General features: G+C 33.3%; 9 protein-coding genes and 3 long non-coding RNA genes across 17 annotated transcripts; 8 read left to right on the forward strand and 4 right to left on the reverse strand.

Moving 5' to 3' along the window:
• The first annotated feature begins 14,200 nt into the window (after positions 1 to 14,200).
• On the forward strand, positions 14,201 to 28,949 carry LOC105178520 (histone-lysine N-methyltransferase ATXR3). 2 transcript variants are annotated; one of them, XM_011102010.3, is made up of 20 exons: positions 14,206 to 14,487; positions 14,671 to 17,057; positions 17,451 to 17,507; positions 18,539 to 19,708; positions 20,114 to 20,475; positions 20,631 to 21,143; positions 21,252 to 21,352; positions 21,799 to 22,852; positions 22,970 to 23,041; positions 23,914 to 24,024; positions 25,047 to 25,147; positions 26,011 to 26,110; positions 26,257 to 26,352; positions 26,525 to 26,692; positions 26,775 to 26,900; positions 27,025 to 27,078; positions 27,230 to 27,477; positions 27,557 to 27,665; positions 27,760 to 28,059; positions 28,568 to 28,949. In XM_011102010.3, exons 2-20 carry the CDS (start codon positions 14,810 to 14,812, stop codon positions 28,742 to 28,744), a joined length of 7,167 nt encoding a protein of 2,388 aa, XP_011100312.1. In that variant the 5' UTR covers positions 14,206 to 14,487; positions 14,671 to 14,809; the 3' UTR covers positions 28,745 to 28,949. The 2 variants fall into 2 exon arrangements, with proteins under 2 accessions (XP_011100313.1, XP_011100312.1); XM_011102011.3 differs by lacking the exons at positions 26,775 to 26,900; positions 27,025 to 27,078; positions 27,230 to 27,477; ... (1 more) ...; positions 27,760 to 28,059; positions 28,568 to 28,949 and having other exon boundaries at positions 14,201 to 14,487; positions 26,234 to 26,352; positions 26,525 to 26,591.
• A 4,257-nt stretch (positions 28,950 to 33,206) lies between these two features.
• On the forward strand, positions 33,207 to 36,895 carry LOC105178518 (protein VASCULATURE COMPLEXITY AND CONNECTIVITY). Of its 2 annotated transcripts, none has more exons than XM_088876061.1 (3): positions 33,207 to 33,448; positions 33,592 to 33,794; positions 36,406 to 36,544. In XM_088876061.1, the coding sequence occupies exons 1-3, from the start codon at positions 33,350 to 33,352 to the stop codon at positions 36,425 to 36,427; spliced, it is 324 nt and encodes a 107-aa protein (XP_088732187.1). In that variant the 5' UTR covers positions 33,207 to 33,349; the 3' UTR covers positions 36,428 to 36,544. The 2 variants fall into 2 exon arrangements, with proteins under 2 accessions (XP_088732187.1, XP_011100308.1); XM_011102006.3 differs by having other exon boundaries at positions 33,213 to 33,448; positions 36,448 to 36,895.
• Positions 36,896 to 42,141: 5,246 nt separating this feature from the next.
• Positions 42,142 to 50,649, reverse strand: LOC105178611 (beta-amylase). The gene is made up of 8 exons (XM_011102120.3): positions 50,375 to 50,649; positions 48,162 to 48,227; positions 46,738 to 47,136; positions 44,669 to 44,833; positions 44,323 to 44,586; positions 43,203 to 43,412; positions 42,725 to 42,964; positions 42,142 to 42,462 (listed from the first exon to the last, which is right to left on the reverse strand). Exons 1-8 carry the CDS (start codon positions 50,573 to 50,575, stop codon positions 42,268 to 42,270), a joined length of 1,740 nt encoding a protein of 579 aa, XP_011100422.1. The 5' UTR covers positions 50,576 to 50,649; the 3' UTR covers positions 42,142 to 42,267.
• Positions 50,650 to 51,860: 1,211 nt separating this feature from the next.
• LOC148784832 (uncharacterized) lies at positions 51,861 to 53,923 on the forward strand. The gene is made up of 2 exons (XR_016063325.1): positions 51,861 to 52,226; positions 53,359 to 53,923. It is a non-coding gene; the product is annotated as an uncharacterized LOC148784832 (long non-coding RNA).
• Positions 53,924 to 55,225: 1,302 nt separating this feature from the next.
• On the reverse strand, positions 55,226 to 56,899 carry LOC110013268 (uncharacterized). The gene is made up of 2 exons (XR_002288434.2): positions 56,575 to 56,899; positions 55,226 to 55,437 (listed from the first exon to the last, which is right to left on the reverse strand). It is a non-coding gene; the product is annotated as an uncharacterized LOC110013268 (long non-coding RNA).
• A 7,309-nt stretch (positions 56,900 to 64,208) lies between these two features.
• On the forward strand, positions 64,209 to 70,168 carry LOC105178517 (alpha/beta-Hydrolases superfamily protein). The gene is made up of 5 exons (XM_011102005.3): positions 64,209 to 64,467; positions 64,966 to 65,108; positions 65,242 to 65,371; positions 67,943 to 68,134; positions 69,579 to 70,168. The coding sequence occupies exons 1-5, from the start codon at positions 64,270 to 64,272 to the stop codon at positions 69,786 to 69,788; spliced, it is 873 nt and encodes a 290-aa protein (XP_011100307.1). The 5' UTR covers positions 64,209 to 64,269; the 3' UTR covers positions 69,789 to 70,168.
• A 9,382-nt stretch (positions 70,169 to 79,550) lies between these two features.
• LOC105178516 (aconitate hydratase, cytoplasmic) lies at positions 79,551 to 87,944 on the forward strand. The gene is made up of 20 exons (XM_088876186.1): positions 79,551 to 80,135; positions 80,761 to 80,865; positions 81,117 to 81,277; positions 81,369 to 81,461; positions 82,629 to 82,814; positions 82,993 to 83,154; positions 83,495 to 83,639; positions 83,720 to 83,862; positions 83,971 to 84,027; positions 84,120 to 84,199; positions 84,282 to 84,357; positions 84,651 to 84,836; positions 84,922 to 84,989; positions 85,068 to 85,186; positions 85,319 to 85,440; positions 86,044 to 86,142; positions 86,222 to 86,701; positions 86,879 to 86,977; positions 87,090 to 87,332; positions 87,574 to 87,944. Exons 1-20 carry the CDS (start codon positions 79,835 to 79,837, stop codon positions 87,640 to 87,642), a joined length of 2,994 nt encoding a protein of 997 aa, XP_088732312.1. The 5' UTR covers positions 79,551 to 79,834; the 3' UTR covers positions 87,643 to 87,944.
• A 4,466-nt stretch (positions 87,945 to 92,410) lies between these two features.
• On the forward strand, positions 92,411 to 98,845 carry LOC105178515 (glutamate receptor 3.5-like). Of its 4 annotated transcripts, XM_088876718.1 has the most exons (8): positions 92,411 to 92,607; positions 93,049 to 93,104; positions 93,204 to 93,564; positions 94,555 to 95,894; positions 96,447 to 96,724; positions 97,209 to 97,240; positions 97,334 to 97,743; positions 98,142 to 98,845. In XM_088876718.1, the coding sequence occupies exons 4-8, from the start codon at positions 94,557 to 94,559 to the stop codon at positions 98,586 to 98,588; spliced, it is 2,505 nt and encodes an 834-aa protein (XP_088732844.1). In that variant the 5' UTR covers positions 92,411 to 92,607; positions 93,049 to 93,104; positions 93,204 to 93,564; positions 94,555 to 94,556; the 3' UTR covers positions 98,589 to 98,845. The 4 variants fall into 4 exon arrangements, with proteins under 4 accessions (XP_088732844.1, XP_088732845.1, XP_020555083.2 ...); XM_088876719.1 differs by lacking the exon at positions 93,049 to 93,104; XM_020699424.2 differs by lacking the exons at positions 92,411 to 92,607; positions 93,049 to 93,104 and having other exon boundaries at positions 93,111 to 93,564.
• A 1,054-nt stretch (positions 98,846 to 99,899) lies between these two features.
• On the reverse strand, positions 99,900 to 102,592 carry LOC105178514 (hexokinase-1 protein). Its single transcript, XM_011102000.3, has 3 exons — positions 102,356 to 102,592; positions 100,578 to 100,657; positions 99,900 to 100,178 (listed from the first exon to the last, which is right to left on the reverse strand). Exons 1-3 carry the CDS (start codon positions 102,464 to 102,466, stop codon positions 100,109 to 100,111), a joined length of 261 nt encoding a protein of 86 aa, XP_011100302.1. The 5' UTR covers positions 102,467 to 102,592; the 3' UTR covers positions 99,900 to 100,108.
• A 9,386-nt stretch (positions 102,593 to 111,978) lies between these two features.
• LOC105178512 (uncharacterized) lies at positions 111,979 to 115,166 on the forward strand. Its single transcript, XM_011101999.3, has 2 exons — positions 111,979 to 112,462; positions 114,810 to 115,166. The coding sequence occupies exons 1-2, from the start codon at positions 112,139 to 112,141 to the stop codon at positions 114,984 to 114,986; spliced, it is 501 nt and encodes a 166-aa protein (XP_011100301.1). The 5' UTR covers positions 111,979 to 112,138; the 3' UTR covers positions 114,987 to 115,166.
• A 14,236-nt stretch (positions 115,167 to 129,402) lies between these two features.
• LOC105178511 (glucose-6-phosphate/phosphate translocator 2, chloroplastic-like) lies at positions 129,403 to 134,386 on the forward strand. The gene is made up of 5 exons (XM_088875960.1): positions 129,403 to 130,029; positions 130,132 to 130,357; positions 131,627 to 131,849; positions 132,677 to 132,890; positions 134,082 to 134,386. The coding sequence occupies exons 1-5, from the start codon at positions 129,532 to 129,534 to the stop codon at positions 134,091 to 134,093; spliced, it is 1,173 nt and encodes a 390-aa protein (XP_088732086.1). The 5' UTR covers positions 129,403 to 129,531; the 3' UTR covers positions 134,094 to 134,386.
• A 3,803-nt stretch (positions 134,387 to 138,189) lies between these two features.
• On the reverse strand, positions 138,190 to 139,237 carry LOC148784833 (uncharacterized). The gene is made up of 3 exons (XR_016063402.1): positions 139,128 to 139,237; positions 138,749 to 138,937; positions 138,190 to 138,359 (listed from the first exon to the last, which is right to left on the reverse strand). It is a non-coding gene; the product is annotated as an uncharacterized LOC148784833 (long non-coding RNA).
• Between the last annotated feature and the right edge of the window lie 4,942 nt (positions 139,238 to 144,179).

Below are 144,179 nucleotides of genomic sequence, written 5' to 3' on the forward strand. Positions count from 1 at the left end.
ACATGTCTAAGACACATTCTTGGACAAATGGGCAACATGGCAAAAGTTTTATGTGTGAATGGTTGGATAAAATTTTCGCCAAAATTTAGCTAGTGTAATGCATTTCCATCCGGCGCATGTAATTCGTGTTAATGCCATCACATTAGACCATTATCCTATCCTCTTAGACATGACTTGTAGCAACTAACAAATTTATAGACCTTTAAGATATGAGAATCCATGGGCATATCATCCAGATAATATTAAGATATATAGTTAAAGTCATGTGGAAACCTAAATTTTTATTGCTATGGTTTTGGATCTAAAAGTTGCTACACAATCTTACCTCACAAATCTCCTTGGTGGAAAAACAAGTGTTAGGTAATATTGTTGAATTTGTTAAAATAAGTGTCAACTCGAAAAATTCTTAGTAGAACCTGATCTGACGAACCAAATCAATTACATACCAAGTGTGATACTTGCCACGTGATTGGTCACTTCCCTCGAACTATATACCAATCACACTATAAGTATTTACACTTGCTACATAATTGGTTCAGGTCTGGCCAAATCTGATCAGGTTCAAAATTTTCCCATGTCAACAATTAGAGATTGTTAATTTATCAATAGCACAGAACTCTAATAAACACTGGTATAGAAAAAAACCTAAAATTAGAAATAATTTACACACATTACTACAACAATATGAAACAAACTGGAAACAAAGAGCCAAAATTAAATTAATTAAGTAAAGGAGTTCTACCATACCAAGCTATGGTAGCCACAAAACATGAAGAAACTACTTTGCTAGTATAAAAGAAATTACTTCTACAAAATCTAAAAATCAATCAATTCTAAACTCAACGAGATTCATGAAATAAGAAAGTATACATATCATTCATAGCACGGGTCTATTCAGTATCAAGTGTTGTTCCCAGAAGTACTAGTTACTAGTGTTAACAAATTTTCTACTGTCTATTCAACCTGTCGAATTTGAGTGAGTGCTTTAATTAAAAATTGACTACTAAATAAAGTCAATCAACATAATCGAAAAAGAATAAATGCAGGTTGAAATGCAAGCAACCAATTATGGGAAATAATACATCAGAATGAATTCCCCTATGATTTTATTAATGCTTGATCATTGATTGGATGGATTCAATTATTACGTGGGACACTTTGATTCATGCCAATGTCTTTGTATAGTGAGACTAACACCTATGTTCGGACTTGTAAATTTAAATCACTTCTTAATCGACATTTCTAAATGCTCATTAATGATATTGAGTTCTACTATTGGCTTTGGTTCGTGTTGTATCTTTCTATCTATATGGGTGCCTTCAATATATGGTATCACTCATAACATGCCAACAAATTTTATATCGAAGCAATATTAGATGAACTTTGTCAACACCACCTCTAGGTTTGACTTTTATTTGTGAGCTAGAAATGGGGTGGGTTGGTATTCATTTTTTGTCCGAATTGCTCTAAAAGAAATTCAGTTGATTCCTTTAACATGGATTGTAGAGGTTTCTATACATATTAGTATTATGGTTTGGAGGCGTTACCCATAATCGACATGCTTCACTATTGTTTCTACTGCGAGATGATAATACTCCATCTATTTTCTTGCGAGGTGATTCCACCTATATTGCCAAGATCGTGACAACATTATTAGCGTACTACAAGGTTGGCTTAGATGACAACATCAGTATCATACAACCAAGTTTGCTTAGATTTCCTTTTTCGAGTGACATTTCATTGCTAGCTATACATGGCACACCTTCGATATTTTGTATTGAGAGTGCCCTCTGTTGTCACATTTATCATCTACGTAGCGTTCATGTTTAAGCCATTGTTAGATATATGCACTCTCTGAAAAATCATGATATGGGCACCTTGTCGAATGTTTCTTATTAAATATCCTAATTGTCGTATAAGGTCTCCCACTCTGTCTTCTCTTGCTACTCTTCATCTGAGCTCGTTTTTACCACTAGAAGATATTGGCCAAATACTTTTTTGCCATTTGGTTTTAAGTGGTGATGAAAACTCTTAATAGAGTGTTAAGGTAATGCTTTGCCCTTTCTCTTAGCAAAAATGGGAAAAAACAAAATCGGATAGTATCAACTATGGCACCATACATCTAAAATGATCACATATTTTCAAAAAAATCGGCTATAATGCATTTGGTTCTTGATCTGTAACTCGTCGAACTAAATGAATTATTGCACTATTTGGATTATTCTGCTTATCTTGAAGTTAATTGCAGGAACATTATATCAAAATTAACTCTTGTTAAGGTTGGCCTAGCGTAGTAGGCCATCTTCTATCTTTGGTAAGTCATTAATGCAACCTATTGTTTCTCATATTCCCATATTTGACTCCTTCCACTTTCCTTTGCTCACTCAATTTCCAGTTGGATCTCTTTCCAAATTGAGGACAACTTTTTTTATTTCTCGATGAGCTGCTACATTAAGGGGTCATTTACTTTCCTAGATTGGGCTAGATATGCAGCCCCATCCAAGTAACATAAATGTTTACATCATATGATGGGCGTTCCAGCTTATAAGATGCTCGGGTCTAGTATTATTGAAGTTGATTAACTTAACCACATAAGCCAAATCGAGATTTGGGCATAACAAAAATTGCCGGTATAGCCTCTTAGTTGTTCCTACCAACTACAGTAATGAGCTAAAGTAATAAATGTAGTTGGGTAATGAATTAGTTCCTCCCCCCCCCCCCATTTTTTAGTAATTTTTGTTTGTTTGACAAGAACTGCAAACATTTCTTAACAACTTTTTTTTCATGTTATCCAAGTTGCAGATCTTTCAAATATGAAGGAGTATTGTTCAAATTGGAAGGTTAGCTATATTATTTCCTCTTCTTGTCTACCTACATATCAATCTCTCTTTTGAGTAACAAACCTATCTTTTACACATAATACTGAAATATTTGGTTGAACCCAATTACTATGATTTTGGATGATTTATTTTATTTTGTTGATGTTTTAGTCGATGATATGTTGGGTTATTAGGTTTATCTATGTTTAACCATGACTTCTTGAACTTGTGGTGGGGTGAGATTTGTAGGTTTACCACAGCGACACCAAGAATTTGTGTGTTGTATTATGGGATGTTCCGTGATAAATTGTAGCACCTCTAGGACACTACACCTTAATACCGCTAATTATTATAAGTAATTTTTATTAAAATAAATATAACATCCTATTCTTATCAAAATTATATATATATATATATATCTTAAATATTGATAGATATCATTAAAAGTTTATATTTACTATTCCACTTATATATACAAAATTTGGGATGCAAACTTAGTACAAGAGTGGTGTATCTAATAATCACATAACTAGAACTTCCAGTTTTTGATGTCATGGCTGATCCACGTAATAAGATTGGTGGCACAACTTAAGATCTAATATGACGAGTTGCTATGACTTATCTCCTCAAAAATATTTGGCAACGAATGAGTTGTGTACTTAATAAGTATAGCTAATCAACTTATATATATAACAAACATACACATACTAATGATTTTCACCATGCAACCATACCCCATTTAATACGTAACACATAGTGACAATCATATTTCAATCTCATAATGCACTCTTAATGTTTATATATCCAAGCTGGAATGCATCATTCAATGGTCTTTACCAATTATCATCATCTTAATCACAATATCTCTTTTTTTTTTTTTTCCTAATTATCACCCAGCAAAAAAGTTCGTGTAGCATCACATCATAAATCATATCACACAGGACACAACTCATATGATACACCACATCATCAACCATACCACACATCACATAGCTCGTGTAGTATCACATGATCTCTATTAATCAATCGGCAATACACAACTCGTTATCAACCCTATTATTTTATTATAATATGCAACGCAATTAGGTAAGCCATCCAGTTATCTCGATTTTTAATATTCCATAATAACTTCAGCATTCAATTCCAATCCACAGTAAAATAGTATAGTAGCACACAATCATTTATCCGTTTTGCTTATACCATAATGCAAATAAACATACATCGACAACTTCACAAAACAATAAGGTATTCCAGACAAATAACCTACAATTCACGATTCAAGTATACAACACAAGTATATATATCCATATATATACACAGTTAACAAAACTTACCTCAATCTCAAAACGATTATGTTAGGAGGATGAGCTGCTTAATTATCTACTTTATCCGTGTGTCCTATGATAGGTTATAATGTGTATAATCAATACATCATGAATATCGTAAATTCTAAATAAATTATTAAATAATATCCGTACATTTTTCATCAATTTTTGAATATTTCATTTATGTTGAAATTCAGATCTCCATTAGGTTTTCTTCTAAATAACCACATATCTTAAACTTCCTAAGGATATATATAGATATATATTATATATACACAATTTATTCCTTAACTCATAAGGGTTTATTTATAAAATTCCTCATATTTTTATAACTACCATTCTTAGTAACATTCCTGGATTAAATTATTTGAAAAAAAATCATATTTTTTTAATAAATATAAATATGTAATAATTTTTTAATATTTCTATAAATATAATTTTCTATGTTTCTATTAGTTGTTTCTTCACTTCCTTACTATTTTAGCAATTAACTAAATGCTTACACATGTAGTTAAGTTTCTGGTTAATAAATCCAATTAAGTTGAATAAATTAATTATGAAAATGAATAAATATAATAAATTAAGTCATTCAATTAATTGGCTATAATATCCCCGATTCAATTTGAATATATTCAGCCAATTATTAATTTATAAATAATCAAACTTATAATTATTTTATTAAATATTAAATTGGATAGTAGAAATTAATTAAGTTCACTAATCAAATAATATTATATATTAATTAATGAATCATTTAAATTAGTAAGTTTTCTTACCTATTTCGTAGCCGCGGCAAAGGAAAAGAAAAGGGTTAAGAAAAAAAGTTAAAATACAACTTTGGTCTTAATTTGGCTTTTTATTATTATTATGTTTATAGAGAAAGGCGGTGTTACCCTTTCAAAATTCATATTAGTGGTTAATTAGGGTGGCCGCCATGTGCCTAATTTTCATGCTAATTTTACTTTATATATATATATTAACTTTTATTAAAATTCTAATTTTGTCTCCTAATTTTATAGTTCATACAAATTGACCCCAAATATTTTATAAAGCTCCAATCATTCCTTTGACAGGTAAGTTTTTCAGGCACTGCACCTTAGTTGGAGCTTTTTTTTTCTTTCAGTGCTCTTTCTTGGAGGGATCAGTAGGCCGCACCTTGCTTCTATGGGAATCTGTTTGGCGAGAGCGTTTATCACAGTTTGCAACGTCGATCTTTGTCACATAGTTTTTAAGGATTCGACCTAGATGAGCCATTCTATTTCTTGTTGCAATTGGTGGCATCTATTGGTATCATGTCCGTACTCCTTGTGATACCTTTAGAAATATTTAGATTTGGGAAGATGTGGTCCTTCCTTATGCTTTTAGGCCATTACAAGGCAAGATGTTTATCTTTGGTCATCAATGTTCCTGACGGGTTAGTAATGAGTGGGGTGAAATGCTCGTTCCTCTAGTGAGCAGATTGAACCGCTCTTGGGGTTCTTCCCTATTGCAAGAAGAAGTGGTGTCGTTGTCCCTCTTCCTATTGGGGTTGCCCTTTTTTACTAGCTGGGCATCTTCTAAGGTCGTGTATTTGTTAGATGATCATGGAAATTTGGTGCAAGTTTCTTTGCCAATGACTGGAAGAGAGGTCCGTCTCAGAGCCCCTGCAACACTTGTTGGTGGGAAATTAAGGGCTGGTTTGATTGTGTTTTCAATGGGATTTTTCCCACTTTTTACTGTTTGAGAATGTGTGAATGTGTTTGTTTTGTACCTTTTTTAGTGAGAATGCATTCCCAATTCATTTCTCAATTTCAAATTTAATAGGTCAAATAGGCTTGTCATAGTTGTCTTTTCTTGTCAGCCATTATTTGCTTCTTTCCCATCAATTAAAATTGGTTTTCTCTCTCAACCATTCCTTTCAATGGACTTTTTTTTATATAATGAAAACGGTCAATTAATAATATGTAAATTGATTATTAAAATATATACATATAAAAATAATATTGATACTTAAATTTTTTTTAATTTTATATAAATGCAAATAGGTTAAATAAGGGAGTCACTATTTTTATTAAAATATATAAATATAAAAATAATATTAATTTATACAAAAAATTATTTTTATATTTATATAATATTGATTTATACAAAAAATTATTATAATTTTATATAAATTAAATACACATCAAATCAAATGTCAATGGCTTGTGGAAGGAAACGAGTTTTCCAAGAAAATTTGCAGCAAAATGTTATGCTCATCAATGATCTATTTGCATCAATTTTAATAAAATATACATAACTTTTTTTATATAATGAAAACGGTCCAAAATAATATGTAAATTGATTATTAAAATATATACATATAAAAATAATATTGATACATATTAAAATATATACATATAAAAATAATTTATTTATATTAAAATATATAAATGAAAAAATGATATAGATTATTACAAAGAATTATAATTTTATATAAATTAAATACACATCAAATCAAATGACAATTGCTTGTGGAAGGAAGCAACGAGAGTTTTCCAAGAAATTTGCAGCAAAATTGTTTATATAATGATGTATTTTGCATCAAATTTTATTAATATGTCCATATTTTTTAGTGTAATTTCCATGCAACCTTCCAATTGAACACCTTGCCTATATAATCACATCAAACTTTTTATTTGTGCACCACTTGAACTACCTTCTTCGGCAGAAACTTGCAGCAAATTATCTCTACTTCTTTGAGCAAAAGTTCATCTAAATTTTTGTTCTCCTTCAATATGGTGATATTCGGTTACATATTTCAAGATGTGGTTTTCTATCGTGAATGGTGGACAAGGGAGATGGAGGACGTATTCGTCCAATCTCTCATATACTGCAAATGGCTCGGTATATGGCGCGCAAACGAACGCACCATGCAAGCCATCAATTCCGCCATACTCGACGTGAATAGGGATTTCAACACGCAACTAAGTTATGTTTCGGCGCAGAATAGGGTCGACCAATTGCGACAACACTTTTATACGTTCCAATGGGTGGGAAATCACCCGGGCGTTACATGGAACCACGATGAAAGGAAACTAACGGCCGACGACCATATGTGGAATGCCATTGCCCGGGTACGTTTCAAAATTTTTTATGTTTGGATATTGCAAATTTCATTTTTTTTTAGCAATACAAATTTATAAAATTTTTCGGTATGCTAATGAATAGGAGAATCTAATGGCTCGTTGCTACCAACATGCATACGAGCCAAAATGGGAAGAGTTGTGCGAGCTCTTCGATGACGATGAGAACATCGACATTCCGATACCGGACGAGGAGGAAGAAGATGACGATGATGTTCTTTTCTCGGAGCCTCCTATCGTCATTTTTGATCCAATCCGCATTGATCCGTCGTCGAGCTCGGACGACGAAAATGGCACGTCCAATGCAGCGCCGCCGGAGGAACCCCCTACTACACCAAAATGATTGTAAATTTTTTTTTAATTTGAAGATTTTATTTTTATGTAAGCCATTGATGCTTAATTTAGTCCCATTTCACGTCTTCTTTTATGCTTAATAATAAAATTTGTTTGTCTTTTACATGAATCTTGTAATTATGAAAAATATATTTAGTCCCATTCACGTCTTTTTTTTCTATTAATATATAGAACAGTAATTCATATGACCGAAATCGATATTTTTTTATTACATTTATATAAAATGACATCACAACAAATTAAATTGAATTATCATTTGATCATTTTTTTTGTTCGATCGAAATTGATATTATTCTTTAATGTAAATAAATTACATGAATTACTAAAAACAAAAGAAACAAAATAAAAGATCCAATCACAGGTGATGTGTATACCAAAAGTTAGTATACTTTATCAATTGGTGCATTCTTGAGGCCATTTTCCCTTTGATTTCATCTTACAGAACTTAGTAGATATATATATATTCCGAAATTACTGGATTATAGTGATGGCTTGGACTTGAGCGAGTCCGGTCACGTGTAGCGGCAATTATCATAAGCTGCACCATAAACAATTAAACTGTTTCAATTAAAATAAAATTAGAGAATTTTGCAATAATGAAATGTCTCCATAGTAATTTGCAACAATAAAAAAGTGTCAATTTATTTGCATTTGTTTTTCGACTGATTTTACACGGATGGTCTATGATTTATTGAACTAAATAAATTATAATATAACTCATCTTGACACGGAACAATACTTTCAATTCTCTAAAGTTTGTCATATTGTAATTACATGCCTTTCAATTTTTTCCGTTTCACAGTTAATCACTCATATGATTTAAATATCTAATAAAATATTTTTACAATTTTTGATTTCTTTTTTGTTCAATTCAATTCTTTTGTTTTTCATCCATATTTTTGGATTTATTTGCACCAATGAAATTGGATTTTTCTTTCTGGACTATTAATTTATTTTAATTTATTATATAATGATTTAGTTAATTATTCATGACAATTAATTTAGATAAATTTAAAATAATATAAATAGAATTAAAATAATATAAAAAGGAGACAAATATTCAATCAATTAGGTCAACCCTCATAACTAATTTCTGTCACATCAAAAGTACATATACCTATATTCAACATTCTCACACCTATATACATACATTTGGAAACAACTAAACCAAACATATTCTCAATTTTCGCACAAAAACCAATAAAGCATTTCCATCCCATTTCCAAAAGTTGGAAACTGAAAATGAAAATGAAAACACAACCAAACCAGCCCTAAAACTTCCAGGACAACATTGTTGAAATGTTGGAATTAGGCCCTCAAGGTCTCATTTTCCTCCTATTTCACCCTAAAAAAGGTCGATAGCTGAATTTTAGTACTTCTTCTACTAGTGAACTAGTATAGAAAAATAGAGCTAAATGTTGAACATTTTAATCAAGTTGGGAGTTGATCAAACCATTGCTAAGTAGAGTCAGTTAGTGTAGTAAGGAAAATACGACATTTAATAACATTAGTATATCTGTGTAGTACAACTGCATTTTCAAACTTACGGATGTGCTCAGAGTCAGTAGTACCATTGTAAGTAGGTAGATGTGAAGATGCACTAATGAGCATGAAGTTCTTTTTCCATGATGTCAGTGCCAAAGGGAATACCTCGCTCCAGAGGTAGGGCTTCCTTCCTTACCTATGGAATTCTACCACTCCCTTGTTGGTGGGGTCATTGGATGTGAGTCTATCCTACTGGAGCACAATAGGAATTGGTCTATCAGTTCCTTATTCTCCTTGCATGCTAAGACTCTCTTGTTGAGAGAACTATCCTGCTCTGCTTGCCTAAGAGCCCGAAAGGCTGAGTTGATAGTCTTTATGATGAACTTGCTGAATTGCTCATAGAAGAGTGTGTTGGCAGCAACAAGCAGGATTGTCGGGTCAAGAGTGGGACGGGGGCATTGAGACCCCTTTGCTTGTTTTGGAGGATGAATCATAGAACCTACTGCAACAAGGAGGTAAGTGTTTCCCTAAAAATAGCCGTTGTCACTTCCATTATTTGAGTTAGCCATTTCTCACACCTTTAGCTTGTGTATTCCCATAAACAAAGCCAATAATGCATAGTGGAGTTCAACAATATTATAATGGTCAAAGTATCTTTACAAAAATTCTAAGATCAATAGGGGTTAGCACTCTAATGCTTAAGTCAATAATTGTTTAACTGAAAAAATAATAAAAAAAACTTGAAATAACGTAAGAATAATTAATGCTGTAATAATTGGAATGGATTGATAAAACATTGAGATGTGAATGCATATGGAGTGTGAAAATGTGCAAGGTACTTGCTGAAAATTGAGAGAAAAGAGTATGTCAGAGTGAATGATACAAGTTACCATTTAGGGATGGGCGTCGGGTCGGGTAGTTCGGGTTCGGGTCAGGTACCTGACAGTCGGGTTTGGGTTTTTTAGCTTCAAAAAATGTAGGTGGTCAATTTTTCAAAATGAAAGTAATTCACTCCATGTAAATCTAAAATATAAGTTATGGACACAAATACTTAAAGCTTTACATAAATACAAAAAAAAAAAAGAGTTCAATCACATCCATAAATTATCATAGGTTTTTGTAAATTATTTCAGTAACAACAATAAAGTCAAGGCCTCATAAATCCTAATGCCTACAGACTGAAAAAGCAACTAGCTCAAATCACATTTTCATCCTCGAGTCCTCGACCTGTCAAGCTTTAAACATACGAAGTGGAAGAACTATTAGAGAAAGTCAAACAGATTAAAAATTTAATATTATAGAATGAGGTTCTACCGTTCTAATACCTTGTCAAAAATTTACAAATACTAGTTAGCACCATTAAATGTCAATAATTGTTTAATCAACCCCCAACTTAGTCAACTCTACAACAAAATAGAAAGTAGTTAGACAAGTAAAATATATAAATAGAATACAAGAATTGAACAATAATCAAAATATAAGAAAAAAAATAATTAAGTACCTTTCTCAACCACTTCAAATTCACTCAAATCCTCCTCAATGCTAATTGGTTTGGAGTCTTTTCGTATCCAATCTTGAGTACAAATAAGCGCTTACTATTTTAGGAAACAAAAAGCTCCTAAAAATGTCAAGAACATGACCACTTGTACTAAATGAAGCCTATGCTCAAGTTTTTGCAATTATTAGTTATGCTCTTCTAATTCTTTTGCAGCATTTACATGATGAATTGCAGTTGAAGATAAGAACTTCACATGTAAGCTTGTCTCATTTTTTTATTATTTCACACACTCATTCTGTTACCTTGTTTTTGTTAATGGCATGAAGTACCTTAGCCCCCATTCAGAAATTTGTTCTTTGTTGAAGACACATCCACACTCAGTCTACAGGCCGCAGTATAAACGATAAAAACACACATATACTCAAAAATTTTCAACAGAGAAGACGAAAGAAGAATGAAAAGCAAACAGAAGAAGGGCAACTGAGAAGAAACAGGAGATCAAAAGGGCGAACACTTCAATTTAGAGCATTTTAAGTATAATTAACAAATACTTCAATTTGGGATTTCAACAAACACTTAACATGCATAGAAAGATAGAAATGTAACTTCAAATAAAAATGCAAAACAAACCCAACAACTAACCAAAAATCTAATCTAATTTCACAAAATATGCATCACCATTAGGTCCATTACATGATTACATGTTTACAACTCCATTAGTCCATTATTAAAAAATTACCTAGCAAAATAGCTACAATGAACTCTATCGGCGAAGAAGGAGAAGTCGCGGTGGTGGGTCGGTCGTCGGAGTTCTGGTCATTGGCGGCGGCAACGGAGGAAGAAGATTGTGGGGCAGAAAGAGAGAAAAAAGAGAAATAACTGAGAACCCGTTGTGAAGAGTGAAGACACAGACTGTGACTTATTTCTTTATCCCGATCGGGTACTTGATGGGGTTCTTCGGGTAGGGTTCTACAACCCAAACCCAAACCTGACTACTCTTAGTCGGGTCTCTTCAATGCCCATTCTTGATAGTTCTCGACCTAAAATATTTTAGACCATCCATTGGAAATTGATTTTATAGTTTCCATCAAATGTGCAACCCAACTATATTGGTTTAACTGATGTGTATGCTCTGTCCATGTAATGCAGTAATAACATATAATATATGCGACAAAGATGACAGAAGAATAAACAATATCTATAATATTTAACATTGCATCAAATAAGATTATTAACAGAAGACTATAAAACAATCGACTAATTGATTTTCTAGTCACCTACACTAATATATTTAACTTTTTTTTCTAGTTGTAAGTTTTATTATAATTTTTTTAGATTTAATTTATTATGTATCTATTTCATAAGACAATTACAAATTTAAGTAATTGTTCAAAAGAATACCTCAATTTTATTAAATAGAATATAGAAATTTACATGTGGAATGTAGAAAAGAAAATAAAGAAATTGAAAAATTAACTATACATCTTAAAGAAACACATAGTACATATTCCAAAAAATTATTCAAAAAGTATTTGCCACTCACACATATTCGATTATCCTTCTCCATACCGGTATTGCCTGCACGAATAATATAATTCTTCAAGATTGATGTTTTCTCTTCCAATACTCTCCGGATCGGGAATTCTTGAAGGTAGAAGTAGTTCTTCATCTTCATCGTCATCATACTCATCATCAAATGTTGGTGGTTTGTATTTGTTTCATTTACGTTCCAATTGTTTCTTTCTCCATTTTGATCTAACCAATCTTTCCCTTGAACACAAAATTTATTGATTCTGGACTTAGTTGACTTCTTTTTGTGATCGTCCTTTAACTTGCACTAAAGGCACTTTAAGAAGCTATTGAAGATATTTGAAATGTTAGTACATCACGTACAATAGAAGAAAGAATTGAAAATTTTCTTTGGTCGCCATCCCAAAATATCAAATTTGTCTTGATCATTTTCTAATATGTTAATTCATATGAGGATCAATGTGTATTTGCTGGTTTAATTTTTCTTAAATAAATTAAAATATAAAAAATTCCAAATGGTAGACATGATAATTTAGATATGAAGAAAATTCATTTGCACTAGATATGGAATTAGAAGAATATTTATCTCCAGAATGTCTAAAAATTTATTACTTATTTCTTGGTTTACATTTATTTTACTATTCTATTAAAGACATGAATAAAACTAATTTCAATAGCAGAGATTTACTTTAAAATAGGAAAAAATGCAATCAACCCCCTTGTGATATCGCAAATGAGCAAATTACCCACTTGTGAAAAAATAAATAGCGATTTACCTCCCTATATTTTTTAACATACAACAATTTACCCCCCTATGATTTTTAAAATGAAGCAATCTACCTCCCTATATAAGGAGGTAAATTGCTTCATTTTAAAAAGTATAGGGAGGTAAATTGCTATATTTTTTCATAGGGGGGTAATGTGCTCATTTTTAATATCACAGGGGAATAAATTGCTATTCACCCCTTTAAAATATTACAACTAACAATCACAATCTCATAAAAAAGATAGAAAAGAGAGAGAAATTGATGAAAATGATACAAACTCTCTCTATCTTTATAGGCCAAAAAAGAGAGAGAAATTGATGAAAATGATACAAACTCTCTCTATCTTTATAGGCCAAAAAACTAAAAAAATAAAAAGAGAAATAAAATAAAATAAAATTTAAAAGGCGAGGCAACATTAATTTTGGCTAAAAAACAAAGAAAAAAAAGCTTAAAATTGACCTCAAATCTTAATCTTTGCCGATTGCAAAATGTGACTATTAGTTGTACAAACGTTGGCAATAGGCAGTCCGGACCATAGACGAAAAAATAATAAACAAGCCCAAGAGGGCATAGATAAATTCGGTCCTAATTGGCAATTGACGAGTTAGACTTGAGTTTAATAATGAATTCAATTGGATCCCATTTCAAGGCCCACAACCATTCCAATATCAATCATAAATAGTTTTGGGTTAGTCTTGAACCAGATTTTTTCGAATTGATTTGTGCTGGTTGATTTTCATTAAGCTGTATTTGGAGGAAAATATTTAAAAAACTAATTCCAAATTATTTCATGTTAACAAAAATTGAAATCATAATTCATAATAAGAGTTGAGTAACTTAATGGTGCATTTGAATTAACGGATTTGGATTTGAAAGAAGGATTTGGAGAAAGACTTTCAAACAATTCTATTCAAATCCATCCATATTTGAAATTTTTTAAATTTAAAATTATCTAAACATATTTAAAGAATTTGTTATTAAGGATTTTGCAATCCAAATGCAATCTAAAATTCTTTATAATATATAATTATTTAAATAAATTTAAATAATTTATTATAGGAGATTCGGAATTCATAATTTTAAATTTATCGATAGAAATCAATGGTATAGATTCAAGAAAAAGCAAAACATTCTTGAAGATAAATAAAAGAAAAAAAAACAGAAAAAGAAAGAAAAAAAACCCAAAGTCTTAGTACTAAACATCCAAAGTAGAACTCAAAAAGCGTGCGGACTCGAATTGGCCTTTGTTCCATTTGTCTGTCGGACCAAATTGAACACACAGAAGCGCTAAACTCCCTTTTAACGAACGAGTTATAAAAACAGAGAGAAGAAAGGAAAAAAGGAGAGGAAAAACAATTTACGGAGATTCGTCTTCAGCTATTCTTTCTCTCATCAAGCGATCCCGTGTCTGCTCCCTGTTCTCTCTCTCTCTCTCTCTCTCTCTCTCTAATCTCCTCTCTGTAATTCTCTTAACTACTTCATTCTTGATTCTACTCACTCTACTTGTTTTAACTCGTTCTCCGATCCTACGCCGACTTTGCTCCCGCAATTCCAACTCGCAGCTCTTCAGATTCAAAACCCTAGCGCCAACCCAATTCTTCTTTTGTGAGTCTTCACCTTGTTCAATTCGTTTTTGGCCATTTCATTCGATTATTCGTTCACACAATTCGCGGAATTGTTACTTCCTTCATTTTTGGAATTAAATGCCGTACTACATTTTCTTCACAATTTTGTGGTTTTGGGTTCGTTAATTTGCGTTCGTGACATTGTTTTTCGTTTCTTTTGTAGCTGGGTTTTAAGGAAGGAGGACTGGAAGGCACTAGTACGAGTACCTACAGCATGAGCATAGATAGCCCAGGAGAAGAAGAAGATTAGGGTTTGGTTACGGGTGTTCTCTCTGGGAAAAAGATTCATTTTGGGGCCTTCCATGGGCGATGGCGGTGTTGCATGCGTGCCTTCACAGCATATTATGGAGAAGTTCTCAATTTGCGGGGGCAAGACCAATGGCAACACCAAGCTCAGTTCATCTTCAAACTCTTCCACCAAGTTGGCAAAAGTAAGTCCAAGTATGAAGCCGAAAAAGGATCAGGGTGCTGAATTGGGCTCGAGGGATTTTGTCAGTTTAAATAAAGAAGTTTCTGGGAGGAATTGCAATGGTGATGCTTCTAATGAAACAAATAAAGAGGAAGTGGAGGAGGGTGAATTGGGGACACTGCCTTTCGAGAATGGGGAGTTTGTCCCTGAAAAACCGTTAAGAAGATATGAAATCAAGAGTGAGATTGAGAAAGGTGAATTTGTCCCTGGGAAGTGGCGAAAGAGCGGTACTGAATTGGAGAAAAATGACTGGAGGTCATCAAAAGATGAGCTGGAGAAAGGGGAGTTTGTTCCGGACAGGTGGTGCAGAAGTGATGCTGCAAATAGGACTCATGAATATGGTTACTCCAAGTCACGAAGGTACGACACTCCTAAGGAAAAAGGCTGGAAAAGCGAGCGGGAATGGACTTCACCTGCTGCAAAGGAAAAGGGATGGAAAGTTGACCGTGACACTGAATCAACACCACTTTCTGGTAGAGGAAAAGGTTGGAAAGCTGATCGCGAGTGGTCGCCACCTTCTGGTAAAGAAAAAGGCTGGAGGGATGACCGGGATCGTGAGTGGACACCACCTTCAACAGGTAAGTATTCCAGTGAGAAAGAACTTGGCAGAAGTGTTGGTAGTAGTCAGCATTTGAGGAAGTTCTCTTCCAGATATGAACCTGAGAAGACTCAGAAGATCAGTTCTAAAATTGCGGGTGATGAAGGCTCCTTGAAGAATGACATGACAAATAGCAAGAACCATGCAAGAGAATATTCTTTCAGTAATTGGTTAAAGCGGCATGGTAAAGATTCCAATAGCAGTGACAGGAAGTTTCGAGGTGACCATGATGAGTACTCTACATCGAAAAACCGGAAGCTTTCTAGTGATGGTAGCCGTTCTGGGTTGTCATCAGATATCTATTCTGGCAGGACTACAGAAAGGCAGTATAAAACTGCTACTTCTTCATCACGGAGCACTCCTACTGAAAGGCAGTCTTCTAGATATCTGGAGTCATCTAGAGCAGTTCATGACAGGCATAACAGCAGTCCACATCATCCTGAGCGGTCCCCCCGCAACTGGGCTTTCAACCATGATCACCGGGGTCACAGCCCAGCCCACCGCGGTACGCCCTCTCATGACCAGGGACAAAAGTATGATCGCAGTAGGTCTCCCTATGATCATAATCATCACCATGATAATAGGTATCGGAGTCCTAATTATGTGGAAAGGTCTCCTCGAGATCATGACCGAAACAGTGATGGTAGGGATAGGGCTCCAACTTTTCTGGATAGGTCACCACGTGATCGAGGTAGGCACAGTGACCAGCGGGAAACAAATCAAAAAGCTGGAGTGGGTGAGAAGCAGCCAAGTCATTATGCAAGCAAATGGCAAGAAGGAAAGAATAATCTGATGACAGAGTCTGGTCGAAGGGAATCACAGTTTTTATCTAAAGAATCACCAGATAGTGGAAATCTGAATAGTAGAAATGTCTCCACAGATAAAACTGCTAGCTATCCGTGCCATCTTGAAGAGCTTTCCCAGAGCCCTGCACTTAAAAGTATAGCATCTTCTCAGGAACATGGGGTTACTGAAGAGCCAGCATCAATGGAAGAAGACATGGACATATGTAACACTCCACCACATGCCCCTCCAGTGGAAGATGCAGTTTCAGGAAAGTGGTGTTACCTGGATCACTTTGGTATTGAGCGTGGGCCTTCCAAATTGTCTGATCTAAAGACACTTGTCAAGGAGGGATATCTTGTTTCAGATCACTTGATCAAACACCTGGACAGTGACAGGTGGGTAACTGTTGAGAAAGCTGTTTCTCCATTGGTTACTGTGAACTTCCGTTCAATTGTTCCAGACACAGTTACTCAACTTGTCTGTCCTCCTGAGGCTCCTGGCAATCTACTGGCAGATAATGGAAACGGAGTATCTGGTAATGAGGAAATATTGGGGCCTTCTGCACATCCAATATTCTGCTGCAAGGAGAATTTAGTTGCTTCAGAGCATGAAGAAGATTTACATATTGATGACAGAGTTGGAGCACTCTTGGAGGATGTCACATTAATTCCCGGCAAGGAAGTTGAGATGCTTGCTGGTATGCATTTTCCTTTATTGTTTATCTCCAGACATTGGTTTCTTTTCTCATTCTTGGAATAAGACTCTCGGTAATTACCAACCAAAAAAGAAAAAAAAAAAAGAATAAAAAGAAAAAGAAATAAACCCATGATATGCCAGGTGGTGATATATGAGACAAAGACCTTTACTTTATCTTTTGCCACCTGGCAACAATTAGTCAAAGGCCTGAATTAAATAAAACATTTTCTAGAGCAGATAAAAAATCTAAATTTTGAATTGAAGTTTTATTAATATTTTTCTACAATAAAATTATAAAAAGTTCAAGTCCTCTCTACCTGAAAATTGAAGTTTCATTTTGCCTTTATTCTTTTTATTCATAGTATGATAATCTGTCTTCTGTATATTTCTTCAGAAGTGCTCCAAATTATATCTGAGCATGGGGAGTGGGAGAGATGGGGGAAGATGGAAGGTACTTTATTTTCAGTTTGTCGTTACATCCTTGTATTCAACAATCTCTTTCATAAGGTCTAATGTGGTTATCCAAAGCTCTTCTGTTAACTGAACTTTTGTAGTGGCTGTGGCCCGTTGATTTATGTGATATGGTTGCTTAACTATGTTCATCAGGTTATGCTCTAGAACCTTCTATCTTTGTCAAAGTTTTGCATGTATGCTCTGTTGCTTTCTGGTGTTTTCTTATTCATACTACTAAGGTTGTTGCTAACAGTAAAAGTTTTAATATGTAGTTTGACTTATTCTGACATTCTTTGTTACTATTGATAGTTTTCTATGTATCAGGTAAGGTTCGCAGAATTTTTTTTGTGCGATTGTCACTCTCATTTTCGATGACTTTTAATGGTTCTGGAAACCTTTTTTTCATGTGAATATCAATTAGTAGTAATTCTGGACTCTCGATAAATGATATATCATAGATGGAACCTGAGAAATGGAAAAAATGGGTACTGTTGCGTAGCTTTATGTCAATTTAAATCATGAGTTGGAGATGAGCAGTTATAGATGATGTATTGTTTTTAGCTGGAGAAGTAAAAAAGATACCAAAAAATTGGAGGAAAAGAGAGGGAGACTTGGGAGATAGGAATAATGAGAGTAGTGGTATACATTTCTAATATTAGGAGGTTGTCAAGTGACAGATCATCCACGCCAACATTTGGGTATTCAGTTTTTTATAATATAGATAATGAGGTCAGTTATTTCACTTCTGTTTGGGTTTTGTTGTTAATAGCTTGTCATGCTTTCATTTGGGAGTATTTTTTAATGCTGTCTAAAATCATGTACAGTACATCATTATTTATTTAGATGACTACAATCTTTTACATCACTTGGTACTTGAGTTCTCTTAGTGAAGATGGTCCTATATACTTTTCATTTTCTTCTTGTTGAGTTGACTGTGAATGTTTATATAGTCTTTGACTAGACTACTTTATTCAAATTGTCTGCATACTCATGCTGCTTATCTAAGGAAGTTTTTTGGGACATTCTCAGGTGATACTAGGCACCAACTGAACATAGATGAGCATTTAGATGATAGAGGTGTTGAGAGTTGGTTAAGTGGTTTAGAACTTAAATTTAAAGACATTGCAGAATCAAGGCCCACCTTGATTGCTTCCATTGAGAAGGATAGTGCAGTTACCTTTATTGACACTGGTGAAAGTTTTTATGGCCAATGGGCATGTAAGGGATGTGATTGGAAGAGGAATGATGAAGCTACTCAAGATAGAACTTGGAAGAGGAAGCTTGTTCTCAATGATGGCTATCCTCTGTGTCAGATGCCCAAATCTGGTTGTGAAGATCCCCGGTGGGAGCAAAAGGATGAACTGTACTGCCCTTCTCAGAGCAAAAGGCTTGACCTACCACTATGGGCTTTTACCTCTCCTGATGAGTTGAATGATTCCAGCAGTATGAGTAGATCAAGCCAAACTAAAGCTGCTTTTCTCAGGGGGGTCCGAGGAATGATGCTTCCAGTCATTAGGATAAATGCATGTGTGGTAAAGGACCATGGTTCATTTGTGTCTGAACCCCATGTAAAGGTTAGAGGAAAGGAAAGATTTTCGTCAAGGTCTTCCCGGCCATATTTGACAACTGTTGATACAAAGAGGTCATTGGAAGATTTTCACTCGAAGAGTGTTCATGAACAAGACTCACAGGATTCTAGGAAGAATAGTACATACTTCAGTGTACCCAAGGATCGTATTTGCAAAGTAGATGAGCTAAAGTTGCATTTGGGTGATTGGTACTTCCTTGATGGTGCTGGGCATGAGCGAGGACCTCTGTCGTTTTCAGAACTGCAAGCAATGGCAGATGAAGGTGTCATTCAGAAACACAGCAGTATTTTCAGGAAACGAGATAAAATTTGGGTTCCAGTTACCCTTCCCCCTGAGCAGTCTGGAATTTCTGGACATGAGACTGGTGCAGCTTCATGTAATTCCCTCCCGAAATCAGATGATGCTGTATTGAATGGAACGCAGAGAATCTCTAGTTGTTTTCATGGCCTACATCCACAGTTTATAGGATATACTCGGGGAAAGCTTCATGAATTGGTAATGAAGTCATACAAGAGTCGAGAATTTGCTGCTGCTATAAATGAAGTCCTTGATCCTTGGATCAATGCCAGACAGCCAAAGAAAGATATTGAAAAGCACATTTACCATTCAGGTATCAGTCTTCTGTCTAATTTTATGTGCAATGTTCTCTCTTTTGATATACCTTCTGTCTTGTCCGTGCCTTGTGCTGCCTCAGGAAGTTAATTGGAAAAAAATAGAAGAAAGCTTGGGAAAAGTTAAATAGCCAAATGATCTGCTTGTTCTGTTTCTTCCTTATGTTAGGTTTTTGTAGTTGTACTTGTGCAACTATATGTGGTGTTTGCACCTCTTGGCAGGTTTTGTGGTTTTATACTCATTAAATGTGTCGTCTCGGGTCGGGACGTAGGATTTTTTGTTTGCTACTTGTTAAGTATCTGAGAGATTGGACAATATCCTTAATTTTATTTGTTGCGTTATACATGATACATCTTATGTTTGCTATTACATTTTACGGGAGTTCCCTCAACCAATTTTGCAGATCACTTCCACACTAGGAAAAGGGCTAGGATAAATGGAATTGAAGAGTGTGAGATGGACGAGGATGTGCTGACTTTTCAGAATGATGAGTGTGAATTTGATGATTTGTGTGGTGATGTTATCTTCAGAAAAGGAGATGCAGTGGATTCTGAAGTTGAGAAGGGAAGTTGGGATCTGCTTGATGGCCATGTTTTGGCACGAGTATTTCACTTTCTTAGAGCTGATATTAAGTCGCTTTTATATGCGGCCCGGACATGCAGGCACTGGCGATCAGTAGTTAAGTTTTACAAAGGTATCTCTAGACAGGTTGACTTTGGCGCCATTGCACCTACTTGCTCTGATTCTGTGGTCTTGAAAATAATGGTAAGTTATGTCTGTTTTACCCTTATGTGTGCATATTTTGTTTTACTTTTCTTTCTTTCAATTGCCTTTCAAAATTATTGGTGGGGAGTGAGAATTACATGTGTTAGGCTTGTTATCACTTGATATATTGGTCTGACATATATTGTAATCTGCAGAATGGATACAAGAAAGAAAAGATTACTTCCTTACTGTTGCGTGGTTGTACTGGCATTACTTCTGGCATGCTTGAGGAACTTCTTCAGTCATTCCCGTTTTTGTCATCTATAGATGTCAGAGGTTGCCCCCAGCTTGAAGAATTGGTTTGCAAGTTTCCTAATATTAATTGGCTCAAGAACCGAGTTCCCCATGTAAAAATTCGGAGCCTTAATCACTTACCTGATAGGAGTTCTTCAGCTTCTCATCAGATGGAAGACTCCAGTGGACTGAAAGAATATTTAGAAAGTTCAGACAAAAGGGACTCTGCAAACCAGTTATTCCGTCGAAGCTTGTATAAACGGTCCAAGCTCTTTGATGCTCGAAAGTCTTCGTCCATTCTGTCTAGAGATGCTCAATTGAGGCGTTTGGCTGTTAAGAAGACTGGAAATGGGTATAAGAGAATGGAGGGATATATTGTTACAGGTCTACAGGACATTATGAGTGAAAATACCTTTGAGTTTTTTGAGTCCAAGGTATTGATAACACTATTTCATTTGGTATCTTTCTATTTATCTATGTTTATCTTTTGGTTCATCAACATGTTTTGATAGCTATACGTCCATATTTTCTTTGTTCATCAGGTTTGCAAGATTGAAGAAAGAATGAGAAATGGATATTATGCCATTCGTGGCTTGAACTCTATCAAAGAGGATATCAGTCATATGTGTCGGGATGCAATTAAGTAAGTCTTGTGTGTAACATTCTGTTTTGCTAACTGCATAGCTTTGAGAGGCATGGGTTAAGTCTCTGAGTATTTCACTGCAGTCGCAGCTGTTTATTTCAGTTACTTTTTGTTTCGTACATAGACTTCCTACATAGAAATACAGTACTTCCTATTGATTTCTTGTAGTTTTTGTGGATCACTTTCTTTATCCTTAAAATTTTAGGAGCTCAAACAACTGACCAGAATATTTTCAGGCTGAAAAAATAAGAATTTTTTGTTAACTTCATGTCGGCTAGTTTTTGTCCTTGTCTGCTTTGGTTGATTCATGATCAGGCATTGCCATGGTCGCAGATATGGAAACATAGCTGCATAGTTGATGTAAATTAAACAGAAATGTCATGCTCCTATTTTCTGGATCTATTGAAAAAGTGGCTTATGTTGACATTGATATAATGTTCTCTTAGGATTAAAAACCGCGGTGATGCTAGAGACATGAATCGCATTGTTACATTATTTATTCAACTAGCTACAAGTTTGGATAAAGGTGCAAAGCTGGCTTATGCAAGAGATGAGATGATGAGATCTTGGAAAGATGACTCACCTCCAGGCTTTTCATCTTCCTCATCGTATAAGAAGAGCGTTGGTAAAGTGTCTGAAAGGAAACAGTCATATAGGGGCAATGGCCCTCCATTCACGAATGGACATTTTGATTCTGGAGATTATGCTTCTGATCGAGAAATCAGAAGGCGATTATCCAAACTGAACAAAGAGTTCTTGCATTCAGGAAGTGACACATCTAATGACTTTGACAAATCTTCTGATGGAAGTACGGCGGACAGCACAAGCACTGCTTCAGAAACAGAAAGCGATTTGGAGTACACATCAGAAGGTGCCCTTGGGGAGTCTAGAGGGGGGACATACTTTACACCTGATGACGGGTTTGATTCATTGGCTGATGAGCGAGAATGGGGTGCTCGCATGACGAAGGCAAGCCTTGTCCCTCCTGTCACAAGAAAGTATGATGTTATTGATCACTACGTCATTGTAGCAGATGAGGGGGAAGTTAGAAGAAAAATGCAGGTTTCTTTGCCAGAAGATTATGCTGAGAAGCTCAATGCACAAAGAAATGGCACTGAGGAATCAGACATGGAAATTCCTGAGGTGAAGGATTACAAACCCAGAAAAACCTTGGGAGATGAGGTGATCGAACAAGAAGTTTATGGCATAGATCCATACACTCATAATCTTCTTCTTGATTCCATGCCAGAGGAATCAGATTGGTCACTTGTTGATAAGCATATATTCATTGAAGAAGTGCTCCTTCGCACTCTCAACAAGCAAGTCAGGAACTTTACTGGTTCTGGTAACACTCCTATGATGTATCCTTTGAAGCCTGTATTTGAAGAGATATTAGAAAATGCGGAGGAAAATAATGACAGAAGAACCATGCGTCTGTGCCAGTTTATACTGAAGGCCATTGATAGTCGTTCTCAGGACAATTATATTGCTTATAGAAAGGTTAACTATATTATCTTGCAGTTGTATTATCATTGTTGATTACTTATGTTGTTGAAACACTAAGGTGAATGGGTTCATTCTGTTAGTTCATGCTCTCTGACGTGTTCTTCTAATCAGGGGCTTGGAGTTGTTTGCAACAAAGAAGGTGGTTTCGGTGAAGATGATTTTGTTGTTGAATTCCTGGGAGAGGTAATGCTCCAGCGTTACACCTTTTAGACCAGATCCAGATGTGGAATGATCTTGGCCTTCTCATTAACGTTGTTCTTAATCGATGTAGTTACAATGATTGGTATTCAAGAGCTAGGGGTCTGGGATAAGCTTCATTGATTGTGTGCTTAAGTTAGTGAGACGATGGTGTAGTTAACTTATGATAATATTCTTTTGGCCAATTCTTCATGTCGACTTGCCATTTTTACTTTTTCTCACATGTTTTTCTTAACATTCTTAGTACCTTATGATTGTTTGTCAATTTAGTTATTGATATTTCAATCTATTTGTTTTGTTCTTTGTTGCTTTTCTTTGTCCGAGAGGGGCAGAAAGGGCGATGGTCTATTGCCAGTGTGAAGGAGTAAGTGCTGGTCATGGGCTAAAAATTGTTAATTTCTGCAGATTGTCATCCTACCCTTTGGGAGCTTCTTTAGTCTTGTTGGATCTGCTCTTCATATACAACTATACCTAGTCGGGAATATGCCAAACTTCATTGTTGTTTGGTTTAGTTCAGCCGCTGATGTGTATTTCACACTAGATATTAGCTTAATGAAGTCAATATATACTCTGCGCAGAGTTTGGAAGGAGGTTGTATAATGGATCTTTCCCTGTTTATCGAAATTTTCTTGGGGGATTGAGGAATATTTGTGAGTTATCAGGGTTAGGTGAGGTCTTCTGGATCTGTTCTAACTGTGAGATGCTGTTGCATTTGTCTCTTTTTTTTGTAGTGATGCTTGGGGGTTATAACCTTTATTTTCTTTATTATACTTGTTTACATGCAATATCTGATGTTTTGCTAATACAGATGAAATATGTTTTAACGTTGGCCTGACCTTTTCTTTTTCTGATCACAGGTTTATCCTACGTGGAAATGGTTTGAGAAACAAGACGGCATTCGTGCTTTGCAAAAGAACAATAATGATCCAGCGCCAGAGTTCTACAACATATATCTTGAGAGGCCAAAGGTACCTTGCATTTGATTTTATGAGTCATTTCATTAATGTTGGCATATCACGATTGGTTGTGCTGTTGTCTCTTGGGCACCACACAGCAGATGCATTTAAAATAATTTGTTTTTTCCATCTTGTTCTGGATGTTACAACGCCTGCTTCCTAATTGATAACCATTGAGAAGGGTTCTTGAGGATAGAAATTGACAGTCTTGAATGAAACATGTGGGTTATTGGCTTCTGATGTGTGCTGCATATACAGTAGCTGTGATAATTAAAGTGCACAATCCTTGTTCAGAGAAAAGCAGGTGCCATTGTACGATTATGGTTTCTAGCAACATTTTAGGCACAAATTGAAATTGCAGAAATATGAAGGGGAAAAGGACCAATGACTGTACACCAAATGTGGGGCTCTCTCCTATTACCCTTTTGGCATCACCCCAGAGGATGGATCTTTACACATTCAAAAGAGTTTAATTAATTTAATCTCAATTATCTATTAATACATTAACTAGAAAGCTTCAATTATTTGTAGGAAATTCAATCATTCCCTATTTATAGTTCCAGAAGAGCCAAAATCCATTTGGCTCAGCGGCATTGCCTCTCCCCTATCGAGGGGAAGGCCCTGGTTCAAACCTAGGTTCATGACGTAATGCCACCCCACTGATGTAGATAAAGACAGAAAAAAAAGTATTATAGAGATGCAAGACTAAATGTGTTCAGGATAGACTTGAAGTCCTAATATGACTGCTATTAGGTTCTTGCACTTGTATTTAAAGAATAGTCTGAGATATAAACCTCATATCCCCTAAAGTGTAAATATCAATAAGTTAATCAAACACCTACATGAGCCTAAACTTGGAAAGAATAAGTGTGCAAGCCGCTGAGATGTTTCAATTCTCTAAATAGTGCCTAATCAAAGCTTGAGCCATGGAGGTGTCCTTCAGCTTTTATGAATATTAAACTTTACTGCCGTTTGTCTTATCTTTCTCCCCCATGGCGTCATGGATGTGAATTAATTTACATCTTTGAATGCAGGGTGATGCTGATGGCTATGATCTGGTTGTCGTTGATGCAATGCACAAGGCAAACTATGCAAGTCGGATTTGTCACTCCTGTAGACCTAATTGTGAAGCAAAGTAAGTCAAGATGGTTTTCTTTTATTTGCTATTCTTTGATTTCCTTTTGAAAATTTTATGGTGTTAGTTTGAGTGGTCAGGAGGCCTTTCTGCTAAATGAGTACATAGATTATCAATATCGTTGCATTCGTACTTGCTGGTAGTTGCTGACTTCTTTCAGCTATTTAATAAATCACAGCACTTAACATGCTCGTAGTCTTCATGTGTGAGCTTACATTCCATAGTATCTGTAGAGTTCCTTATGGATGCACCCACAAAATGTTATTTTCAGTCACATGAATGAGTAAAATGAGTACACAATGCCAAGCCATGTATTATGCAACAGATTTTGTTTACATTCTGAGGTATTGCTATATTTCCTCCTGGCAAATGAACACTACAGATATTGGTCCTAGAGGTTTAAATGTGTGTATTCAAGTTCATACATAATCAAGGATGCTGGTTTATCCAGAGTTCATAAACATTTCATGCTGTATCTCTTTTCCAATTTTGCTATTTTTTGTATGTTGTTTTTTTTATTTATAAATAATCCTTGAAAAGGGCGTACATTTGTTTTTCAAAGCTTTTCTATCATTAAAAACTTTTCTTTTTCTACAGAATGCTGTGAGTTTTATGCTAAAATTTTCTTCTCTAGCTAGAGTAGGCAACACGTAAACAAATGCGAACAAATTTTCAAGCTGTAATTTTTAGCTTTAGGTTTGCAGGAAAATTTTGTAAAAAACCAGGATTCGCTTATTAGTTAGTACCAGAACCTTGATGTCTCTGACTTTATGTATGTTGCTTTGAATAGGAGTGGCTAAAATGAGTTAAAAAAATTTTGGTTCTAGCAACATTAACCATTTCTGGCTCCTTTTTGATAACAGGGTCACTGCTGTTGATGGTCAGTACCAGATTGGGATCTATTCTGTAAGACCGATTGCTTTTGGTGAAGAAATCACCTTTGATTACAATTCTGTTACTGAGGTCAGTTTCATGTGAAGCCACCTTTAAGTTTGGGATTTTCTTTGTTTAGTTTGTAATTGTTGATTGCCTGCAGAGTAAGGAGAGTATGAAGCTTCTGTTTGTTTATTTGATGTTTTTTTTCAGTTTTACTTATTGATTGCCTGCAGAGTAAGGAAGAATACGAAGCTTCTGTTTGTTTATGCGGCAACCAGGTTTGCCGTGGGAGTTACCTAAATCTAACAGGCGAAGGGGCCTTCCAGAAGGTACAGGATTTGCATGAATAGAATTTCATTAGGTTGTTAACATTTAGAAGATTCAGGAGGTTGATGGTCTTTGCTAAACTCTATTTGCCATATGCATTCAGTTTTAAGTTCTTAGATAGATACTTCTCAGATTTTGCTGCATAAATTGAGATCTGATTATTGTGGATGCTAGGTGCTGAAAGAGCATCATGGATTACTTGATCGACACTGTTTGCTACTAGAGGCTTGCGAACTGAATTCAGTATCTGAAGAGGATTATATTGACCTGGGCAAAGCCGGACTTGGCAGTTGTTTGCTTGGGGGGTTGCCTGATTGGCTGATTGCCTATACGGCTCGTTTGGTATGCATTCTTCTCTTTAGTTTTTTGTTTTGAAATCAAAAGTTTTTTGGACGTTTTCTGATATTCGGATTTCTAATATTAGGTGAGGTTTATAAATTTTGAGAGGACGAAACTACCTAGTGAGATTTTTAGGCATAATACAGAGGAAAAAAGGAGGTACTTCGCTGAAATTCACCTGGATGTTGAGAAGAGTGATGCTGAAATTCAGGTTAATGTCTCTCTCTCTAAATCTCTTGTCCACTCACTATCTCTCGTTCTTTCCATGTTTATGTGTGCGCCTGTGCATGGGATTTGTTAACAGCTGTTACTTCAACTTTCTTTTACTGGTGCAGGCGGAGGGTGTATACAATCAAAGGCTTCAGAATTTGGCTCTTACTATCGACAAGGTAGCTGATTTTTTCTCTTAACATATTTCCAGCATTTGTCAGTTCCCAAAAGACACTTTAGCTAGTAATTAAGATAGATGATAAGCCATAGAAGTTGGAATAGATAAAATTCAAGCTTATGAAATTTCTAATTTTCCAAGTATTCATGTAGGTAAGGTATGTTATGAGATGTGTTTTCGGTGACCCAAAGAAAGCCCCACCTCCATTGGAAAGGCTTAGTCCTGAAGAAGCAGTTTCTTATCTCTGGAAAGGAGAGGGATCATTGGTTGAGGAACTTATACAGTGCATGGCTCCTCATATGGAGGATGTCACGCTGAGGGACCTCAAGGCCAAGATTCATGCCCATGATCCCTCTGGTTACGATGACACAGATATGAAGCTCCGGAAATCTTTATTGTGGTATATATACACGAACTGAGCTTAAGCATTTCAATCTAAGATATATCCTTTTAATGTGAAATTCATTGACATGTTTCAGGTTGAGGGACGAGGTGCGGAACCTTCCTTGTACATACAAAAGTCGGCATGATGCTGCTGCTGACTTGATACACATATATGCTTACACGAAATGTTTTTTCAGAATGAGAGTGAGTGCATATAAATTGTGCTGAACTTGAAATCAAGTTGCCTATTCAGTTGAGGGCGCTTTTTCTTTCTTTTAATTCAAGTCACATCTTGCAGGAATATAAAAAAGTCACTTCTCCCCCTGTTTACATCACTCCACTTGACCTTGGTCCAAAGTATGCTGATAAGTTGGGTTCAGGTGTTCATGAATATTACAAGACGTACAATGAGACATATTGTTTAGGACAGCTGATATTTTGGCATAACCAAAATGCTGAACCTGATACTACTCTGGCTAAAGCAAGTAGGGGTTGTTTATCTTTGCCTGATGTTGGTTCCTTCTATGCCAAAGTCCAAAAGCCATCACGTCAGCGTGTTTATGGTCCAAAGACGCTGAAGTTTATGCTTGCACGGATGGTGAGCTTTGCTTGCACTCTCTTGTTTTGTTGTTCGTGTGTTTGGCATGCTGGGTACCCATGATAATTCGACTCGAAAGTAGGGATGACAACCAATTGAGCTTGGAATGGTTTTTGCCCAAAACCCAACCAGAGTATCTCAGTCTAAACCCATGGATTAGATCCAAATGTACCTGCTTTATAAAGTTTAATCCTTTTAAATACAGTTTTGAAAAAATAACATCCAGCTAACTTTCTAAATATTAAAAAAGTAAGTTGTAAATGAAGAACTAATTACTACAAATTTATTATTTGCATGTTTTAGTTCTGAAACATTAAAACTTTTAAGTAAATTTTCCAGTTTTTTAGTATATTCGAAGTATAAATTATATTTATTTAGTTTTTATATGTTGTTTTCATTTAAATATCTTATGTTTTATATGCAAGTATGTCGATGTAAAACATACATACATTCATCATGCCATTTTTCCGGACAATTCAACTGAATTAACTTTTGTTTGCTTCGGCAGGAGAAACAGCCCCAGAGACCTTGGCCAAAGGATCGGATCTGGTCATTCAAGAGCTCTACAAAAGTTGTTGGCAGTCCCATGTTGGATGCTGTTTTGCACAAGGCTACAATCGACAAAGAAATGGTACACTGGTTGAAGCACAGACCTCCCATCTACCAGGCCATGTGGGACAGCTGAATTTTTGCAGGCATATTAGGGAAGTCGCTTCAGCATTCTTATAATGCTTAGATTGTCGCCGTTGTTAGCTGGTGATGAGTCTGAGTTAACTCATAATTTGTTTAGCACATTGATTCTTGTGTACAGTTGCATTGCCTTTTCATTCTTTTTAGCTTTTGTAATTTGCTTCATTTTTAGTTAATAGTGCAGTTTCTACATTTCTATCCTTTTTGCTTTGAAGTCAATAGAAAATGCGACCGAAAAAAAAAAAAAAAAAAAAGAAAATACCCAGATCTTTGATATCTGCTGAGCTTTATCATGTTTGGCTGGAAACCAAGAACGGGGAAGAGTGCTCCTTTTGTTTTACTTACATGTTGAGGATATTCTTGTGAGCATTGGGGGCGTGTCCTTCCTTTCTTTTGACCTGTTGGTCGTCTGATCTTGTTTGGTGGATTATTGGACGCTAAATCTCATTGCTGGGTGCATTGTTTCTTTCCAGTGCAGGGACATCGGAGGCGCATTTAGATTCTTGGTTCTTTTGATCATTCTTGGGCTGTGTTTTACCAGGAAATTGTAGTGGAGCAGGGATGCTGGGTGGGTATGTTCTAGTAAGACAGGTTGGAGAAGAAAGAAAGAGATGATGTAGAAGAGGAGGAAAAGGGGGAGTGGGAGGAAGTGGAAAGGAAAGAGAAGGGAAAGGTAAATAAAAGAAAAGAGAAAGGAAAAAAGAACAAAAAATAGAAAAAATGAGTCTGAGGTTATTTTCGTCTTTTCATGAACAATATAATGTATAAGCGCCACTTTTCTACCAAACATTTCCACCATAACCTTTTTCACTACCATTTCAATTAACTTCTAAAATCTCTCAATTTCTACGACTAATTGCTTTTCTCAAAATGAGTTAGATGAAAGGTTGGTGTTTGCAACACGACAGGTAGCAATCTAACCCTGATTGTAGCATCAAACCTTCCTTTCCCAATAATCAACAAACCATGATAATCCTTTGTTGGTACTGTAAACGAGTAGTTTGAGCGGAGTTTCTCACACTTTTAACACTTGGTACAACGTTCCATATGATACACTTGTCTTTCCCAGCCACCATAGGTACCTTGAGTGGAGTTTCTCACACTTGGTACAATGTTCCACGTGCTACATTCTATCGTCATGGTCGCAAGGCAAGGTTGCTTTTTCAACGCCCGTCTTTCTCAACCTTCATAGGTATCTCTTCACTCGGTTATGTGAGAGGCACTTGGGTACTTGTAGAGACCGGAGGACCTATCCATTAGACGGTTACAAGTTACTATAGAGAAGGAAGTTGATGGGCAAATATGGCAATATGGCTAGAGTTTTATATGCGAAGGGTTGGATAGGGTTTTAAGCAAATTTTAGGTGGTGCAATATGCCTTTCCACCAAAACATGGGAATCATGAAAATTCCATCACGTTATGCCATTCGCCTATCCTCCCCACACCAGGGGAACGGTTGCAAGCCGTTTTTAATTTCTGATTTAAGAAAGTACTTTTTTAAAATTTTGAGATATTAACTTTTATTTTTGAAATTGTCAAGATACTCGTAAGTCAAAAACTAGAAGCACATTGGAGGACCGCTTCTAGCTGTTTCGAATTTTTTGAAAATAAATTGAACTTTCGTTTGGACTACTTTACTCTTATAATAATAATAATAATTTTGATTCAAATTTACTCTTTTTTTTTTTAACTGCACATTTAAAGTTGAGGTTAGAGTTTTTAAATAATGTGAATAGTTTAACCCTAATAAAATTTATACTTTCACTATTTAATATCTTTTGTTCCTATATCACAAAAAAATATAAATCAAATTGCTATATGATTATTTAATAATATATATATATAACAATGATGCAAGCTTATTTATGCACCGTTAGCTGTGGGATATGAAACTAGAATCGCTTTCTTCCGTGGAAGCCTCTATAGGGTATAGGGATTCTCTTCTTGTACCGCTATGGGTCGTGTGCTTGTTACGTAGATAGACTAATTATGGATACATACTACTTCTGCTGTTATAAGCTTGTCCATGGACGGATATTATTTTATTTGGATTCGAATTCGATAAATATTTGTAATTGTTACTTATATACTTTATTTAAATTTTACTTGTAAAATACTCGTTTAGTCTTATTCGTATTATACTCAAAATAATTGGGTCTGATCATATGGGTCTTACACATTAAAATGAATGAAACAATTATACATAGTTTTTATGATGATGTCAAAACGTATTACTAAATTAATTTTATTTCATGATTGTAATTGATAAAATAAATTAAAAGCTACATGAGTTTTTAACATAGGAAAATTCGATATCGTTAAAATATATAATGGTCTTGATTTTGTTCGAATAATGGATCGTTATTAATCAATTATATAATTGACATAAATTCGATATTGGAGCAAGAATAAAAAATCGGTAGGAAAAAAGAGTATGAAAATCATAATTTAACTTTAGAAAGTTTTTTTTTATTGATTTGAAATTGCGTTCAGTTTTCATTTTGTAGATTTTTAATAATTCTAATTCAAATAAATTTTATTAATCTCATATATTAGTTGAGCTTGACTTATCACTTTAGGTTCAAATAATTTTATCGACAATTTAATTCGAAATTGTCACTACGGAAATAAAGATGAAAAATTCTGGCCTTTTTTTTTTTTTAAATTCTGGCATTTTTTTTTTTCAAGATATAAATACGTAAAAAAACTAAGTTATGTACAAAATTTAAGAATTTTAGATGATAAGTAAATCTAGTTGATTAATTTATAAAAATTCAATGATTTCAAGATAACAAACATTTACAAATTTTTTGAGTACTAGATTTTATCCACTCAATATTCATACCTGTGGGTATTTTGGAGTGTAATCCTATTCGTACCCAAAATAGCTTATTTCAATGTGTACGGACTCGAGTAAAGGTCTATTATAAAATTAATGAATCCGAGTCTGAGTATTCGCTATTATAATAGATCCAAGTTTAGGTAATGCCCGTCCATTAACATGTCTATGCTGAGACGCTAAGCCATAGCCTGTTCTTGTTTCATAATTTCAACAGCGAGATAGTTTTTAATAATTTTTTCTATATATTTTATATGGGGATAATTACGTCTATACCTCTGGTTTATGATCTATTTACACAAATTATCACTGTCTTTTGAAGAAATTAATACACATACACCCAATAAAAATATCAGTATCATTTAATTACATATATATATATATATATATATATACCCATGGTCTATGAGTTTATTTCGTTGCTAATTTTGCCCAAAAAATTACAGACGAAAAATTACAAACAAAATGAGCTGAATCCGTCTAACAAAGAAGGAAAAGAGTGTGTGTGTTAAGAAGAAGGATTTATCAATAAACCCTTGCTTAGAATGGTCTGGTGGAGGTTTTACCATCATAAGGTTCGCTTGACAAAATATAATTTTCTGCTACGATTAATTATTATAATCTAAAGAAGAAAATTGTAGCAAATATAAATTAATTACGGAATAGTCGTCGTTTCTATAAGTGTGGTCGAAACATTAGCTGTACATGGTTAAGACCATATATGGAAAATGTTTTGACAATGAGTGAAAATCGTGACGATTATTAATCGTAGTAAGAATTAAAATTTTTGCTTGGATTTTATCTACCGTGGTTAATAGAATTGATCGACTATGGTTTTTAAGCCGTGATCATTTATAGTGTAGAGAAAACTTATATTTTTTGTAGTGATTGTGAATTCAAGTCCTACGGATATATGTGTATTGTTTACTTTTTATAATAGTTTCTTGTCTCTTTATTTAATTAAATATATTTATTAATTTTAATATATTAAATTTATATTTAAATTTAAATGTATTAAATGATACAGTAACGGACATTATTCAAAGAAAAAGAAGAAGATCATATCAAACTTAAATAAATTCTACTTTATTATTTAATTAGTAATAAATTAAATGACAAGTTCAGAATACTTGTAATAGTGTGATAAGTGGCCAAATCAAGCAGAAATTTTCCCTAAATTACTTTAATTAAGACAAGTTACCCAAAAGTCAAAAATCCCATGCAAATGTAAAGAATACCTTTACCATCAGGCCGGTAGAAAAGATGCCCTAACACTGCACGAAAATTCTTGTTCGAACCAAACCAATCACAGAGTAAGTGAGATAAATTTACTATGTAATTGGTCATTTTTCTTGAACTGTATTCTGTATACCATTCATGTGATAAGTATATTATACTCAATATAAAATTGAATCAAATTTAATGAAATCAGATCCGGGCTAGAATTTCCGAGCCCTGCATTAGCCACACTGCTTCTTAGCTGTTTAATACCCTACTTTTGTTGTTCTCCTATGAAAGGAATCCAAAGGGTGGAAAAAAGGAAGACAAAAGCAGACAGTAAAGTGAAATAAAGTCACCACTCTATTGACAAAAGAAGCTTTTCCAAACATCATCCACTCCCATTACTGTTGTTTATTCACAATGTACACTATAACAACTTTGCTGCATTTCTTAGCTAATACTTTCCTCTAGTCTTTGAGTTCTTCACTATCTTCTTAACATTCTTGCCCATTAAGACAGCCTAAAAAAATTCTCCAAAAAATGGGAAAACTCATCGGCGTTTTCGCCTGTCTCGTGATTGTGGCATTGGACATCATCGGAGGGATTCTTGGGATTAGAGCAGAAGCTGCCCAAAACGAGGTGAGATTTTGTTGCAAACATGATGAAGTCGTATCATATTACGTAATAAACAATCTTACATACCTTCGAACTATTTTTTTTTTAAGAGAACATTTTTTTGCAGTAATATGTTTTTTTGTGTTATAATTTGTTTGGTCGATCAGGAAAAACATTTGAGGTTATGGATATTCGAGTGTAAGGAGCCGAGCCACGACGCTTTCGTTCTTGGCCTAGCTGCTGCAACCCTTCTGGGAATAGCGCATGTTCTTGCCAATTTGCTCGGCGGGTGCAGTGCTTGCACTCAAGAAGAGCTTGAAAAGGCATCCCCCGCCAAGCAGTTGTCGATGGCATGCCTCATTTTCACATGGTACGTATGTAAGGATAGTTTTATTAGTACTACTTTCTTTAAATTTGTTTTCAAAGACTTGTTTGGGATAGGTTGGTTTTTAGGTTCTGTAATTCTTGAAAATACTTACGAGGAGTTATAGGGCTTATGTGGAGTTGGATCTTTCTTTGAAAATACAGCAAATCACATCGAAATTTCTGAGGTAGTCTAATTAACTACACAAATATTTCATAGTCTTTGCAGGATTATAGGCACACTTCTTGAGTGAGCGTTAGTCTAATGCACCTCCAACAGTGTTTGTATAAAATATCGTCACTGAATAGGATGTACTTGTAATTACAACTAGAATTATAAAGAAGGGTAAATTACAACGACCTCCTCTAAGATTTGGCATAGTTACGAATACCCCCTTGTTATTTGAAAAATTACAAGTACCCCTCCTGATGTTTGATGAAATTATGTACTTTTTGGATGAAGGGATGAAATTATCAACTTTGTCCTTACAATATTTTTTTTTTTAAATTAAAAACTTAGTAAAAAATCAAACAGGGTGGATGAAAAAACTTTTAAACTTATAAAACAGTTATCCACTTAGTCCATAAGAAAAATAGAAAAATCTTGAAAAATAAGTAAAATTATAATTTTTAATCCATAAGGGCATTTTAGTCAGTTAACCACAAAAAATGGATAGAAATCTAACGAATTTGGCTAATTGTTAGACAGTCGTTAAAATCAGGGAGGTATTGATAATTTTGCAAACAACGAGTGGTATTTGTAATTATGCAAAACCTCAGAAAAAGTGGTTATAATTTATCCTTTTAAAGATTGTACTTGTAATTTTATAAAAGACAGAAAATGTTGGTATAATTAAAGTTAATCTAAGTAACTTCTTTGCTGCTTTAGATAAACAAGTTTGAATAATTGAGTAGTGAAGTGAGTGGTTGGAATAAAGGATATGGATTGGATATAACAATTATAAATTAGTCCCACTTTTTAAGATAAATTAGATAATTATTTCAAATATTCTTAGTCATTATTTGAATTAATTATATGTTTGAAATTCACTAAATGGACGTCTTAGAGTCTAGGGGTGTGTAGAAAATCGAAAAATCGACTGAATCGGACCAAATCGAAAATTTGGTTCGGATCGAAAATCGAACCGAAATTTTTGGTTCGGTTTTCAGTTTTTCTTTTAAAAATTTTTGATTTTTGGGTTCGGTTTTTGGTCACCGTTTCGGTGACCGAACCGAACCGAAAAATCGAACCTTTAAATAATAAAATATATTTTTAGACATATTAAATATTATATAATTATATATATTAATATATAATGTATTAATATTATATTGTTAATATATATACAATAAGAATATCAAATATATTATTTTTTAAAAAAAAATAGTTTTTTCGATTTTTAAATCGAAAAACCGAATTTCGGACCGATCAAATTCGGTTTGGTTTTCGGTTTTACAAAACTCCAAATTGAATTAATCGAAAATTCGGTTCGATTCGATTCGATTCGTTTAACCGGTTTGCACACCCCTATTAGAGTCTCCCTACTCTCTTCAAAACTTTGAATGAGAAAATGCAATTTTAATCTTATAAGTATAAAAATAGCACTTTGGTCCTTTTTTATTTTTAATTTATAATTGAGGACTATAATTAGAAAATAAAAAACAGCACTTTGGTCCTTTTTTATTTTTAATTTATAATTGAGGACTATAATTAGAAAATAAAAAACAGCACATTTAGTTCAAATGTTATTAGGGCAAAAATGCCACATCGCAAAATTGGTGGAAAATTATAGATCTCCAAATTAAAGGGGTCACTTGCATCCCATGTGCTAATTTCCGATGAATATACCATTTTCTTGTGACATTTGGGCTAATTTTTTAAGCGATAATCACATTTACGCTCATAACTTATGGTGTTTACACAAATTATGTATGCCTTTTTAGTAATTATACAAACATCCATTATATGTAAATGCTAATATCATTTACACAAATCTCCATACGTTTTGAAAAATTACACATACACCCCCTAAAATATCAATATCATTAAACAAAACCTGCTATTATGTTTCGGCAGGAGTGGATTATGTAATTATGCAAAAAGTAGGGATGATTTGTATAAACAAACCATACATCTGGGATATAAGTGTAATTATCTTTCTTTTTCTATGTATAGTCCTCATTTGCAAATTAAAAATTAGAAATTACGAAGTATGCCACTCGGATCGCCCATAGTATATGACTAAAATTACATTTTTTTCCCAAACCTAAAGAACATGGAAATGTTCCAAAGTATTAAAGCTCATTTGGATCAATACATTCAAATTTGAATAATAACAATACGTGACACGTCTATATATAGTGACAACATAAAATAATAGTTGTCACTACATCGTCACTATAGATGAGTCACTAATTGTATTCAGTGACAACTTTGTGCATATTTTTTTTGTTATTAATTCATGTTAGTAACATTTTTTTACAAAATAATAGCAATTATTAAAATCATGAAATTTCTTATAATGATAAAATAAACGGTCTTGTCACTAAATATATTTAGTGACAATATTAAAATTATCATTTAATTTTTTTGTGACTAATGTTCTATTTTCTTGTAGTCCCAGTACTTCATGGACCTGATGTTGGTTGTATTTGCTCAGGATCATCCTGGCCGTAGGCTTGTCGATGCTGGTGATCGGAATAATATCGAACCACAAATCAAGAGCATCCTGCGGTTTCACACACCACCATTTCCTGTCCATCGGAGGGATACTGTGCATGGTTCATGCCCTGTTTGCCGTTGCTTACTACGTCACTTCTACTTCTGCAATCGATCGCTGAGAAAACGCATTTGCCCGTTTTTCTTTGTAGCTCTTGAGAAATCGCATTAACCCGTTTTTCTTTACCCATCAGCTAGCAATTTTTGGTTTCTCAATCCTCCTTTTGACTAATGCGACTCAACTCCAAACTTTAGTATACTGATATTATGTCGTTTTCTTGCAAGTCCCGGTGGATGAGACATGTGTGTCTGCACCCTTTTGAAATATGGAGCCATTTATATGGTCCAATTTGAATCAATTATATGACAAGTACAATATATTTATCGTGTGATTAGTGTACAGTCTAGAAAAGATGACCCACACATAACAAGTATGATAAATGATTGATTTGATTCTGCCAGACCTTGTTCGAGTAAGAATTTTTCCCAACAGTATTTGCATCGTAGGAATATAATAATTTTGCGACTCAAGTATTATTGTAAAAAGGGATTAGATTTTCTATTTCAGAATTTCATCGTATCTTCTGTTCATTTAACATCTACATGTGACGTGTATAAAATGACATTATTTGTTTTATTTAAGATAATTTTTTATACACATGGCTTGTATATATTAATTAAAATAAAAAATTAATCCATCCGCAAAAAAGGAGAATAATAGTGACAAAAAAAATCACGTGACGGTAATGAAACGAAAAGTTGCAACTTCATCACGTCACTAATGGAGTGATATTTTTATTCCTCTAGAAATCAAAATTGTCAAATAAGGACAATAATTAGAAATAAACTATAGCACATTGAGATTAAATTTGCTGGAAGTTGCAAATTTGACCTAAAATTGAACTTGATTTGGGGATTTAGGGTTTTCCTGCAAAAATAGCTGACATGGATATTTGGAAATCCAAGGTGGAACTTTTGATGCCAACATGGAACTCCAAACTCCAAGTGTGAAACTTTGTTTCTAATAAGAGTTGAACTATCAAAACAAAATTTAAATATAATAAATTATTTTCGCAAAGTCTTTTAAAATTTAAATATCATAAAATAGAGCCTAAGAAAATATTTACAAATACTTTAATATCAATAGCCAAAACAATTTATATGTATAATGATTAAAAAAATAAATTGCAATATTGAAATTGACAGTGATTATATATATGCATTAATTAATCTTGTCATTATAATAGTTTTCATAATTTACAGGTGACAATATTAGTTTAAGAAATCTTTGTCACTGGGAATAATTAGTGACAAAAAATATTTTCAAAAGTATCATTATAAACAATTAATGATATATATATAACGACAACGTAGTGACAAATAATATAATTGTCATTATATTTATGTTATCACTGTAGATGTGTCGTGAACTTAATATTTATAATGACAACTTAATGCATATTTTTTGTCGATAATTTAAATTATTGTCAGTTTAAATATTTTGAATGATAACTATAAAATTATCGTTTAATATTTATCATTAATATTAATTATTTTTGTTTCAATATCCTTGAAGATACCTGAGGCTTTCGAATTTTAATAATCAAGCATCTTTATTGGGGTTACATTGAAAGAAAGAAACTTTAGGGAAAATACTTTGAGAAAAATAGAGTGATGGGATGTGAATTAACCCAATATTTGGCGAGAACTGCAACATGTCCTTTTATTCATGTTTTTTTATTGTGTGGTACATCAAACTGATATTTTTAAATCTTATTTAGAAAAAGAAGATTAGTGATAAAAAATATATCAAATGACAATTTTAATATTGATGTCAATTAGATGTATTAAGTGTTAAAAATTCTTATTTTGTCATAATTATGAGTTTTTTCTTTTGTTTTAATAGTGGTGATTATTTTGTAAATGTTGTGACTAGCGAAACCAGTGAACGAAAAATAGTGTATATAATTATAGATAAAAAAAATTAATGACACGTATAAATTCGTGCTGCACAAATTCTTGGGCACATAAAACCAATCAAACAAAATTTGAGGGCATTCTGTTGAAATGTTTTCAGGCCTTGACAGATGGAGAATGATAAATTGAGCTCTCTTCCGTGTGATGATTGGCATGTCTGCCTTGAGTAGACTACTTTGATCGGGGATTACATGCCCCAATTGGTTTGTACCTTGATCCCTATAAAATTTGCAAGATTTTAACTCAATGTCATTCTACCAATATAATATTGTAATTTTTCTTTTTATTCGATTTTTATTGAATGTTTTCTTGTTCCTACGGTATGGATGGTCCAGGTGGAAGAACTGTCTGTAGAAGTCAAAGTAGCACATCTTTCTACCGTTCTGCAAATAGAATGCACGTGTGTCTTCCATACAAATTGGACACCCCATAACACCAGTGAAACTCCATCCAGACGACATCCCATAAGCGGGTAGATCGTTCACGGTCCATATCAACGCAGCCCGCATCATGAATGTTTCGTTCTTCGCGCTTTCGCTCGTTAGTACACCCACATGCTACAAATTCTACAACTCCTCGATCAGCGGCTCCAAGTAAATATCGATAAAACGTTTCGGATTGGAATGACTAGGGATCACCATCATCAAAACAATAAATTCAGAACTCATGCACATTCTTGGTGGGAGATTGTACGGTGTAAGTATAACGGGTCAGCATCAATACGAATGACCGTACTGTCCGTGCGGTGCGAACCCATCCCGTGCACAAACCCAATCTATCATTACGAGGCTTTACTGCGAAAAAGGGGTATATCAGGTAAAAATGCCTCAATACCTTTGCATCATATGGATGGTACATGGATCCCTCCTCCGTCTAATGCTTCGCATACCATGTCATTTGCTCGGCAGTCACTTCTGAAGCATACAACCTTTGTAGGCTAGGGGTAATCGAAAAGTACCTAAGAATGGCGTACGAAGTCTTCTTGTGGTTTGGATTTCGCTCCGTGGACAGCTTGTACCTAACTTTTCCATAAAACTTGCAGTAGTTTAGATCAATGTCGTCCTTTCAGTACAATATGCAATCATTCTTACCCGCATCAATTTTCTCAATAGGTAAACCTAAGTCCTTCATTATCTTCTTCGTATTATAGTAATCCATGTGGAGGGTGTGATCGTGGGGCAATATATGATTAGCCCACTGGAATATTCGATCATATATATGCTGAGAAATATAGCCCTCGGTCATGATATTCACCAACTCAACAAAAGCCCCAATTGAGATTGGGTGCAATCGTTCCACAACGGCTGCTCGGGCAACATGCATTACATTGTAAAATCGATCTGCCAACCCAGAACATAATCATATTGGCTCCCACCGTAATATAAACTAGGCCCGGCATCAACAGGACAAGACCTCGTACTATCATGAGGCTTACCATCCTGGTTTTCATTAGAAGACTAGAAAGTTTGCCCGATGGAATAAAAAACCATCCTTTGCGCCCAATCCATCTGTGCCGCATCACCGCAGTGCATACGGGTACCCTCCACCTTATGGGAGTTTGCTCCTCCTGCAAAGGAGCGTGATGACAACATCAAAATACTCCTACACCATCTTCTCGCCATGAGAAATTATAATACTCCGCCATAAAAATTTTCATATACAAGTCAAAATTTACCTATCCGAGGTTTTGAAAACTTCATTTTTACTCTTCCAACAAGGATACTTAACTTTCTCACCATTCATATACGCATGTTGAGACTTGGCCATTCTAAAAATATAGCAATATCATCCTCAAACTCCAGAGTAAGACCCATTCTACTCGACAGGTTATTCTTATACATCCATCTCCTCAACTGTCTTAACATGATGAGTCCTATACATACACATATATATATCTTATTATTATAATATTAAATTTAATTTATAAAATTATAAAAATATAATCAATTAACAAATAATGGGTTAAAGTTGTTATCTGATCAAAATAATTTCAAATATCAATGAAAATTCGAGAGAGATTGACAAACAAGTGTATAAAAATATTAGTGGAACAGTGAGAGATCAAAACAATTCGAGAGAGATTGAGAAAATAAAGAGAAAAGGAAGAACATATTGAGATTAAATGGAAGGAAATGAATATTTATATATAAAAAAAATTGGAACACGATTTGAAACGGGTACTAGAACACATATTTAGTTGTTAAAAAGTAGTCGTTATTTTACAATTTGCAACGGTCATTGGACCGGACTTAGGAACGATTTTTTTTTTCGTGGAATTATAGCCGTTGTACTTTATTTGGAGCGGTCTTAGCAATACAATATTAATAAAACAACAAAATCGTTCCAACTTGTACCGACTTTTGGGATGGTCATTGTAATACATTCCGTTTTAACACATACTTAGGAACAATTTTTCCTATAATTGCTTAGGTGCAAACTCAAAATCATTTCAAATTGTACCTAATTTTAGAATATATTTTATAACTGTCATTTTTTGGGTATCAATTGTCTCACATATAGGAACGGTCGATGCAAGACCATCCCTAATTCTAATAATATGTTCCAAACAGAATTTCAACTATTTACCATTCTATGTTGGAACGATCGTGGGAGCAGACATTGTAACTGTTAGTTTGGAACATATTTTTGGCACGGATTGGGCGTTCCAAAAAAATAACGCACAAAAAATAGAGATCATGACGTCATCTACCAAGTTCTGTTCCTATTGTGTTCCAATACCCGTTTCAATGTAGAACGGACTTTAAAACGATCAGCTGATTCGTGCCAAATTCTGTCTTTTTTTGTAGTGAATGGAATTAAGAAGATTCCTCATCTTGCAATCACTTATTTATTTAGTCCTATTTAATCATTCTTGGAAGTTAGTTTTTCTTAAGCTAATCCTTTTCTATTTGTGAAGTGTGTTAAACTGCTTTATTAGCCTTTTAAGTCTTGTACTTTGACTGAGAACATGAGTTTTTTCATGAAGTTTAAAACAATTCTTGATCATATGTGGCCTGGCTTCTTACAGTATGAACACCATATTTCTTCTCGGTTTAATGGCTTAGAGTGCTTTGTTTTCTTATTCTTAGATTTAACATTCTACCCTTAACTAATTTCACCCCTAAACTTTGTCGATATTATAATTGAATCCTCTAACGTATGAGATTCGAGCATAATTGTTCTTTGACTTTGGTACTTTGTTAATCATCTAGTTTAAGCCAAAAACTTTTCATTAGATTGTAGTATTTGAGCTCATACATTTGACTTGCATCTTTCATCTTGAAGCTAGCAACTCTAAGCAGTTCCGAAAAACATGCAATTCCCATTGATTTCAGGCTTCATTGAATTCCAAAATCAAGTCATTCATTGAATCTTCCTCATGCAAAAATAGGATACTTCAAGTTTCAGAGCAGCCTGAGTGAGGTGATCTAGTTTTCATCTTCCCGTCAGAAATGTCCGCACTATCTGTGACCATTAAAGACAATTTCTTCCATTTAATTTATACGGAGTACAAATATTCTTGAGGTCTCCAAAAGATGGATTTGGTGTAGATCTTCAATTGAAATCCTATTAGGATTAGATGAGTTTGTAGAGGTTTTAAATACTTTTTATTTTAAAGAATAAAAAGGCTTTGGCAATGAAGGCCAACAATCAACAATAAAGACCAAAACATATATGTAATTAGAAAAATAAAAGACAAAAGTTTGTAATTATAAAATGAAGGAGGGTCTATTAACCCTTTATTTTTACATGCACATCAATTTCTTACAACAATCATTTCGACTTAGTTCAAAATTGAAAAGAAGTTGTTGAACAGATTATCCAAATAGTCGGCTAAAGCACCCCCAACGCTCATATCTGTTTCTCTATTCCATGGGAATGGTTTGACTGATTTGGTGGCCTCCAAAAGCTCATCCACAGGAATCTTCGATTTTGATCTCAGCAAAGGGGCAAAGTCTGTCATGTCCCGACAGTAGTCCTGAAAACGTAAAAATAAGGATTAAATGCATGTAACAGACTCTCTTGTCAAAATAATAATAGATGAAAAAGAAGAACAAACATATGTGACTCCACAACATTGGAGGTATTGATTATTTTCAAAAGTTGAGTGTCGGATTGCATTCTTTTTTCCAGGGGAGAAAGAGGAATAGGAATAAAAATGACTGCCAACTCATTATATGTATGAAGTCTGTCCTTGTTCCGACAGTTGATTGAGTATGAAAAATTGGGTAAATTACTACCTGATCGGCATGCATTTTCTTCACAAATAGTTTAAATATCCTGAAATTCTTGGGCTCTAATAGCTCATCCGACAGGCGGAGGTATGTCACTCCAGCCATCTTCTGCTTCGGTGGTCCATTTTTGCCGACCCCATTTGGCCTAACATTTAGAAGGATTTGGTTGTAACCTGCGCGATCGTACCGTGAAAGTGCATTCTCACCGGCGACATCAATGTTCTCTCTCCATCCACTGCTCAAAACCTGCACAAATAAATAAGTATATATCCCGACAACCATAATATTCTTAGTAAAAAAAAATTCAGAACTTGCATTGAGATGTCTTTCTGAAAATTCTGTACCTATTAGTATGTTTACTGGGAGTCAAATAAAATTAATGCTTGCCTAAATAGTTGTAAACTGTACATAAAATCCATGATCCAACCAACGCAAACATTGGAATATGAGTGATATATAAATAGAGGCACTTTCATTCCCGAACCTGTTGAACAAGCTGTTCAGGTGCTGATTTAGCGTCGGCTGGTTGCTCCAAGTTTCTCATTTCAAGACAAGTGAAGTTCAGAGTACCATAATGTCGAGAGATCATCCTCGCAAGGGGACGGTATCCATCCCTGTCTTTCACATTGTAGTATCCTGATGTCAGCTCGCAGGCATGACTATCATCCGTGTACCACCAGTGGATACCAGAAACCTGTTTTATACAAGAAAACAATCATTTTGCAATAGTTTAGTAGTACTTATTAGTTATGCAAAAAGGGTTTTGCAAAATTATAAAATTTACCTAATTTAGATAATTTTTTTATTTATTGTTGTTTAATTTTATAAAACTAATTTTATCCTCGACAATAACTTTTTTGGATTTGGAATTTGAATGTAATACGTTGAAATAGACCCCACACTCCAATAGTACCATATATTAGTACCATATGCACATTCGATGTGTGAACTTAATTATTTCAATATCAAATTATAAATCTTCGTTAAAAATTTTTTTGAGTTATTTATTTTAGTTATAAAAGTATTTATTGATTTTATTGTAAGTGGCATAAAGAATATGCCAAAATAAGATAATTAAAAAAAATTATAAATAAAAAGAATAAAAACATTAAATAAGAAAAGTGGAAAGAGAGAGAGGACAGATCAAAATTCCATTTTATGATATTCAACTTTATTTTGGAATGTTCAAAAAAATATATATACAGGAAAATTCTAGTGTGAACTCGACTTGACCGAACCAAAATCGATAAAAACGAAAAGTACAATATATTTATCGTGTGATTGATGTACAATTCAGATAAAATGACCAATCACATAGCGAGTGTGATACACTTGCTTTATGATTGATTTGATTCGGCTAAATTTGGTTCGAACAAGAATTTTTCATACATATAGAGGAAAAATACAAGCAACCCCTTTGTGATATCACAAATAAGCAAATTACCCTCTCATGAAAAAATAAATAGCGATTTATCTCTCTATATTTTTTAAAATACAACAATTGCTATTCACCTTATATATATATATATATAGTAATTTGGATAAATGGAGGACCTTTTGGTGCTATCAAGAATAACTAAAAAATAGGCGATTGAGAAACTTACTTTAGCAGCTAACCTGACTTTGCACCCCTGGAATACTTCATTGGCTTCGTCAAGAATTTGATCACCATGTTCTATCAGCTTGTTGGAATACCATTCCAGGAAAAATTTCCCGTTTTCTGTCAGGTAAGTCCCGTTTGCCGCGAAGAAGCCTGTTTGCTCAGGCGTGTCATTGTACGTTCCTGCATTGTCAGGCAGCTCCCACTCAGGGTGCCCGGCCTTCACTGCAGCCGCCTGGAAATCTTGTTTGAGATACTTGTCGTAGCACTACAATCACAGGTATTCTTATGTTAGACGTTGAGACGATATACTCACGTTGTTCCTTCTTATTAGTAATGTTTGATCTCACTTGGAATTCTCCAATTCCAGGGAACTTCCAGCCCTGAGTTTCTGGATACGACGGATATCTGAGCTCTCCGGCTGGACCGAGTCCTATTTCGATGTCTATGATGCTTCCGCTTTCGAAAAAGTCGGACATGCTCTCTCTGAAACTCTTCATGTAGTCCCTGTACATCTGCACACTCGCATTTCGACTGAAAATAAGTGATGAAATGAACTCATTCCTGGAAATGCTTATATACATTTGGTTTGAAAATATCAAAAGTTAAAAATTAATTGAGCGTTTGGCTAAACTTATTTATAAGATTTATATTAGATCTTATTTTAAAATATGAAATTAATCAAAGTGTGTTGATTAAAAGATCATAGGAAAAATTATATTTTTCGTCCTACACGATATAGGGTGTTGCATTTCTGATTTGATCTTAGCACATTTGATTCCATAAACTAAAAAATTGTAGCATTTGAGACCAAAAAAAGCTACAATTTTTGGACGAACTATGCTATAATTTTTATCCTATGAGACAAAAAAATATTACAACCTTTTATCTTATGGACCAAATGTGATAAGCGAGTAAATTGTAGGACCAAAATTTCAATACCTTCTATCATGTGAGATCAAAAGCACAATTTTTTCAAAGATCGTATAAGCTTCTAACATGTTATTATTAGATCTTATATATAAATAAGCTCCTTCATTAAAAAATTTACCAAATTCATATAATATATCATAAGCTTTCAAATATCTTATAAAATGGGCTTAGTTTCATTTTTAATCTTGTAATTGTATATAGTATAAATTACATTAAGGTTAGATCAAAATGCACAAATATCCATATCTTTTGCAAATTACAGACACATCCCATGAGGAGTGTTAGTCTAATGTTTTCCAGGAGATGTTTGTGCAAACTTTGCCTTTGAATAAAGAGTATGGTTGCATGTATAACTATAACTTAAGGGGGTGTAGCTGTTATTTTGCAAAGGCAGGGGTACATAAGTATTTCAAGGGATGAGTTACCCTATATCAAAAGTTAAAAATCTGATATGTAAGTTACCCTATATACATAGTTTTGGCATTTTAGTTTGGGTTAATTACATTTCGTCATCCGAACTATGACTGTTTTTACACTTTGGTATCTAAACTTTCTTTTGTGTCAACTTATCATTTCATCTTTGCGAATTTTGTATTTTGTCATTTATAACTGTTTTTTAACCAAAATTTTTGTCAAAAAAAAAAATCACATGCAGTGCATATATGATATTTAAGAGTGATTTGATGATCTTTTCACATACGCACAATATATAATGTTTTTCCTGCAAAAAATTCAACAAAAAAAAAAATCCCATATATGGCAAAGTGAAAATTTCATATAGTTGAGATGTAAACTGACACAAAAAAAAAAAAAGTTTAGATGTCAAAATGTAAAAATGAACATAATTCAGATGGCAAAATGTAATTTACCTTTTTAATATGTAACTTGTTAGGATTGTAAACTGGTCCTCGACCTTCTAATAATTTCACTATTTTAGAATAAATTTGGCCGAAACTTTCAAAGCTGATTAGAAAGTGGCATGCGCTAATAAAAAAATTGGGAAAACACGTACATCTTATTGTCTGAATTATGATAACGTAGCAAGTAATGGCTGATATCAACCCAAAAAAAAAAGAAAAAGAGAGAGGCGACGTGGCATAAGTTTGGCAAGTCAGCAAAAATCAATCAATAAGATGTGTTTCTCCAATTTTTAACTAGCACATCCATGCCACTTTCCAACCAAAATTGAAGATTCTGACTAATTTTATCTTGAAATCATGAAATTAAAGAAAAGTAAAGGACCGTTTTACAACTCTAACAAATTACAGGACTAAAGCATCATATGATTATACTCGATTATAAGACTAAAAGTACAATTAAACCTATTAAAACGTACTAAAATAGCTATAAACTCATCCAAACGTCCTAGAAGTCACGCCAGCACAATATAAGTTTCATTATCGACGTAGTTTGACCCTTCATATTATTTGGTATTTTCAGGGCAGAAGAGCATAAAAATTCTCGACTTACAGATTATACGCAGTACCTCAACAGCAGTTCGGCCTTGAAAGAGAGGCAGGTTATCGACACCGAGAGAGAGGTACTCCTTGTTCCTATTCCCCGATCTGTTAGTATAGAAGATATCTGGATCTTTCTCTCCGACAGCAAGAACCCAATCTGGAATAGGAATGTAGACAGCGTCTCCAACGTTGCCTCCACATTGGTGGAACGACATTATAGCCTGAATTCGTAGTCCAGATTTCTGTACTAGTTGGAACAGTCTCCTGTAGGAAGACCAGTCATAGAGCTTTGGTCCTTTGGCCTCTGTAATCCCCCACCACACATCAACCATCACTCCGTCCACTCCCACTTCCTTCAGCTTCTTGAGTTGCTTCTCCAGCTTGTCTTCGTTCGGGAGTTCGTTTTCTCTACTGACAACTCCTAGCTATCCACATTATTATACACATGTGTTTCAAACATAATGAAAATTGCAGCCCGAGTCCGGTCCGACCAAATCACATGACAAGTATACAATTAGGAAAGAATTATTAATACTATGACTAGTTTATTGATTTCATTCCTGATGATTTTTTTAAATACGAGTTTGGTTTGAATAAATAGGCTTAAATGTACTTTTCTAACTTAATTATTTGACGTTTTTGTCCTTTAACTTTTTAGTGTAGTATTTTGGTCCTGGCTACATCTTTTTTATTTATGTATTTTAATCCTTTTTGGCTCATTTTTGCCAGTATTTTTGTCTTTTAACTTTGTAGAATAGCATTTTGATTCTACATCTTTTAAATTTTTATGCAATTTCAGTTCTTTTTTGCCGGAGTTCACCTTTCTCTCGTCGGTGGAGGTGAATTCTGGTGAAAAAGAGACTGAAAATCACCAAAATTGAAAGGATATATGCAGGATCAAAATCTTATCATAGAAAATTAAAGGACAAAAATATCAAATAACCTAAGTTACTGAACCAAAAATACATTTAATCCAATAAATAAACTAGTACATGTTGTCATGCATCCATTTTAGTATTGTTTTCACTAGAGCGGTTTCGTTACAATAACTCCCGTTATTATCGATAAAATTACTCAAACAGTAATCTATAGTTGAAAATGTATTTGTGTAATTAATCCTTAGAAAACCTAACAATTTTATATCTCATCACGTAACACAAAAAGTTACACCATTTTCTTTAGGGTTAATGCAAGTTTACCTTCCTACAAAATTAGAAATTTTCAAGAAATCCTCCATTAAAAAATTACAAAAAGCCCCATGACGTTTAAAAAATAATGCAAAAAACCCCTCTAGACAGGGAAAGCAACGTGCATCATTTCGTAAATATCAGAGAAATTTTTTTGAACTTTTATAATTTTACATAGTGTAAATTATATTGAACCCTTTTTTTGGTATAAAGAACCGAAACATTGTACGTAAAAACAACGATCATGACATGAGTGTACTTACCTGAAGCATAACGAAGAGGGGGACGTAGTTTGCCAACGGACCGTACTGGAGCTCTGCAGATGTGCTCTGAAGGAAGTGAAGGAGAACACTCTTAAAGTTTGCATTTTGATATAACATATCTCATTGCATGCTCTATTTTGCATTGAAGTCGAAAGGAGTTGTTCTTATGTCTTTATGATATTTTTATCTACTGAGCACATATTTACAACAATAATAGTACAATTTTTCGTGAGAATTTCAAAATGTGAATAATGATCTAATAATACATTCCGACAAAAGGAGGCCAACTTACGTTTTTCATCCTACATGGTAAGGGATTGTACATTTTGGTCATTGGACTTACACAAATTTAAATATTGTCGACAAATTTAGTCTCACTGTTCAACTTATGTAGAAAACATACATGGCAAAATATAGACACTTGTTGGTATATATGTGGCCCATGACCCAATCTATCGGTAGGCCCATTAGCTCGGTCCACTAAACTCTTGGCCCATTCGGATGGCCCTCACCCGACCCAGAACCCGACCCTCTTGACCCGACCCAGGTAACACTACTTAAACCACTTACCTAACCCTAAGTCAACTCTCTCTCTCATTTCACCCTTCTGCGCCGCTGCCGATGAGAAATCTCCCTCTTTCTCTTGCTGCCTCCTATGGCGGATTCTTGTTACCTTTTCCACCACCGTTAATGGTGGTGGCTTTCCTTAGCCAAACCAATGGCTAAAGGAAAGCCACCCCAAAACCCTCTTGTCCAACGGCTCTATTTCTCCAAATAAATAGGGGCCATTGTACTCGGGTGAGAGAGAGAGAAAACCGAGCAATCCTTTGTGAAATACCTCTACCCTTCCGGTTCTGTGTGAACGGCTGTGAGGCGGGTTTCCTGTTCTTGGTCTTTGTGATCTACCCTCGGTGTGAGGTGCAACCGTGGGCCGAGTTTCTGTGAGTTCGGAGCTCTGTGACCCGTGACCCTTGTTTCTGCTGAATCTGGCTTGTTCCTGAGCCGCTACTAAACTCACGGTTTTTATTCACTTATCTCTCTTATTTACTTTGAGTATTGTTCATTATATTTGTAATCTCGGTTTGTAATAATTTTAAAGGAGTTTCGTACTCCATATCAAGTGTAATAGTTGGTTAGGCATTGTTGAAAAAGGGATACCACCGTGGGTTTCGTACCCTACAACACTTGTATCCTGTGGGACGAAAAATAGCTAGGACAAAATTTCCGTTTTCGTCAAACATAATAGGAGCGTCTATACTTTTAGATTCAAAATTTGAATTTTTCTTTTTGTTGAAAAATAACAGTCACATAATTTTACCATCTATTTTTGGACAGAAGTTGGACTAGTTTGGCTGGAAAAAATGCAATTTAGCCCCTTGTGATATTGCAAATGTACAAATTAAGCATTTTACCTCACTAAATAGGGGGTAAATTGCTTCATTTTAAAAAATATAGGGGATAAATTGTTATTCTTTACATGTCCGCATTTTCAATATCACAAAGGGTAAATTGCATTAAACCCGTTTGGGATTATATATGTTGAAAAAAAAATCAATTTTAGTATAATTTTAAAATTCAGTAAAGCACGGATAGTTTTGTCTCTCTTATTATATAAGACTAAATATGTCATTTTACGGACAAAAGGAGTTGGCCATCCAAAACAAAGAACAGTGTGATAGGAAGCTCTCCACCTGGATTATGACAGTCGAAGATTTTTGGGCTAGACAATGACTCGAATATTATTGTCATGTAATAACACAAAGTTTTACGTCGCCATTCGTTCCACGTACGCATCTAACTCTCAGCCACATTTCAAGAAATCCACGAATGTCCATTTTCATCATACGTATATTACACAATATTCTCATCAATTTGCACCATTCACCTATGATGAGGAGCTCAATAGTTGCCACATTTTATAAAATCTCTTTTTTCCCCATATATATGGGTAGCAAAATTGGAATATTACTAATAATGCAATCAAGAATTGCACCCTAGACAGAAAATTCAATAACTCGAACCCCATTTGGTTGAATTTGAACCAATCATATGATAAGTAAAATACACTTATCATGTAATTGTTGTACAGTTCAGGAAAATTGATCAATCACGCAGCAAGCGTGTCATACTTGCTCTGTGATCGATTTAGTTCGATCAAATTTGATTCGGGTTAAGAATTGTTCCTACCATAGACAAAGTAATTGCTAACTTACCTCCGAAGGAGCACCGGCGGTGACAGCCTGAGGAGCCTTCGCTCTTCTGTGCGGACTGAATCTGAGGTTAGCGTTCAGCGGCTCGTGTCGGTTTTGCTGCTTCAGTTTATTGTGCACGTCAGCGGCCAGCAATTCTGGTCGGTTTAGTGTGATTTTCTTTGGTGATCCAACAGGTTTTAAGGTTGCACTAACACTGGCCATATGAAAATGGGGGTTACGATGATTCAATGACCTGATATCTGAGTTGCTGGATGCATGAATTTATAGTGCAGAAGTAGAAATTGATGGTGGGGGGGGGGGGGGGTTGAATCTGAAGAGAGATGACACAGAAATCTCCATTTGTGGCTGATATTCATGTTAGCCAAGAACTGGCGTTTTCTGGCTGTCGTTTAAATACAGGACAGCGATGGATTGAGCAGATGATTGTCACGAGTTTCTCACACATGCTGAAAAGCAGAAAATTCAGTACTTCCACATACTTCGAAGTACATAATAGGTTTGATGATCATCATCATCATCATCGGAGTTCAAATTAGGTTACTGCTTATGGGTCTAATTACTAATCCAGGAGTATGTTTAAAATGTCTAGGAGCATACCTTCGTTGGCTTATGTAATATGCAAAGCAAAGCACGAGGAAACATCACTAGGACACGCCAGGTTACATATACGTTAGAAAAAGAAAAAGTAAGTTTTTGTTATATTATAAATGACTATGGTTTACTATTAACCACGGTTACTAAAACTAAAATAAAAACTTTAATATTTACCACATTTAATCAATATTCGTCATGATTTTTAGTTATAGCCAAAATATTTGTCATGGCTTTGGCCATGTCTAATGTTTTGGCCACACTTACAAAAACAACGGCTAATGACCGTTGTTAAACTGTGGTTAATTTGTATTTGTCACGATTTTTTCATTTGGTTATAGTGATTAACCGTAATAAAAATTATATTTTTTCTAGTGATAGTTGTGCCCCATGTTTAAATCAACATGGGGTGAGCTTCTAAGAAATAGCAAAGGTAGCTAAATTTGTAGTTGGGACATGGAGAATGCAAATTTATAAGGATGCCCGAATTATACAATTACACATGAATAATTGATATAAAGTGATCAATCTTGTGGACCATAATGAGCCCGTATGACTATTGTTCGAGTCGATTTGTGAATGGAGAGATATGACAAGAACAAATGGAATGGAAATCCGGGACCATTTTAAGTATTAATAGTAAAATTTGAAGTATTTATACTACTGGAATTAGAAATGGCAATTGAACCTGAACCTGGATTCGTAAAAATGCAGCCCAAACCCGTCCTTAATGGGGCGAGTTCAGGTTGAAAGAATGGGGTTCGGGGTGGGGCGGGACGGGGTTCGGATCCATAAAAATCTACCTTGATACGTAATTAATCTACTTTTTCTAAATTTTATAGATTAATATATAACTTACTAAAATTTACCCTAATCCATGCCTTTCCCATTACCATCCCCAAAAAATCTCTTGCCATCTCTCTTCTTTGTCACTGTCATCTTCACTATTTAGTCTTCTCTCTCTTGCCTCCTCGTCTTGTCTCGCGGCTCGAGTTGCCTCACCACCGTCGCCGCCTTGCCTTTCTTTGTGGTTTCTCTCCTCTTTTTTTATTTTTATCCATACAAAAAAAAAATCGGATCTATCAAGTCCGACCCATCACAATGGATTTTGTAACGAAAGAGGGGGGAGGCATGAGTCGCATGACAGAAGAAAATTCAGGGCGGGACGCACGTTTGTCCCGAAGTTGGCAGACCGGATCTTCAATCCACCCTAACCAACCTAAGACCCGTCCCGTTGCCACCCATATTAGGGATGCCCAAGGTTAGCCCTCATTTCAAGATTTTTGCACCATTATTAATATGGAATTACTAAAATCAGATCCAGCAATTATCCACTAATACAAGATCGGTGATAAGTAATTTTTTATAAAGAGAAATATATTGACTTTCCATAAGGTTTGATATAATTAGCGTAACCTTTTATAATTTGAAAAAATACATCTAATGTCCTTAATTACTGTTTATTTTTGTCCGAAAAATAAGTCTATTTATTAGTCAAAGTTCACAAAATTTATTGATATATGTAAAAAAAAAATGAATGAAAATTTATATTACCCCAAATTAACTTATCACTAGCTCATTGTAGGTCAAAACAGATATTTTATAACTAAACTACACTAATGCATCTTCACACGCCGATGCATATGGAAATATACACTTTCACCTTTATAAGAGTAGTTTAGTCAGAAAAGATTTGTTAAGTAACAATAATTCTGTAAGTCAATCGAGGTAAATATACATTTTCGTTCATTTTTTACTACTATCAACAAATTTTACAAATTTTATTTGATAGATAGATCTATCTGTTGAACGAAAATAGACATTAGATATACTAAATATAATGTTCCAAACTACAAAAGACTGCGTATAATTATACCAAATTAAAATATAATGTTGTCGTTATCTTCTAACGCAATAACTTTCATCTGTTCGTGTCTGTTTGGTACTATCGGTTTATCGCAATTTTAAGAACTCTTTTTTTTTCTATTTTCCGTTCCAATTTTTGGTATTTAAAAAAAAAAAGCTTTATCTTCTAAATGAATTTTCTTATAAGTATATTAAGTTGTCCTCTGATCATACCACAAACTCTCTGGTTTTTGGAAATAAGAGATACTACAAAAATATTTTTATTTATGGTTAAAATTTAATTGCATTAATTTAACTTCCTATATATATATTTGAAGGTGTGCCGCCTAGGTCCCATGAATAGTTGATTTGACAATTTAGCCTACTGATTTATCAATTTTTGCAGATTGAGGATCTTTTTAGCTCGATTATCGGAATCTCCAATTTTATGGGAAAATCCGACGAGGCTCGAATATTCCGACCAAAAAATTCATTGATCCGCAAAAATTGATAATTTGAAGGACTAAATTATCAAATCAACTTTGTAGGTAAATGAAAACAGCTAGCTCCGGGGCATATACGACGAGGCAAAAGAACAAGATGGGGAAAAAGATCTCGAATAAAGACATGGACAGGAATGCCCGGAAGATCTCCATTTGTGGTTGGTGGATATTAAGAATGGCGTTTCTTGAACAGAAGACAATGATGAAACAAACATGATGGTGGTCACTAGGTTTTTCTCGCGTAGACAAAAAATAAATAAGAAAAAATTATTGCTCGGATCAGATTTAGTCGAATCAAACTAATCACTGAATAAGTGTGATACACTTATTGTATGATTGGTCATTTTTTATAGACTGTATACTAATCACACAGTAAGTGCATTGCACATATCATATAATTGGTTCAAATTTGATCGAGTCGAGTTCGAGCAAAAAGTAAAAGAAGGGGTAATTCCAACTAACTGGTTGGATTATTAATGGTGAATTTTGTAGCATATTTTAGTTATTATCCTTTGAGATTAGGTTTAAGTTCACAAACATCCTTTTTCTTTTGCAAAATTAGAACTACGCCTCCTGAAATATTTTATAAGAAGTCTTATGGTTTTTCTCACTCAAAGCGTGACTACTGTTTATTCACAAAAGGTTACGATTTTAGGACTTCTAATTTTACTTTGTATATGTAGATGATGTTCTCATCGCAGGTCCTTCAGAGGATATAATGATAGAGGTAAAGCAGTACCTAGACAATGTTTGAGTTTTTCCAAGTATTGTCTATGCTTAAAAATTGCAAAATCTTCTGAATGACTAGTTGAAACTCAATCGAAGTATATCAGGGATATAGTTGCTGATTCTTTGGCATGCAAAAGCAACTACTACCACTTTTACCTGTAGGAATAAAGTTCACTTCAGATGCAGGAAATCAGATTTCTGATCCAGAGACTTACAGAAGATTAGTGGGAAGGTTGTTGTGTTTGGGATTTCCAAGACAAGATATCTCAATTTAAGGCCAAATGGCATAAAACCCCTTTACAATTTGAAAACTCAGCTAAAAATCTCTTGTGTTTTAGAAATAGATAAAAACTGCCCAATGTTTTCTTAAACATAGCTCACTTGTCCCTCTTTATGAAATTCATCAAACAACATTCATTATTTTATCGAATTATCATTATGCCCTTATCTATTACATATTATTACTTAAGTTACATCATTAACATAAAGGATGAAAAATGCAATTTAGCCGATTCCAATCCCAATTGTGATTTCTCCACTCTCTCGACAAATAAAATAGGATTATTTCAATTTTGATCGATCCCCTGAGGTAATCACTGAATCAATGTTGATGTCTCATATATATTCCGACTTCATCAACTTTGGTTCCTCATTTTTTTTCAAATAATCAAAGTCAATTTTCTCCATCCGGTTGATCGTCTAAACTAATATGGGATAATTTCATTTACCCAACCCAGTTTACAAAATTATCATTACTAACACAGGATAATTTCTTATATCAAAACAGAAAAAGAAACATGCTATAATTTCAATTTTGATCCTTTAAACGAGCCATTAAATCAGTTTTGGTACCACGATATTCCTATTTCGAATGTAGCATCGGCGATCTACATCTCCAATTATTTAAACGGTCAATTAATGCAGAGAATTAATTTTGACTATTTTTTAAAAAAAAATTACGGGGTCGGAACATGGAAGACCAAAACTGATTTAGTATCTAAGTGCGGGAACGAAATTAAAATTATCCCCGATTAAAATCTATACAAGTTAACATAAATTCTAAATAAATTAACTATGATTTTGATAATGATTTGGCGATTCTCTCGTAATTATACTTAGTTATCGTCTTGACAAATATTTATTCATATTGAAGACCATAAGAAACTATTAAAGTACAACATAATAAACGATAATAAATAATAATATATAGTAATCAAAGTGAAGTTTTGCAGGGGAACTCAACAATACATATATAGATATTATGTCAATTTGACATCAAAATAATATATATATATATATGTATCTCATTATTTCTCCGAAACGTAGGCTTCTGCTGACGTGGCACCATTTTCTTCTTCAACAGGTTCATCGCCAGTAGCCATGGCGCCAGATCCTCTACATATATACATCAGGTAAAGACAGAAAAAACCATTAAACTGCATAAATATATATATATGTATATATATATAATTTCTATATTTTTATTGCTGCATTGCTATGTGTATATATGCATGACTTCGTTCTTGTAATTGTTTTTGCAAGAAAATTGTATTTTCTTGACCTAAGTTGTTATTACATTGTAACCCTAATGTTTTAGTAGGAGAAACAGCATTTTTTTTGTCTCGTATGTCAAGATTAATACGCTTTTATCACATTAATTACGAGATTCCGATTAATATCTAGTAAGTTATAAAAAATTATTACTTTAGTTAATAAAATTCTATTAGTATTCTGATGGAAAAAGCACGTGGTCATTAATTTTTCGACCACTTTTGATCACGTGCTTAGCATTTTTAGTGACGGGACTTTCATTAATGGTCCCATATGTTATTCGAATAACAGCCACAAGCTTAGCAAAAGGGTGAATGGCAATTTACGACCCTCCGTGGTCTTGCTAATAAGTAAATTATTCCCTATGAAAATAAATTAGCAATTTACCTCCTTATACTTTCTAAAATAAAGCAATTTATTTTTCTATCTAAGTAGGTAAATTGCTTCATTTTTTAAAAAATATAGGAAGGTAAATTATTATATTTTAAAAAATACAAGGAGACAAATTACTATTTTTTCTTGTAAAAGGGTAAGTTGCTCATTTGCAATATCACAATGTAGTTGTTTGCATTTTTCTTCCTAGCAAAATACTAAATAATCCAGCAAATGACTAAAAGTGAGAATTCTAATAGACGAAAAGTTTAATACTCGTAAAATATAAAATAAAGGAAATTACAATTTTTCCTTTTTGGCTACATTAGTGTGTTTAATCAGCTTTCTCAACCAGATTTGGGAAAATGCCTAAATAAAAATTTAGAAATATATTTGAATTTTACAGTTCAAGAACACCACTCAGTGGGTGCCATTAATTTGATAAGTCCAAAACATGATAAATACCCAACTTAAATTCATTAAAAACCCTGAATTTATATCTTAAAACCCACCAGAAAATGATAAAAAAAAAAAAAGCAATAAGTAGCCAGAGCTAAAATGAGATGAAGAGATCATTATTTTTAATAATAAAAAAAAAATTAAAAGTACCTTATTTTAATCTTCTCTTCTCCTCATTAGACAGAAAGGGAATTCAGACAGACAGCAGCTTGGAATATGAGGCTTTGTTGAAGGTGTTGGTGCATAGTAATAATAGGCAAGGACATGAGCCTGCCTTTTTAAGGTTCATTGAACCTGGTCACTGCTTTTCACACATGATGTCTTTTCTTTTTCCTTTTTTTGAGGGAGTTTGGTGTTTATTTTATGTTTTCTACCCCAACTAAGGTTGTCACTTTCTGCCTTCGGATTCTTTCATTGTGAGAAATGATGACAAGTTGTAGCCATAGATGCTCTCTACCTTTTAGAGGGCGCCCTGAGGCACCAATATGCTGCAAAATGTGTTGATTTTGGTGAAATTTGAGTGTACATTGTATGGATTGGGATGCCGATAACTTTTTTGGGTAAATATGTTTCTTTTTTTTTTTTTAAATTTGATATAATTAGAGGTATCGAGATGGTTTGAAATGTGTGAGTTCAACTCAATCAACTAGTTTAGGGTTGAGTTGGGATAGTTATATTTTAAAATGGGTTGATATGATTGAACTAAATAAAATTATATTTCATATGGGTTGTCAATAGGTTTAAAATGGATTTTGTTAATGAGTCGAATATAGATTTTTAATGGATTTAACCCGTAAACTAAAAAAAAGAACTAAAACAAATCCACAATCTTCTCTTCTCAATTAGCTGCATTCACAAGTCCTTTTCTCCACACACACGCATCTCTCTTTCTCCATATACTTTGTATTTTGGGTAAATTACAACGATCTTTCCTAAGATTGGCATAATTATGAATACCCCCTTGTTGTTTGAAAAATTATCAGTACCCCTCTGATTTTAATGGTCGTCTAACAATTATCCCATTTCATGAATTTCTGTTGGATTTTCATCTATTTTTTTGGTAAACTAACCAAAATGCCCTTGTGGATTAAGATTTATAATTTTATTTATTTTAAAAAATAATTTTTTATTGACTAAGTGAATAATTTTTTATAATTTTTTATTGACTAAGTGAATAATTTTTTATAATTTTTCAAATTTTATCATCCACCAGTTCGATCTTTTTATAAATTTTTAATTTTTTTTAAAATACAGTAAGGGCATAGTTAACAATTTCATACCTCCATTCATGAATTACATAATTTCATCAAAGATCAGGGTGATATTTGTAATTTTTCAAACAACAAGGGGGTATTCGTAATCATGTCAAACCTCAAGAGAAGTCGTTGTAATTTATTCTTATATTTTTGTGTGACTTCTTTATTCATATTACAGCTTATAATTTTGAAGGTGATGAAAATGAAAACTGCCTCTCAACAAATAGAGAATTTGGTTGCACGACTTGATTTTCATTCAAGATGAACATCCAAAATTTTATAAATTATTTTGATAAAATGTAGTATTTTGTTTGATATTAGTAATTTTTTTTTACTTATGATTTAGCAAATGAATCTTAATATACATGTCATTAGTTAGATATGACGTGTGATATAAGTTAAGTCGTATTACATTACAAGTAGTAATTACCTTCTTTAGTAATTCAAATATGATCCTTTCTTCTTTTCATTATATAAAATTTTGAAATATTTTAATTCAAATTAATAAAATGGTTTATACTAACCCGACCCAATACATTTGCAACTCAACCTTTTTCGGACCCGACACATTTTTAACACAACACTTTCGGGCCCAACCCAAATCCAATCCAACCTGTGCATTTTCCACCCCTATATATAATTATGCGTAAACTTTATGCAATATGAAAAATAAATATTTGGCATTTCTAAGGTTTCTTCTGTTTAATAGATAAATTTCTTTGTTGGTAAAAAATTTATCGAATTTGCTGATATTAATAAAAAGGTAGGATAGAAATTCATATTTATTCCTGATTGATTATTATTAGTTTATTACAAGTCAATAAATCTCTGAATTTTTAAGTCTCCCATAAATAGTCCATCTCAAATTTGTCAAAATACGGTTTCAAAAGCTGTTGGTAACATTATCATATGATTTTCCAGTCTCAACATCTATTTTCGTCTGATTTTGTTGTTATTCAGTGTCTATATCCATCTCTAATTTCTTTGATAGTGATGGTACAAAAATGAGCTCGACTAGACTCTTTTTAGTCAAGAGTGTTATTGAGCACAATTATACTAGAATATAATACAAGCGTCTTTTTTCTTTTTTCAATCCCCCTCCTGATGATGAATGAATCATTTATACTAATACAATATTATACTAATTAAGATAGGTAATGATAAAGTAATATTCTATCCTCACTCAAGATGCACAGTGGATCGAACTTGGCTAACCCAACTCAGGATCGAATTGAATCAATAAAAAAATGGATTGGTTCGCCCATGACCCGCTTGGAACCGGGCTGGTCCTGGGTTGATCCAGGAATAAATACCTAGGACCAGCCCAGCCCAAGGTGGTTCTACGAGGGGCTTATTGGCCCTTTACTTTAAAGTACATTATATATATTCTTAACTATTATTTTTTTATGTATAAATTTTTATTTAATTTTATTTATTTTTAAAGATAATTATAAATTTAAATAATTATTTATAAGGAAACCTCAATATGATAATAAAAAAATAAAATAAACAAGCACAATCGAACCTAATACGGGCTAGGTTTGGCTAGGTCCAGATTGGTCTATAGACTAGGGCTGAGTTTAAAAGTGAATCCAATTAAGGCCCACTTAGAGACCCAGAACCGCATCAAGACCGACAATAAACAGTAGTGGGTTGGTTTTAGGCGGGGCTTTTTCGGGCTGATCCGTGCCAGTACCCGACACACTGTGCACCTTAAAAATTCTCACCTACTCCTGTTACATAGCTAGGATTAATTGGTCATAATCATTTAAGTAATTTGCTACATCCAAATCGATTTGGTAAGTCAATATTTCCTTTTCCAACATCTTTCTTTTTTGAGAATGTCAATTTTTTCTTTTCACTTTTATTTATTTCGCTCTTCAACACCTTCATTTTTCAGGAATGCCAACTTTTTCTTTTGTTTACTGATCTTCTCCTTTGGTCTTCTTGACACTTGTCCCTACATCAGAGTGCATATTCACAAACTATTTTGTTTTGTGCAATTTTGACATACACATTGGAGTTGGTTCCTTATGCAGACTGTACTTTTCTTTCGGCTCGCAAGACTAGTTTTATAGTTTTTTTCTTTAAAATTGCATGTGAAAAATCACATGAGGCTTTTAAGTTCATTTCTTAATTTTAGTATTTTTGTGTTATTTGGTCCATTTGACTATTTCGATCGAAAATCTGGCGGGTTTCTATTTTTAAAAGGTAAAATGATCAATTTAAATTTATTTTCTCATTTTAGTTTCTTAAATTTATAAAATTATCAAATTACTTTATTTTTTAGGCCGAAAAAGCACTTCTTTGATATTTTGGTTTCTTGAATATGACATAACTATCTCACGACTATAATGGAGACTTTGAACTTTTGTGTATAAAATAATAACATATTGCTTAAGTTAGAATAAATACTCTATTTTTTACATTTTCAAAATTATAAAAAAGTCACAAAGTTATGAAATGAATATTTTTAATCAAAAGTTAAACCTAAATAATATTTATTAAATATTAATGATTATGGTGTTGATCCAAAAGTTGATGGAATGTACTTTTTTTTAAATAGATTTTTTGGTGGATTTTATATATATATATATAATTAATCTTAAGATATTATTTTAAATATACGATTCCATTTTATAGAAAAAGTTTTATAAAATTTATTATTATTATTATTATTATTATATATATATATTTTTAAAGTTAAAAAAGCAGTAAGAATACATCGATTGACTTAATATATTATTATAACTAAGACTGTAAACAGATACATGGATTCAAATAAATAATTAAAAATAAATAAAATTATAATAACTCATATAAAGTGAGATAAATACTTATATAAATAAATTATAATAAACCCAACCTTTTTTGCCAATAATACCATATTCCCGAAAACCCAACCCTCCACCCAAAGACTCACTCCTACGCAATCGATCCCATGACAACGAAATGGATTTCTCCTCATTCGGCAAAAAGTTAAGTTTATTTCTTACTGTGTTAACAAGAGTTCAAAATTTTTATTAATCACATAAGATAATGATTACATCATATGCATCAAACAAAAATATAAAAAAAATTATTTTCCCAACTAAAAATGACTAATTTGATAAATTTACAAACTTAAGGGACTAAAGCGAAAAAATCAAACTTATAAATTGATCATTTCAACCTCCAAAAAGTTCAAAATCCGAACACATTTTCGCTGGTCAAATGGACCAAATTGAACCAGAAACTAAAATTTAGGGACACTAGAGTTAATAAATGAACTTAATTAAGGGATTAATGTGATTTAGTATTCTAAATGCTTTCAATCAATGAAAGGGAAAATTGCATACCACCCCTGTGAGATTAAAAATGAGCAAATTATCCCATGTGAAAAAAAATACTAAATTATCTTCCTGTATTTTTCAAAATTAAGCAAATTACCCGCCTCACGCATTAATGAAGTGCACACGCTTTTTCTTTAATTGTTTTTTTTAATTTTAAATTATAAAAATACATTTATAACATTATTTAAAAATCATTGGATCTGATTTCAATCTAAGGTCCAAATTTAACTAATAGATCAATGGTCCAAATTCTATTTCAATTCAAATCAACTGTCTGGATTTAAAAGTATATTTTTATGTAAAATATATTTATATAAATTTTAATAAAACATGTTATATGTAATATATTATATATAATTATAATATATATATATATATATCAAAAAGTGCGAGATTTGTCGTTTGGCATAAAAGTAAATGTATCAATAAGCGATTTTTCATAACTGTTTTTCCAAACACTCAAAACTTAATTCTTTTTTACTTTTTTTATACTATTCCGAACACTTCTAACTTTTACTACAACTAAAACTATCAACTTTCTCTATAATCTTTTTTATAAATAAAATTTTTTGCAAACATCCCCTAAATACAATTTACCCCCTGTGAAACTTAAAATAGCTTTAAAAACCCTATAGAAAAAAAGAGATATAAAAATCCCACTGTCATCGGAAAATGATGTGCATTGCCTCCATGTTTAGGGATTTTTTGTAATTTTTTTTTCATAGGTGATTTTTTAAATTTTTCTAATTTTATAAGGGGTAAAGTGTAATTTTAATCCTTAAATTTTGCAACAACTAAGAAGACTTCTCCTATTGTTGTTTCTCTTGTGTTCCCAAGCTCCATAACCTACAACCACCATTTGGTAACGATGATTACCGTTTTGAATTTGAGTTCCATCAATAAGAGCGACGGGTCCAACAAAAGTAGAGGTGATCACAATGTGGTTCACTTTTTTTCTAAATTATTTACAAATCGAATTATTATTGACGATTTTAAAATCAAAAGTGCTTTTATATTATTTCATACGGTTTCGGTGCATTTTTTTGTAGTTTTACTATTTATAACAAAAACAAGATATTAAGAATGATAAAAAGTAATAATATATATATGAAAAAAATGCAAGCAACCCCATTGTGATATCGCAAATGAGCAAAATACCCCCTTATGAAAAAATAAATAGCAATTTACCTCTCTATATTTTTAAAATATAACAATTTACCCCCTATGATTTTTAAAACAATTTACCTCCCTGTATAAGGAGGTAAAAGGCTTCATTTTAAAAAGTACAAGGGATTAAATTGCTATAATTTTTTCATAAGGGGGTAATGTGCTCGTTTTCAATATTACAGGGGGATAAATTGCTAGTCACCCATATATATATAGTCAAAACTCTTTAATTGACAAAACTGCAACTTATCGAAATAGTTGCAGTCAAATATGTAAGAAAAAAATGCAATTTTAATCTTATAACTTAAGAATGATGGTATTTTTGGTTCTACACTAATTGATTTTTGCAATTTAACCCTATAACTTTCAAATTTTAACAATTTTAGTCATTTTGGCTGAAAAATTATATGTGAGTTGCAGATATCCCAATTTAATGTAGTTATAGTTCTATAACTTTGGGGGTTGGGTTTTTTGGTCCTCCACGAGATGATTTATAGGATTAAAAATATAATTTAATTGGGTCATGTATAAAGCACATGCAATTTTTCGTCCAAATTGATTGAAATAGAACTAAATTGCGAATATCAATTCGTACAGGATAAAAATGCAACTCCCTTTAAGTTATAGGGCTAAAATTATAAATTTTCCCGAATACGTAATAACTTTCCAACTAATAAATATCGGATATAAAAAATAATGAATTTGCCAGATAAATATAAAGCATAATGACATCCCAAAAAAAAAAAAGATATTTAATGTACTTTTTTACCAAATTATTTTATATATGTAATATAAAAAAATTAATATATATATTTAATAGTTTAGTTTTTGGTGTTATTTTATTATTAAACTAAAATCAAATTAATAAATGCGGTACGATTTTACTCTAACTTAAAATTACAGTCTATTAAACAAATCATAATAAACAATTCGACTCCATTTAATTTGGACAGTTTGAACGATTTTGAATTTTTTTTTATCACCCCTATTGATTATAATATTTTTATTATTTTGTTACCTTTTACCATTTTTATTTCTCTACATTTATGAAAAACTTATTATTTAACAACTTATATGAAAAGTCAAATTCAAAATGCATTTTGACAAAATTAAAGAATATATTCAGCTTGCATTTATTAAATTTATTTTTTTTCTGAATAATTAGTAGTTGTTTTACTAATATTTTTTATTTAGTTAAAAATAATGACATGATTGGAGTACATGATTCTTTTTAATTATCGATAAATTATGAAAGTATACGAGTCTTTTTTAAATTTTATTTTTCATGTGTGGGAATTTTTTATCCACTTAATTAGATTTCAATAAAACTTAATAGTCAGGGACCATAGTAAGATTCGTTTAAAAAACGAGAGATTATTACGGTGCATTTGATAGATGAAAGATTAAAATGGGGGTGAAAGTATAAAACAAGAACAAATGACGAGATTTGACCCGAAAAAAAATGTTCATTTCATCGTAATTTTCTCTAAGTTATTTTTTGAGAAAAATGACATCTGAAACAGAAATTAGTAGTTTTTAAATAAAATTTTTTTCTTCTCAATTAAATAAAATAAAAGCATGATTACGATAAATTTTTCTAAAATTTGATATAATTATAAATACTGCTTATTGTTTGGAAAAAATCAATACCCCTTGACGTTTGATGAGATTATGTAATATTTGAATGAATGTTTGAAATTGTCATCCTTGTTCCTACAGTATTTTTTAAAAAAAAATTGAAAAAATAAAAAAGCCGAATGAAATGGATTAAAAAATTACAAATTTACAAATTTTTTTCACTAAGTCCATAAAAAACATTTCAAAATTTTTTTAATAATTTATCTGTAAAATTATAATTTATAGTTCATAAATACGTTTATATCAGCTCATAATAAAATACATAATACCTAATAAAAATTAACAAATTGAGTTAATTGTTATATTCCCGTTAAAATCAGGGTATTGCGAATTTCCAAAGAATTTGGAGGGCTGGTTGGGATTTAGTTTCTTCTTTTGTGTATTATCCTGATAGTCATTTGGCGAAAGCATCATTTGCGTTGACTGTAAATTAAATAGGGAAGGTGGCAGCAATGATGTCGTATGGTTCCAGATTCTTCACAAAAGCCCTCTTCACCAAATCCAAGACCGCTTCTAGTTCTTGCACAGCGCTCTCCCTTGTGAGAACCCACTTCGCTTCCTCTACTTCTCTTCCTCGGGTTCGAGCGATGGCTACCGACTCTGCTGCCTCTTCACCATTCAAGAAAGTCCAGATTCAGAGAGAAAACACGGTTAGAATGCTTCGCCTTTTGGGTTCCATTATTCGACTGCATAATGGAGGGAGTGATCGATTTTTCCATTTGCTTTACACTTATTCATGATTGGTTTCCGTTTGGGTAAAGAAAGATTGGGATTTTGGTGAATTTTATAACTTTCTGGGCTTTTTGCTGCGATTCAGTTGTGTATAGTGTAAAATTAGTATTTCGTGAATTTATTTACCGTGATTCTGTGTATAGCTTTGACTTGGATGAAAAAGTATGACATTTTTGCTAAACATGAAGTAGCGTAGGTTTGTAACGACAAGTGGTAAAGATTCGTTGCTTACAATTTCTTCAAGAATAATAGGCCGAACAAATATGATTACGAAATAACGATAAAGTAATAGTTAATGCATTCTTTTTTTGTCAGTAACCAATTAATTTGTTAAGCATTTTTACCAAAAATTATAATTAGCTTGTTTCTGTTTTTAATTTTGCTTCTCTTTCTTGGTCTGGAAATCCACCAAGTAGACATTTGACGCTTACGTGATTGGCAAAGACAATGCTCCTGGGATTGTTGTGCTTCAGGAATGGTGGGGTGTTGATTTTGAGATCAAGAATCATGCTCAGAAGATTTCTCAGTTCGATTCAGGCTATAAAGCTTTGATCCCAGAGTAAGAAACAGTTACACCACCATGCGAGTTCGGCTTGGTATCATTTTGCTGATGCCTATACCTGTCATTGTCATGATTTGATCCTATAAAAGTATTAATCTTGATTTCTCATCTGATATTTTATGCAAACTAGTTTGTACCGGGGAAAGGTTGGTCTGGATGTTGCTGAAGCACAACATTTGATGGATGGTCTTGATTGGCAAGGAGCCGTAAAGGATATTGAAGCCTCGGTTAATTGGCTGAAGACAAATGGTTCTCAGAAGGTACGTGACTTCGTGACCAGTCTCTTGGGGTTATTGCCCATTACATTATCAATTTATATTCTTAAGTGTTTAAAGTATTATATTCTTTGTGGCAGGAATCTAAGTTCACTGTTTATAACTTATTATGAGTGTCCATACTTGTGGCTAGCATATATATTTCTTTTGACTGTAGTCCCTTTCTTTTCCATTTGAATTGGTATGTTAGGAAATATGAGTCATATGAGGGGCCTCTATTTTTGCCAGAATATCTTAATTCAACTCATTATCCGAGAGTACTGTGTTTATTGTGTTTCTCACGCTTTATTGTCTGTATTGCTTGATACCTTTTATGTAATTTGTCTCTCTAAAGCGTCTTATCGGGTGAAATTTATTCTTTCAAACAAAAACTCAAACAAAAAGCATCCTAAAATCTAAATTGGAAAAATTGGCAAAATGACAGCACCGTGGTCCTCGAATTGTGGAACTGCGGTGCCAGAGAGGAGCTCCAGAAGCATGAAGGAGAATTCGGCGGTAAGTTAGTTCCATAGTGCTGGAAAACCAATCCGAAATTACTGAACAGACAATCGGAACAGAGAGGCATTGCCTTGCCACCAATACTGAGAAGTAGTGCTCCGCTGTGTGCTCGAAAGCTGGCAATATAGGAGTTTTGACATTTTAGGCTAATAAATTTTCTATTTTGCCCACGAACAAGATTGAAGAACTATAAACATTTAGGGCTCTAAATGGGGATTTTGAGACTAGAAAAATTCAAGTTGAAAAGACATTAAGAGTGCGAATCACATTTGTAAAGACAAAATTTCCACTAACTCTCAAGAGCAAGATCATCTTATCAAGATCTCCTTCTTCGTGTTCTTGTTTTCCTCCTTTTCGATTTTGTCAATGTTGAGTACTCGTTTTGTCATGACGTTGTACTTATCGATTATGAACTAAATTCTTTTAGTAGACATTTTGATATAATTTGAACATTAGAATCTTTTTATTGAGTCGAATTAATTTTCTTTATTTTGCTAGAGTTTGTTGTTGTTCTTAGCATGTTTAAATACTAAACAGCGTTTAATTGATTTGATGTCATGAAGGAACCTGGAATGAAAATTACATCATATTTAGATACTGAACCCCATAAGACAAAGAAGGAACGGTAACGAAAGCTTGATCCTATGTAGAATTCGGATGAATTCCTTGATGTTTTGTCAATCAGTTGATGTTTGTCATTTGCTAATGAGAAATTCATACTAAATATTGGTTGAGAAATTTGACATAAGTTGGGAAACTGTATCAATACTTAGGAGGTTATTCATCCGTTGCATACATAGTTAGATTAGGATCAATTTAAGTAAAGAGGATTTGGTTTCCTGTAAAAAAAAAAAGGAGGATTTTGTTCAAGTGAAACGAAATTACCCTGGTCTTTGCTTAATGTTTAGTTCTTTTGGCTGCCACTTGAGTTTAGAGAATAAGATAAGTAATCATTCAATTTTGATCTTTCGCACACGTGAATCTTTGTTGCCTTGTGGCGCAATGTTATGTCAAAATTGAATTTTGAAAATGGACGAACTTATGGGACAATCAAATTCAAACTAAGCAAATGTATACCAGATGAAAACATATAGTCCATATGTGCATACATAGCTTGCAGTTAATTTGCTCACTTTAGTAAAATTAAAACTTGAGAGGTTTACCGAAGAAGGTTGCCTGGAACTTATGGTCTCCTCAACCTTTCAACTTCATATACGTTCCAGATTCTATTATTTACTTTGCATTTTTATATTGTGTAATACTGTGAATACCTCTGAGAAATACTTTAGCTGAACATTAAACCACCGCCATCCTCTTCGAACATCTTGAAGCGCAAAGTCGATATCCTTGTGCTAGGGTATCTGTACTCTATTATCTTTCCATCTGATGTCATACAATTAGAATCACTATTTCTAAAATAACTAAGATAATAAAAAACATTATGTTATTACTGGGTGGTGGGTGCTTGTGAGGGTTGAAGGAAAAATTATTCTTGGTTGAGAAATAATAGATTAAGTTTGGGAATTTTATGAAGATATAGGATGATCCAAGAGTTTACTCAGAGACAAAAAGAGCACAGTTTTGTTTGCATGTCAACATTAACCCAGTGAAGCAAAACATTCTACCACTTTTCCTGATCTTTTGAACTATGCTTTAATCCTTCTCGGTGGTGGCCTTCACCATTTTGATGCAATTCAAGATTCATTCTGTTCCTCCTTGTGTGATGCTTTTTTTTTTTTTTTGGTGCTTCTTGCATTCAGCCAAATAACGACTCCTCTAAGAATAATAAATTTTGATTTATCATTTCAACATCTTATGTCCTAGCAGAAGTTGCAAAAATTTGTATTGCAATCATACTCTTTGGACATTCTTCATAGATTCACTATCTTTCTTTCTAGTAGAACTATCGTGCTTGATCATGTCAGAAGGATCTAATCTGACCTTTGTGAAAAGAATTTTATTTTGCTTAATATCATTTTATTAAATTATTAAGTGATATAAAATTGGTGAGATGAATTGATTGATTCCTACTAATTTGTATAAGATTGGCCTCAATAGGTTGGTGTCACTGGATATTGCATGGGTGGTGCCCTTGCTATTGCAAGTTCTGTCCTGGTCCCTGGCGTTGATGCTGTGGTAGCCTTTTATGGAGTGCCTTCACCAGAGCTTGCAGATCCGGTCAATGCTAAGTCACCTGTGCAGGCTCACTTTGGTGAGCTTGATAGTTTTGTCGGATTTTCTGATCCAAAGGTATGATCAAGAGATTCTTAAGATACTTATATGCTTGTACTTAGAACTCTATTTTCTATGCATCTTTTTATGTTATATCACTTTGTTATTTACAACCTCAAAACAGCTTTGCAATTTCTATATGCTAACTTTGAAATGCTCATGAGCTTTTTGGTAAGTTCCCATACTTTTGTAACCAGCTACTAGTGTAAGCAAACAAGAACCTCAAAGCTTTTGCTTATCTTGAGAGCTAGGAATAATACTTAAATACATATAGGCAGGTACCTTCAGGGTGAACCAGGGTAGTAACCCTTTTTGGTACTTTGTGTTTAATCTTAACTTGATCTATTGAAGTAAGTGTGTATTTCTTCATCAGTCACATTGAGGATGTCCATAAAGTTGTTATTTTTGTATAAGGGAGATGTCTTGTGTTCAGTGTGATATAAACCTGGCTCTTTGTCTACTCCTAGAAAAATTACTGTCATGGTTCATAGCTCACAGGAGCTCCAACTGTCACCCTGTTTCACCGTTGAGTCATTGACAATGCTCAATCAAAAGAAATATCCAGTAAGATATCTATATATGAGTGACTCTCCGGTTTGTTGTAAGCTGTTGGCTCATGTTTGACATTGTAGGTTTATCAGGCATTAACGCCTTTCTGAAGAACATTCAAGAAACATCAATTTTTCAAACATCAATGTTTGACATTGGCATCATTTGAAGGGGTCTTTGTTTTATTCCTATTTCCTAAATCACGAGATTGAAGAGAATTCAGCAAAATGTAAATCCATCACCAATTAAAACATTAAGACTACTCTTCCAGTGACTGTTAGTATGAGTTCTAGATCCTCGTTCTTCCTGCTCTTATCTGTTAGTTCCATGCCTAATCAACCATAAATAGCTCTAAGACCTAAGCGACAAAATGATATACATAAACCATGCAATCAACAAAAGGTAACTCATTGGAGCATTTGAGCCATGGACATACCCTGAATTTGATTGTGTTTGAAGAAAAGATTCATCTGCTCTATTTGCAATTTCTTTGTATTCCTGTGGTATGAAAGCCAAGGAGCTTTAATAAGGATTTGAATCCTAGTGACTAATGCATGCATATGAGATGAAGGACGATATGTTGCAATTACAGAATATTAATGCATAATAGGTTGGATACCCTCACATATTCTCAAACTCAATGGAAGAATTCACTAGTGTGATGTTTCAATTTCCACTGTGGATATTATGCAAAGACTGACAGGAAAAATATTGGTTTGGCAATGAAGGTGAAATTTTCGGTGCTAATTCTGCCTTGATTTAGTCCTAATGGCACTGTGAGCTTGCTCTATGTTTCTGCAACATTTTAGCTTTAAATTGTGGCTGAAAAGCCGACAGTTTTAGTTGATGAACAAATTGTTTAAATCGAGGTCGTCTGTGTATCTTATTTCCCGGTTTTGAACTTTGTTTCCAGACTGGGAAAGCTTTAGAAGAGAAGCTGAAGGCATCTGGAGTTCCCCATGAGGTATACATATACCCTGGAGTTGCCCATGCCTTCATGAACAGTTCTCCAGAGGGAATACAGAGACGAAAAAATATGGGAATGAACGATGAGGATGCTGCTACAGTCGAGCTGGCATGGACTCGCTTCCGCTCATGGATGACTCGTTTCTTATCATCCTGAAACTCTGTGCTTCTTTACGGCTGCCATCTAATGTATAAACACATCTATGTTGACATTTCTTGTCGATGTTACCAATGATGCTAATACTTGTTGCATGTATTTACCGGGGCTAATAGTCGTTGTGTGCTGGGGTTTGCGGGGTACAGCATATGTTCAAATGGGTGTCCTTCTGCGCGTTTGGATTCCTGCATTTTATAAATAAAGATTGACAAGCTGTTGGAGGAGAAGCTCTGCTCATGTGAGGTTTGGTTCCAGTACTGAGTTTTACCACCTCCCACGTGGTTTGATGGGTTAAAGCTTTGTATTTAAGTGTGGGGAAATTCTAATCGACTCGATCAAAGTTTAATCAATTATATGATAAGTGTAATATATTTATCGTATTATCAGTGTATAATTTAAAAAAAATAATTAATTACACAGGACATGCGTGCTCTGTGTCTAAGTAACTAAATAAAATTGTTTTAAAATTTTTTGAAATATATAATTAAGAAATGGTAAAAATAGATTTCATTGCTGCCTTAAAAAGCATATTTATTATTATTTTACGTTATTAATTATTTTTCAGTTATTACACTTAGCATATTTAAGATTAGAATTAATTACACTTAATTTCCTCACGAAAATATGAAATTATACTGTTTTTAAAGAAGTTTTGAAGTTATTCTTCCTTCACACTGAATACTAATAAAAATGCTTATGCTTGGGTTGGGATGAAAAATTATATGGTTAGGGTTCAGACGAATAATGCTAACGCTAATAAAAAAGATTACATAAAATTTTGATTTTGCCTTTTATTCAATGTATTTTATGTATATTTTGTATTTATAAAGATATATATGTAATGTATATATGTGGGATACAAATTTTCTTTTACTAGGTATCATCGGACATGATTCACACGAGCATATAAAAAGAACTTTGGTGTGAGATAATAAAAAAGATTATAAAAGAACAAATTATAACCATAAAATGTAATAGTTGTAGAGAGTAAGGTGAGACAGAAATGTGGAATAGTGGATAATTAAGAGAAAAGAAAATATAACTATGAAATTATTAAAAAATATTAAAATTACTAATTTGATCAATACTTTTTAAAGAAAAGAAATAAACTAGAGAGTAGATTGGGACATTCAAAAATTAGTACGACACAAGATTTTTTTTATAATAATATTAGTTCTCGTCGCACGCGGTTCCCGCGAGCATATAAAAAGAGTCTTTGTAGGAAATGATAAAAAGAAATTAAGGTGTGAGAGAAATGTTAAGTAGTGGGTAGCTAAGAGAATATAATTGTGATATTATCAAAAAAGTATTGAAATTATTAATTTGACCAAATTTTGTTAAAGGAAAGAAATGAAATGAAGGGTAAATTTGGATATTCAAAAATTGTACGACAAAATATTTTCGTTTATAATAGTATAAATAAATACAAAATTATTACATGAAAATGTTAAATAATTTATAAAAGTAAAAATTGATTTGTTTTTTTGCCAACGACATCCTTTTTGTCCAAACTTAACGAAAGGATGTCAGGTGTACTGAATATTCGGAGGGGGTGTAGGTGTAATTTTAAAACTTTTATGCGAAAAAATATAATTTTGCATTTTTAAAGAGAGTTTAGTGCAATTAACCCTTAAGATTATTATATAAGTAGGATTTGTAATTAAATAATACCATAGCAATTAATTTTATTCATAATAAGAAAAATATTTAATTTAATATTTTTAACTATATTATTGAATCGATATAAACTAATTCTGTCAGTTATTATTATATAAAATATATTCAAAAGCATGTGAAATCAATACTAAAAATACATGGGCTACACTCCTGCCAACTGGTTACTACACGATCGAGGGGCATCACCTCGACCAGCAGAAGCAGCCGGAGGTGAGGGCGCTTTGGCTCGGCCACTGCGCCCGTGGCTTCATGCCGTGCGCGTTGACGAGGTTGATGGCCCCTTGCCTACTATGGTCTCAACAACTGCTCCCCTTATCAATCGTTGCCCCACAGATTGTGAGTTAAAAATGTAAACGAGCCGAACTTGATCAAGTTTTTTACATCTCAATGAGGTTGACATAAGTGAGCTCGAGCCTGACCATCAAACATTAAGTTTAAGCTTGAGCTTAAGCTCACAAATCGAGCTCACGAGCTTGAATTTGTTGCTTTTTTTTTTTTGTAATAAAAAATATTATTATAAATAATAATATTAAATTTTAATTATTAAAAGCGTTCAAAAAACATATGCTACAATAATTTAATCTAATATTATGAATATATGACTTTATACTATCTTAATTATATATTTAATATTAGTTTAGTAGTCAAATAATTAGTAAAAGCATAGAAAATATGCTTCAAATTATATAAATACTTCACATATTGACCAAATAAAAAATAGTAATAAATGTTAAAAAATTCAATAATACTTCTAGTACGTCATTTTGAAAATATATTCGCCTAGATTTTTTTTTTTACTTGAACTATATAATGTATTAATTTTTTTAAAATATATAAACACAAATTATTTCCTAAAAATAAAATGAGAATGCTCCTGAAAATACATTAAAAAAATGTGATGATGACAATTTAAATTTTTATATCTTTCAATTATACAAAAATAATATCAAGAATTTTTTAAATCAAGCTGGAATTGATCTCATTTTAGATATATGTATATCGCAATATCACTGAAATAAGTAAAAATTATTCCACCATCAGTGTCAGTATTATCTCTAGATTAATCCATATAGAACACCAAATTTCGACATAAATTTATAAGCACTAAAATAGAAATATTACATATCATGTATCATGGTATAGATATATACCGACAAATAATATAAAGAATTATAAGTAATTGTTAGAACTCGTCAATTTATAAAAATACATAAAGCTAGTTGTATTTTCCGGAAGACCCTTATATAAATTTGTAAAAAGACTCACTAGCACAATATAATTTTTCGGAAGATCCTTATATAAGTTTATGGTCCGTATAAATCGATGACTCTATAAAATTACAAATATAACTAGGACAACTTAGTAAAATGTGATCCTATTGTTGTTTCCTTATTTTTAAAATTCAAATCCGGCCGTAGTTCATTTCTAACTTTTCTTATTGTATCCAAAAGCTCCGATTTTCATATTGCAATAAAAAATTGCTAAGAGTTGTTGCCGCTATGAGTGCTTCCTTCTGCGTAATTGATTGCAAAGGCATATTATCATCTTCAGTTTCATTCTAAATTGAATTTTTAACAACACTAACTACAATTTCTTCAAACTGTAGGCTTCTGAACGTGTATCGTTTTCATCCAGATAATCCGATGGGTGACTGATATTCATTTTGTTGCAGTAACCAAGGCCATTAATCATCTCACATTCTACATAAAATCGAAAAAAATCTCTTTAAATTAATAAATATTAATTTATCTATTAATAAATACCTCGTTAAATTAATAATTACGTTATCCCTATGTTATTATTTTATAAAGATTTTACTATATTACTATAACTATAAAATATTGTATAACAATATATATACCATTAATTACAATTTATAATTAATATACATTATAATTGAAAACATACATAATATATATATATATAGGGAAAAGTATTATTTTAATCCGTTAAGTATGTCTAATTTTAATTTTAGCCCGATAACTATGTCCATTTTTGTTTAGATCCAGTAACTTACGAAATTGCTTACTTTTAGTCCTCTGACAGATTTTCGGACAATTTTACTCCTATGCAACTTTTGAAAGGCAGATTTAGTCCATATGCACATATAGGGGTAAAATTGTCTGAAAATCTTCCAAATAATGAAAAGTAAGCAATTTCATAAGTTACTGGACCTAAACAAAAATGAGCATAATTATTGGAACAAAATTAAAATTAGGCATACTTAGCAGACTAAAATAAAACTTTTCTCATATATATATTATAAATTTATTATTATTTTAAAATCTAAAATTAATATTTCTTGTGTAAGGAGACTTTGTTTAGTTCTCTTTTTTTTTTTCCCTTTAATTTTAACTTAAGTTTCATTATTATTCACCAAATACATAAATCATGAGTTTTTGCTTTTCTTATTCCTTCAATATTCTAAATATAGGAAATAAATTTAAAATCATAAAATGAAATTACACTATTTTGAAAAAGGTGTAATAGTGATCATCAATCCTCAATTGATTAATAATACCCTATGCATTAGGCAACCACAACCTAACCTTTGCCCACCTTTTCAAAGTCCCTTTTTTTTTTAAATTATTATTTTTAAAATGAAAAATTAAACAAAGTGAAAAGGAGACAAAAACATGTCATATGAAAAGAAAAGGCAAAATAAAGTTTTTTTTTATTCTTTTTTTAAAAGAAAAGATAAAATGGTACTTTTTTTATTTTTATTTATTATGTTAAATTCAAATATAATTTACCTGTAAAAAAATTCCTTTTCTTTTTGAGATATTAGCATTTGATAATATTTAATTCTTGTTCTTGTATGATGTTTGTTTTTATGAAAAGTTTACATGTTTAATTTTTTAAATATTTTAATAATTTAAAATTATTTTAGCAATAACTTGTTTATGTTTTAGGACAAAATAAAAATATAATAATTAATTGGTAAAATTACAAAAGTTAATCTTTCTTTCTAAATTTATTTTTTCGTACCAGATGAAGAAAGTATTTAAAATTTACTTATATTTTAGTCGTACCAAACAAATTAAAAAAAAGTGTTATTTATTTTATGTCTCAATCCTTTTTACTTCTCCCCTCTTTTCCTTTTGTTTCATTGAATCAAATCAAAACCTTAGTGACTTTGTGTTACCTTAACCCCTACCTCTCTCCCTTTTATATTAGGCTTAAATGCATAAAATTCTCCTGTCTTTTAAAAAGTCTTTTAAAAATCCCTCATATTTTAAAAATAGGTTAAAAAAACTCCTCTTTGTTTTCGATCCTTTCCGTTAAATCTAAATAACGATATTAATTTTTATACAAAATGATCGTTATACCCTACTTAATAGCCGTCAGATCTAATCAATTAATCTTAATAGTTGAATTTTAAATTTATAAAAAAAATCAATTAAAAATATATATTATAAAAAATATTATTTGAAAAAAAAAAACAAAATTAATCCCCACCACCCTCATCCCTACCCCGACCCCACTATCCACCGCCACCTCCCCCAATCACCCCCACCCCGCCGCCTCCCCTACACAACCCTGCCACCGCCTCCCCTCTTCCCCCACCACTCCTGCTTCCGTTCTCCCCCTAAATTTGGACGATGTTAGAACAAAAAAGAGGGCAACGACGCTGGTGTTGTCTTTCTGTGGGCGACGCCAAGACCCTCGTCGCCCACATGAGGTTTTTTTAGTCTATTTCGAAAATACAGGAGGGAAGGGATTAGCTTTTTCAATAAAACACATGGGGTAAAATGCATTTTTGCCCTTTATATTATTTAATTGAAACATTTATCAATACGTAGTTTGGATTATTTATCAAGAATTTATATTGCGTTTTACATTATGATTCATATATACCTTAAATTTATAGACATAAATTCATATGATTTATACATGTAAAAAGTATTTTACACCACACAATATACATAAATTTTAATAAAAAAATGAAGGACATAACTATTATAAAAAAAAATGAATTTATCTAGAAGATGGAAAAAATAAATTGCTTATATTTAGTGCCCATAATTAAACAATAACGACAACAACACGTTAGCAAAATTTGGGTCCCATTAAATACTAACGAAAAAGTAAAGGTTATCAATAAAAATAAATTAAGTGTTAATTTCAATATTGTCACATATTATATATATTTAATAACAAAATAATTTATTTTATCATAATAATAAGTTTCACAATTTTAATATGCAATAATTATTCTATAAGGTACTGTCTACATTGTTCGATGGGATTAATGTGTGATAAATTTTTTGGCCTCTTCAATGATTTTTTTGTTTTGTCCCTCATTTAAGACATAGAATTACAAGTATATCCCATGTCCGAAAATCAAAATCCCACTTTCTGAAAAAAAAAAATCGAAATTTTCTCTATTTTCGTCCAGGTTCATCCTTCTCGCCGTCAATGTAGGTGGACTCCAATGAAAAATGATTGGGATCGCGAAAATTAAAAATATAACTTCAAAATATTATTTTAGAAAAATAAAGAACCAAAATATCACATGAGACAAAAAATATTCAACTTTTTATTTATTTATTTTATAGTACCATTTTTATTTATTTAGTTATTGTTTTCCTACTTATTTCTCAAACACCACAGGCGTGAACGATTTGGCAGTTGACATATTCAAAGGGCCTCATGCAAACAAGAAAAAGACATTCTTTTCTTTAATGACCATACATTATATGCACTTAGGATAGATTACGACGATCTCCGAAATATATAAATATTTTTTTGAAATTATAAATATTTCTTTGTAACAGTTCATTATAGGGATATTTGTTAGGATATTTAAAATTTAGGGGTATTAATTTTTCAAACAACGAGAAATATTTGTAATTAAGGTAAACTTCAAGGGAGCTCATTGTAATTTATCCTATGCAGTTCTTTACAATTTTTGCAACTTATTATTAAAATTATAAATATTAATCTATTTTACCAAACACTCAAATTTTATTATTTTTTTCACTTTTCACTTTTGTTTTTAAACACGTCAATATTCACATTGCTTAATCTAATTTTTTTTTACAATTTAATTTCACCATAAAATCAAAAACTACTGCAAACACCTTCTGAATATTTCTTATTAGAATATAGATATTGATAGGCATGTATAAAATAAAATAAAATAAAATAAAAAAATAATGAGAAGGTGTATATAGAGGCTAGTTTCTTTGTACTTGAATAATAAAAAAAGATACCAAAGGGCATAATAGAAGTTGTCATGTCAATTATTAGTTTATGGGTTATTTAATTATTATTGACATTTGCAACCAATAAATATAATTTTATTGCCCTACCCCACTTCCATATTCTTTCTCCTTTTCTTATTCTTGCATGCATCATAGTTAGGTAATTAATTCATCTTGTGAAATTAAATTTAATAAGAATCTAATATTATTGTCACATCAATTATGTAGGTTCAAATTTTTGACTAACATGGGGAACTATTTGTTAGACGAAAGCAAAACTCAAAAGGTACTAGATGTAATTTTTTAAAATACAAGGATTTACATTTAATTACACTAAACTTTAGGGAGAGAGGAGTGTAATTATTCCTTAAATAAATCGAAGGTGGCGTTCAGGAAATACCGGAGGTCATGGCATAGGCTCAAAGGTAGGTCATTCATTTAGTTAAATTACTGAATTTATTGATATTAACAAAAAAAAAATCTAAAAGAAAATTGATATTTATCCTTAAATGACTTATTACTGACTTATTGTAGGTCAAACAGATTTTTTTTTTTTACTATACTGATCTTATAATGGTGAAGATATGTCTACTCATATGCATTAACGTATAAAGATGTGCAAGGGTAATTTGATCAAAAAATACTTATTTAACATGCAATAAACCAATAATAAGTCAATCGGCCTAAATATGAATTTTTATTCTATTTTTTAATGTCAGCAAATTTAGTGAATTTTAACTAATGAAAAAGTTTATTTGTTAGACGGAAGCAAACTCTGGGGTACTAAATGTAATTTTCTAAATTACAAAAAAAAATTTACGTATAATTACATCAAATATGAGAGAAGAAAATTGTAATCATCCCATTACTTTGTAATACCGTTTTCTCTCTCTAAAAAAACGTATATAAATAAATTTAGTCAAACATCCTCTTAACTAACATGAATTTAATAAAATTTGACCTAGAACCTAGAATTGTCAAATCAAAATTATTAAACTTAAGATCGAATTACATCAACACCCCCTAAACTTAAATTTAATTACACAAATATTTTTTATTATAACCATAATTCTTATTTAAAAGTAAAATTTTACAGGTTCGTCCCATAAGTTAAATTATATTAACACCCTCTTAAAAATATATTTATAATTTTATAAAAGAAAAAAAAAGTTTGACAAAATCAAAATGGTTGTCTTTTTCTCCAATGTGGGCGTGTCCAAATTGCCCACAAGGCTCCTCTACATGTAAAAAAGAGCTAAAGTATAGTGACTTCTCTAAATTTCAGTATAATTATAAATAATTTTTTGTTTTTTGAAAAATTATAAATAAATTTTTTTATTTTATATTTTTCTGACAACGAGTTAATTTTGTTAGTTTTTATTAGACTTTCATTTAATTTTTATATTGAATTGATTAAAATACTCTTTTGGATTATAAATTATATTTTTTATATAATTTTAGAATTTTTAAAAATATTTTTATGGATTAATATGCCGTATGAGTTGTTTATTTTATTTGCTCTCAATTTTTTTTATATTTTTTTAAATATTTAAGAAAAAACATCAATAATAAAGTAGTAATTGCCACATTATCGTTTAAGGGTTCGTTTGGTTTAAGTGAAAAAATAGGAGAAGCGAAAGGGGGACTGAAAATGAAAAGACAAGGGAGAGGGAAAGAATAACAATTTTTGTTTAAATTGTTTGGTATAATTGGAAGGAAACTAAATCTCAAATACTTGCCATTGTTTGGTATGAGAAAAACAGATTGGGAAGAAAAGAATAATTTTTGTAATTTATCAATTAATTATTTTTCTTTGTTTGTTTAGAAAATAAACAAGTTAACATTATAACTAAAATATATTTAGCATTTAAAAACCTTATTATTAAGAATATTCATCTAATAAGAAAAAAAATATTTTTTATTAATAAAAATATTTATCAAAATGAGTATTGAAACTATTCAGTTTAAATAAAAAAAAATGACTACCAATGACCTCAACTTTTTGTATCTTTGACCTCATACTTTCACCTTCGCACCCAGTTTTGGATAGAAACGAAATTGAACTCCGGAGGTATTTTATATGTATCTAATTTTACGTCCCCTCCAACTATTCTCCCCAACCAAAAGATCCTTAAAATCATAAAAGTATTTTTAGGAACAATGACACTCTCCTTTCCCTAAGGTTTGGCGTAATTATATGTAGACCTTGTGTAGTTTGGGAAATTATATCTAGCACTTCTAAGGTTTGCTTTTTCGTCTAATAAATAAGTCAATTCGTTAGTAAAAATCAGTGAAATTGCTGATATTAACAAAAAAAATTAAAAAAAAATTGATATTTACTGTCGATTGACTTATTGCATGTCAAATAATTTGTTTTACTAAACTACCCTTATAACAATGAAGTTATACCTCATCACATATATTAACGCATGAATACAAATGGGAATAATTTGATCATAAGATTTATGTGACCTGCAATAAATTAGTAATAAGTCAATGGGAATAAATATAATTTTTTTTAATTTTTTGTTAATATCAGCAAATTTAAAAAATTAATTAAAAAATATTTTGATTGATGGAAGGACTTATTTATTAGACGAAAGTAAATCTTAGGAATGATGATGTAATTTTTTGAACCACATACATTTTACGTATAATTATCTTTATTTTTATTTAAAAATATATAATTATTTAAATAATAAAAAATATTTATAAATGTTGTAAATTTTTAGAAAGATAACTGTAATTTACCAAAATCGAGTATTGGTAACATTTTGACAAAATCAAAATGGTTGCCCTTTTTCTGCGATGTGGGAGTGTTCAAATTGCCCACAACACCCCTCTACGGCTACATTTAAAAAACCCTTAGAAAAATATCAGTCACTAACTGCGCTCCATGTGCCCCCCACAAGCACACAAGAGCTGCGTCCCTTCCCAGAAAATCTCATCCGCATCAATTCCAAAGAAAACTTCCCATTTCCTTCCTTCTACAATATATATACGCTCTGTCATCCTCTGGCACACACCCCAAGGGAAACCCATTTCTCAATTCTCACAGAAAACGCCGTTCGTCATCTTGCAATCACTCCCACATCCTTATCCCTAATCGTGGTTTGTTTGTATTAGATTGAATGTGATTGTCGCCATTAATTGAGTTTCATCATGTATATAACGAGCGGCACCTCCGCGCTTCTGAGGAGAGCTTCTCACTCTTCTTCTTCGAGTGCTGGCAAAAGGGTGTTTTCTTCTCTCTCTAGGAAACCCGCTTCGCCCTCGCCTTCGCCGTCCGTTAATCATAATCTGCACTCCGTTGGGCAGCAGCACCTCCGATCTCTGAGTTATCTATCGGCGGCGCGTTGGAGCCACGGCGTTGATTGGAAATCGCCACCTAGTCTTGCGGCGCAGATCAGAATCGCGTCTGTTTCTTCTGATACTCTGTTGCATCGCAAGATCGCTACAATGGGTGGGTACTCTCGAGGAAATGGAATGTTTAGTAAATACTGGATTTTTATTACTGGTTCTGCTCCGCCATGTTTGATCAACCGAATTTGGTTTCCATTTGAATTTTTGTCCTTTTCCGAGGAAAATGAAATTTGAGCTAAGTTTTTTTCTATATTCTAGGTTTCAATTGCTGATCGTGTAAATCATATATGTTTGGGTTCGATTTTAAGAATCTCGGGACAAAAGTTAGCTTTAAGCATTGTGCGATAGTAATATGTGAAATTAATCTGCTTTTGCCTTTGTGCTGCGTTCTCTTTTGATGGGATTGAAGTTACTCTCATCCGATCTTTCCGTTCTCCTTTAAGATTTACTCTTTAAATGGTAAATTGAATTTCGCTTACTTCTTTTTTTTTTTTTTTTTGGTTTTCTTTTTTTGTTGTTTCGTGGAAGTTGTATGCTGCCGAGATAGTATATTTTTATTTAGCAAATAGTAGAAAATATCTTTTGCATCTTTATTTTGTCAATAAGTATTTACGTGGCAAAATGGTTTGCGGAAAGATTCTTTTTTATTGTACCATATCTATTTTTGCAAGAGTAGCTTATTTGCTTATGTTAAGTGAAACTGTACCCGTGATATTTGGTTTCAGCTGCTGAGAATCCCTTCAAGGGAATTTTCACTAGTCTACCCAAGTCCGGCGGGGGTGAATTTGGAAAGTTCTACAGTCTGCCAGCTCTAAATGATCCGAGGATAGGTAATTATTCTTATTTTTATACTGATTTTCCATTTCCTATAGCATGCTTGTAGTTGTATTTTAAATGTATCAAAGATTCATATTTTCATTGTATAAGATGCTCTTACTCTTATGAATTATATTATATATTACGAAGATACATTATTTCTATTGATGGCATACTCTTTATCCACTGTTACTGCTTTGAGAGTGTGCGTGCATATGATGTTATCTCGTATGTTCTATTGACTGTGCATATGCTGTAATTACAGATAAGCTGCCATACTCTATTAGGATCCTTCTTGAATCAGCAATACGCAACTGTGATGGCTTCCAAGTAACCAAGGAAGATGTTGAGAAGATCATTGACTGGGAAAATACTTCCCCAAAGCTAGTTGAGATCCCCTTCAAGCCTGCCCGAGTACTACTCCAGGTACTGGGTCTTGGTTCACTGTGTTCACCGCAGTAACTTTGATTATGAAAAATGAGCAGTTTTCATCTGAAAATGTTTCTTTTGTTGCTAGGATTTTACCGGTGTACCCGCTGTGGTTGACCTTGCTTGCATGCGTGATGCTATGAACAAGCTTGGCAGTGATTCTAACAAGATCAATCCATTGGTATGTACTATATTATACAGTTTTGTAGTCTCTCAGTGACTAGATGTTGGAAGCACCTTTCTGGGTAAATTTAATATAGCAAATAGACACAGAAGTAGGCTAGGTACCTGCAATTAAAAATGACTTATAAAGTATCTGTGGAAATTTCAATTGTCCTACTGGACACTTTTTCATCTTCGAAGGCCATTATACCACTGACATCTTTACTTGGGTCTTCCAATAGTTGTTAATTCAGTAGGGTACTTCCTTTTCTGAGCTTTTGGTTTAGACATGGCTGAGCTTGTTTTTTTACTGGGAGTCTCCTGCATTCATGTGCACCGCCCAGATGGGTCTGCCCTAGGGCAGTGCCGACAGACAAGTTTGTATAAATGAAAACCACATGCACCCATGTGATATTGGCCTCGCTATCCTTGGCCTTCCACATTTTGTGTCTTTTTGTCCCCAAGATAACTCATGATCCATGAAAGCTTTGTGTTGTGCGATGATAGAAAAGTGGGAAATCTAATGCTACGCAAACTTTTATCTTATAGAAAATGAAAGATGGGAACTAGTAGAGTTCAACCATTAAAGTTGCAAGATTTCTTATATATTTACAAATGATACTAACTGGGAACTGGGAAGTAAAAGATAATTTCTGACATGAAATCGCACTAATATAGATTCTTGTAACTTCTGAACCTCCAATCAATAATAGCAACTTTTATTCATTAGTATAAGTATATTTTGAGAAATTACATATGTAATTAAGGAGTTAGGTGTGGTCAGCCCCCCTTGTGCACGTGTGAAACTCCCTCTCTAATCCAATCTGTTTCTATTGTTAGCTTAAATGTTCACATGAAACCCTGTCCATTAATTTTATTTAAACTAAGCATTTATAGATGGGGGTGGGTTAAGGGAACCTCCATGTTCGTAGTTTCTCCTAATACTTTTAAGCATATGTTCTTAATATTCCCCCCTTCCCTCTTCCCCCACTTTCCCTTTCAGTATGATACCCTTAATCTTCATTGATTTTCCTGTGCTAATTGAGATTGCTTCAAATAAACTTAAACTAGTTTATTGGATCATTCGTTGTAGTTTTGGTAACTTCCCGGGCCTAATCGCTTGCTTGCTGCTGTACTATATAATATACCTTGCTTTCTCATCCCAGTATGCTGGGTGGTCGTGCAGGTACCAGTAGATCTGGTTATTGATCATTCAGTACAAGTTGATGTGGCAAGATCAGAAAATGCTGTTCAAGCAAATATGGAGCTTGAATTCCAGAGAAACAAGGAGAGATTTGCTTTCCTTAAGTGGGGATCTAAAGCTTTTCAAAACATGCTTGTTGTTCCACCTGGTTCGGGTATAGTGCACCAGGTACCGAAGCATAAAAATAATGGCGTTCATTTAATTTCAGTAACTGAAAGTTTTTGGGCCTGCACCACTGATTCTTTTATGATAATCTTTTTGTAATTTTTCAATTATGCATTGATCACATTACCTTTTCTCATCCGTGCTGATGCTAACTTAATGAAGTTGTTTCCTGTGACATTAGGTCAATCTTGAATATCTTGGACGGGTTGTCTTCAATACTGATGGAATACTCTATCCAGATAGTGTGGTTGGGACTGATTCTCATACCACCATGATTGATGGTCTGGGAGTTGCTGGTTGGGGAGTTGGAGGTATTGAAGCAGAGGCAGCAATGCTTGGTCAGGTACTAACTCTTAATAAGTGCAGAGCTCTGGTATGGACTATGGAGGGGTTTGTCTTCGTGTTCTGTTTCCTGTTTTACAAAAGTAAAAAATGTATCTATCATGATCTGTTTAATTTCTTAGTTGATATACACTTTTTGATGCAGTTATTCTTTTATGTTGTATATTATTCTAAAAGAAGTTAATTAACTTTCCTGTGCTTCTCTCTAGTGCTAATCACGATCTCAAAAGTTACACTTGTGCCTAAACCTAAAAGTTGAACTTCACCGTGATATTCTTTTACTTCTGATTAATATTAAGGTGCCTGTGCACTTTGTGACATTGCTATTATTTGTCTGACAGCCGATGAGCATGGTGTTGCCAGGAGTGGTTGGGTTCAAATTATCTGGAAAATTACGGAATGGTGTCACTGCTACTGACTTGGTTTTAACTGTCACACAAATGCTACGGAAGCATGGAGTTGTCGGGAAGTTTGTCGAATTTTATGGTAATATTGCTGAATACTAAGTGATTTGACCGTTTCATCTCTGTAAGAGGACCTAATAATGCATGTTTCATTGCATTCAGGCGGTGGTGTGGGTGAAATCTCATTAGCTGACAGAGCCACCATTGCAAACATGTCTCCAGAGTATGGCGCCACTATGGGGTTCTTCCCTGTAGATCATGTCACTTTGCAATATCTGAAATTAACTGGCAGAAGTGACGAGACTGTAAGCACATTTTTGTTTACATGTGCTAGAAGATATAAAAGAAAATGATTTATCCCACTTCATTCTATATGTTCCCAAAGAAATAACCAACCATATACTGATATTTAGGTGGAAATGATAGAAGCTTATCTACGTGCAAATAAAATGTTCGTGGACTACAGTGAGGTAAACCTATATGTTTGCTCTGATATATTAGGTCTGCAATATTTTTATTGGATATTCCAAAGATTCAATCTTTTCTTTTCTCCAAATGCCAGCCGCAACAAGAAAGAGTGTATTCATCTTATCTGCATCTAGACCTAGCAGATGTTGAACCATGTATTTCTGGACCGAAGAGGTTTGTCTGTGGGGATTTTGCACTCATAACCATCTTTCTAGTTTCATCTCTTTAGTGATAGCTGATCATACTTTGTTGATAGGCCCCATGATCGGGTCCCATTGAAAGAAATGAAAGCTGATTGGCATTCTTGCCTGGATAACAAAGTGGGATTCAAGGTGAGGATTCAATCTTACATAAAATGAAATTTGTTGGTTTTTTCCACTCATTTAACATAACTTTGACTATTACAAGTTTGTAGCATTTATTGTTATTTCTGAACTTATTACTCTTAATTTTGGCCTATTTATGGTTGGTGTTACTTGTCACTTGATGCGATGAAGTATGAAATTTATAGTGCTTAGTTGCTGTAAAATAATTTAAGAATTAAATTATTGATTTGTAGTGTCAGTGTTTCATTTGAGAATTTCATTCTTGGGGATTCTACTAAATCATCCTAGCTGTGATATAGGGATTTGCTGTGCCAAAAGAAGCACAACAGAAAGTGGCAAGCTTTTCATTCCATGGACAACCAGCAGAGCTTAAGCATGGTAGTGTTGTGATTGCTGCTATCACGAGTTGTACAAATACATCAAACCCAAGTGTTATGCTTGGGGCAGGTCTTGTAGCCAAGAAAGCTTGTGAGCTGGGGCTTCAGGTTCTTCATTTTATCTAGAACTGTGCTCCCACCATTTGATTGGCCACCTCCTCTGGATGTTAGCCTAACAGTGATAATCTATCAGGTAAAACCATGGATAAAGACAAGCCTTGCTCCTGGATCTGGAGTTGTTACAAAATACTTGCAGAAGAGGTATTGCGTCTGACTTTTGGTTTTAAGTCCAATATTTTGCCAAGTACACAAGTAAATGTGATGTTTTGGCTGATGCAGTGGGCTACAGAAATACTTAAACCAGCAAGGCTTCAACATTGTGGGGTATGGTTGCACTACATGCATTGGAAATTCTGGGGAATTGGATGAATCTGTTGCTGCTACTATATCAGAAAATGGTATGTTGTAGACTTCTGATATCTTAAGACAACCTGATTTTGTGAAACTCAGTTCTGCCGTAGTTCCACTGTTTTGTTACTTGTCTATGAAGTGAGGTTGTTTTTTAATTGAAGTATGGTTGTGTTCTGCAGACATTGTTGCAGCTGCCGTACTTTCTGGAAATCGTAACTTTGAGGGTCGCGTCCATCCCTTGACAAGAGCAAACTATCTTGCTTCACCTCCTCTAGTTGTTGCATATGCCCTTGCCGGCACGGTTCGTGATAATATCATAGTTACAGTTTTCTTCATTCATCTGATAGTCAAATGAACTTTGAATAATGAAGGCTGATAGAAAATGAACCTTGTATATCTTGCTAAATTAAATTGAAGTAGAATTTTCATGTATTATCTGATGGATAAAGCAACTGAATATAATTATTTCACTTGTATGTAATATAAGAATGATAGAAAGACAGGAGACTTAATATTTAGGACTTCTTAGGGTCAGATGCTAATGAATTTGAACTATCAATGTGGCCAAGGATACTCATAACTGGGGATTACTGATGCAATTTCTAGGGGGCCCCCAAGAAAAGTACTACTTTTTTTTTTCACTCAACAGGTGACATGGTGTAACTCCAAATCAAGAATGTTTAAATTTGCTGGCTGAAATGTGTTCTTTTACTCTGTCTTCTTTTTTTGGTTTTAGCTTTCTTCTTGATGTTTCTGAGGACTCAAAAGGTCTTTAGTCGAACATAGGATTAGTTTTTATATAAATCTCCGAAGCCTCAACCTTGTACTTCCTACCTCATTATATCATTTATTATTTTCTACACTGGAGGCATTGTAACAATATTCTATTTACTAATTTTGACAGGTTGATATTGACTTTGACAAAGAGCCAATTGGTGTAGGCAAGGATGGTAAAGATGTGTATTTCAGGGATATCTGGCCATCAACTGAAGAAGTAGCTGAGGTATGTGAATTTTGTATTGCTTGTTAACTTGTAAGATCTGAAAAAAGCGATCCAACAAAATCACCCAAATTTCTTTTAGGTGGTTCAATCCAGTGTGCTGCCTGATATGTTCAAAAGCACATATGAGGCTATCACTCAGGGTAACCCCATGTGGAATCAGTTATCAGTACCCGATGCCAAGCTATACTCGTGGGATCCAAGTTCTACTTACATCCACGAACCTCCATACTTCAAGAATATGACCATGAATCCTCCAGGTCCACATGGAGTAAAAGACGCCTACTGTTTGCTGAACTTCGGTGATAGTATTACAACAGATCACATCTCTCCAGCAGGAAGCATTCACAAGGATAGTCCAGCTGCCAAATTTCTCATTGAACGTGGAGTTGATCGCAAGGATTTCAATTCCTATGGCAGTCGCCGTGGTAATGATGAAATAATGGCAAGAGGAACTTTTGCAAATATTCGCCTTGTGAACAAATTGTTGAATGGTGAAGTTGGCCCGAAGACTGTCCACATACCCACTGGAGAAAAGCTTTATGTATTTGATGCCGCAATGGTGATCTCCTGAGACTCATCTCTCAACTTTGTTTGGCAGTTAAATGAGATTTTTCCTTTGAAATCATATTTCAATAGCTGGCTTCGACTCACTAAAATATCAGTTTAATGTGTTTATCCTCTCTTTTGCTGGATGCCTTCTAAACAATATTTGTTTTGACAAATAAAAAACTTTCAGAAATACAAGTCTGCGGGCCAGGACACTATTATTTTGGCTGGAGCAGAGTATGGAAGTGGAAGCTCCAGAGATTGGGCTGCCAAGGGCCCAATGTTGTTGGTGAGACTGTTATTTCTTTGTGATGTTTCATCTCTTTCTGTTTGGTGTTTCTGTTCTACTAAAGAAAAACGGAAAATCCAAAATAATATGGGCTGACATCATCATGTGACAGGGAGTTAAAGCAGTGATTGCCAAAAGCTTTGAAAGGATCCACCGGAGTAATCTTGTGGGTATGGGCATCATTCCTCTATGTTTCAAACCTGGTGAGGATGCAGACACATTAGGGTTGACGGGCCATGAACGTTACACTATTGATCTCCCTAGCAAAATCTCTGATATCCGCCCTGGCCAAGATGTTACCGTCGTTACTGATAGTGGAAAACAATTCACATGCACTGTCCGTTTCGACACTGAGGTAACCAACACATGGTTTGCTTGCATTTAATGTCTTTTCTCTTCTACAAGTTTGGTTTATGGTAACCATTTTTATCTGGAATACCGAAGTAGTTTCAACATTTTAGCTAAAATGTGAGAAAAAGTGAATCAAAAGATTTGAATTAGTTCTCAAAAATGGAGGCAAGAAATAAACAAATTTATGGACCGTTTTTGCTCTTTTATGGATCAAGGGTTTGATGCACATATACTTTATCTAATAGGTGGAGCTGGCCTACTTCAACCATGGTGGTATACTCCCATATGTAATTCGACAGCTGACTAAGCAGTAAGAAAAGTTGCTTATCAGCCATCGACCAAATTTTCTGCAATTGTGAAATGTAAGAATAAAATTTCCATTCTTTACATCCTGTTAATTGGGATACGATATTTATCCCTTCCTTGACGAAGGGCTAGCAATTGCCAAGGCAAGAAAGAGTATTTTTCCTTTGTAATAAAATTCGGCTTTCGGTAGAGTTGACTGTCAAAACAATGATCAAATACTGCTATTCTCTTAGTTGGGGCACTTGGATTATTGTGAACAAGGAATTTGTTCTTGTCATGAGCTCATCAATTTAGAAGTTGATTTTCTTCATGAATACGTAGTTATTTTGTTTACTACTTGAAATCATACATTACATAATCATGTTTCCTTTTCATGGGTGACAATACGTTGAATGGTTGTCTCTGTGGGCGACGGTTTTTCTGCCAGGTAAAATCGAACTCTTGTTTTTCTCTGTGATTGTAAGGAAATATAAATTTTGCTTTAATTGTACCAAGTCCTTTGCATTCATTAGCATTACCATGCGTATTGTGGTGCACATACGTAAGGGCTAATGACATACTCTCATTTTCCTTCTATCTTATGTTTCACAATTTCTACCATTGTCGTTATTTCCATTAACTCCATCATCGTTGTCATGTTGTCGTCGCTTTTTTGTTTAAAAAGTTTTGATATAATTATATTTATACTTCTGATATATGGTTTATTTATATAAATTATTTATATTTTTTATGTAATTATAAAAACCCACTCTTATAGCCAAAAGATAAGGGTAGTTTGTGCAACGTTGATGTTTTTTGGGTTTGTATATGTAATCTTTTAAAAAAATAGGGGTGACTTATATAAATAGATCATAAGCTAAGGTTGTAAATATAATTATCCCAAAAGTTTTTAAATGACTTTACATGCACAATCTTTCATCATAGCATGTTCACTTTTCTATGTAGATAGTATTTATGATCTCTTGGAAACTGGGATTGGTAGTGCCAATATGATATCACATACAACGTGTAACTTTATGGGGTGATTATACCAACACCCCCCAAGAACAGTAAAATTACACAAACTATCCCCTATTATCTATAATTACATTGTTTCTCAGTCAGAAAAAATGACTGGAAAATATAGCAATAGGACCAACAATATGATTATGCTGATTAAATATTTCATTTTCTCTTTTCAAATAATTTACTATTTGCAATCACACTTGTATTCCTTTGCTTGTGTGTCTTCGAAGACCTCTGATTTTTGTAGTACAGAATTAATTACAAGATAAGTGATTTTAAAAGAATTGATTAAAGAAAAGTGATTATAGTGTATGGATTCATAATTTTATAATTAAATCTTAAAATTAGCTTCATTTTTTAAGTTAATGATAGAAATAATAAAAAATGGGTTGAATGCGTAAAAATAATTGAGGGGGGACTAAAAAGTACAAATTTCAGATTTTATCAAAAAATAATTTTGATGAAATTTTATCAAAAAAGAAGGTCAAACTACATAGAAAATTACATCTGCAATCAAAATCTATGTTTGTCCAGCTCAATCATAGGGCAAGTGGGCACTAAGCAACGATAGAATATTTTGAACCAAGGCTTGCATGAATCAATATATTAAGGGATAATTATACTTCTTTTTCTTAAAATTTAATGTAATTACATGTAGATTTTTTGAGATTTGCTTTCGTTTAATAAGAAAGTCCGTTCGATAGTCAAAATTTATCGAATTTATTGATATTAATAAAAAGATCGAAAAAATTATATATTTACCCCTAATTAATTTATTACCAACTTATTGCAGGTTAAATAATTTTTTTTATGATCAAATTACTCTCATACGTCTTCACGCATTAGTAGATGTAAGGAGGTATATTTTTACTGTTATAAGAATAATTTAGTTCGACAAAAATAGTTTGATCTACAAAAAATTAGTAATAAGTCAATCGGGAGATAAATATCAAATTCCTTCAATTTTTTTTGTTAATATCAGCAAATTTAGTGATTTTTGACTAACGAAGGGACTTATTTGTTAGACAGAAGCAAACTTTAGGGGTGCTGGTGTAGTTTTCCAAACCTCAGGAGAGAGGAGTATAATCATCCCTTAATTAACTCGAGCTTTATAAGTTTTTAAGATGTATCAACCTCGAATTGCATATATTTTATTTTGACTAATTGGATCAAAATATGTTCAAATACTGCATGTTAGAAAAATGATGCACTATAAAAGTCTATGGTGTTTAAGCATGAGAGAAGTAAGTGTTAACGATGAAGAAAGAACAACGACTACTTTGACTTTCTTGATTGTTAACGATGTTAAGCAGAAGATTTTTAGCGTTAATTTAGCTTGTTTAGTTAGCACATGTGCCTTATACAGAGTATGGCGTATCCTGTGCTCTGTAACGGGAGAAACCAACTGATAAACACTGTGTTGTACTACTATTTTTTAGTTAATGAAAATTACATTTACCCAAAAAAAAAGAAGTAAGTGTCAAAATATGGATGATTTTGGCAAAATTCTAAATACATCTTGTGATTAAATAAATAAATTAAATGGCGTAGGACCAACGAAATAGTCCAACTACAATTATGACACGAGCTTTTATCCCGTACTTGTAAATACAAGTGTTTTTTTTGACAATTCAACACTAAGTCAAAATCAATAAAATCAAGTGAAATAACAAATCAAGACAACGCACACAACAAATCAATTTGAAAGCTCAAATCCAAAGCTCTTCACCAATGCTGCAATCGCGAAATTCTACGTCTTCTTAGCATTGAACTTTTACGCTATGCTTTTATCTATCAAATTACATTGTAATTTCTCGTATATTCAAAGGGGACTGCACAAGTCTTTTGAATTAAAGTTCGAAGAGACAAATCATGGGAATAGTTTTCGATTTTTTCTAAATCCCTTTCCACAAATTATAACTTTTTCTAAAAAAAGAAAATTAAATTATTAATTAATTTGTAAAAAAATTCAAAATTTGTGTGATCAACAGAAATCAAGAATTGGAAACTCCAGAATTCAAAGGTCCAAAAGTATGGTCAAGTTTACTTTGAAAATGAGACAAACACAGTGTAAGACATAAGACATATCATAAATGCTGATTCCTGATTGGGATGTGATGTTGACACAACTTAAAGTAGAATCACTTTTTCTTTTTCTTTCTTAAGTTTTTGCATTTTCATTCATCATTTTCTAATATTTACAACCAAAATATTTATATTATTTCATTTCTAAGGTAAATATCATAAATAATGTCTTAAATTTGTATCTAAAATTACTTTAATCCTCATATTATTACCCGTAAAGTTCATTTTTTTTAAATTTTATTTCAAACTTTCAGTCACTCAATTAATTTGCACGCAAAGAAGTTATCGAAATCTGGATCGACTGTAAATATGTCATTATACCTTTAAAAACAATTTCTTTTACATAAACGTATTTTAATATTTATCCTTGAAAATACAGAATGTGCACGTCACAACACCAAATTCCTATAACTTTTTTCTTCGAAAGTTCATTCAGGAACTAAAATTAAAATAAAATACCAACTTTAAAAATAATAAAGTCAAAAAATAAAAATAACAAACTAAAATAATTTTAAAAACACACTTAATAGGCTACTTATAACGTTTACTTTTCTTTTCACTAAATCTTTTTAAGCGATTTCAACTCAAATTACCATTAACGACTAAATATATTTCCTAAAATCTATTACGTGTTTAAAGATTACCCATCACACGTATCGAAAACAACCTCGTACGAGTCAACATTTTTCTCTTTTAACATTTTTAAATTAAAAAAAAAATGTTGCACATCTTGAAGGTGGTAGTACATCCACATGTTTCACACACCACACACAGTGGGACCCCCCATGGGATTAATTGAATAAATTCTTGACTTTTCTTATCTGCAGCTATTAATTATTGTGGGTATTATGCTGATTAATAATTGGATAAGTCAACTTCATTATTTTCTATCATTAAATATTGATGGAATGTTGCTAGGAAATTCTGATCCCTCAGGTAGTGGGGGATTTTGTATATCAGTGAATAATCATATAAACTAAGTCGAAATATTGTTAAATATTAATATTTAGTAGTATTTGATGTTCTAATAATGTAAATAGTAATTATTTGTAAATAATTAAATATGAAGTATACTAATTAATGTAAATTATATAACTTTTTTTGAAAAATATCAAAACGGTAAATAACAAGTTTCAATGTATTGCACGAATAATGTTATTTTTTAATATGTTGGGATAAAATAATTTTTAATGAACAGAATACATTTTAGAAGTAATTTTTTTTCCTGAAATATTCATAATTTAGTTTTTATCTGCTTTTTTTTTAAATACTCTCGATTTTGATATTGCTATAATTTTAATTTTAGTGTTGCTTTCAATTTTTTTTCTACAATAAGCATTTCCCTAAAAGTAGAGGTTTTTACAGATACTCCTCGTTGGATAGACTGATATTGTATTATAACCAACGGAAAATTCTAGTTCGGACGCGATTCAGTTGAATTTGAACCAATTATATGGAAAGTGCAATATACGTAGAGTGTGATTGGTATACAGTTTTGTGAGAGCAACAATCACATAACAAATGTATTATGTTTATTTTGTGATTGATTTAATTCGATCGAATTTGATTGAGATAGAAATTTTCGACAAAGCAGCATGGGGGAAGAGAATACTTTAACAATCACATCACAACTTTAGTAGGTAAAGTGAAAAATGGTGAAGTTAGTGAAAACAATCAAGAAAGAATCATTCCTTTCCTAGCTCGCAAGATGGCTCTTTCTCTGCTCTTCTTCCCTCTCTAATCCCATCATCTCTCTCTCTCTCTCTCTCTCTCTATAATATATATGTATATATACACACACACATACAGGCGAAAGCATGTTTATTCTCTCTTCATATGGTCCCCCACGTTGTCTTCCTTGAGAACTGCTCAAAGTTCATCAGGTAACACGAGTGGGCAAGTTGCCACCTACCAACCACAGCCGCTGCTAACTGTATATTATATGCATGTATATATATATATATATATATATATATTATAGTTTATTGATAATCATCCCATGTTCGTTTTATTTAAATTATCCATGTGAACAACTCTCATGTACTTGATAATGATTAGTTAATAATTTTCTTGAATGCGCTAATAGTTATGTGTGCTGTACCTGGTTCTGTTGCTAAGAAGTTTGATTATTTATCAATTCTACAGGACATGTTTTTATTAAGGTGAAAATGCAACTTTTATCTTCTTCTTACAAGCGTAGAAGTTTAGGGAAATTTTTCGTATAATGGAAGGATCCCGTTTTTATTATAGCTAGAATTATGGATTTTTGTGGGAATCAAATATCTGAGTTGCAACTTGTTTCTTGTCTGTATTCATTGTTGAAGTTGCTGATGTTACAGAGCAGTGAATGCTTAGGGACCCCCTCATTTTTGGTTGTGAGGTTAGCATTTACGTTTTGTGAGTGATATCTTGAGTATCTTAAACCTATGACTTCAAGGATATTCAGGGTTTTTGAGGTTTGTTCATGGTGGGCTACCAGGTGTTTGATTTCTTAACGAAATGGTGATTTAACTTCAAGATTATCGAGTGCTGGATCATTAGCGAAAATGAAGGCCCATGTATGTAGGAGGAGGGTTTTGGAGTTCTTGATTTCTTGTATGTGGGTTGCCATGGGAGTGATGGGCAGACAGGAAATTCCAGTGCTGGTTCTGGTAATGGGCCAAGAGTGGTAAATGTGGGGGCATTGTTCACATTTGATTCAGTTATTGGAAAGTCTGCAGGGCCAGCTCTTCTTGCTGCAATTGAAGATGTGAACTCTGATACGAGCATTCTCAAGGACACAAAGCTCAACCTCATCTCGCAGGATACCAATTGCAGTGGATTTCTTGGAACAGTTGACGGTAAAGGGTTTTTTGTTTTTTGAAAAAGAATGGAGAGCGCTCTTACATTAAGCTATTTTTAGATTACAGAGTTGTGTTTCTCCTCTGAATTCTTGATATACTTGGATTTGCTTGTCTTCTGGATTGAATTCTATCCCAATATTGGCTTCTTTAAATTTGACTCGTGATAGTTGGAAGTATCTGCAGATACATTCTGAAATTGGCCATTCGAAAGAACGTCGAATGGAAAGATACCGAGATTTTGTTTGGCTTTATTTTTAAGGTGTTTTTCGTTATTCTTTTGAGAATAGAGAGAGAAAGATGAGAAAGTGTGTGTGTGTGTGTGTGTGTCTTTTGGAGTTTTTAATATGTTTTAGTTTTGCATTTTGTATTAGTTTAAGATAACTAACAATAAGTTAACTGTGTGTTTAGTAAAATACATAAGCAAACATTCAAATCATGCTTTTGCGATCTTTTAGATAGAAAGGAAATGAAAACAACCAAAGCTGGAGTACTTTTGGAGTTTATTTATAGCTTAATATCGGATTGTGTTGTTGATACCATAATATTCTTGGCCGTCGTGGGATTGTATTGCTCTAGTGGTATCATTGTTACACCAGATGTAAAGTCACAGACACTTGCGTTTATGATGTGCTCCCTTCTTTTTCTGTCGTCAAATGATGTAAAGATACATTGTTGTAGGTATTCTAAGTCATCCAATCATCTTACAGTTTGGATCTATATACTTATAAACCTTCAACTATGCATCTCGAAGTAACTAAACGATCCAATTTGCTTGTTTTTGGTAGTATTTATATGTGGTTACCTTTGCTACCAAGATACGACACCTGAGATGCAATATCAGAATGAGTAGAACCAGTTTATCTTTCTTATGGCGTTGAAATTCCTTGGAACTTTTTCTCCTTTGCCTACAGCCTTGTACATCAATGCTTTAACTATGAAAAATAAGGAAGATGAGGAAATTTTGACAGGGCCTCCTTACTCATGTAGCTATGCAGCTGATGCGGAGAGAAGTTGTTGCTGCAATCGGTCCACAATCATCAGGGATAGCCCATGTGATTTCCCATGTTATGAATGAACTTCATGTCCCGCTTTTGTCATTCGGTGCTACAGATCCGACTCTTTCCGCTCTCCAGTACCCATACTTCCTCCGCACTACCGTCAGTGAATATTTCCAGATGCATGCGATTGCTGATCTCGTAGCATATTTCAGATGGAGAGAAGTTGTTGCCGTCTTTGTTGATGATGATTACGGTAGAAACGGGATCTCCGCATTGGGCGATGCACTTTCAGCTAAACGTGCGAAGATCTCTCACAAGGCAGCCTTTAGTCCCGGAGCCTCAACAAGCGACATTAGCAGCTTGTTGGCAGGCGTGAACCTGTTGGAATCTCGGGTCATTGTTGTGCATGTCAATCCCGATTCTGGTCTCAACATCTTCTCTGCAGCAAATAAACTTGGAATGATGAGCAGGGACTATGTTTGGATTGCTACAGACTGGCTTCCTTCTGTTCTGGATTCGTCCAAGAGGATTGATCCACATACGCTTGCACTTATACAAGGGGTTCTTGCACTTCGGCACCACACTCCCAATTCTGACCTCAAAACACAGTTTACTTCTCGTTGGGGAAGCTTCAAGAACAATGAAACACCAATGTTCAACTCCTATGCTCTGTATGCTTATGATTCCGTTTGGTTACTAGCCCGAGCACTCGATGCTCACTTTAAAGGTGGTGGAACTATCAGCTTCTCTGATGATCCAAGACTGCAGGAAAGGAATGGGAGCGCCCTTGGTTTCACATCTCTCCGTGTTTTCAACCAGGGCCCGAAATTGCTCGAGATTCTCATTGCAATGAACTTCACTGGTCTGACGGGACAAGTTCAGTTTGACTCAGAAAAGAATTTGATTCATCCAGCATTTGATGTTCTTAACATTGGTGGAAGTGGTCCAAGGAGGCTGGGTTATTGGTCGAATTACTCAGGTTTATCAATCCTTCCTCCTGAAAAGTTGGATGCAAATCTATCAAACACTTCCATCAGTAATCAGAGTCTGTATACTGTGATATGGCCTGGCGAAACTACAGCAAAGCCTCGGGGATGGGCATTCCCGGATAACGGGACGCTTTTGCGCATTGCGGTACCTTACAGGGTTACTTATCCCGATTTTGTGACTAAAGATGAAGGGCCATTAGGGGCCAAAGGATACTGCATTGATGTATTTGAAGCTGCAGTTCAGTTATTGCCTTATCCTGTTCCGTACCAATTTATTTTATATGGAGATGGTCGAAGGAACCCTTCGTTCAGCAATCTTGTGAACGACGTAGCGCAAAGTGTAAGCTTTCTTTTCTCTATTTTTGCATTGACACAAACCTTAACATACATTTTTATGTAAAGGTAGATCTTTATATTTGACCCGTTGACTGTTTCTGTGCTACAAATGATCAAAAGGCACTCACCAAATGAAAGAGGATTCACTTCTACTCTTGAGACATGCCTGCTACACTTGGAAGCCATTTTCGTAATCTTTGCAGCTTTTCTAACATTGTTAATTCTCTGTATTACTTTTCCACTAATGTCCCAATGATATTTTACCTCAATAAGTTATTTTCACCTTGCTTTTTTGACCCCGCTTTCCATTTACATTAGAAAAAGTTGGAGAGAAAAGGACAGTAAAAAGCATGCAAAAACTAACATTAGCAACTGTAGACAAATTGAAACATTATTGAACTCAACCAGAAGTCTGATATATTTTTCTTGGCTGTAATGCAAGTCCTAGTCCTAGTACATACGATCATCTCCAAATGTATATGAACTGATGGTATTGACATTAAAGTTATTTAACAAATGTTAGTCCACAAACTCATTTTCAGTTTGGTTTTTACAGAAATATGATGCGGCTGTTGGGGATGTGACTATTACTACAAACAGAACAAAGATTGTGGACTTTACACAGCCTTACATGGAATCCGGGCTTGTTGTAGTTGCTCCTGTCAGGCAGATTAAATCTAGTCCATGGGCATTCCTCAAGCCATTTACTTGGCAGATGTGGGGTGTAACGGGGGTCTTCTTTCTTTTCGTTGGAGCTGTTGTTTGGATTCTTGAGCACCGGATGAACACTGAGTTTCGAGGTCCTCCACGCCAACAGCTTGTAACAGTATTTTGGTCAGTGTTTATTTTCTAAATCTCTTCATTCTAAAAAAAAAGTAGTCAGTTTTCCCCTTGTGTTCGCATTACTGAAAATCCACGCTTTTCCAAACTGAATAACTGATACATCTTGAGTTAAATGTGATTTTATTCCTTTGTGAAGATACCAATAGGCTAAAAGAAAACGCCTGAACTTAAGAAACTGAACCTTTAAGAAAGAAGCTCACTGACACTTGCGTCAAGGGGTAGCATTGCCCTTCTTTTAAGTTTTCATGGAGTCGAACTGTTCAAAGAGATTATCTTCTTTTATCAGCATTTTTAGAGGGGGGTGTGTTGCATTTAAACTCACTTTCATGCATGTCTTGATGGGCCATTTTTGAACAAGTAAACATAGAACCACACATAAATCAACAAATTCTAGGGGTTGGAAGTGTGTTCGTACATGTTATAGTATCAGTATTACTACTATGAGTATGCTTACCGTATTCATTTTGTACTTCAGGTTTAGCTTCTCAACAATGTTTTTCTCACACAGTAAGTATAATATGCTTCCCCTTTGATCACTGTTTGACATTCTTGTTACAAATCTCAAAATATTCTGAAGAGATCACAATGGACTTTTTGCAGGAGAAAACACAGTGAGCACCCTGGGCCGAGCGGTGCTGATCCTGTGGCTTTTTGTAGTCTTGATTATCAACTCAAGCTACACAGCTAGTTTGACATCAATTCTCACAGTGCAGCAACTTTCTTCAAGAATTCAAGGCATAGACACCTTGATCTCAAGTTCTGATCCTATAGGGATCCAGGACGGCTCGTTTGCATATAATTATCTTATTAACGAATTGAACATAGCAGAATCAAGGCTTCGAGTATTGAAAACTGAAGAAGAGTACGTTACGGCCCTTCAACAAGGTCCGAATCATGGCGGGGTTGCTGCTATCGTCGATGAGCTTCCTTATGTTGAGCTTTTCTTGTCCGACGCCAAGTGTATGTTCAGTACCGTGGGACGGGAGTTCACCAAGAGCGGATGGGGATTCGTAAGTATTATAGTTGTGAAAGTTAGTTATAAAACACATTCTATTGAGAGTTAGTATGCAATTCTTTAATGGTTAAATGCAACATGCCCCCTTGTGAAAGTATTAATACGTAAAAGATCTCATTGTACAAAAGAAAACAGACCTCCTGAAGCAGGAGGCAGTGAGTTTTTTCTTCTTCTTCTTCATTTTTTTTTTCAAATTTTAAGTTTGGGGGATGGGTAGCCCTTTTGAAATTACAAAAGCCACCCTCCAAATTTATATAATATAATACCAAAAGGGTGATTATTTTATTTCACAAAGAAATACGATGCAGTCAGTAATTACGCTAACTCTCAATGAGTCCATTCTAACTTGCATCAATCCTTTCTTACTTGTCTGGATGATGGGTGCTGCTGCAGGCATTCCAAAGGGACTCCCCATTGGCGCTAGATTTGTCGACCGCCATCCTTCAACTATCAGAAAATGGAGAACTCCAACGGATCCGCAACAAATGGCTCTCCCCTGTTGACTGCTTCGCTGAGACGAACCCCATTGATGAGAATCGGCTCTCCCTCAAGAGCTTCTGGGGCTTATTTCTCATTTGCGGGATCGCCTGCTTTGCTGCATTAACCTTCTTTTTCTGCAGGGTTTGCATGCAATACAGCAGATATAGTTCAGGGGGTGAGCAACGAGACGAAGAGGAAACTGAACCCTCTCGCCCCACTACTTGCACGTTCTTCTCCGCCAGCTGCAGGGATTTGTTGGAATTTGTGGACAAGACTGAGGCCGAAATGAAGGAAATGTGGACGAAGAGCAGAGACTCGATGCAGCACCCAGGCCAAGGCTCTGTTGCGCAGAGCAGTTGAAACGCATGCATGTCTGTAATATACTGTCCCCATGTGCTGTAGCAAGGAAGGGGTTTGCAGGAATATAGCGATCTGTACAAGTTGATAGGAAATTGTTTGGAAAGAAAACGTTATAGGATCTGCATTTCCTTTATTCTTTGTATGATGATTTTGCAATGATCATTTTGTTGAAGGGCTTTGCAAGAATGTCTAAGCTGCCCTTCTATGATGTACGGACATGGACATTGCGGCATAGAAAATTTCCGAAATTTTGGATACGATGTTGCAACAACACGACTACAATATTTATATTTTTTTATTTTATATGTATTTACCTAAAATTAACATCTGTAATATTAGACCCCATAGAATAGAGAATAAAAATTAATATTAAAATAAAATGAATATATCTTAACTCTAAATTCTTAATCCAAGTATATGGCTTCAAACATATGCATATTCAATTAATCATTAAACGTAAATAAAACTTGAAATATAGAGTTGAGCTTCTCTTTTGAGGAGTTATACCGTTGAAATCGATTGAAAGAAAAAGAAAATTTACACATCATTTTATTATAGCCCAAAACTTAATTTCTTAAATACATCATTTTAGACAAATTGTATATTGTTATACAATTTTTTTAATCTAAACAAAATTATAGATTTTTAATGAGCTATTCGAATCATACTGTATCTTCTCATATTTCTTATATCTCCTTGTACATAAAATATTATTAATACCCTACTATATTTGATAAAATTATATATCCTTGGACCAAAGCTTGAAATTTAATTTTACTCTTGTAATTTTTTTCAAAAAAATATAAAAATTTGTAAACAAGTTACATGAGGTTGTTTTTTGAAAAATTGTTCGACTTAGCCCATAAATAAATTTCACAAAATAAATAAAATTATAATTCATAACCACAAGAGCATTATAATCAGTTCACCATAAAAAATAGATATTCGACTAATTGTTAGATGACTATTTAAAATCAAGAAGGTATGTCATCTAATTAGAAAATATTTGTAATTATGTCAAATTTTAAAAAAACTCATTCTAATTTACCCAAACAACAATAAAAAAATTTTGCCCGTAAAATTTTAAAAAATATGAAACCAAACACTCCCCAGAAGCTTTCATCTTCTCCTCTGTGTATAAGAAAAACATAGGACAAGATTTCAAAATAAACTCATTCAACTAAGGGAGGAATCTATTCTAACAAAGAACGAATTTGAACTTACAATATGTTTATGAATGTTGCATTTTCCTAACTAAAATCTAGACCCAAATGTTAAAGTCAGTATAGCATTCTTGGCACAATTATCAAATTCGGTGCTGCGAAATTTGCAATCTTTTCCTGAAGAATTGAATCCAAGAAGACATATCGATCTCACAATTATCGTATAAAAAAAGTTGAGACCGTCAACTCCCTTCAGGATCACTGTCCATAACAATCAGAATTACACTATTATTACGGATAATGAGACATGTAACCTCTGATTACATATTGAACTTGAGCAGACAAAATCACAAGGCTCTACTCAAGTTTTACTTCTCGTTTGGGAGGGTCCAGTTCCAAGTAGTAGAAAGGCTCCGTCGGTTCTTCCCTGCATAAAGATCATACAATTGAATCATCACAGATAATCTAATTAGAAAAACAAGAAACAAACGCACACCGAAAAGAAAGAACATGAAAAATTCATTGCTATCTTAATCAGAAACCATCAAGGCAGCATTCTTGATCTATTTCCAGATATAGCCAAAAGAAAACTGAGGATTACTCACTTCAACAATCTTTGGTTCTTATAGTCCTACGGGAAATAGGCTTGGTATGCATCATAGATGATGACGTGTCTTGAAAATTCTCCGGTACAATTTCAAAGATATTTTAGGAGGAAATGATTCTTGCAAGGGTTCAGATGGTTCATAATATCTTGATATAAGAGAATACTGAATCATATGATGACCAGTTAATATGAGAGGCAAAGGATTTCCACATAACTTACCCAGGTTTCGATTGCATGCACTGCCAAAACAGCTTGAAAGGGCCTGGAATTGTTTTAAAAGGGTTGCCCTCGAAAAATGCCTACAAAATGCACAAATAGGCAACTCAGGGTATGAAAATATAGAACAATTACTCTATTGTTTAAACCCATGGGAGTCAAACACAATGGAAAGTTTACCAAATGCATGAAGAGATGCTGGTAAAGATTTGATGGGCTCTAAAGATTGTATTAGTTGGAAGCTTATATACCATTAACCATAAGATATAGCTAATTCTACAAAACAGTTTTACCTAAGTTGCAGAATCAAATTTTCCAGCACACAAGTATAGAATTGCTTATACAGGTTATGGTTCTCTTGCCTGAAGTTATTCAAATTTGTATGAGAACTGTTCATTTATTTAGTGCCTTGTTGTTTCCGACAAGAACAGTCATTTCAAGTGCACTCGTACCTCTAATAGGAAAAGGAAAAGTTTGCAAGTAATTGACATGCAAAAACATTAAATCTTACTTGTGGATAAATCTCGCATTAACTACTATCGTTTTCATGACTAAAGTCCCAGTTAGTTTTGCTTTCACTCTATTATCATGATCAATTCACTATTTACTGAGGGAGTTCCCTTCTTCTACATTAATTTCAATTATCCCCGCAATTGCTTTTACGCATAATGCACTAAAGAATGTTTTCGTCCCTTCTTCAGAAGTGTTCTACTCTCAGACATTAGGCATAAAAGATTTCTTACTTCGTCTCCTCTTTTCTGTTGCTGGAAGACAAATTTCTTAATTTTACCACAGATATTATTAACATAAATCACAGCTGGTAAGAGATTAGCAATTAGACAGAAAGAACATACTTAATATAACAACTAATGGACGACTTAAACAAAATGGTATAACAATGAGTTGCACTTAAGCTATTCAAAATTTCTGCTACAATTTTCTCCTGAACTATATAATGATGACTTGGATAGAGACCCTCCTTCATGTGGATCAAAACAAACCCACACTGATCTACATCGATCTAATGGGGCACAGATAAAGTCTCTCATGGATGCTAAAGAGAGTTTGGTACGCAGCAGAGAGCATGTTATCATGCGATAAACTGATCCACTCAAAGAAATACAGTAATGACGTAGCAAAGAGTTTTGAGGTGCTTTATTATGATTCGCTCACCAGGAATTCCTCCACTAGCATTCATGTTAGCATTTCCTAGCTAATCATTTTATTAGCTATTTACTTCAAGTAAACTTCATTTGTTTTGCAACTAATCAGTAAAAGGGTCTATTACAAAGCAACGGAAGCATTTTCCAACTGATAAAATGGTACTTCTTGACCACCATTCAAAATCTAAGACACAGGATTCGATATTCTTCAAATTGATAACTGCACCGAATGACATTCTCAACATGACTGCATATGCTAGTTTTTATCTTCACCTACAAATACATATGGGATATTAATTCAATTAAAGAACTCGAACTCTCTCAACATCTTTTTAAAAAACACTAGAACCCACTCAGCTAAATCATCGATAAGATCCAACAGCTACAGTACTCGGATATCTTTGGACCGAGAGCATAGATATTCTCTTAATACTTGATCTCTTACAAGAGACCCTTTACTAACAACACGAAACTAACCCGCGATCCTCCGATTCTAAGGCTATCAGCCTTCTTCTCCAGCCAAATTCTATCTTCGTGAACATACTGCCCAAAATTATAAGGTAGAACCATAGAAAATCGAAATAAAGAATCAAATTTCTGGTGAAAAGAAATGCTTACATGGATGAGATCTTCAGCTCGGTCATTGCATCTGTGGGCTTTTGGTTGGCGATGCTCGCCCTCCGACACTCCCCATGGGCTCTCCCTCCTGGGCACCGGCCTTTCACTCATTTCTTCTTTCTTCTCTGAATTAGGGTATGGAAATGAGGAATTTTGTAAAGAAAAGGAAACACCTTTGTTCTCTCTCCAGGGGTTTATCCTTTCATTTTTGTTTCTTTTTTACCTCTCAACAGCAGATACGCTCTCTCTTCAAGGTGCATAGTTGGTGGGGTTCGGCTCCACCATCTAAAGAGCTGGGCAGGTTCGATTCGGCTCAGGTTGGGACCAGACAAGCCCAGTGGTCGGGACTGTTTGATCCTGGACTCGCCCTATTTGATTGCGCTAGTGGTCCGAATCAATTGGGCCATTTTTTTAAAATTATGGTAGATTTTATTTTATTTTTCTAAATTGATATTACTAGATTTTTTAACTTTTTCAAACTTAAAACTTTTATTTTTGTTATTCTATTTTAAAATTTTTAGTACTTTAATTCATTAATATTCTTTTTTCTTAAAAGTTGATTTTAAGTATTATTTGGCTTTGTTATTATTTAAGTTTTTTATTGTAAGCTTGTTAGTCGAATTTTTATTTAAGTTCATTGTGTATTTTATTTTAATTTTTATTATAATTTTTACTATATTTTTTATTAGATTTAATTTATTTATCTATTTCATAGGATAATCATAAATTTAAGTGATTGTTCAAAAGAATACCTCAATTTTAGTCAATTGAATATATAAATTTACATGTGGAATGTACAAAATGAAAATAAATACATAGAAAATTAACTATACATATTAAAGAATATATTATTGATGCGTACTAGATTTTTTGCTACACTACAAAATGGAAGAATTTTAAAAAAAATTCTAAAATCAATGAGGACTAATCCCACAAAACAAATGTTAGCAAATGCTTAAGTCAGTAACGATTTTATTGAAAAAGATAAAAGAAAACTTGAGTAAAGTAAGAATAATGATGATAAAGTATATATATTTGTATGAAGTGCAAAATATAAGCTTAAAACAACCTAAAAAAGACAGAAAGTTGAGAGATCAAGTGATAGTTTGAGAGTAAGAATTGATGTTACTAAATAACTACGCAAAACTTCTATTTATAGCCATGCACAGAGCTGGATATGAGAGTTTGTTATAAAGAGTTCTATACCTATTGAAATGTCTTTGAATCATCTAACAAACAAAAAAATCCGTGCATGATTGGGACTTGAATTAATTGAGGTACATAAAGTTGATTAAGTCTTGCTCGGTTTGTCTGAAAATTCAAAAATTTGTTACTCGTGGATTCCCAGCTTGTTTGTTATCAATCCGCTAGGAGCCACTTGGAAATATTTTAGTATGACATATCTTAATGTGTTGACAAGTTATATGACGTATTTGTCCAGCTATATGATGATGTGTCCGGTTGGGGGCCAAGTAGTTCAATAAAGTAGGAGGTAAGCTTGTAGGCCTTATTTCTATACAGAAGAATTACCTTTTGAATTCAAATTGTAACCGCAAAATAGAGGCATAAATAGTAATAGTTGTAAGGGATAAGGATTGAGAAGAGCTTCTGCATCTTGGGAGTCCCCGTGCCCCATGATTGGCGGATTGTGGCCAATTGGTTGTCAAGTCTCAACTCATGGGATTGTTGCGACAAGACAACATATATGAGACATATTCCTCTTGGTCGTTTCACACCTATCGCGCGTTAAGGGAACTCTCCTATTTTCTCTCTTCTTTTCTTTTTCGTCTAAAAGTAGGGTTTTCTAACCCTTTTACAACTTTTTGTGGGCATTCTTCTCAATCCCGAGCTCTTTTGTGCTAATCTTGCTATTTTTCTACCTTGTCCTTCCTAGTTAAGCTCTTTTTTCTTTTTCCTTTTATTTAATAATGTCAGAGAGGGGTGTAGACAAGTGGGCTGTAGAGCAACTTTTGATTGATTTAACTGCACTGTCCAGGGAGGATGAGGAACAGCTTGACACCTTTTGCTCTAGACACTAAAGGATAAAGGCGATGAAGATGTGAGTTGTACAAAGAGGGTCTTTAAGGAGGAGCTAAAGAGAAGGATGATGGAGGATAGGATAATTTCATTTAGAGTATTTCGTTTTTATCTAAAGAAGGAAGACATACGCGGGATTAGGTCTAAGTTTGGGATACTTGATAACTCGTGACTTGGGTTCCTGCTTCTGCTGAACGCCCCCATTATGCATCTGAGGGTTCTGCCAATTTCAACATGGCTTAACTAGAAGTTGGGTTACAGCTTTCGATTCCTCCCTTCTTCGAGAGGTGTCCGCCTTATTCAAGGACCCTCTGAGTCAGTTGGTGCCCAAATCCTTTAATATAATAACTGATTTTTATATCTTGGTTAGGAACTTGAGGGAAACCTCGTCGATCGCCCAATTTCCCTCTTTCTTCATTTGAAGAAGGTAAATTCGGGCTTGTTTTATTTCATCTCTAGGAGGGATGCTCAAATCTTTCCGTCTAATACCACTATAAAAGAGAGGAAGGGTCATTATTTTTTTGTATCATTCCCTGTTTCCTAGCGTTTCCTCACTACGTGGGTCTCTGTTGCCTTAGACCTTCTTAGGTATTCAGTCTGTAACTGCTCTACTCCTTCCAGCTTATGCTAAATTTTTTAAATGCCTTTCAATATGATTCTCGCGAGCCAGTTCATCAAACTATTCTTTTCCATTATGGGCTAAGTGTTAAAGAGGTTACCTTCGACATTATTGCTGATATCCTTTTTTTTGTGTGTTTTATTGGTTTACATTTGTTCTTGCAAGTTTTTAGTTTTATCGTATGTGACGTGCTGGTATACTTGTATTTTTTAATCTTTTTTTGCACTCAACATGTTCAACCAACTACTGCAGGACAAGGTTCTGAGCGAGGGGAAGTTCCCTAAAGCCGACTCCTCTGTCAAATACCAGCCAGCGAAAAGTTTGCCCTCTAATCCAGCTAGCTCGGTCTCCATTAGGAATCCAAAAGGAAAACGCCAGGTGGAATCCCTCCCTACGCCCTCCAAATGAGTAATCAACAGGTCTTTTGGTTCCTCTAGCTCCTAAGCCCGCCACACGAGCTGGGAAAACCTTGACCCGTTAAAGTGAAAGGTAAGAAAGGAAAGCTGGGTGTGGTCCAATCTTTGCTGCAAGAAGAAGGTGAGAGTAGCCCAAGTTGCTGATTTCTTGAAGGAAGCTATTTTATCTCTAGATAAGGCTTATATGGACGTTATTCCTCGTCCTTAAGCTATGAAGGTTTTAGCTTCACACATTGGCAAGGTAAACAAAAAATGGATTTGTTACAATATTTAATTGATATGCATAAAATGATATATACTTGACTTGATCCCAGGCTGCCGTGTTGGCTAGGGGATTATCTAGCTGGTTGGAGTAAGGTGGGCTAGCAATGGAGGAGGCCTAGAAAAAACTGGAGGAGATGAAGATGAGGGCGCATGAGAAAGAGAGTAAGTATGAGGCGAGCCTTGCCCACTTGAGGTCTCAGATCAATAACCTTCACCAGCACCTGGAGCAAGTAGTCAAAATTCAAGATTATCTTTCCATGGAGGAGGGGAAGAAAGTGCTAGAGGAGATGTGTTCCAACAGGGTGGTGGAATTCAAGAAATCTTTGGAATTCCAACGCTTATTATTATGTAGCGTCTTGAAGTACTGTTATCATGGATATCGAATTTGCATTTTCCTAATTTGTTGATCTTCTTTCCTGGATATCCATGCGGGGCTGGCGGATATTCCTTATCCAAGCGCTTTACGAGCTGCTAGAAACCCTACTTCATGTTGCGGAGTAGCAGGAGATTCTAGAGGATCCAGGGGACGAGATAGTAGAAGATGCATTTCCACTCAGGGTGGTCCCTCCTACTAGTGGCGATAAGGGTGCTCTTCTCCTAGTTGATAAGTGAATGTACATTTTGTTTTTTTAAAAAATATTCTATCTTCAATGCTCCCTCTTGTGTGGGTTTGAAATGCCCTCGTGTGGGCTTTGGATAATTTGATAGCACGAGGTGCATTTTTGGGATTCTATTCCCCCTCTTTCCTTCTTGACTACTCGGATGTTTTTTTTTTTTTTTATGTAGTTATGTCATCTTTTGTTTCATTTGTTGTTTGGATTTTCCTGCTATGCCTTGTCATTTCAGGTTAGTATAAGTATTTGGTTGAGAAATACCCAGTTTGTAGGCAACGTAAGAATGTTCTTTGCAGGTGTTAGAGTAATGTTAAGTAGGATAAGCAGGGAGATTCCTCCATCTCTTGTTAGTATAAGTTATGCAAGTAGTAAAAGGGGATGCTTTATCACACAAGTTTAGCCAGAAAACTAGGCAAGTAAGTGAGACAATTCTTAATCCAAATAGATAGGTATTTGGTGCGATATGCATGTAGGTTTAGGCAACCTATTATAGGGCAAGAAATATTGATCTACTTTGCCCAACTGATGCATGCGTACTTATTCCAACCGCTCCAAGTCATTAGTGAGGAAGATGTGATTTTGTAGAAGGGGAAAATATATCTCACAATAAATGCGTAAAGATAAAACTCAAGTAGAAAGTTAGTATAAGTAGGCTTTTATTAACATTATGGTAAAATAAATGTGCCAACAGAAGGCATCTGAAAACTAAAATGAGTGTGTTAGCTGGTAGCTATGTTTATGTTGTGTATGCCAGCTGGTGATGGATACATGCACCAGCCAGTGGTGGCTTATGTCATAGTGTGCACCAGTTGGATGCATCTTAGATAAGTGCGTGCACTAGCTAAGGATGACTTATTGGAAGCTTGTGTCAGCTAGTGGTAACTAATGTAAATGATTGTACTAGCACGGGCCAACTTATATAAGAGTGTGCACCAGCTAATGGCGATCATTAGAGTCAACCAGGAATACAGGAACTGAGTCTATGAATAGCATAAGATGAAAAACAAGTATTTCCTTTATCCATGTAAGATAATGCTCTTACAAGGATGACAACCTATAAATAAAGAGTAGGTATTTTAGGAATAAAACTTCCTGAGGTTATAGGTGTTCTATGGTGTGAAAGCCTCCTGCCATCAGTGTCCTCCAGCTCATAGCCCTAAATTGGATGATCCAGGTAACTTTGTAAGGCCCTTCCCAATTGGGAGGCAACTTCCGATTGGTCCAAGAGCACCTAGCTCATTAGAGTACAAGGTCTCCCATTTGGAATTTTCTTTGTTTTTATTCATCGATTGTAGGCATTAACAAACACTTTGATTGTACCTTTCTAGGCGGGCTTGAGTATCCTCTTGAACTTCTTCACTAGGACAAAGTGCCAATAGGGCATTGAATGGTTCAACTGGAATGTGAATGAGTGGGGCGTGCCTTTGGCATTACTTACACTTCCTCACCCAATTTGTTGCATCTTTCTTGAGGGTAGGATAAATGTACCCAACGCGTAAAGTTTTAATTGCAAAAGCTATACCAGTTGTGTGGGATCCACATACCCCTTCATGTATCTCCTCAAATACAGTTCTGTCCCATTCTGCGAACAAGTATCGGAGGTAGAGTTGGGAAAAATTGCGCTTGTAGAGGATTCCGTCTAGCAGAGAAAATTTAGCTACCTTACTCCTCAAGCGGGATGCCTCCTTTTAATCAGCAGGAAAAACTCTTTCCTTTAAATAGTCTAAGAAGGGTTTCCTCCAATCCGTACTAATCTGCAAGACAGTTATGTCAGTATCAGAAGGACTTTTAATGAGAGTTCTTATAGTAATTATACGGGCACTGTAGTGAGCTAGAGAGTTGCCCTTAAGTAATTGGCCTTGATATTCTCCATGCAAGGAATTTTCTGGAGCTAGAAGCTCTTCAGTCTCGTGAGCTCGCTTATCTCTTGGAGGTATTCTTTTCATTCAAATTTCCTTAACGTCATACATGTCTTCTACCTGGTTGGTTTCAAGATGGGAGGAGTAGGAAATCAGGTCCCTGGCTCCTGCATCAAGTGCCATCCTGATACCTGCTATGAGAGCTTCGTATTCAACCTTGTTGTTTGAGGTCTTGAAGTTAAACTTTAAGGCATACTCCAGCTCATCTCCCTTCGAGCTGGTAAGGACAATTGTAGCTCCACTCCCAACAAGGGTGGAGGAGCCATCAACATATAGAAACCATTTTCCTCGTTCTCCTCAATAGTTGTGGCCTCATTTACAAATTTAGCTAGCTCTTGGGCCTTGATTGTCGTTCTCGATTGGTAGAAAATGTCGTACTCACTAAGCTTAATGGCCCATTTAATAATCCTGCCTGAAATTTCAGCTTCACCCAATGTTGCTCATAGTGGAGCATTAGTGCACACAATAATGGCATGTGGTAAGAAATAAGGATGTAACTTACATGCTGTTATTACTAAAGCAAAAACTAGTTTATCTACCTTAGGGTACCATTGTTTGGCCCCATTCAATACCTTTCTTACGTAGTAGATGGGTTTTTTGGTACCTTCTCTTCTTTGATGAGCGCGGAGCTTACTGCATGTTGTCCCACAACTAGATATAGGTAACGTGACTCTCCTAGTTCCAGGTTGGTGAGCAAGGGTAGCTCGGTCAGGTAGGTCTTAAATCTTGAAAGGCTTGATGACATGCCTCATCCTAAGCGAAGCTCTTGGTTTTTTAGAGAGCTTTGAAAAATGGAAAACTATGCCCTGCTGAGCGGGACATAAACATGTTAAAGGCTACTGTGCGCCCAACTAGTCTTTGGACTTCGTTGAGGTTGGAGGGATGTACACCAGTGGGAACTGCATTTGCTTGCTTGTCATACTGGACAAAATTCTTACCTTTCTCCCCGCTAGGAGGATCTACTTCCATATTCTTCTGGTTCGCTTCCCTTTATTGATTCTACATAGCATTTTCGGGCTACATATTGGTCAGCAGTAACCTCTCGTACCCTAACTCTAGGCTCCAACAGGGAACTTTAGCTTCATGTGGTATGTGGAGACACTTTCTATGAAGGCGTTCAAGGTAGGTTAGCATAGGATAATGTTCTAAGTTGACGGCATGTCCACTACAAGGAAAAATACCATCTTGATATTTCTGGTGGGTTTCTACTCCTAAGGAGAGAGGAAGCAAGATTTGGCCTAAAGGGTGCACTACCTCACAACAATGTCATACAGTGAGGTATCCAGCAGCTCTAACGCTATATCGCCAGCTCCGTATGCTGGTAGACTTTGTAGAAAAAGACATCTACAAAACTATCAGGGTCCACAAAAATTCATTGAACAATGTAGTTAGCTAAAGTAGCAGAAATGATAAGTACATCATTATGAGGTAAATGTACTCCTTGTGTATCAGCAGGATCGAAGTGGATTATGGGATCCCCTATTGGTGTTTTGTAATCAATTTCCAATATGGCTCTAATAGCTCGAGTACGAGCGCATTTAGTTCGTCCAGAATCCCCTTCAGGAGGTTCTCTTGCCATCATATGCATCACACCCTTGGCATGGGTGTTTTTCCTTGCTCAGCTCCTTAGCCAGAGCCTCCTTCTTCTTGTGTTCCCTCTCAGAGGAGTCCTCTACTTACTCCTTACTCCTGCGGAACTATGGTGATGAGAGCATTTTTCCTTCTATTCACTCCTTTTTTCTTTGTCTACGTAATCCTTCAGGTAGATGGCTTAGACAAGCTTTTTTTATTGTCTATCTCAACTGGTGGTACCAGTTATTATCATGCCCCTACTCCCTGTGATATCTACAAAAAATATTTATATTTAGGAAGCTGGGGGATTTCTTCTAATGCTTTAGGCTACTGTAAGGCAGGATACCATTCAATTACCATGAGCATTCTAGCCGGACTGGCGATGAGCGAAGTATAGTGCTCGCTCTTCGGATCAAGGGCGTTGAAACATCCTCAAAGCTCTCTTTCACTCCTACGAGAGGAAGGCAGCTTGTTTTCTTTTCGATTATCGCGATTGCTCTTTTTCACCAGTCAAGTGTCCTCTAGATTTATGTACTTTCTAGCTCGAGCTAGTACGTCTAAGAAGTCAATGGCTAGTTTCTTAGCTAGAGACTCGATAAAAGGGCCTGCTTGGAGTCTTTGAGTGAACAAACTGAACAACACCTCTTGGTAAGCTATTAGGACCTTAAGGCTGCCTGTGTGGAAGCATTGCGTATAGGCCTTTAGAGTTTCATTCTCTTCCTACTTGACCACGAAACGACTAATAGCCGATTTCCTGTACCTTTTTCTATTAGCGAACTGGTGTAGAAAAAGGGAGTTAAGTTCTACAAAAGATCTAATTGATACAGCTAGAAGCTGACCGAACCATTCATGGGCAGAGTTTGTTAATGTAGTAAGAAAAATATGACATTTAACGAACAGTATACCTGTGCAGTAGGGCTGCATTTTCAAACTTACGAATATGTTTAGCTGGATTAGTGGTACCGTTGTAAGCAGGTAAATGCAAAAGTGCTTAGAAATGAGCAGGAAGTTCCTCCGCCATGATGTCCTAGCTGAAGGGAATGCCACGCTCAATGCGCATGGTCTCTTCCGTCACTTGCTAGTGAAGCTCCACCATCTCTTTCCTAAGTGATTGCTAGATTCCAAGGGCTTGAAGGGTGGCTTCTTACTTGCCCACAAAGTCAGAAGGTGTGGATTGATCCTGCTGGAACCTAACAAGAATCTATTTGTTGATGTCTTGCCTTCCTGGTGTTCTGCATTTTTCCAACTGGGAAGAGGGTCCTGCTCCGCTAGCTTGAGAACCATGGAGGTCAAGTTGATGATCTTCATTATGAACTGACCAACTGGCCCATAAGACCCACAGGCTTACCTCCTACTTTACTAAACTAGCAAACTCAAGAAATAAGCACATTCCAATCGAACACGTTATCATATAGCTGGACAAACACATCATATAGCTTGTCAACACATCAAGACATGTCATACTAAAAGATCTCATTTAGATTCACACAGATTGGATGGAAATTCAACTTATAAGCCATCAATAACAGTTTTTTAGAAATTTCTATAAACCTGGCGTGACTTGGTAAAATAGTCATATCTCTTTCAATATTTATCCGACTCACAAATGCTTTTTTAATGATAGTCAACTCAAAGGACTTTTGACATACGATAATCTGCAATCACCTTCAGAACCTACTTTCTACACGCCATAAATAGAGACATTGTGCAATCATTTAATAACATTAACTCTCACATTCGAACTCTTACTTGTTCTTCCATTTCTCTCTCGATTTTTAGACTGTTTTGAGCCTATATTTTGCACTCCACATGAATATATACACTTTATTATTATTCTACACTATTATTCTCATTTTAATTCAATTTTTTTTTATTCTTTTTCAATAAATCGTTACTGACTCAAGAATCAGATTGTTAATCTTTGTTTTGTAAGGTCAGTCTCCGTTGATTTTAGAATTTTTTTTTAAAATTCTTCTACTTTGTGGTGTGATAAAAAAATTGATATGTATATATGTTACATGTGATTTGAAATTATAAAATATAAATTTATTAATTCAAATGTAGCCTATGAATATAAATAAGCCATCATTAATTCGCGGCGTGAATTTTATGGATTAGTGTGATTTTAAAGAATTCGAGCATCCACAAAAGCTCATAGTGTTATATGGAGCGGAAATAGCAGGAAACAGAAGGGCCATTATGCAAATATGCAAATTCCGAAACACCCGTTGGAACGTTCAACGTTGTGAGATCCCCTTTTCACTGTCCTAGAATAAACAAAACCTTCATTTCAGGCACCTCTGCAAAGTTTACACCCAAGAATCACTCATCCCATGTGAAAAATGGGCGCCCTTTGCAAGCTGGTTGATGCCGCACTCTTCATCTTCTTCCTCTTTATCGCCATTGTAGCGCCGCTCATCGACGGCCAGACGTGCCTTCCCCAGCACCTCTTTCCTCCCTTTTTGAAGGAGCTCAAGAGCTGGTACGCGCAAGAGTATGGCGACTACTTGATCTCTGAAAAGCCACATTTCTTTGTGGGGATTGTTTGGTTGGAGCTTATCTTCCAGTGGCCTCTCGCTGTTGCCTCTGTGTATGGCATTGCTGCTGCCAAGACTTGGTCCAGCACCACCTGTTTGATGTATGGGGTCTCCACTTTGACTTCCATGGTAATGTTTTCTTTTTCTAGTCGGTTTATTCGGTTATACGCATTGTTTATCTGATGTCGCTGGTCTCGCTAGGAGGACGAACAAGAGAAACTGCGTTGTTTTTGGTGTTTTCCTTCGAAGTGTTTGATGGGGGGCGTGAAAGATTTATTGAAATCATGATACTTTTTCCAAAAACTTTTGTTGATCCCATTTATCGTATATTAGCAAGAAATTAAAGTTTGTTGGCGCTTCATGTAGCTAAGAGGGAAAAGTGTTCTGTTTGATGTTTTTACTTGGACTGTGTGGTGGGCGTGGGAGAGTTGATGATATTATGATCTCTTATAGTTCAGTGTTGTAGATCAAGATAACTTGGTTATGCTTGTAGTATTGAAGAACATACGTGGTTGCGGTGTCTTCGGCTGTGAGAATTGTATAAGTTGCAATGATCAGAACTGTATTGCTTGCATCAGGTTGTTTGGCTTGATTGTGTCTTTAATGACTCATAATTTGAAAAAAGCATCTCTTTGATCTGCATAATGCTCAAATATTTATGAAACTTGTTTGTTGATTATACAGTCTGTGTCAAATAAGTAAGCCACTTGGTTGTTTCATTCAATATCAATAATTGGCTCGACATAAGCTCTCAAAATACCTTTTTCCACTCTCAACTGGGATTCTTGCAATTATGTTAATCAGTCATGGAATGTGGGTAAGCTATGTTATATTTGTTGTTTCTTAATGGGGTGTGAGAGATTTGCTGAAGCTGTGTTATTTTTTGTTCTCATGATTTTGGTTTGACTAGATCCTTTGCAATTTGATCGCTTTTTTCCAGTCACCGTTCATAGGGTAAGATGATAAAATGTCTCTTTGTAATTTCTCATGGAATTGTTTGATTGGGCAAGGCACATTTGCTGAAGTTATGATGTTTGGCTTTCTTGATCACGTTTTTGACTTGGAATCCATTGAGTTACTGTTCTTTTCTTGTTTTCTCTCATGCGTGGCTTTGAAGAGTTCTGTTGTATGATTACTCTTCAACAGCTAGACAATGGACATCAAATATGTAACTTTTTTGGGGCTGTATCAGATAGTAGAATAATTCACTTTATACTACTTTAGTTAAAAAAACATTTGTATTTGAAAATAATTAATTACATATGCCATCTATATTTTATTTTCTGAACCTCGTAGAAATTAGTTGCAGGAGGTTGCCACCAGCACATGAAATAACCAATGTTGTTTATGTCGAAGAACCGTACATTTAGAGGTCAACTTGAAAATTCAGCTTGCGAATTAGCATGATGTTGAAGAGTAAGAAGGATAATAGATAATGGTCCAAATCTATATATAGATCCAATTATTGAAATTGAATAAGGATGCCTAGCTTGGACATGGACTAATCTCCTTAAACATGTAGGATAATGTATGATTTTATTAGGATGTGCCGCAAGCGTCGAACTGTCGATGGTAAACTCTCGAGGAACTTATTAACACGGCTTCAGCTCTCAAGGGTTGTTTTGTGTGATTTATAATAAAGAAAAAATGAGTCATTGTGGGTGTAATTTCAGACACTGGAGGGTGAACACCCCTTCCCAAAAGAAAAATAAATGAAATCAATCAAGTTTCCGGTAGTGAAAAGAGAGGAACAGTATGAACTCGGATCTTTTCCTTCTCATCCTCAATGTTTACTGTTTAATTTGCATACCGAGCGTATTACCTGTTACTTTACATGTATATACTATATAGACTTAAATTGTAAGGTTTCAGTATGCATCTTCGAGTAGTCTCTGTGTCATTTTACTCTTGGCTTTCTACACCAATTTGGGAAATGTGGGACTAATCAATTTGTGTACGTCTCTTGGTCATTTTGTTTTCCGCACCAGCATTTGTTGTTGCCATGGGTCCTTCGTTACTTGACAAGAACAGGGTTCATCATCTTGAAATTCATTGCAACTTGGCGCACTACTCATTACAATGCTGATGCTCATTGATCACAAGGAAAATAGTTTGCTGGTTTCTTTTGCTTCTAGCCACATAAAACTGTTTGAAAATTCATTACAGCTCAAAAAGAAAACTGCTTCATCTTAATGATTTAGACAGATAGGTTCGTATGCTGTAAATCTCGCTTCTAGGATTATCGTAATTAACAGCTTCACTTCAGACTCAGTTTACAACCCAACTGAAACTTTTGCCGTACATTTGGATGAATACATTTGTTTCCAGTTCAATCTACAAAATGTCTAATTGAAATTTTCCCTATATTGACTGAAACGATAGTACTCCTGTGATCCCCATGCAGATGATATATCCATGCAGCAGTATGCTGGAATCTGTTTCTGTTTTCTAATATAAAACTCGTCTGATATTTCAGGTTGCCATACTAACCGAGCTGACATTGTCCAACCGAGCATCTGATCAGCTGTTAATGATGTACTTCCCGTTTTTGGGCTTCGCGGTTCTTGCTTTGTTACGTGGTCTGCTCACTTGTTCAGGCAAGAGCATGACAATCGGAAAGAGACCTGTACTAAATAGAAAGAAGAGGGCTTGAAATCAAGTTTGTGCTCTTCCTTGAGTGGCTGAGAATTTGTTTCTGCTTCACTAATTTCTGAGAGCCTGAAATGCTTCTCGATTTTGCAGTTGGTTTATATATGGACATGAAATCAAGTTGTAAGCACTCCTTCGTACTGCGTTTTTTTTATACCTGCAATAAAATCACTTATTCCACAAATTGCTGGGATTCTGAATAACTTTCTTTTATTTGATATGTTACTTCAAGAAGGGTTTTTTAGGGTGAGTTTATTAGCTTTTCAGAACATTTTATAGAGGCTGTTTGCAACAACTTAAAAGCAAGTGCTTTTAGATTATAGCTTAGGTTAAGTTTAAAAAAGAAAAAGGAAGTTTAGAGATACACTTATGCTTCTCTTAAGTTAAGTCGAAATAAGCTAAAAGTTGCTTGGTGCAAAGGTGCTTATTGCAGCTTAAAATAATTTTGCAAATAGATCCAACTTTTTGATGAATTTGTTCCCCTTTTTTCATTAGGGAAAATAGTATAAACAATTAATCCCTTAAGTTTGGATTTACAATCGCTTTAATCCCTCAAAGTTTTTGCTTGGCTTTAGCATCTTTAAATTTTAATTTTTGACTTTGTTTGGTTCCTTTGACAATTTTCTGGCCGCAATGTGGCCATATTTGACTTTTTAGAGGGTAAATTGTCAATTTAGTTTGATTTTTTTCAATTTAGTCCGGCCATTAAATTTATAAAATTATTAAATTAGTCCTTTTTTTAGGGAAAAAAAATCTTTGTATTTTTATGTGCTGAGTATAATATAATTACCTTATGTAAATAATGAAAATTTTGAACTCCTATAAATATAATAATAAATAATCACCATCGCAAATTCATGCCCGGTTGGATGCTTGGGTATGTAGATTTTGTCAATTCGTATACGTAAGGGGTAAACATATTAGCAATTTTGTCCTGAAATACCTCTTTTTATCACTAGAAAAAAAATAATTTTTCGTTACCGTTAATTACTATAGTAAAAAAATTGATAAATATAAATTAATCACGACTTCGCAACGTCCATTATAACCTTATAGAAAAATTAGACCGTTAGATTTGATTAAATCTAAAATTTAAATTCAACTAACAAAATTAACGGCCTAGATTTTTTTTCAATTCAAATGAAGGACTAGATTTGAAGTTGTATTTTTATGATAAATTTTAATTAAAAATATATGTATAATATATTTATACATATATATAGAATAAGAATGATATATATAGATATATATTTAGAGTGAGAGTGGTTCGAGGGTGAGAAGGCCGACGACGGTGAAGGGAGCTAGGAGTGGCGATGACATGACGAGGAAGAATGGGGAGGGGCCAACGACATGACGAGGGGCTGGGGGACAGGAAGGGGCGACATTCTGACGTCAATTTTTTATTTTTTCACTTTTAATTTTTGTTTCAAATATTTTCAAGTTTTATTACTGCTTATTGTTTAATTTATAACTTTTCTATAATTTATTCCGATCATAAAAATAGAAGCTATTTAGACACATCCGTAATATTCAATGATGCGACATATTCACTTTCGATCTGACGTCTAGGCCTCGGCCCTCCAGTTTTCTCGTGTGAGTGTAGTATTTCATTAAGGTCTCCTATGCAGAGCCATGACACTGATGCAGAGCTGAGCTTACGAAGCAATCTCCATGTATCTCCCCTAAGTGTAGCTTCTGGATGACCAAAAATTCCAATGAACCTCCATCCAGTTAATCCATTAATACTGGCTATTCCCACATCAATATGGGACTCGGAGAAAGAGTAGAGGACCACATTCATATCCTTACTCTACAGTAGAATTAGGCTCCCGCCCTTCCCCTTCGAATCTACGTTAACTCTAAACATGTTAAATCTCTCCTTAAGGATATCACATTTACGCTTTCGGCACCTGGTCTTAGAGAGAAAGACCAAAGCGGGGTTAGGGAGCCGAATAAGCTCATTAAGTGATCCAACTGTCCAAGGGGACCCCAAGACAGTTCCAAGCTAATATTTTCATGGCAACCGGTAGGGCTGCATTGCAGCCTCTACTGAAACAATATCTGATTCCTCATCCAACAAGTGACAACGCTTTGGCTCACGGACCTCCCCCTCTCCTATTTGAAGGAATTCAAATAATCATCCTCACTTCCGTTCCGCATAACCCCTTCTCCCGGCTCTCCTAGACCCCCTCCTACATCCCCCTATCCCCCTAAGATGAGTGCTCCTCTCTAACTCTTTGTTGGCCTTCTTCTTCAACCATTATACTCTGGTCTCCAAGCTGCATCATACCATCTGATGTGGGTAAAACCCCAATTTATCAGAAAAAGATAATTATGCCCCCGAAAGAGCAAAAATTAACAATTTTACCAGAAGGATCCGTGCATTTTTGACCGACCCGACCCGGCAACTCGAGACACGTGGAAGACGTACAGTGGACCGACCGGACCCCCAGCTTCTTCTATAAATACTCCATAGTCAGTGCATTAATGGTAGGTTGACTTCACCACTTTTTACTTTCTAGTCGCTTTAGCTATCCAGCTCGCTAAGTGATCTACTTTTACGACCTCAGGACCAAGCACGGAGTTAAGCATCGGAGGGTCTTAGTTGGGAGCTACCCCAGTAAGCTTAACGACTTGTTTCTTTTCTCAGGGTCCAATCACTAGCTTGGGAGAGGTAGCGATCTCGAACCACTTGGAGGACCAGCTCGCCCGACCAAGGAGGTCACGTAGACTTCGACCCGGATCACCATCTCTCTCAATTTCAGCCGTCGCCAGAATGTGGGATTCAGAGCTTGCCGTAGGATCTGTTATATGAGGCCGACACTGGAGCCCGTTTGGTCCACTCCTATCTTCCGGTCCCGTGGCCATACTTGCTGTATCGGCACCTGGTTTGGAGAGAACAGCCTCTTCGCGAGCCCCCTGAATACGATCATTATTAGAGCTGCTCTCAGCTCTCCCATCAGCTTTAAATTTCCCAAAGACATCTGCACCCCTTGCCAAACTTTGCCGAACACTCAATGATGGGAGATGAGAGCTTAGATGCCGCGTACCCGGTTAGGACCCCAACTACTCGTACATATTTTATTAACATTTTTCTTTATGTATTGTTGATACTTTTGACAAATTTGGTAGAGTTCTTCATCTTTATTTTCGTAGTAACAATTTTAAATTAAATTTATAATAACTTAGTTTAAATATAATGTGATAGTCCACTAAATAACAAAATACATAAGAAATTTAAGTTAGTTAAACTCGACTAATATATGATCTAAATTTTATTTGAACTTGGACCGTAATAACAAATTATCAAGTGAAAGTTAACGCAAATTCGAAAGGATAAAAAAATTATGCAAAAGTTAAAATAAATTTTTCATGCTTAACTGATTTTTTTATTATTAGTTCTTAAATTTTTATTTCTATCTTGAATCCATCCAAATTTTATAATTAATTAATACCGTCCTAGAACAAAGTCAAAATAATTATTTAAATTTCAGTATGGTCAACTTGCACTAAATGAAAATTTGAACAACTTTTTTTTTTTTTTATAATTTATTGATTGGAAGCTCAAAAAATATTAATTTTTAATAAATTAATTAATTTAGTAACACATCCTTCTCGTAATATCATTACGAAAAACATATCGTCTAACTTAATTTTTTTTTAAAGAATTTTATTGTGTTGACTTTGATGTAGATTTAAAATTCGAAAAATTTTATCTTTTCAACTTTTTATGACAAAAGTAATATAAAAATTAATGAGTTAAACCCAAATAAATTCAACTCAATTATTTTGTGTATAACATAATTAAACTTAATATATATTCCATAGATATGATCCAAATTAAGTATATAAATAATAATTTAAAACAAATTGTACACATTTAATGGACTCAAATTCTTAGTCTCATGTTTATTTATAAGAGTTGAATTTTAACCACAAAATTATTAGGAGGTGGTTGGTGGGAATACTTTGACATGCAAGTAGTGGATGCATGTTCTTTGTCGGGAATGAGGTCAATCCTTTTCCCTAGTCAAGTTTTCGTACAAAAATAAGAAGAAAATATCATGAGATGGTGACAAAAACTCTGATCAAATATTATTGGAGGCAAGTACAATTATTGGAGCCAATAGGTTAAGTTAATATCTTCTGCAAAATTTTGAGCCACAAATATTAAAAACAGTCAGCAGTATCAGACAATTTACTAACAGAAATTAAAGATGTTTTTTTATTGCGTGAAACATGCTGTCTGAACCACATTTTCCTCATTTTCAGTAAGCATCTAATGCACCCTGTTGAATTTTGACAAGATTGAAAGAGGGTTGTGAGTGTTAATTTTGTCGTGTTTGAAAATTAAAATACAAGAACATTATCACAAGTCAAAATATATTTTGAAAGTAAAAGTGGATATAATTTCTATTAATTCTCTAATTGTTCTTTTCAAGAATGTATTTAATAATTTTAAAGGTAAAATCTCCATGTATAATTTAATTTGAAAAGATAAATATATCAAATATTTAAAATGATATGATTGGTCAACTTGATATTATCTTTTTAATATTTTCACTTTTTAAAGAGATAAATACCGCAAAGATTTGTCTTGACTTGATTGGAGCCTACGTGCAGTTGCTCCACGAGGTGTCGTCTGATTGGTTAGAATTTTTGACCACGAAACATGATTTGATTGGCTGAAATACTTCATTTTGACACTTGTCGGCCAATAATTTGATTGGTTGAAATACTCCAAATTGATACTTGTAGGCTAGTGATTTGATGTCAATATATATATGTATATATTAAAATATTAATTAAATTGACTATATACATTTGAAGTTAATTTAGTAAATTCCAAAATATGAATAGAAAGAGAGATATAATTGATAATTAATATATATTATTTATCCTTGTCATCATTAATTGGGTATGAAATTTTACTTGTTTACAAATGTCCACTCGAGACTGTTCACGAATATCTACTGTAACAAACGAAGGAGTGAACATGTCTCGAAATTGATTCTTCTTCAAGACATTTTTTTTTTTTGGACACATGTGACTAAACATGAAAATATGTCTCAAGCTGCCTACGTACCTCGTTGAAGGATCAAGTCACAACGTAGTTCACTTGAATCTTATTGATGGTTTATTCTCATATCAAGGAGTCTTTATGTCAATATTAGATAGTTCACTCGTATCAACGAGATTCAGTTTGAATTTGTAATATTTTTTATTCATATCAATGAGTTCTTCCAGTAAATTTGTAGATAGTTTATACTCATTTCAAGGAGTTCTTGGCTTGAACTTATTTGAATTTGTAGATAGTCTATTCTCATATTAAGGAGTTTTTCAATTTGAATTTATAGATAGTTTATACTCATATCAAACAGTTCTTGAAATTATTTTTGGAGATATTAGATAGTTTATACTCATATCTAGGAATATTGAAAATTACTTTTTTGGAGACATTAGATAGTTTATGCTCATATTCAAGCACGGGCTCATCTTTTTCTCGACGTTGGTTAGCAAGCTCAATCATGCTAACATACGTCGAACACTGTAAAAGCGACTGAAAAACTTGTTTTGTAAATCATCCCAACTATCAATGGAGTTTGCTTCAAGATCAATGTACCAATAAAAAGCAACGTCTCTTAAGGATAAAATAAACTAAGAGAGTTTCAAACGAAGACTCTAATACATGTTTGATTTTAACAAGATTGTAAGAGAAGTCATGAATGAGAAAACTAAAACCGAAGAATGTGTTGACTATTAATCTGCAATGAAGAGGCTTAAACACAATTACAAATCGATGGGTGGGAGATACTGTTGAACCATCTAACTGTGATCTTAACCAGTTTTGTTCCCCCTCCAACCTTAAAATAAACCTTCAAATTTGTTTAGGTGATGTGCAATAAAGGAATACATGATGAAAACATCGAAAATGTCTTGATTATAATCCTCTAATACTTAAATCAATAAAGTAGTAAGAAATATAATACAAGCTTGTAAGAAATAGTGCAACTAGAAAATTAAATTGTATTTAGGGCATGCATGGAGGGTGAATATTAATAAGTATAACCAAATTGTACAATTACACGTGGACCATTAATAGTGCATGATTAATATTATGGTTATCATGAGTTCGTACATAGTTTGAATTTAAAGTGGTTCAAACCAGGATTGATACAACCCGAATAAGAGTGGCGTAGATCCTATGCCATTGTTTTTTTTATATTGACCATCGTCTTAAGGGCATTTATATTATTGTTGGTGCTGCGGGTGGTCCACACATCACACGTGTGATAAGATCAATAATTTATTATGTGTCACAGTATAATTTATGATTATCTTATTGAGATTTCTAATGAGGACTAAAAAGACAAAGAGTAACAAATGCCCATCATAAACATGTAATTCTACATGCGGAACTTTTGTTTTATAAATGGACGGCCATGAGATTAGAGCGAATTACCTCTTATTTGGTCTAACTCTGATACCACGTTTAACAATCACATCATTCTATAAATGTTTACACCCTTTCACTTTTGCATTTTATTATGTTGGTATCATTAATTTTTTTAACACTTTTTTCAAAAGCTAAATGCATTTAGAATTACCAATGAAGTCTTAATAAAAAAGGGTCGTGGGCTCTGAAAAGCTCCCCATCCTGAGTGGTTTAACCAAAAAAAAAAAAAAAAATTACCACTGAAGTATTAGTCTCAACTAATGTGCTTTTACCAACAAGTATAAAGTTATAGGTTTAAGTTTTATCAAATATATGAGTATTTGTCTTATTTGCGTGAGTTTATCGTAATTCATTATTTCATTAATTTCTTATTAATGTAGTGATTGATTTATTATTGAAATTTTGATGAATGGAGTAATTATATATCGTGTCTATATATCTGTACTGTATTATGTGGTCAAGAGGCGTCGAGCAATCTTCTCAGTATACAATATGTGTAGGAACTAAATTAATTTTATATAAAAAAAATTAATAGCATGTTAATCTTTAATCACATATTTTGTTTTTCATTCTTTGTTCTCTCTCATCTCATCGCATTGTACATTTATCAACTAAATTTCCCAATGATATTTGTAAATACATTAATGCATAATTCTGATAGAAAATTGCAGTACGTCATTTATATAACCAAATTTACTTTTATAGTATCCGATTAACATTATATAATTATAGGGTTTAATGCAATTTATTCTTTGAGAAATGAACAAATTACCCCTCTATAAAAAAAAAAAGCAATTACTCTTTTGTACTTTTTAAAATGAAAAAAATCGCGACTTGCTCTCCTCTAATTATAGGGTTTAAATTGCTTCATTTTAAAAAATACGAGATTGTAAATTGCTGCATTTTAAAAAACACAGAAGGTAAATTATTATATTTTTTTTTCTTCATAAGAAGCTAATTTGCTTATTTGTAATATCATAGAAAATTATTTTTTTTCTATAATAAATATAAATATTAAATAAAATTTATGTCGTATTTTGCAGACGTATGGAGTCCGGGACAAGGACTAGTATATATAAAATACACCACAAGGATTGTTAGCAAAGCTTGTCAATCTTGAACAAGCAAATTTACATTTGACTAAAGATATCCATATCAAGAACCAACTAATTGAAACTCAATTTTCGACCCTTTTTATTTTTATGTTTTTCCCTTGAAATAGATTTTTTTTCGACCACGTACGTTTCTTGCATCTTTCGTCGCATCTTACAATAAAATCATTGAGATATTTTGATGTCCAATAATGCTGCAAGAAAATCACAATCCTTCAATGAGAACCGTCAGTTACGGGCTTTCATTGGTCACATTGCAAATAGATCCTTCAAGCCAGTGGTATTGATGATAATATCGATAAATATTATTCCATATTAGATATAAAGTATCGGGATATTATCAAATAAAGAAAAAAATACATTTTAAGATGTTAAAATTTAATTGAATTTTAGTAAAATTACAAAATCAAATGCAATTAACATAAATTACTGATCATTAATATATACTAAGATGTTTTAAAATTCTAAAATTTGATAAAACGTTCTTCTCAAACTTCAAGTTGTAACAAAAAAAAAAAAAGTAGATTAAATATATCATATTATGAAGAGTTTTTGGAAAGAATTGTAAATTTCATTAACAGATATAGCATTTACGATAATGCTATATTATCGGAAAAAATGCATTCACCCCCATGATATGATAAATGAACAAAAAACTTATGTGAAAAAAATAGAAAATTACCCCTTATGTTAATTTTGAAATTAAAGCAAATTGCCCCCCCTGTCTGACCATTATAGGAGGGTAATTTGCTTCATTTTTCAAAACACAGGTGATAATTTGTTAAGTTCACATAATTTTTTTGCTCATTTCACATATCACAGGAGGGTAAATTATATTTAAACCCCTATATTATGAGATATTATTACTGATAATATCCCGATACAAATGATATATAATAACTTTGTATCGGCAATATATCCGATATTATTTGATATTATCGGATCCACATGTACGTATATACTCAAAAAATAATAGATATTGATAGATAATATCGAACCAGCATGAAATCGAACGATTTGAGTAAGTATGGACCGATATTATCAAATATCCATCGATATTTAGAATCATGTGCAACAATACAAACATAGAAAGTGACACGATCAGCGATGCAATTTGCAGTTTCCTTGATTGGAAGAGTTGGAGATTTGCTGATTGGGTTCTTGAACATGTTGCTGCTGTGATACCATCAGGATGGGACACCCTCAGACGTTCATCGAACAATTTGGAGCACAAATTCAAAGACATGCAGACAAATGACAGCAATGGTATCATATGTAGATTTGACGATGTTCGACTCTTCCTTAGGGCAATTGATGGTGTGACTTCTATGTGGTAGGGTTTTCGTAGAATTTCTGAAGAGCTTCTGAGCCGTTCGAAATCAAGTTGATGAGTCGACTGTCATTTTAATTAGTAGTTACGTGGGGTATATGTTATGAAAATTGCCTTGCGACCTTTCCACAGTATTTACAATTTTCAAACAAATTTTAAAAATATTTTATTAATTAAAGATCTTTACCATCTGGTTCCAGTGTGATATGGATAAAACCCTATTTTCTCGTAAAAAGACAATCTTGCCCCTGATAGGGCTCCAAATTACAAGTTTACCAGCAGGACCCGCGCACTTTTGATCGGGTCGGATATACGACCCGAGACACGTGGAACGCGCGTATTGGACCAACAGACCACCCCCAGTTTCTCTCTCTATAAATACCCCCAGTCAGTGCATTAATGGTAGGTTGTCTTGATCACATTTTACTTACAGGTCGCTTCAGCTCGCTATTTTTCTAAGCGACCTATTATTTCGGCCTCAGAACCAAACACTGACTTAAGCATTGGAGGGTTTTAGCTGGGGGCCACCCTAGCAAGCCTAACGATCTGCTTCTTTCCTCAGGGTCCAATCACTAGTTTGGGAGAGGAGCGACCTCGAATAGCTTGGGAGATCAGTCCAAGGAGGTCGCGTAGATTTCGACCCGAATCACAGTGCATTCTAAATTTTAATGTGTATAGACTCATCATGATTATCTAATTATCTCGATGTCTATGACTCACGTAAAATCATACAATTGGGTGAAATCTATATTATTGGCAACCAATAAAATTGAAGAACTCCATTGAAGATAAGTAGCTGTGTGTCTTGATTGAGAACAACCGAAAAAGAAGTTATGTATGTAAAACAACTCAGCTTAAATAGAACTAGGTTTGGTCCTCACTGAAGAACTACTCACACTAACTGACTAAACTAACCCAACAAGAGGAATAATAGGAAACGTAATAATAAATCCTTCATCAATTGTTGTCTTTTATTTCTTTTTTGGTTCCATTCTTATTGCACGCACAATGTAAATGACTATAAAAATTTAAAGTACGTAGTGTAAAACAAAAATTTAAAATAGTTAGATCAACAAAAATCCAACACATAATGCATTAAGTGCGTGCTTTGACGGCGTAATAACTTTCTTCTTAGAAGTTATGAAGTAACATATCTATGCACTCAATCACCTTCTCAACAGGAAATCAATTATTCATCGTAAAATTGCATCATTCTGACCATTGGTCGGATAATTCTTTGATTTTTGTCCCATTTTCAGCAAGCTTCAATTCATTTTCATATATGTATTTGTATGGTTTTTGTTCATTTGTTATTGCTAGTATGTAAGGATATTTTACCCTGTTTGAAGACATGTTGTTCTCTAGACTAAAACTTTTTAATCTAAATAATTGCAAATTTTATCATGAGATTCATTCAACAATAAATTTCATTTTTCTTTTTGAGGATCAGAGACAACTTTTTTCAATTATTTCTCATATTTATCAATTGCTTCCACACCATCACAAAGTGCACCTGACAAGACATAATAATAATATAGTTACCTCTCTTGAGATTTCGTATAATTACGACTACTCTATTTATCGTTTGAAAATTACAAATACACTCCTCAAATAAAAAATAATTATGTAGCCATTGGATGATGAAGTGGATTACTTTTTTACTTTTGATGAATGTTTAAAAAAATACAAAAATATTTGAAAAAATATTAAAAAAAATTATGGCGAGTAAAATAAATATTCCATAGGGAATATTAGTTCATAAAAATATTTTAAAAAATCTAAAAATTATATAAAATTATAAATTATAATTCAAAATAGAATTTTTGTCGGTTCAAACAAACATTGAATGTTTAGATAGACATTAAAATAAAAAAGGGTTAATTATATTTTGTCATCCGAACTATGATCGTTTTATAGTTTGGCATCTATACTTTTTTTTTTTTTTGTTAACTTATCATCTCAACTTTATAAAATTTTTCATTTTGTCATCTATAACAATTTTTAACCAAGATTTTTGTCGAAAAAACATGGGTTAGTTATAATTTATCATCTGAACTAAGACCGTTTTGTACTTTAACTTTTTTTTTGTGTCAACTTGCTATCTCAACTTTATGAAGTTTTGCACTTTGCCATTTATAACTATTTTTCCACCATGTCTTTTGTTAAAAAAAATCACATGCAATGCACATGTAATATTTAAGGGTTATGTGATGTGATATTTTTTACATATGCACAACATGTGATATTTTTCTGTAAAAAAAAAATAAAAAAGGGATCATATATGGTAAAATGCAAATTTCGCAAAGTTGATATGGTAAGTTGACACAAAAATAGTTTAGATGCCAAAGTATAAAAACGAATATAGTTCGAATGATAAAATATAATATACCCAGAAAACATCTTATGTAGTGCACAATCAATAAACAAACTGTAACATGACAAGTGCAAATTTCAAAAAATTGAGATGGTATGTTCACATAAAAAAAAATAAGAAAAGAGTTTCGATGGCAAAATGTAAAAGCAAACATAATTTGAATGACAAAATATAATTTAACAAAAAAAAAATATTTATAATTTTTCATACAACGTGAAAATTCTTGTGATCATGCCAAATTTGAGAAGACGCAAGTATAATTTGCCCTTATAAAAAAAGAATTATAATAGCCGTTGATAAAAATGCATTCAGCACGAGCCCTCTGGAAATCATATTTTTTTGTGACACCAAACTCGAGAAATCCCAAGGTGGAAAATATATGACATGAACTTGCTGCCAGAGCTCGTCTCTATTATTCAGACACTGACACTGACAATGATTCCAACGGCTGCTATGCTCGTGTCTATATTAATGAAGCTCATTTTATTTATTTATTTCCTCCGACATCTCTGTATGTCTTTTTGTTGGTTAGTTATTTAATTTTATTTTTTCAGCATAATTGTCATAAACAGTCCCTCAACTTTGAACAATTTTCTGGTCTTATCATCTCTAAAATTTATATTTATTTTGTTCCAATATATTTTCGTCAACTTTTTCGATGAAAACATGATGGAGTGGATGTAATTAAAAGTAAAGAGTAAAGAGAAAATGTGTCCAATGTTCTTGAGAAATGGAATTGAAAGTAAAATAATTTATTGCTAAATTGAATCTCCTATAAAGTTATCGGCTATTTAAAAAAAGTAGTCATAATCGTAATCTAAGTAAAATAGGCTTGAATCTAATTAAAATTTGAATCGTCTTATAAAATTTGGTTCTAAGATATCATAACATGTTAGCAATAATCCGAGAATATAACGATGAAAGACAACTAAAGAAAATATGAAAAATAATGAAAATTGACAGAAAAATAGAAAAATTTAAAGAATGGCTCGGACGGTGGTCGAGAAGGTTGCATTTATCTTCGAGTGGATCAATATTTATATAGCGTTCGAAATTTTGCCATCAAGCCGCCAACCAAAGCACTTATCTCCCTATCAAACACTTTCAAAATACATCCGCCTCTTATTCTACATTAAAACGTCATTGAAACTTTAATCTTTGTTTTTATTTTTTTTTCCTAGTGTAAATGGTCAATTCAGGTCTGGATTCTGCACTTTGATCCCTTGAAACACTTTTACTGGATATGATTCTTTAATTGAGTTTTTAACCCTCAAAATATTAAAGTTCCGGTGGCTTTTTCATCGGAAAGTTGACTAAGGAATTGCAATGAAATATAATATAAAAAAATAGAGATTATAAGGTCAGAAAATGAAGACAAGGGAGTCAGGTCGTTTATGACATTTGTACTTCTGTTTATTTACGATGATGATTAAAATGCGAATGAGTTACTTATGGTCATTGAATGTACTATCAGCTCATGACATAAGAAAACTATGTTTCTTATTTTCTATTTTTAAATGCATCTACCATATTATATTTTAATCGTCAAAGTGATTATCTTTTTATTTTTTATTTTTAGGGTAAATTGTAACGGACTTTCTTCTAATAATTACGATAATTAGTAATAATTTTTTATTATTTAAAAAATTAAAAATACTTTTAAATTAATAGTTGTTTAACATATCCTTTCTCCAGCTTATTCTGGTTCGATTTTCTCGATGAGTTAATAGATAAAGAAGTTTTCCAAAAAAATATTGATTAGTCGACTTAAATTTTCACATTTTATCTTTATGATATTGTAGTTGATAGTATTAGTTTACTATTATTGTTAAGCCCATAGTGATTTGCAATGTAAGAAATAATTCTTTTTTTTATTTTTTTGTGGTGCCTGTATAACCTATAAGCTACTATGGTCTCAAACTCTCAAATGATTATTTATGCTTGTAATAGTGATTGGAGTCGCAACCACTTAAATTTTTATTTTTATTTTTTTTAAAAAAAATCCAATTAGTCCACAAATTCGAAAATTAGAAAAAGAGAAGTGTACCTAAAAATTCACCATATACACACAATGGCAACTCCAATGCACACCATTCCGTCTTTGGGGTTGCCTTTTATGGCGAAAATGTGGTCGGAGACGGGCACCTAATTGGCACATGGTTTTCTGTAGGGATAAGTTAATTCTTTTTATTTATTTATTTTTAAATTAAATATAATTAGATTATGTTATGAGATAGGGGTGTATTTTCCATACACACATTCAACACAAAATGAAGAGTTACACACTCAGGTCGTGTTACACAATACGATCGTAATATTTTTCAATATAGAAATTCAATGTGCTAGCAAATAAGAATATCCGAGGCCGTTTTTTCATCACAGAATCACATATTTATTAGAATCTTGATCCTGTCATGATTTCGCAAATTTTTAACTATTTAAGGAGCGTGTTCAGATGTTTCTATGTGAAAACTTAATTTAGCTAAAACATGTGAATTTCTTTACATCAAATCACACCATTGACTACATGCTCTTACTACAAATATGCATTTTTTGTCATTTCATTATATTTTTCACCTCATAAAGTTTTAATTTATCTCAACGAGTAGTTGGCCACCAAAGAAACAGTCTTCAAATAAGGGTCAACATCTAGCAATTTTCCATAGATGTCGAGTCCCTCTGTCGACCCCAACCCTATCATCACCAAACTTAAAAATTCGCATTGTTTTCTGTATTGTGATTGATAATATTGAGTTATCATTATTTTTACCCTTATATGCTTTCAAACTCTTCACGAAATATTTTAATTCTATTAGTGATTGAAATTGAAATTATTCAAATCATTTTTTTTAAAAAAGAAAAGTCCAACTTCTATTACTCGAAGCAAAAGTCCAATTAGTTCACAAATTTGAAAATTAGAAAAAAAAATACAAAGGAATATACCTAGAAATTCACCATATAATATACACCCCATGGCGACTCCAATACACACCATTCCCGTTGCCTTTTCCAACCCGCTGATAGACAGCCAAAAGTAGACAAATATGAAATATCCAACCCAACCCCTTACCTGCCCGAGAGGTCGCCCACCTCACTGGTCCCCACCCCCTGCCTTCTACTCCCCCTGTATAAATACATGCATCTCCAAATTACCATAACACAATCAACACACACACACTGACATTTCCTTGCACTAACATTTCAATTTGGGCACACTCTTGACTACAACTAGAGTGCCCACTGCCTGCATTCTACACACGGCAAAATCAAGAAACAATGGCCTTCTCAGCAAACCATTCCTATGCAACTGCAGCCACACTCTTTGAGAACCTCCCCAAACACCCCATTTTCCCCTCCAAACCCCACACTTTCCCATCCAAGAAAATTGTACATGCCCACAAGCCACTCTACATCTCCGCCAGGTCCGGATTCGGCTTCGTCCCCGACACGGAAGACTCGTCGAGGGCACGAGAGCCGTCGGTGCAGTGCAATGCCTATGAGGCCCGCCGGTCGCAGTCCGTCCCCATCAGCATCGAGTTCGACCAGGAGGCAGCCGCTCAGAAGCTGAAGATTGGGGTCTACTTTGCCACATGGTGGGCTTTGAATGTCGTCTTCAATATATACAACAAGAAAGTCCTCAATGCCTTCCCTTTCCCTTGGCTAACCTCCACACTCTCCCTCGCCGCTGGCTCCCTCCTCATGCTCGTCTCGTGGGCTACGCGGATCGCGGAAGCTCCAGAGACCGACGCCGAGTTCTGGAAGACTCTGTTTCCAGTAAGGCTAAGTCGTTTTCGGGCTCAAGTGTTTGAGAATTGTCTGATCCAACGCCTGAATTACTATATGAAGTTGAGCGTGATTATATTAAATGTTTTGTAGGTTGCGGTGGCGCATACGATCGGGCATGTGGCCGCGACCGTCAGCATGTCGAAGGTTGCGGTGTCGTTCACACACATTATCAAGAGCGGCGAGCCGGCTGTCAGCGTCTTGGTTTCGAGGCTCGTGCTCGGGGAAAGTTTCCCTATGCCGGTGTACCTTTCCCTGTTGCCTATAATTGGCGGCTGCGCGCTTTCTGCTGCTACTGAGCTCAATTTCAATCTAACAGGTGATCTTATAACTCCCTTCACAGCAAATAAAATGATTTTAGCACTTTAGATTAAAAAAAATAAAAAAGAAAGGAACATTTTTTATTGTTATAAGACTATGTTTCATTTTTTGGAAAAATATTTTCATTTAAAATAAGGTCTTAATCTCTTATTTAAAAGCTTAAAAGAATCATTTAATTTTAGACTTAAATATATTTTTGGTCCTGTAATTTTGATACTTTAGCATTTTTATCTTTTGTATTTAAAGTTGTAAAATAATCCTATAACTTTTTTGATATTCGCAATTTTTGTCCTTTCGGTACTGTTTTTGCAAAAGTTGCAGGAATAAATTATGTGTTCCTCATGATTCTGGCATTTTTGTCTTTTTTCTTTCTAGGGATTACAAAAGAGTCATGTAACTTTTTGACGTTTCGCAATTTTGGTCCTTCCTGTGCTGGATTTTGCAAAAATTAACGGAATAAATTATGCGCCATGTTATATTTTTTTTTTAATTTTTTTGTCCATGTGTGGTAAAAGTGAACTAATCAAAACAAAAGCAACAATCTAAATGAATCACGTGAGTTACACATAATTTATTATGACGATTTTTGCAAAATCCGACACCGGAAATATCAAAGTCGCAAAATGTCAAAAAATTATAAGTTTATTTTACAATCCTAAATAGATAAATGATAAAAACACAAAAATTATAGGATCAAAAATATATTTAGGCCTATTTCTACGTGTTCGCTGACTTGCAGGGCTCTTATTTTTATGAATGTGAAATTCATTTTCTGTAAATAAATGACATGTGAGTTTAAAACTTAGAAACTCTTGTTTTGACTTTGATACCATATTAAATTCCTATTTCATCTAAAATTTAAATTATTATAGAAAAAAATCAACTTATACTTAATAAGACTTTAGTAATTTGGAATTTATAGTATAAAAAATAAGATTAAAAAATTTAAATTAGGGTCGACAATCGTGTATAATTTTCAATTTTATGTCCTACACATATCCATGATTCTTTTTATTAAAGTGGGATACTTGTCGCTGATCATACGCATAAAGCTTTTTCTATCAATAATATTATATTCATACACATTTAAAAATATTTAAAAGTTAAAAAATTATCCATTCTACTCGATTCTTTATTTTACTTCGATTTCATTTTATATAATAAATTAATATAATAAAAAAAATTAAATTATGTACATGCATCGAGTACATATCCAATATTCAGCTTCATTTAAAAGTATAAATAATCAAGAATATAATTGGTGCAGGTTTGATCGGAGCAATGGTGTCAAATTTGGCATTTGTATTTAGGAACATATTCTCCAAGAAAGGAATGAAGGGAAAGAGTGTTGGTGGGATGAATTACTATGCTTGTCTCTCTATGTTGTCTCTTTTGATACTTACTCCCTTTGCCATTGCTGTGGAGGGCCCCCAGTTGTGGGCAATTGGTTGGCAGAAAGCAGTCTCCCAAATTGGACCCAATTTCATATGGTAATTTTTTTACTCATTTTTGCTTTTTTGTTTTTCCTTTTTTCCCCCTCTATTTTGACTTTTAATTTTCATATTTTTTGGAAATTAAAAAATCAAAATTTAGGGTAAAATTTGTTGCTATTTTCTTTCCGCTTTGAGTTTCAATTTTTTGTTTTTACTGGGTAAATAATATAACTTTGTATTTAGAATCACTTTATTTTATTAATTTTATTTTTTGATTTTAGCGTCTCTAAAGTTTAGCGTAAAAAGGATCAAAATTGAGACAAAAAGTACAATTTAGAGACATTAAAGTAAAAAAATAAATTTAAGGGACCAATTGTACTGTTTATTCTATTTTAAATTTTATATTTCTCGGGGAATGGCATTGAATTAAGTTATAAGAAATATCTTTTTTCCGCAAAAAGCTATCATTTTAAGTAAATATTGACGTAAAATTATTAATCTTGAATCATTAATTTTAACATTACTCGTCTAAAAACACACAAAATTTACCTTAATTTGGGTCGATACAGTTGTCTTCTTTATCTTTTGTGGGTTCAAAGAATTTTTGAAGCTAAATATTATTTTAAAAAATCATTATAATTAAATTCTTATTATATGAATTTAACATATACTCTTTTCTTAAAAACAAAGCACATTCCTTCCAAGAAAATGTGACCGTGGCATGGCATGGCATGGCATGGACATTGTCAGGGATGAGATTGCAAAATCTTTTGAGTTTTTGTCAGCATTCCATTCTTACAATTATATATATATATATATATATATATTGAAAAATATTATTTATTTTATGTGGTTCTGAAATTTTTGATATGTATATACAACAGGTGGGTAGTGGCACAAAGCGTGTTTTACCACTTGTACAATCAAGTATCGTATATGTCGCTAAACGAGATATCGCCATTGACATTCAGCATTGGTAATACAATGAAGAGAATTTCTGTAATAGTCGCGTCTATCATCATCTTCAACACCCCACTCCAACCAATCACTGCTCTTGGCGCTGCCATTGCCATCTCTGGCACTTTCCTCTACTCTCAGGTACCCCTATTTATGTTTTTTTTTTACTCATTTTTTTTATAATACAGGTTTGACATTATTCAATATATTTAAATTTAACATAAATTTAATATATTAATAATTCAAATCAATAAATATATTTAAATAAAATAAAAAATAATAAATTATTATAAAAATCGCTCTATATACATCCACATTCTTAAAATTCAGACTCACAAATTTTTAATTATAAAATCTAGTGTTTTAATTTTTCATTTTGTTTTATTTTTTTTTGGGGAGTGTAAGGTACGTACGTATATGTCGTGTATAATATTTAAATAATTAGGGTGGGGTTTTCACTTTAGGACAAAATATCTTATATATGTATATATACTGAAATCTAACATGTGAGCAATGCAACTTGTCACATGGTATCACTCACTTGACTCTAGTACCACAAGGGTATATCCTCCGTAGACAGGACGGATTCAAGAGTGAGAGTTTGAGCAGGTCGGACAAACTTTTGTATTTATATATAAGAAATTTTAGTTTTGATTATGTTAAATTTGAATTAATTATATACTAAATATAATATACTTATCGTATGATTAGCATACAATTTAAAAAAAATAGCTAATTACATAACAAATGTATTTATAATTGGTTTGATTTGACAAAATCTCATCCGATTTATATATAAGATTTTGTTAGTTTAAATTCATATTATCATATTGTTGAGAGGCCATTAAAATAATTAGAGTCGACAATATATATATATATATATATAATATTAGTAAGTTATATTACTCATTTTTTAAAAATTTAAAACACGATAGACATGTTATGTAATATTCAAACAGTACAAATATATATATATATATATTTAAAAGAATTAAAATATTCACATTTTCCATTCCAGATCTTTGAAAATTCAATATTCTCTAGAGTAGATCACATTTTTCTTTTTCCCACCTAACATTTTCAAATACTCTATGACTGTCAATATTTAGCATGTTTGAGTGTCGTGCTTGAACTGTATTTCTGTTTTGAAATATGTCTGACACTACACAGAAGAATTATAAAATCTTATTTTTCTCATTAAGTGTCTTTTCATCGGTAGTTGATATGATTATATGATACAAAATTAATTAGGATTGACATGGCAAAAAAACGCTTTATAATTTCAATTTCTAACCAAATTAAATATTTATGATTTTTAAATCATTTTTGCAGGCTAAGCAGTAAATAATTAAGAGATATGCGTTGGGATGATGCCTTTGGTATGAAGGGAGAAAAAACCAGCATATTCAGACATGCAACAGTGGACCTCGCACGTATTGAAACTGATACGTTTGTTGGACACAACAAGATGCGACTTCACTCGGGACACTGACGATTTATAAGTATGTGGGCTTGAGGCGATTTCTTGGTTCGTGGATTGATGAACTCAATATGGCTAACGATGGTTGAAGTCGTAGGAAGTTTTGTGCTCATGTAAATGACGAAATTATGAATATAAATGCAATTATTCTTTATTACTTTTATGTCCGGTACTTAATTATTAATTCCTTATGCAAAAAATAATTTTTGATTAATGTTGTTAGGAATTTAATGTCGTGGGATAATTGTCAAAAGTTTTATTGATCGTGATGAATTTATCAACCGTCAGCAGATAGTGTTATTAATAGACAAGACAAGGTGGTCTGTTGACAAGAGCACCTTGCACTTATGACTTCAGTCATGTGTTCGAGTTGTTTAGAGGGTAGTTGGGGAACCAGCACTGATGTTTTAGTGCAGATGTATAGGAGGGTAATTTGCTTTATTTTTCATAAAACATGAGGTAATTTGCTATTTTTTTTTTTTTAATACAAGGCTTTTTGCTCATTTCTCACTTAGCCAGAATCCTCCTCTCCAGCTACAGCCGATGTTGTCCTCTTAAGTTTCATTAATTTATATTTATTTAATTAATTAAATTTATTGATAAAATTAATTCAAATTTCATTGAATTAAATTAACTATATCTGAAAATTTATTAAAATCTATAAATGTATTTATTTATTTAAATTTATTAAATATATTAATAAATAATAAAAAAATATAAAATTCAAAATTTAGGAATGGGTTTATTAATGCTAAATAAAATGTTACAAATTTTACACAGTACCGTTCCAAATCCCGCGCCTAATAGCATTACTGATAAGTACCTCATATGTGTTTAGTATTTTCTACTAATTACTTTTTATGTTATATCGACCATGTAATATACTTACTAAAATCATCTTTACAATAATTCAAAGGACCTCATTTTGTAGAAATTTCTTTTACAACAATTAAAAAAATAGGAAAAAACAAAGAGTAAAAATGTGCTGGCGACCCTCTGGCATATATATTTTTGTGTATTTGTGCATATGCAATAAATCAATTATATACCCAATGTGTTCTAAAGAAAAAAAAAGGTAATGTTGGAAATTTAAAGAAGCCTAGATATTTTTCTGTGAGTGTTAAAAAATTAGCTAATGAATTTGTTTATTTTAGTTGTGATTTTTATAATCTTTTATCGTAAAGATAGAATATTAAATAATTTATTGAGTTTTTTTTAATAAGATTTGCACTTCACGTGCAATATGCGAGCATTTTATTAGTATTTTAAAATAATAAGATGAATATGTCGAGTGGAATTTTAATTCATCATGCAATACTACTTTCATTTTAATATTAATCGAACATGAACAAGAAAGTTTGAGTAATTAGTAAATTCAAAAATCATTTAACCTATCTAATTTTTCCCGCACTATTAACCATCACTCACACACACACACAAATGCAATCACAAGATATATTTTACTTTTTAATTGATCATTGATCAATGTAAATAAGAAAGTACTTGCACTCATCAAAAAGAGTGTGGTCGGAATAGCACATCCTTTAATCATGCAATCAATTCTTTAACGAAATCTTCATATGAAATAATTTATGAGAAAAATTATATGTTTACAAGTGCATTTTACTTATTTTAAAGCTCCACAAATTTACTCCTCAATCTTCTGCTTTCCTTTTAATTTTTGAACTGCCTCAATATCAATGGTTGGTGAAGCAGTAGAAGAGGGAATAACAACATCATCCCCCAAGGGCTTGCCCACGAATTTCGCTAGAAATGCTGCTAGGTATTCCATCTGAATAACAAAAAAATATTTTAAAAAAAAAGGCATAACATACGTACAGATAATATAACAAAAATAAAGCAACATTTAAAGAAACCAAATAGGCATATATAAGAAAATAATAAAATTAAATGGCTTTCTCATAAATTAAAACAATAATTATCAATTTGTTTGAAAATATAATTGTATATACTAATGATTTGATCATAGAAAAATATATAACATTATGAATTTAATATTTTCTATAGCTAATTGTAACTTATATATTTACGATAAAATATATGTTTCTGCAAGTTAATTGCACATGATACTTATTTGTTAATGAATAAAATTGAAAGCAAGATCGGTTTAAGATAAAAACTTTTTGTAATAAAACTAAATACTATCTTTTTATGGATTTACCTATTCTCGCAGTTGAGCATTCTCAACTCTTAACCAGTGCTCATTAGAAGACATTTCGGCGGCAGCAATGGCACGATCACATGCACGACAACGTGCATTGCTAAGGGCTTCTCTGCACCTCATATTTTCTACTTGAAGTTCGTTGTTCTCAGTTCGAAAATATGAGTTTTTATGGTGCTCATGCCATGTCTATAAATAAATAAGTAAATGCAAAGTTTATTTTTAATACTTAATACATTCAAGACCGAAACCATTAGCCAAGTACTATGTATCCTATTTCGTCTCTTCAAAAAACTTCAAGTGGTTGTCTTATGTTTTTTGAGAAAATATTTATAGTATGTAAAATATGCTTAATGTGAATGCTAACGCCTTTCTTAACTTCAATTGGGTTCGCTTATTCTGGAACCAAAATTGGACTTGTAATGGTTCTAGCCCCAATTTGTCGCTAAGCTCTTTTTTCTGATTGTTATTGGGATGTGGGTGCTGCTTGAAAAACCTACAACGAATAAAAATTATGTTAGAATTCTAAAAGATAATTTCAACAAGTAAATTATGACTTGAACCTGGTGATGAGAATAGTATTGGCAAAAAATTTTCGTGCAGAATTTTAATTACATTATACTTAATTGACACTAGTGGAATTCATAGTATTAATAAATTAAACCAATTTCCAATACAGTATACCGAACTTGGTGAAAAAATTACAATATAGGATCAGAAAAAAATAAAGGAAAAAAAATATAGTACAATTACTGATGTAATATTGCATTGATTAAAAAATGACCATAAATAAACATAAATGTTCTTGTTTTCACAAACTAGAAATTGTGTTTATTTCTATCAATATAATAGATTTCTTAGAGTTTTTGAGTAAGATTTATATTTATATTAAAATTGGTTCTTTTATGGAACTTTCAGTTTATTAGAAACTTACGCTTCCATTTCTTGAATTTGTTCTGGAGTGTGGCGATGGTATCGCTTTCTCTTCAACTCTTGATTGTTGATGAATTGTTATCTAGATTTTCCTTACTAGATTTATTGTTAATTCCATCATCTCTCTTCCTCTGTGATTCATCACCTCCGGATACATTTGTGTTCATGTCGGGAAGTATATTTTCTTTCGCCTTTTTACCTATAGCACAATGAATTATGTTTCAGCTTTTTAACAGTATGATAAGATATTATTTAAGTGGCGTGCATTTTTATAGCACTTAATGCTGTAGAAGAATAAATGAAAATAAAGGCAATCCCTACCATGTATACAAAGGTAATGTTGGAAATTTAAAGAAGCCTAGATATTTTTCAGTGAGTGTTACTAAAATAGATTAATAATATAATCAAAATCACCTCAAAATTAGCTAATGAATTTATTTACTTTTAGTTGTGATTTTTATAATCTTTTATTGTAAAGATAGAATATTAAATAATTTATTGAATTTTTTTAATAAGATTTACACTTCACGTGCAACATGCGAGCATTTCATTAGTATTTCAAAATAATAAGATGAATATGACCCGTGGAATTTTAATTCCTCAAGCAATACTACTTTCATGTTAACATTAATCGAACATGAACATGAAAGTTTGAGTAATTACTAAATTGAGAAATCATCTAAACTATCTAATTTCTCCCGCATTATTAACCATCACTCACGCACAGTCACAAACACAAGATATATGGTAGGAATAGCACATCCTTTAATCATGCAATCAAAATTCTTTAATGAAATCTTCATATGAAATAATTTATTTGAAAAATTATATGTTTACAAGTGCATTTTACTTATTTTGAAGCTCCACAAATTTACTCCTCAATCTTCTGCTTTCCTTTTAATTTTCGAACTGCCTCAGTATCAATTGTTGGTAAAGCAGTAGAAGAGGGAGTAACACCATCATCCGCAAAGGGCTTGCCAACGAATTTCGCTAGAACTGCCGCTAGGTATTCAATCTGGATTAAAAAAATATATCTATAAAAAAAAGGCATAACATACTTACAGATAATATAACAAAAATAAAGTAACATATAAAGAAACCAAATAGGCATATATAAGAAAATAATAAAATGAAATGGCTTTCTCATAAATTAAAACAATAATTATCAGTTTGTTTGAAAATATAATTGTACATACTAATGATTTGATCAAAGAAAAATATATAACATTATGAATTTAATTTTTTCTATAGCTAATTGTAAGTTATATATTTACAGTAAAATATATGTTTCTGCATGTGCATTGCACATGATATTTCTTTGATAATGAATAAAATTGAAGGTAAGGTCGGTTTAAGACAAAACTTTTTGCAATAAAATTAAATACTATCTCTTCATGGATTTACCTGTTCTCGCAGTTGAGCATTCTCAACTCTTAAACAGTGCTCATTAGAAGATATTCCGGCAGCAACAATGGCACGACCACATGCACGACAACGTGCATTGCTAAGGGCTTCTCTGCACCTCATATTTTCAGCTCGAAGTTCATTGTTCTCAGTACGAAAATATGAGTTTTTATGGTGCTCTTGCCATGTCTGTAAATAAATAAGTACATGCAAAGTTTATTTTTAATACTTAGTACATTCAAGACCGAAAACCATTAACCAAGTACTTTGTATCCTATTATGTCTCTTCAAAAAACTTCAAGAGGCTGTCTTATTTTTTTTAAGAAAATATTTATTGTACGTATAATATGTTTAATATTGATGCAAATTCCTTTCTTACCTTCAATTGTGTTCGCTTGTTTTGGAATCAAAATTTGACTTGTAATGGTTCTAGCCCCAGTTTATCGCTGAGCTCTTTTCTCTGGTTGTTATTGGGATTTGGGCGCTGCTTGAAAAACCTACAACAAATGAAAATTATGTTAGAATTCTAATAGATAATTTGGACAAGTAAATCATGTCTTGAACCTGGTGATGAAAATAGTATTGGCAAAAAATATTGGTGCAGAATTTAATTACATTATACTTAGTTGATGATAGTGGAATTCATAGTATTAAATAAATTAAACCAATTTTCAATACAACATACCCAACTTGGTGAAAGAAATACAATATAGGATCACAAAAAATTAAAGAAGAAGAATATAGTACAATTACAGATGTAATATTGCATTGATTAAAAAATGACCAAAATAAATGTTCTTGTTTTCACAAACTAGAAATTGTGTTTATTTCTATCAATATAATAGATTTTTTAGAGCTTTTGTGAAAGAATTATATTTATATTAAAATTGGTTCTTTTATGGAACTTTAAGTTTATTATAAACTTACGCTTCCATTTGTTGAATTTGTTCTGGAGTGTGGCGATGGTAGCGCTTTCTCTTCAACTCTTGATTGTTGATGGAATTGTTATCTAAATTTTCACTGCTAGATTTATTGTTAATTCCATCATCTCTCTTCGTCTGTGATTCATCACCTCCGGATGCATTTGAGTTCAAGTCGGGAAGCATACTTTCTTTCACCTTTTTACCTATAGCACAATGAATTATGTTTCAGTATTATAAGAGCATGATAAGATATAATTTAAGTGGCGTGCATTTTTATAGCACTTAATGTTGTAGAAGAATAACTGAAAAATAAAATAATCCCTGCCATGTATACATTTTAAAATGGGGATAAATAATTGTCTGAAAAATTCTTACAAAAAGTTGTCATTAAAACATTTATGTTATACATATGTCGAAGTTCATACAAAGTTTGTTGTCAAAACTTTTTGAACATTTAATTTTGTATGTTATTATCTAATCGATATATTAGGGATAAGATTAGAGGATATTGGATCAATAACTAAAATTTGTAAATCAATCAGATGTAAGTTTATCAAGGCATAGATTTTATAGTGGTCACTTGTATGAATTATATTTTAAGAATTTTTAACACCAACAAGCCATACATTCTATATAAGAGGAATTGTTTTTTAAAAAAATCCTTAGATACTTAATGCAAAAACTTGAATTTATTGATATCATTTTTCCTTCAAAGGCCAATAAAAATTACATATCTACTATATTTCTTACATAGAAATCTTAGCATTTTTATGCAAGTTTTCGACTGTCAACACAACGCAAGAGTGGAGCGTGCATCTATCGACAAAAGCATTTAACCAAGAAGAAATAAATTGAAGCAAAAGACAAACTTACTTTATGAGATGAAAAAGTTTCTCGTAACCTTAAAATTCACGGTTGAGAACCACAAAGGTGCTTCCTTCAATTTACCAAAGATGATAGAGTTTCTCGTAACCTTAAAAGTCACGACTGAGATCCACAAAGGTGCTTCCTTCAATATATCAAAGATTAAGGATTAAGGTATGTTTTATTGAATAAACTCCTGAGTTTCTATTAAAAAGTGATATGATTAATAAGTTGATTGCAGAAGGGAAATAGACGAGAGTGAAAAAGAAAAGTGAAACGAGAGAAGACACAATGAGAGGGTAAAAAAGAGTCCGATGGTGAGAACGAATGGAGAGAATGGATGCAAAGAAGTTGATATAACGGACGGAGATATTGAAGACGAAGGAGGAAAATATGATGGAGGGGACTTAAAAATGAGTTGTCAAGGCTAATGAATTATCTGGAGTAGAGCTGTAACATTCTCAGTTTGAGTATGAATATTGCTTTATAGACAACTGGATGAGTAATTTTCCACGAAAAGAAAAGATAAGGACAAAAAGAATCACGATATACATGCATCGGAAGCACAAAAATCATGACAATTCAAAATGTCTAAAAGAAAAAGATATAAATTCAAATTGTCCTAATAAAGCTTTTCCCCATATTAGATTTTGAGAACCCTTGACGGTCATAAATATCATTTATGGATGCAGTTAATACTCCGAAATTTAGTGCAGAACTTTTTCTAAGCATCCTATGGCAGTCACGAGCATTCGGACAATAGGTTGTAATAGTATACAAAATATTGTGTTCCCATGGTATGAAATAATGAATTTAGTTATGATATTTCTCCAATATAAATTCTAGTGCTACAAATAAGATACTGAATAATGAATATTTATATTAAGATTCTGTATTTAAAATTTAAATAGGGTCGAGAAAGTGTTGAAATTATTTAGAATAAGTTTAAATGATTGCCAAATCTTATATTTGTACACGGCACAAAAGTTATTTTATAGTAATGACTTATGTAATGGCCTATGGCAGGATACCTCCACCGTCCTCGCCAACCGCACATTCACATTGCCATCACTATCGCCACAGATACCTCCACCGCCAATGGCACCTTCAAATCCAGCAACGGAGGACGACATCGGCCGTCTCGAGAAGAAGATGGCCGATATGATAGATATGATGGGGGAGATGCGGGTCTTCTCGTAGACTGCAGCAACGCCTCCGATGAATCCCCTGATCGGGAATCAAGAGGAGGACAAGGAGCATTTAGATTAGGTTTTATATTTTTTCCCATTTCTATAATTAAATACTTTTTTATATTAATATAATTTTTTTTAAATTATTTATGGTTCTTAATATTTATTAAATTCTATTATTTTATATTTATTAAATTATTTAAATTTATAGATAAAATTAATTCAAATTTCATTAAATTAAATTAATTATATCTGAAAATTTATTAAATCTATAAATTTATTTATTTATTTAAATTTATTAAATATATTAATAAATAATAAAAAATTTAAAATTTAAAATTTAGGAACATGTTTATTAATGCTAAATAAAATGTTACAAATTTTTCCCAGTACCGTTCCAAATCTCGCTCCTAATAGCATTACTAATAAGTACCTTATATGTGTTTCGTATTTTCTACTAATTACTTTTTATGTTATATCCACCGTGTAATATACTTACTAAAATCATCCTTACAATAATTCAAAGGACCTCATTTTGTACAAATTTCTTATACAACAATTAAAAAAATAGGAAAAAACAAAGAGTAAAAATGTGCAGGCAACCCTCTGTATTTGTGTCAATTATATACCCAACGCGTTTTAAAGAAAAAAAAGGTAATGTTGGGAATTTAAAGAAGCCTAGATATTTTTCAGTGAGTGTTATAAAAATAGATTAATATTATAATCAAAATCACCTCAAAATTAGCTAATGGATTTATTTACTTTTAGTTGTGATTTTTATAATATTTTATTGTAAAGATAGAAGATTAAATAATTTATTGATTTTTTTAAATAAAATTTACACTTCACGTCCAACATGCGAGCATTTTATTAGTATTTCAAAATAATAAGATGAATATGTCCAGTGGAATTTTAATTCCTCAACCAATACTAGTTTCATGTTAACATTAATCGAACATGAACATGAAAGTTTGAGTAATTACTAAATTGAGAAATTATTTAAACTATTTAATTTCTCCCGTACTATTAACCATCACTCATGCACAGTCACAAACACAAGATATATGGTAGGAATAGCACATCCTTTAATTATGCAATCAAAATTCTTTAATGAAATCTTCATATGAAATATTTTATGAAAAAAATTATATGTTTACAAGTGCATTTTACTTATTTTGAAGCTCCACAAATTTACTCCTCAATCTTCTGCTTTCTTTTTAATTTTCGAACTGCCTCAGTATCAATTGTTGGTGAAGTAGTAGAAGAGGGAGTAACAGCATCATCCCCTAAGGGCTTGCCAACGAATTTCGCTAGAACTGCCGTTAGGTATTCAATCTGGATTAAAAAAAAAAAATTTATAAAAAAACTGGTATAACATACGTACAGATAATATCACAAAAATAAAGCAACATATAAAGAAACCTAATAGGCATATATAAGAAAATAATAAAATTAAACAGCTTTCTCATAAATTAAAGCAATAATTATCAATTTGTTTGAAAATATAATTGTACATACTAATGATTTGATCGTAGAAAAATATAAACATTATGAATTTAATATTTTCTATAGCTAATTGTAAGTTATATATTTACAACAAAATATATGTTTCTGCAAGTGCATTGCACATGATTTTCTTTATTAATGAATAAAATTGAAGGCAAGATTAGTTTACGAGAAAACTTTTTGCAATAAAACAAAATACTATCTCTTTATGGATTTACCTATTCTCGCAGTTGAGCATTCTTAACTCTTAAACAGTGCTCATTAGAAGATATTCCGACAGCAGCAATGGCACGACCACATGCACGATAACGTGCATTGCTAAGGGCTTCTCTGCACCTCATATTTTCAGCTCGAAGTTCGTTATTGTCAGTATGAAAATGTGAGTTTTTATGGTGCTCATACCATTTCTAAATATATAAGTACATGCAAAATTTATTTTTAATACTTAATACATTCAAGACCAAAAATCATTAGCCAAGTACTTTGTATCTTATTACGTCTCTTCAAAATACTTCAAGAGGCTGTCTTATTTTTTTGAGAAAATATTTATAGTATGTAATATATGTTTAATATGAATGCAAATGCCTTGCTTACCTTCAATTGGGTTCGCTTGTTTTGGAACCAAAATTTGACTTGTAATGGTTCTAGCCCCAGTTTATAGCTGAGCTCTTTTCTCTGGTTGTTATTGGGATGTGGGTGCTGCTTGAAAAACCTACAATGAATGAAAATTATGTTAGAATTCTAAAAGATAATTTCAACAAGTAAATCATGACTTGAACATGGTGATGAGAAGCATTGGCAAAAAAATTTGGTGCAGATTTTTGATTACATTATACTTAGTTGACGATAGTGGAATTCATAGTTTTAAATTAATTAAGTCAATTTCCAATACAACATACCCAACTTGCTGAAAAACTTTTAGTATAGGATCACAAAAAATTAAGGAAG

This window comes from Sesamum indicum, linkage group LG12 (assembly GCF_026168435.1).
Source record: "Sesamum indicum cultivar Baizhima isolate 11 linkage group LG12, ASM2616843v1, whole genome shotgun sequence".
NCBI classification, from domain to species: Eukaryota; Viridiplantae; Streptophyta; class Magnoliopsida; order Lamiales; family Pedaliaceae; genus Sesamum; species Sesamum indicum.

Bases quoted from the DNA above. Each gene is read 5' to 3' on its own strand.
- LOC105178520 (XM_011102010.3), top strand. From the start codon at position 14,810: ATGGGCGATGGCGGTGTTGCATGCGTGCCTTCACAGCATATTATGGAG. The intron at 21,144-21,251 runs GTATTGATAACA...TTTGTTCATCAG, and splicing joins TTGAGTTTTTTGAGTCCAAG to GTTTGCAAGATTGAAGAAAG. The intron at 26,111-26,256 runs GTCAGTTTCATG...GATTGCCTGCAG, and splicing joins ATTACAATTCTGTTACTGAG to AGTAAGGAAGAATACGAAGC.
- LOC105178518 (XM_011102006.3), top strand. From the start codon at position 33,350: ATGGGAAAACTCATCGGCGTTTTCGCCTGTCTCGTGATTGTGGCATTG. The intron at 33,449-33,591 runs GTGAGATTTTGT...TTGGTCGATCAG, and splicing joins CAGAAGCTGCCCAAAACGAG to GAAAAACATTTGAGGTTATG. The intron at 33,795-36,447 runs GTACGTATGTAA...GTATTTGCTCAG, and splicing joins GCATGCCTCATTTTCACATG to GATCATCCTGGCCGTAGGCT.
- LOC105178611 (XM_011102120.3), bottom strand. From the start codon at position 50,575: ATGGCCAGTGTTAGTGCAACCTTAAAACCTGTTGGATCACCAAAGAAA. The intron at 48,228-50,374 runs GTAAGTTAGCAA...CACTTCCTTCAG, and splicing joins CCGCCGGTGCTCCTTCGGAG to AGCACATCTGCAGAGCTCCA. The intron at 47,137-48,161 runs GTAAGTACACTC...TAATGTGGATAG, and splicing joins CCCTCTTCGTTATGCTTCAG to CTAGGAGTTGTCAGTAGAGA.
- LOC105178517 (XM_011102005.3), top strand. From the start codon at position 64,270: ATGATGTCGTATGGTTCCAGATTCTTCACAAAAGCCCTCTTCACCAAA. The intron at 64,468-64,965 runs GTTAGAATGCTT...TCCACCAAGTAG, and splicing joins AGATTCAGAGAGAAAACACG to ACATTTGACGCTTACGTGAT. The intron at 68,135-69,578 runs GTATGATCAAGA...CTTTGTTTCCAG, and splicing joins TCGGATTTTCTGATCCAAAG to ACTGGGAAAGCTTTAGAAGA.
- LOC105178516 (XM_088876186.1), top strand. From the start codon at position 79,835: ATGTATATAACGAGCGGCACCTCCGCGCTTCTGAGGAGAGCTTCTCAC. The intron at 83,155-83,494 runs GTACTAACTCTT...TTTGTCTGACAG, and splicing joins AGGCAGCAATGCTTGGTCAG to CCGATGAGCATGGTGTTGCC. The intron at 85,441-86,043 runs GTTCGTGATAAT...TAATTTTGACAG, and splicing joins CATATGCCCTTGCCGGCACG to GTTGATATTGACTTTGACAA.
- LOC105178515 (XM_088876718.1), top strand. From the start codon at position 94,557: ATGCAGCTGATGCGGAGAGAAGTTGTTGCTGCAATCGGTCCACAATCA. The intron at 96,725-97,208 runs GTCAGTGTTTAT...TTTGTACTTCAG, and splicing joins CAGCTTGTAACAGTATTTTG to GTTTAGCTTCTCAACAATGT. The intron at 97,241-97,333 runs GTAAGTATAATA...GACTTTTTGCAG, and splicing joins AACAATGTTTTTCTCACACA to GAGAAAACACAGTGAGCACC.
- LOC105178514 (XM_011102000.3), bottom strand. From the start codon at position 102,466: ATGAGTGAAAGGCCGGTGCCCAGGAGGGAGAGCCCATGGGGAGTGTCG. The intron at 100,658-102,355 runs GTAAGCATTTCT...TGCATTTTGTAG, and splicing joins GAGCTGAAGATCTCATCCAT to GCATTTTTCGAGGGCAACCC. The intron at 100,179-100,577 runs GTAAGTTATGTG...ATCTTTATGCAG, and splicing joins TGCATGCAATCGAAACCTGG to GGAAGAACCGACGGAGCCTT.
- LOC105178512 (XM_011101999.3), top strand. From the start codon at position 112,139: ATGGGCGCCCTTTGCAAGCTGGTTGATGCCGCACTCTTCATCTTCTTC. The intron at 112,463-114,809 runs GTAATGTTTTCT...CTGATATTTCAG, and splicing joins TCTCCACTTTGACTTCCATG to GTTGCCATACTAACCGAGCT.
- LOC105178511 (XM_088875960.1), top strand. From the start codon at position 129,532: ATGGCCTTCTCAGCAAACCATTCCTATGCAACTGCAGCCACACTCTTT. The intron at 130,030-130,131 runs GTAAGGCTAAGT...AATGTTTTGTAG, and splicing joins TCTGGAAGACTCTGTTTCCA to GTTGCGGTGGCGCATACGAT. The intron at 130,358-131,626 runs GTGATCTTATAA...TAATTGGTGCAG, and splicing joins GCTCAATTTCAATCTAACAG to GTTTGATCGGAGCAATGGTG.